The sequence below is a fragment of the Hydra vulgaris genome, chromosome 03, assembly GCF_038396675.1.
Source record: "Hydra vulgaris chromosome 03, alternate assembly HydraT2T_AEP".
Classification (NCBI taxonomy): Eukaryota; Metazoa; Cnidaria; class Hydrozoa; order Anthoathecata; family Hydridae; genus Hydra; species Hydra vulgaris.
This window is the reverse complement of record NC_088922.1, coordinates 60,594,085-60,715,980: the sequence shown is the minus strand read 5'-3', so window position 1 is coordinate 60,715,980 and position 121,896 is coordinate 60,594,085. Positions and strand designations below refer to the sequence as shown.

The window sequence follows — 121,896 nt, the reverse complement described above, 5'->3', positions numbered from 1 at the left end:
ACCACGTGGAGGAGTTCGAACTTGGAACCTCTCGCTTATGAAGCGAGCGCTCTACCACTACACCACTACCGCATGTCCTATAGTATATCCAAAAGTTTATTTGAAAACAGAATAAGACAAAGTGACTTGAGCATTTTGAAATGTGATCAATTTTTCCGATTTTGTGACAATTTTTCTTTCATAATGGATCAACCAAACGTCATTTTTTTTTAAAAAATCAGCTTCATTCTCTCCAACAACTTTTAAAAAAAGAACAAGTATGAGTAATCCAATGTAGGGAAAAGAGTTTTTGTGGGTTGTTAAATGCCGTAGTCATTTCAATCCATAAAATAAATAAAGATGTAAAATTAATGTACTATGACTGTTTTAGAGTTTGATTCTGAAATAATAAGTAAAATTGTATTAAATGCAGAATTCTACGAGCTCCCAAAAACGAGATAAATAAAGCTGTACATGATTTTTGGTTAGTAATAAACAATAGTTTTGCAATAACAAACAAAAATGAAATTGAGTAGAACATAAGAACTACGCCAACTATAATCCATGAATACATCTTTAACAAGCATATTTAACATAATAGTTTAGTATTGACGAAATATAAAAGTTAAGATCTAACTTAAAAATTTAGAAATATAAAAAAATATTGTAACCGTTATTAGTCTGCAAATCAATTTATTTGTTATTATGTAATAATTTTAAAACTGCCAAGATTTTGTTTTGCTCTTATGTTCGATTTGCATTTTTTGAAAAATACACAGATCCAAAAATATTTTGTAACTGATAAATAACTTTCATATATACATATCGTATAAATATTGGTTTATATGATATTTATATATGCGTTTTTAATTAAATGCATATATAAATACGAATGCATACATTTAAATAAAAATGCATATATTTATTTTAAAATATCAAAAAATAATTAGTGTCTGTTCAAATATATTATTTAGTGGTTTATTTTTTTTTTTTTTTTTTAAAGTGTAAGAGCCTTTCGCCTATTTTAATTACCATACCCAGTTGGCTAATCTCACAAAGTGAAGTGAAAGTAACTCAATTGTTTGCTCTAGCGAGAGTTGATTTTTTCATCATAGTATTTAAATCAATTACAATATCAGCAACTGGCATAATAGATGGGTGTTTTAAATTTGCTTGAGTATCAGAATTTTTATTTCTTGCAGGGTCAAAGACCGCAACAACATAAGTTGTTGTTTTGTCTAAAGATTCAGCTTGGGCTATACCAACTCTTTCGGAAGACTTCCATATCATTTGGATAAATTCTTGGTTATTCATGGTAATCTTAGGATTTTCATAATGAAAGTTATTTTTTTGAGAATACCAGTTTTCAAGAGTTTTAGTGCATGGTGTTTTAAAGAAACTTTTGTTATGAAATACATAACCTATATTAACTCCGGGTTTTTCTAAATAGGCTAAATTCTTTGACGGTATTTTTTGAAACGCAATCCGTCTACCAATATCTAAAGCTTTAATGTACAGGTCGTGTGACCATTTTAAACCTATAGCACCGTGTCTTTTTCGGTATCCATTTAGTATCGAGAGACATTCGTTTCCAGATTCAGTTATTTTCAGATGAACTAAATAAGAATGTTAAAAAAGTATTAGATAAAAACTTATCAATTTTTAAAAATAGTAATAACTTGTTACCTTAGTTACCTTGACAAGAAGAATTTTGACACGCTTTTGATGGTTCTAAACATATATGTTTTATTGGCCCAACACAAGGTTTAATTAATTGGTTACTACAGTCACAGCTTTTGATGTTATACGACAATCGCTTTTTAGCTTCTAAAAGTTTATTATTTTTAGACAAAAAGTCAAATTCATTTTCTGCAATCTTTTTACTCAGAAGGTTGACAATAGCTGAAGCAATATCGTCAGCAGTTTCTGTATTGTTATGAACAGAATGTTCTATAAATGATGTTGTTTCATCTTGTTCAGGATTTTTAAAGCTGTTTAGATTAGTCTTCGCGCGACTATGTTGACTCTCAGTTAAAATTTTACTGTTATTAAATTGGATATATTTTGAAGCAATGTTTTTAGGCGAATTAACATTATTCTCTTGAGCCAATTTGGATGCAAATTGGGAAATAAGCTTATCGACTACAACATCGTCGTCGCTGTTTTTTAATGAATGAGTTCCAGAAGAATTTTTAAAAGTACTTATAAAGTTTTCTTGACTTTTTGTTACATTGCTTCCGGCAGGTAAAAATTCTAAATTAATATCTGTTGGTAACGTGATATAGTTATCTTGAGATTGAGCCACGTCTGGTGCTAAACGAGAAATTAAACTATTAACAATAAAATCTTCTTCTACTTTTTTTGAAGAACGTGTTCTAGCAGAATCACTTGCCAAAATTTCAGCAGACTTGCTAGTTACGTTAACAATATTTTCCATCTTTTTGTCTACAGATTTTACATTCACATTAATGGGTTTAAACATAGTAATAGGTGCTGATGATTCATTAACGCTAGAAGTTTGAGCTGAGAGTAGTGAGCTTATGTTGTTCAAAAGTTCGTAGTCTGTTAAGTTGTAATTAATTTTATCACTGGATGAATTATTTGATGAGTTGTTCTTTAAACCTTTTATTACGCTGTTTGACGAATTGTTTAACATTGTTTCTAGCGTGTTTATTTCATTCAAATGAAAAGTGCCATTTCCTAGAAAAATACTTTTTTTTTAATGTTAAGTGTTTAAATTATTGAATCTTTTAACTAACCTATTGTAGCTCTAATGATCCTGTACTAATTTTGTACTTTAAAATAATTTTTAGTACTTTAAAATAATTTTTAAGAATTTTTGATGATAACGTTCATTAAAAGGTGGTAATAAAGCTTACGTGGACATTGCGTTTTGTAACAAGGTTTTCTTTCCTCTGTAGCTCCTGTACACTGCATAAGAAGACAGTTTCTTCTTCGCATAACTGATCCACGTAAACAAGAACATTTTGACCAGCTCGACCAGTCTGAAAACATTCGTGCACCTGAATCGTCTAAATTAAAAATAAAAACATGCAAAGCGAAAACTCGTCTTGAAATGCTTCTGGATAAACAAAAAAGTATTACAATAGAAGATTTTGAATGTTTTCATAGAATTTATTGCCATATAAGTTCTACAGCAGTTTTTATCCACTTACTCTGATTATGTCTTCTTGTTTTTCATTTCTTAAGTCCAAGTATGACAAACTTGATTCGTTAAACAATCGAAAAAAATGTTGAATATTTTTAAAATTATAGAAGCAAATAAAAATCTTGATTCTTGTATCCGTGATGTTTGATGAAATTGCTCAACACGCGCGCATTTTAATTGAATGTAACAAATATTTGATTAAATAAACATGACAGAGTGAATTAATTTGATTTGTTTAAAATATAAGTTTTATTAGAGTAATATGCAATCAAATAAATTAACTTTAAGTTGCGAGGAAACATTTTACTTTTATCAAACGAAACAATAAATTCATAGTTTATGATAAGTTTATTAACAGTATAAAAATAGAATATTGCAGTGTCTTTATTGAATCGAAAGTATCATCTGTAATAGATATTTCAAATATAAATTACTTTTATTGAAACAAAAACAAGAAGTAATACTATAAAATAACAAGACTTTTGTCAGAAAAATTATTAAAATTTCGTAAAAAACGGTCCTGAAATTTCGTAGGAAAAATTCAAAAATTTTTGTTGGAAAAAGTCCTAAAATTTTGTTGGAAAAATACTTTAGTAATAAACTAAAGGTTATTTCAAAATGTCTTCATTGTACTTGATATAAAACAGTGCGAGCTAATAGATACAAAAAACAAATTACAAACAAATAAAAATACAAAACTCACAAAACCATGCATGAAAAGCATCATCTGATTATTAAAGTGTACCAGATAATTCTGGCTTTGGAATGCGATCGCGCAATTGAAATGTAGTCCGCCATTCAAATGCATAAAAATCGTTACAAAATGAAAAACTAAGTTCACACCAGAATTCCATATTTTTATTTCATTTAAAAAAGTCAACCAACGTTTTTTAATAGTTTCAGTCAAAATTGTCATATTATAATTTTAATAAAATACGTGCAATAAATATTATGTTATTAAAACAAAATCCCGGAGTCCAGTGTTTTTTATTCAGTCACGTTCACGACACTATAAAAAAAAAGTCATTGAAAAATCATGAAATAAAAGACTTATAAAAAACATTAAAAAGTAAGTTATAAATAAACCTAACTTTTCAGAATTTTATATGTGTTATATAAGAGAGGAAAAAACTCCTAACATAAACCACGCCATACTGTGGTTGCTTCGCATTTCTAGTATCAAAATGATAGCCAACTTGTTTTGACTTTATATCCTGATTTTTCCGTAACTTTTTAATGTTTTTTATAAGTCTTTTATTTCCTGATTTTTCAATGACTTTTTTTTTATAGTGTCGTGAACGTGACTGACTATAAAACACTGGACTCCGGGATTTTGTTTCAATAGCATAATATTATATATACACATATGAATTTAATACATACACATTTGAGTTTAATGATAACTGCTATATTTTAATTATGTATAAATTTTTATTTTTCTATTTTACGAATTACAAAACATATTTACTGCAGATTTAAAACGTGCTTCATCACACTATTAACTATAAACGTGCTTCATCACACTATTAACTATAAATTTGTAAGAATTTAATGCAACATTTTTTTGGATACTTTTCATGTATTAATTAAGCAAGAAATATAATCTAATATGGTTTCACTTCGGGTTCTTTAAATTCTATAAGTTCTTTAGTTTCATGCCTGTTCACTGATTTCTCCGATTGAAACTTAGATATTTTTTCCATATTACTTATAAAAAAATTTCTCAGTGCGAAGCTATCAGTTAAAAGGATTTCCTTACCTTCAGGGAACATTCCATCATTTTTGTCCGTACTATTAACGAGGGAGTTTGTCAAGTTCTCCGTATCGGTAGTATTTAAAAAGTTTGTTTCATTTTCTTTGCTTTCCTTATTTTTTAAAACGTCCCCATTATATAGAACTTTTGAGGTATTTTTTGCAACTTCTTGTTGTAACACATTTGTGCTTTCTTTATTGTGGTTAGATTTTTCTTTTTTTAGTTCTTTCATAAATTTATTAATTTCGTTTTCAATATTCAGGACTGAGTTTAATGTAGAATCTGCAGACGTTTCGGAAAGATATATTGTGGAGTCGTTTATTTTCTTGTTTTCAAGTAATTTTGTAGGGTCCTTCAATTTTTCTATTGGAGCTGAATTCAAATGAGATAATGTAGCTTGTTGGAGCTTGTTTCCTTTTTTTATTGATCGGCAGCCAAACATTTCTAAAATTTTTGATGCACATGGACCTTCCTTTTCGATCTCTCCTTGCTTTGTGTATTTGGAAGTCATATCACAAAGTTTTAAAAAATATTCGCAGTTTTTTAATTTAATATGGCGACAACTCGAATCAGCGGGATTGCAGTCAGATGTTGTCAGTAGTGAGCCAGAAAATGTTGGCGTTGAGCCAGGAGCATTACTTTTGCTGTTGTGTTGCATTAGCTGAAGAAATGATGGAGTTTCCTTAAAATCATACTCTGGAAATGCTCTATTCTCATAACTATAGCCTGGATCAGTAGATTCTTGATTTACTGCACAATAAAAAAAACAATATAAATCAAAGAATGTATAAAGTGATTATTTTAGCAAAAACTTATATGCTTCAACGAAGTGCATAAAAGTTTAATCAAGATTTTCATACCAAAATTTTTCTTTCTCGTATTCAAATTTAATATAAAAAGATTTTAAGTTTATTTACTTTGTTTTTTGTTAATTACGTTTCTGTTGGTGAAATATCAGGTGAAAAAAATTCAGACAAACTACTTAGCATCCGTAAAACTAATTGGAAGTCGGAAAACCAATTTTACGGATAACATAAAAGTTTATTAAGTGTACCTTTTTTAACAATTTTACTTAATTATCAAATTAATTAATACAGTTACGAAGAATTCATTATGCTTTCTTAAAAAGATAATTTTAATTTTGCAAAACAATACTTGAATTGTTAAATATTGTTAAATTTAGTTTGCATTTTACAAATTTAAGATCGAGTATTAATTGGTCAAAAACCCGTGATAGCATTAAATGATAAATTACTGAACGAAAATAAATCACCAACAAAATTTATTTTAGTTCATTGTTAAATTAGGCATACTTGCGGGCATTAATACCTGCCTGACAGGTGAAGTCGTCAAACATTCAACATTCTGTTTCTAGTCGAGTTTAGGTATATACTTATTTATATAGTAAAAGTTTATATGAATAAAATTAATTTATTTTACAGAAAGATGGCTCAATGTTTTTGAAAAGTATTACTGTATTTGTAAAACGCCTCCATCTTATTTTTTTATTTGTAGATAAAGTAAAGTATTTTTAGAGCATAAACAATTTTTTGAATCTTTTAAAAAAATATATATATATAAATGTCATATACCACCAAAACCAGGAGTAAATCTGCTTGTAAATTTGACTGGAAAGAGTTCAGAGTTTCTTCCATCAGAACTCCCAACTTGCAGAAATATTCTCAAGTATGGCCTATATTTAAGGGAGATTAGTGAAAAAAATTACAGAAACTATACTGTATATCAGCTTGTAAAAGTTATTATTCCAGAAATTTTGTTACAGTGGAAAAAAACTAATTCTCAATTTATAAATCCAGTTATTAATTCTGAAAGAAGAATCAAATGTAAAGTAAAAGATTTGTGGTTATTGGCTGTTAAAGTTAGTAATGGCAATGTAGCCTCACCAATTAGAAATAGATTTATGGAAAAACTTGATAAACTTTTTGGTTTGTTTACATGCAATTGTAAAATACTTTTTTTGCTTAGAGAATTGTGAAGAAAACTGTGACAGAAAAGCTCACATTGTATTTACTTGTAAAAAAGAAAAAAAATTCCTCTTCTTGAGTTGAACTTTGTTAGATATCAAAGCTATCCTTCAAATAGCTGGCATTGATCATATTGAAACTCGAAAACAAAATAAAAAAAATAAATTGTCAATAGAAAATCAGGTTTCACAAATAAAAAAATTAAAAACAGACCAGGAGATTCTTAATCAAGAAAATATTTTTTTTTTTCCCAAGAGTGACTCAGACGAAGTCTGTGAAGATACAAATGATAAAATAAAAATTAATATTTCAAAAATGAAAAAAGTAAAAAAAAAAAGTGTATTATATAACACAATGAATATAAAAAATATAGCATTAGCAAGCTTAAGGCATCATACAGGTTTGAGAGAAACTGCAGAAATAGCAACTGCTGCCCTTATTGATGCTAAAATTATCACTAAAGGAAACACTTGCTTAATTATTGACCACAACAAAGTTAAGCGAGCTCAAGAAAAAATTGGAAAAGAGTTGACCTTAAAACTCCAAAATGAACTTAACAATAATAGTTTGAGTTGTATTTTTTTTGATGGTAGAAAAGATGACAGTAAAATCTTCTTTGATGTTGAAGGCAGAAAATTCCCAGGTTTAATAAAAGAAGAACATTATACTGTGTGCAGTGAACCTGGTAAAAATTATCTATTCCATTTTATTTCTGAAGAATCAGATTTAAAAAAAACCTGCAGAGATAATTGCTGATCATTTAATTGATTGGCCTAAAGGAAGATGTTTACATTTGACATTAGAAGCCATAGGTTGTGATAGTACTAATTTAAATACTGGATGGGCAGGAGGAGTAATACAATAGCTTGAAAAAAAACTTCATAAAAAACTTGTATGAATTGTATGTGATCTGCACACTGGGGAACTGAGTTAAGAAGTCTTACAAAGTTTCTTGATGGTCCTACTAAAGCCAGTAATCATTGGTCAGGACAGCTGGGTAAGATGTTGAATGATGCTACCAACCTTGAAATTACCTTGAATTTTTAAAAGTGTGTGAAAACTCTCCATTTATCTACCTTAGTCCTGACATTATCAAAGATCTAAGCACTGATCAGAGCTATGCATACCAAATTGTGACATCTATTAAAACTGGAGTTTTGCCTAAGAGACTTGTATTACTAGAAATCGGTCCTGTTTGTCATAGTAGATGGCTAACTACTGCTTTAAGGTTTTGCAGAATCTGGGTATCTAAACATGAGTTAACAGGTGACCTTTTAAATAGGTTGAAAATGATTGTTGAGTACATAGTAGGTGTCTATATTTCCAACTGGTTTAGCATTAAAGTAAGTTCATACTGGGTGGAAGGACCAATAAACTCACTTAAACATATGCAATTACTAAAAAATCAAACTCAGGAGGTAATTGACATTGTTTTACCCACTTTCAAATGATCAGCATGGTATGCTCACCCTGAATCAGTTTTGCAAAGTATGCTCTGTGGTCAACTATTTTATCTGTTGATAAAATAGTTGAAATAAGAGGAGCATGGAATGAGGCACTTCAATTTGGAGATAGATCTTTTAGGATTCGAAAGACTCCTGTCATCATTACGGAAGCAACCTGTTTGTCTGAACTTATAGACTGGAGTGATATTACTGAACCACCTCTAACATGTCATTTATCAACTGAAGCAGTTAAAGAATTTGTTAACACTCCAATGAAAGTAACAATGTGGCCTTCCCATACACAATCTGTTGAAAGATGTGTAAAAATGACATCTGAAAGTGCTTGCCATGTCTTTGATCAGGCCAGAAGTAATACTTACATTCAAGGTCAAATTACTAGCGGAGAATTAATGTCCAATAATTCTAGTAAGAAAGACATGGTAAACCTCATTAAAAAAAATTAGTTGTAAACTATTATTTAATCATCTTTAGTTAGATAACTATTTCTTGGACTTGTTTTTTTATGAAGTAAATATAAACATGTGAGTGTATAAAAAACTTGATGTTCTACTATTAAAAAAACTTGATGTTCTACTAAGAGTTTAGAGTTTTATATATATATATATATATATATATATATATATATATATATATATATATATATATATATATATATATTTATATAAAACTCTAAACTCTTTCTAATTACAAAAATGAACTGATATACACTTAGTTTTTGGTATTACAAATGTGTGTAAATACATATATATATATATATATATATATATATATATATATATATATATATATATATATATAATATATATATATATATATATATATATATATATATATATATATATATATATATATATATATATATATATATATATATATATATATATATATATATATATATATATATATATATATATATATATGTATATATATATATATATCAAAAAGTATTAAAATTTGATACCAAACATCATAAATTGTTGTTTTTTTAACTTGTAAAACACATAGTTAAAATAAACAACTTTAAATCATCATTCCCATATAATCCAAAAAACATAAACATTGCGAAAAGGAGAGTGTATACTTCAAAAGTATATTTGTTATTTAATTTTGTTTAATAAACTAAATTTTGAAATGCCTAATTTTGTGGACTAAGTTAAATTTTAGTTTACTACATGGTTTGGTAAATAAATGCAACCTTCGGAGATTACGACAAACTTCAGCTTCAAGAATAAAAGCAGTCTAAAAAAATAATAGTTTAAGGGTGAAAAAAGGAGCTTAAAAGATTTTTTCCAAAAAAATTTTTTTTTTCATGTTTTGCATACTGATTTACGAAAAAAAAACACTAGCCATCATCAAATTTAAAAAAAAAGTGAATATCGACACACCCTAATGTTCATTTATGATGTTTACGTCTAGTCAAGACCACCACCCCAAGAAAAAATGTTCTATAGAATTTCTATAAACTTTTGAAACATATGGCCTATAGAAATTCTATAGAATTCTATAGAACTTCTATAGAATTTCTATTAATTTCTATAGAAATTCCTATAGAACTTTTTTTTCTTCTTTTTCTTCTATAGAAAAAAAAGTTTTATAGCAATTTCTAAAGAAATTAATAAACATTCTATAGAAATTCTAAAGAATTCTATAGAATTTCTATAGGCCGTATGTTTCAAAAGTTTATAGAAATTCTATAGAACTTTTTGTCCTGGGACTGCATTTGTCTTCTGAGTAAAACAAATATTTATTGATTTCATTCATTATAAAACTTCAACGGCATTCATTATAAAACTTCAACGTAAGTATAATCTACAATATTAAATTATTGTCACAAAAGAATAAACGCGTGAAATTTTTCACTTAAATAAGAAATATTGTTAAATATTTGACAATTACAAAAAACGAATATTTTCTGATTTATGAAACCCAATATTGTATTTTCTATTATACTTGAGAACAATAAATTTTTTTACCAGTGCTTTAAATTTGTATATAGAATTTTTTATGGCACAAAATATAAATGAATTTAAAATAATAATGTATAATAAATTTTAACTTAAAATCTATAGATGTTTGGAATCAGAAAAAAATCAAAATTATCAGGCGCGCAAAATAAGAAAAATCGACTTAAGCGAGAAGAGGCTCGACAAAAGCTATCAGGTTCTTTAGATAAATTCACTATTAAAACTATCAATCCTACGACTGCAACGGAAGAAAATCATGACCTGAATCTCGAAACACAAAGTTCATCTGGTGTATCCACAAACTCTACAATAGAAAACGAATCGAAAGAAAGTAATAAAATCGATTCCGATTCTGAAAAAATTGATTTTAACTTTAAAACTGTTAATCCTATTACGACTGCAGCGGAAGAAAATCAAGACCTGAATCCCGAAACACCAAGTTCTTCTTCTGGTGTTTCCATAAACAAAGAAATTAATAAAATCGATTCCGATTCCGAAAAAATAATAAAATCGATTCCGATTCCGAAAAAATTGATTTTAACGATCCGGCTACTTGGCCAAAACAAATTAATATAAAATTAAGAGATTGTTTAATAGAAAATGATCCTAAGCAATTAATTTTGAAAGACTTCCCAAAAATTGAGTCCGGACGTAAATCTTCTAATAATTATTATTATCGAACTTTATCAAACGGGGAAAAAATTTGCAGGAGTTATTTGCTTTATTCGAAAACTCATATTTCAGAATTTTGTTACTTTTGCAAATTAATGTCTGACAATACTACACAACTTACTAGTGGTTGTAATGATTGGCAACATTTAGGCCACATATTAAAAGTTCACAAAACTAGTGTTGGGCACATAAAAAATAGTTCAAAATATAGCGAATTGAGAATGTCACTAAAAAAAATTGTACAATTGATGCAATGCAACAACGACTCTACGAAACCGAAAAAAAATATTGGCGATCGGTCGTGAAATTATTCATATAATACAGTATTTATTAAGATAATGCTTGGCATTTAGAGGTTCATCTAAAAATCTTTTTCAAAACGACAATGGAAACTTTTTGAAATTAATAGAAACCATAGCTAAATTCGATCCAATAATGTCTGAACATTTACATCGCCTTCAAACGTCTGAGAAAAAGAATATTAGTCATTATTTAGGTGATCAGATTCAAAACGAAATAATTAGCATTATAAGTGATGCTATTAAGAAAACGATTTTAGAAATGGTCCACTCTTCAAAATATTATTCAACCATTCTTGATACAACACCAGACATAAGCCATACTGAACAGTTAACCATTGTCATAAGATTTGTTTATCACAATAAATCAAGAAATGTTTTTTTTTTTTGTTTTGTTTGTTTTACATTTGTTAATCGTTGTACAGCTTAAAATAAAAAATAGTAAAAATAATAATATAAACTTACAATGATAAAAAAAATAACAAATATAAACAAGGTATCTGAAAGAAGATCACAAGGATCTTGTCGTCAGAACCTCAAATAAGCATTTAACAAAGATAAGATAAAAAAAAGTTAATAAACTTTTACAAAACTACAAGGTAAATAATCTGATCTGAAGAAAGATCAAGATGATCTTGTCATCAGAATTGTATACAAGAGTAAACCAATGTGGAAGTTAAAAAGTAAAAAGTATATGAACAATAAATAAAATTAGTAGGAATAAAATTCTATAAACGTAAACATGTATATAAACAATAAAAGAGTAGACCAAAAAATATTTTTAACTTTTACTACTTAAAGTTAAATTAAAAAAAACTTTTAAATGTTGCAGAAATACGTGAGCATTTTTTAGGATTCCAAAGTGTAACTGACACAACCGGTGTAGGTTTATTTGAGTTCATCATTAACCATTTGAAATTAATGAACATTAATATATCAGATTTACGCGGACAGTCGTACGATAACGGAGCCAATATGCGTGGGAGACATAATGGACTCCAACAAAAAATTCTTGAAATAAATTCACGAGCTTCTTTTGTTCCATGCGCTGCTCATTCATTAAATTTAGTAGTGAACGATGCTGCTAAAATTTCATTTGAGAATGTAAATTTTTTTAGTGTGATTCAAGAACTATATAATTATTTTTCAATCAGTGTGAAACGGTGGGATGTATTAAAAAAATACATTAAAAACTTAACCCTAAAACCACTTTCTGCAACTAGATAGGAAAGTCGGATAGAAACCCTGAAACCTCAAAAAGTTCCGTCTCAATTTGGTATGATATATTGAATCTTGTCAATATTGTCAGCAAAATAATGCAAAAGCCGACACATTCGATTTACAATTAGTAACAGAAAATCTTAATTCAATTTTGAACAACTTCAAAAGTCTTAGAACTGATGAGAAATTTAAAGAACTTATGACGTCTGCAATGGCTAAAGCTAGAGAACTTGATATTGAGCCTGATTTCCCTGAAACTCGAAAGCGAAAAAAAGGAAGTTATTCGATTACGAAACATCAGATGATACAGTGAACGATGCAAAACATGATTTTAAAATTAATTTCTACTTCGCGATTCTGGACACCACTATATCGTCAATTTCAGAACGATTTCAACAATTGCAACAACACAACGAAGATTTTTAAATAATACACAACATCAACCAACTAAAACAATGGGATAATGAGGATTTATTGAAACACTGCAAAGATTTGCATATAAAATTAACCGACGATGTAAACTTAAACGATGAAGATATTGATGGTATAGCTCTATGCGAAGAATTAAAAACCATTCAATTTTTTATAAAATCTAACTTGTTTCCTCACGAGGTTTTAAATTACATTTATAAAAATGCATTAAATGAGATCTTCCCGAATATAACTATTGTATTACGCATTTTTTTAACATTACCTGTGTCTGTTGCTTCTGGAGAAAGAAGTTTCTCTAAGTTAAAACTAATTAAAAACTATTTACGGTCTACCATGAAAGAAGAACGATTAACAGACTTATCCATAATATCTATAGAAAGTGATACTTTGGATTCCATAGAAATTAACGATCTCATAAAGAACTTTGTAGCTGCTAAAGCTAGAAGAGTACAGAATGAAGAGCTGTTTAAATAAAAAGTATTTTGATTTTTGAGTGATGAATAATTATAAAGTAATCTAATTCTTAATATATGTTTGAGACATATATTAAGAATTAGATGAGACATATATTAAGAATTAAATGTATATAACCTGTATATTTTCGTATTATATAACCTGTAATTATTTTATAAAATAAAAGATTTCATTGGAAATATTTTAATGATTAAATTCATAACAAGTCATAGTTTTTGACATTGGGGTTCAGTTCAGGGAAGGGCGCTGAAAATAATCTGGCACAAAGGCGCCTCTTACCCACGCGGCGGCCCTATATATATAGGGCCGCCGCGTGCATAAATGCATAAAAGTTTAATCGAGTTCAGGTTTAAAACAGAAATATATATATATATATATATATATATATATATATATATATATATATATATATATATATATATATATATATATATATACATATATGTATATATATATGTATATATATATATATATATATATATATACATATATGTATATATATATATGTATATATATATATATATATATATATATATATATATATATATATATATATATATATATATATATATATATATATATATATATATATATATATTTCTGTTTTAAACCTGAACTCGATTAAACTTTTATGCATTTATTTTTTGATTACGTAATTAATTGAATAATTTTTTTTTAATTAACTTATTTATGCTTTTATAATTTTTTAACTTAATAATATTAATTGTATAGCTAATTGATCTTTTTTTTTTTTTAATAAAAAAATTAGTATATTTACCAAATTTTTAATTAAAATAGTAATAGAAAGATTGATTGAATAATATCTCGATTAAACTTTGCTGCATAGTTGTATGTAGGTAAAAAAAAAAAAATTACCTCCGTAATCTTGTTTATGATAAAACGGCGCTGCTTTAAGTTGCTGTTTCAACTTATGAATAATAGAAGGAGGAGGCAATTCAAAATTACCCCATATATCATTTTCAGGAAATCCACCGTAAATATTAGGATTAGGCAACACAGTATTTGGCATATCATCTTCTATCAAGCTTTTACTACCATCAACTTTTTTACTTTTTTCACATTCATCTTTTGTACATTTTAAAATACTACTTTTTAACAAATGTTTCTTTGAAATTTCATTATTATTTCTAAAGAAGCGGTTTATGTTAAATACCGATTTCAACATTGGCTTAGGACTTAAGTTCTCTCCTTTAAAATTCGTAGAAGATCGAGGTATGCTTCTGATAAAAGATGGAAGTATGCTTCTGATGGTATTTTGCTCTGACTCAAAATCTTTAGGCTTATGCAAAGTTGCAAGTACATCTAAAATGTACATAAATAATGTTAATCAATGATAAATAAATAATAATAATAATAATAATAATAATAATAATAATAATAATAATACTAATAAACAACAATAATGTCTAAAAACAAATAGATGTATAAAAAATGACGATTAGTAAAAATTTACCATTATGTTTTGATTGGCTTTTTGTTTTTGAGGCTAAAACAATTTTAAAACATTATCATGAATGGCGTCTTAACAAGACTAAGTTTTTTTGTTTAAGACAATATTCAAAAAGTAACTGCTGAAAATATTTGAGCATTAATTTGGGAAAATTAGGACAAAAGATTTTTTTCAATCTATTATATTTAAATAATAAGTCTCAGGAAAATTTTATTCGTTTGTTTTTTCTTTTTAAAATTACGTATTATCTTTTTTTACTTGAAAAACTCTCTAAAGATTAATACAAACAATGCAAATGTTCATGCAAATGTTGAATGTAAACGTTTTATAGATTTAAATTCACCTTCAAAAGCCAAACACAGTAGCACCAAGAAAGAAACAACAATGTATTGATAAATATTAACCATCATTATTTTGGCCATTTTTACCTATAAACAAAAATAACAAAATGCAAATCTCTTTTTCAAAACTTAAACTGTTTAAGCTTCCAATAAAACATGACCTTAAAGATTGATTGCATGTTGAAGAATTTTTTAAATATCTTAAAAGTGCAACAAATACTGTTATTATTCAGCAGTCATAAAAAAAAGTCAGAATAACCAGTTTATTTATTGAACCAATTTATTGATAATGTATTTTTTAAAAAGTAGTATAACTTTACCAGTAGTATAGCTGCCTTATTAGTACGTTTCTAAGAATATATGTGGAATTGAACATTTGTAAATCTTGGAGTTAAATACTTCTTCCACATACAAATAACTACTTTTTATATACTAAATCTTTTAAAAATTAGTTCGCCGCATAATTTTTCCGATCATATTCCAGAATTAAAAACGCCAATGCGCAATGCGGGCTGACAGCGCACCCAACCGTGAAATGTTCGTTACTTTAACGACTTTGCATTAGCGTTTTTGGAATCCGATATTGTTAAAAAAATCAAACATAGAATTTAAATTTATTTAAAAGTAAAACAGTTTAAAATTCAAAACATTTTGGCACTTCTGTTTTATTTTTATAAACTGTTTAAAATTATTAACAAATAAAAACAAGGTGACTTAGTGAGCCTGTTAAGCGTAACAACGTTTGTACCATAGGTATACCTTAGCAACTTCACAAAAGTTGGTACTACGCAATTTTCACCACACAAAAATAATGTTGTAAAATTTTATTTCATAATAATATATCTGCCACTTTAGGTATCTTTTAAAATTTAACGGAAGCTTTAAATAGACCTTTAAAGTATTGCACACACTGACAATAGTTCAAAATTTTAGAATTGGCTTTAATACAACTACAGAATGAAGAGCTGTTTAAATAAAATAATGTTATGAGGTTGTTTTAATAAGAAACAATTAAAACGCATTTATTTAAACGCATGTTAGATGTGAATTAAAGATTAGAAAAATACATTAAAACATATTCAGTGGTTTTCAAAACAATATTAGTAAAACGAAAATTAAAACTAATTTTTTTTTTAACTTTAACTCTTTGTTTTTTGAATTTCTTAATTTACTAAATTAGAAAACGCTTTTTTAGTAAAACAAAAATAATAAACTTTCCAATGAAGTGTTACATATTCATTGGTTATTAAAAATGTATATTTTCATTAGTTTAAACGCATATATGCGTTTAATGTATGCATTTGGGTTAATAATATGTTTTTTAATATTTTATATTTTTCCCCATTAATTAAAACACAAACACAGAGTTTTCTTGGCACAGAAGTAACCAAAATATTATCAATAATTTTTAGAATACCATAGTTTTCTCAATGTGCATTTTAATTGGTTAAAAATTGTTTAGATAATTCTTTATCAATGTAACCAGAATATTTTCTATTGAGTTGAGATAATACGGCGGCCAAGTCATTGCTCCAACTTTTTTTTTGCATGCTGTACTTTGTGTTCGATTGAAGGGTAAACAGTCTATTTCTTTGATCCATCTTTTTAAAAAAACTCTTTCATCCCTGTTTCTTCTTTCATTTTATAACAGTCAAGTAGAGAAATAGCGTACTTAAATAACACTTTTCAGAGTTGGTTCTATCAGAATATAAACACCGTTGCCCAACATCTTAAAGCCTAAAACATCTCAAAATATTTAAACACTTTTCTCTTTTTAAGATTTTCATTAACAAGTCTTGAATCATGCTTTTTATAATACATTCTTTAGAGTGTGTTCCATTATTTTAAGTTTTTAATCTCAAAATTACTTTCATGATTCCAAACAATTTAAAACTGTTTTTGTTTTTATTTCCAGCTTTTACATTCTTAACACGAGTTTGACCTCCTATTTTTATAAAACAGTTTTAGAACTTTTAGCAGCGAAAATATTTTATAATAATTTATTTTATAATATTTCTATACCTTTTTACCAAATTTTCAGAGTGGTGAACAGAAAAACTTTTGTTTACTACTCTAAGAAGAATATTTAATGAAGAATCTACTAATAAGAATTTATTTAACGAATAATCTACTAAGAAGAATATTAACTTGCGTAAAATCTTTCAATAAAAAAATATTCAATTTGTGCTAAAAACGTAAATTATAAAACTAGCTGCTATAACTCTAAAACTTAAAGTAGTAGTTATCAAAAGTCTACCAGATCGTGATCTTGATAACTGACTGTGATTGTGATACCAGATTTTAATCATGATACCAGATCGTGATCATGATACCAGATCGTGATCATGATACCAGATCGTGATCATGATACCAGATCGTGATCATGATACCAGATCGTGATCATGATACCAGATCGTGATCATGATACCAGATCGTGATCATGATACCAGATCGTGATCGTGAGACCAGATTGTGATCATGAGACCAGATGAGTGACTTTTTTAGAGACTTTGCATTTAAAATAAAATGCTTCTTAGTTTTTTTAAGTCTCGAATTGATTTTGCTAAAAATCATAAAAATTCACTCAATTCTTCCGAAAAATTTTTTTAGAAAGTTTAATAATCTTACTAGAATAAACAATGAAGATATCAATTAAATAGTTATTTTTATCACACTTTATAAATAATCAGTGAAAAAGTAATAAAACAGTGTTTTAAACAAGAGAAAATCCTTTAAAAAACAATTACACACTATAAATTAAAGGTAGACATTTTTAGTTAAGGTCGGATATGTGATATACCCTTAGTAAGGAATAATTTTCTATCTTATAAGGTAGAAAATTATACCTTTAAGTTAGAAAATTGTATGAGAAATAATTGTTTTTAATATAATTTTCTACCCTAAAAGGTAGAAAATTACACCTTTTTTTTTTTTAAAAAAAGTTTTATAATACTTTATTATAATAATAATTTCCGTAATATAATACAAGATACTCTTATTCTTTCAAAAATAATCCAGTTATAAATATAAAAAAAAATCAAAGACAAAATAATAAGAGATAGTTATACAAAAATATATAAAAACGCGGGAAACTTGCAGAAGACCATTAAGTCTTATCATCAAGAACCGTTGTACTAGTTATGTTTTTACAATATTAAATTCCTATAATATTGTTAAAAGCAAAACTTAATTAACTAAGGTAAATAGTGTTAACACCAAAAACATTCAATGTAAAAAGACAAGAACAAATAAAACAAACAGTCAAAGAAACAACAAAGCAGTTTAAAAGAAATCATTAATAAGATTTTTATACTTTGAAATACTCTTTTTTATTAGTTTTTGAAAGCAATTATTGTTTACATCTTGTAAATTACTATATTTTGCTAAGATTTTATTCCAGATATGCGGAGCACGATACGTAATTTTAAATTGTTCTTGTTTAGTTTTGCACAATGGTTCAATTAAGCCTGTTGTGCGTAAAGTATACATAATGTTAGGTTTTATTTCATAAAGATCATTAAAAATTGAGGGGCATTGTTGAAATTTACTTTTGTACATGAGACATAAAATTTTATAAACGTTTATCTCGTATAACGTAAAGATGTTCATAATTTCGAACAGTGGTTTTGCATGTTCGTTTTTATTTTTAAAATTTATTTTTCTTAAGGCATGTTTTTGTTTTCGATAGAGTGCTTCAAGCTTGCTTTTAGATGTACTACACCACGCAATATTCGCGTAATTCAAGTAACTTTGTATAAAACTGAAATAGATTTGTTTTAGATGATGCTTATTAAGTAAATCCCGTGACTGATATAGAACGCCAATACTTTTTGATATTTTGCTTCCAATATAGGCAATATGTTTATTCCAGGTAATATTTTCGTCAATGAGAACACCAAGAAATTTTGTGACTCTTTCGCGACTAACTTCTGTGTTTTCAATAACAAGTTTTGGAAAAGAAATAGGAATTTTTTTTTTTTTTTTTAAAGGGTGGAATAATGAGAACTTTGATTTACTTGAATTAAAAGAAAGTTTATTTGCATTGAACCATAGTGAAAATTTATCTAACTCGTTGTTCATTTGTACAAAGAGTTGTGGTATATCTTTTCCTGAAATAAAAAAGTTACTGTCGTCAGCAAACATTATTGTTGATATATTTGTCGCTCTCCAGAGATCATTCACGTATATTAGGAAAAGTAGAGGCCCAAGAATAGATCCTTGGGGCACTCCACAAGAAATTAACAATGAATTTGTTAGTTTTTTATTTCCGTTATATATGGACTGTGTACGTTTACTCAGGTAATCTGCTATCCACCTGCAGGGTACGCCTCTTATGCCGTACATCGTAAGCTTTTTTATCATTATTTTATGATCCACTGTGTCAAAGGCCTTGGAGACGTCAATAAACACGCCTAAAGTAAATTCTCCGTTTGCAAAAGAGTTTTTTATTTCATTAATTAAGTGAAGTATTGCATGTTCAGTTGAAGTGCTTTTCTGGAATCCAAACTGTTTTGAATAGAATAAGTCATTATTTTTAAAAAATGCATATAACCTATTGAACATAATTCGCTCAAAAATCTTAGAAAAAATGGAAAGTATAGATATTGATCTATAGTTTCCAATATCCGTTTTATCGCCTGATTTATATATAGGTTTAACTTTTGCTGATTTAAGTATATCAGAAAAGATACCCTCATTCAGAGAACGTTTACAAATTTTAAATAAAGGCACTTTTAACTAATTAAAATAGTCAATGACAATGTTGCTATTTATACCATCAATTCCAGATGACTTATTATTATTAATTACCTTACTAAGGGTATATCACATATCCTACCCTAAGGTAGAAATTTCTACCTTTTTTTTTAGTGTGTATACAAACAATTAAATCCAATGATATATATATATATATATATATATATATATATATATATATATATATATATATATATATATATATATATATATATATATATATACATACATATATATATATATATATATATAAAATCAGTAATTATATAAAATAACTTTTTTTAACTAGTTTTTGTGAATATTTATTTCTTTTAAAAATAAATTTCCTCTAAAACATTTATTGATTACTGTAAGAATTAGTAAGTTTTTTGGTGGAACAGAAGTTCTTTATTTTATAAACTTTTTAAAGATCTCTAATTATAATATATCAAAGCTGTTCGGTAAATTAATCATATTAAAAATTGTTTGTTGTGAAATTTTTGTAAAAAAAAATTAGTTTTCTAGTTACATGCTTTTCCATTTTAATATAAATAATTAGGTACTCTTGGCATATTTTGGTTTTTTATTGCACCGAAAGGGAAGTTTTCTCATTTAAAGATACATTACTAATTACAACGAAACTAAGTGAAAAAACAGGAAAAAACGTAAAAACGGGAGTAAATTGAAAATAAAAAATCAAATTTTTTATTTCGGTTTTCAAACACACTAAATTTTACATTTAAAATAACTTTCATTCCTTAAAAAGTTGTAAAATAAATTATCTAGCTTTTTATTACGTTGCAATTTGAAGTACTGCTCAAAATTTTTATAGAAGCTTAAAAAATATTTTGAAAATTTTTAATTTAACGTTTGTTAGAATTGTAATAGCAAAAGTTATAAAATTTTATTACGCTGCCATCTTTGAGTTTTCAACAGCTCCAGACCCTCTCGTAAGTACAAGTCTTGCAAGTCTATTGCTACGTCACTGATGTAAAAGAAAATTTTCGAGGGAGTAACATGTTCAAGAACTGAACATTTTTGAATTGCTCTTTTAAATTGCTTCTTTGACTTAATTCTGATCCATATATCACCGCCATTTGGTTTTAAAAGCAAAAAAAAGCCCGTGTTATTTTAAATGTCGCTTATTTTTCATTTTCTATATGTACCAGTATTTATTTAGACGCGTTAAAAGCAGTTTTTTAAGCTTTTTTTTCAGCGGTTCTCGGTGACAAGATCATCCAATCTTCTTCGAGTCCCCGCGTTCTTGATATTCTAAATTTATTACCAGTTACTGTGTTTTATAACAACATTATTACTTTTTCTTTGAAAAATGGTTTTATGCAGTGATATAATTGTAAACAAGAACGAAAAAAAAACTAAGAAAAAAAACTAGAATTGAAATAAAAGCAATCAAGCAAGAGCAGACAATTATCGCTTTTGGTATGACATCCATGGCAATACGAAAGAAAAAAAATCGAATCAATAAATTTCTACATAATTCAATGCCAGATAGCAATAAAAATAAATGCCATGTTTTTTTTCTTCAGGTAATTTAGGTGCTTCAAAAAGAAACATCTAATTATTAAAAAAAAAAAAATTTAGGTTTTATCACAGAGCACCCCTCTTCCACGAACCTCCTCTTTTTCAGAAGAGGAGGTTCGTGGAATTGGCACGAACCTCCTCTTCTGAAGCCAGAACTCTAACTACTACATCACGACTGGTATATGTTTATGCTTAAATGCTACCTCTCTCGATAACAATTTGAATGCGTTCAAAGCGGTACTTTAACAATACAAACCAGATGTAGTGGCTGTGACCAAGACGTGGCAGCGATTCAGTGGTAAACATTCAAAGTTTCCATCCTTATTGAATAGAGTTATCATATAGTCAAAAAGGCGGTGGTGTATGTTTATATGAAGATAACTCACTAGACTCCAATGAACTAAATGACACAGGTCTAAATCCTTATTAAACTAGAGCAAGTGTGGGCAGTTGTTTATTTTGGTAATGACAGATATTGACTTTGACGTATCACCAGGCCAATGGATTTTTTAAATATGATAGAACTTGATGTGATTTTCGGTCTCATACGCGAATATATAGATAAAAACAAGTTCAAAGACTTTCTGATTATGGACGACTTTATTTTCCCATCAATAAGCTGATAAAACGATTGCGTTTCTGGATTTTTAAATGAGAATTCGATTGAGTGTATATGTGTATATATATATATTAAATAGTTTACTTTATCAACATACCAACTATCCAGCTGTCAGATGAACAACTTTTGCATACCTTAGATTTGGTCTTTAAAATTCAGTCAGTGTTAGTAAAATTAACTCAAAATTTGTTTTATGAATTATAAATAATGGTCATCTCATAATATATTTCAGTTTCATCTTATCTCATAAAGCAAGCAAAGATTTGTCGCTATATCTAATTTTGAAATTAAATATAAACTAACAGCTTATGGAATATCTGGAATCAAAACACGATAGGCGAAAGTATATCTTCTTGGGCAGAAATCACCAGTGATGAGCCAAAAGGTCGGCTATTGGACCTCTCTCGTTGCGCTGTTTATAAATTGCCTGAAACTCTAAAAAACGTAACCAAGCTCTATGCAGATGACACTAAAATATTGAATGAAATGCTTTCCTGTGCATTAGCACTTTGCAATCAGATTTTGATTTTCTAGGGACTCAAGACTGTATTGTGAAATTTACCATTTCCAAATGTTTGGCATTTTGGCTGGAATAATGAAAAATCGCCTCTTTGTATCAAAAGTTAAACGTAAAAGAATTTGAAAGAAATCTTCTCAAGCAACCTGAAATAGAAAGATAATTAATAAATATGCGTAGGCAAAACCAATCAGATGGGTTGGATTAGAAAAGGCTTTGTTCGCTTAGATAATAGACTCTTATTACTCTATATTTCTTTAGTACAATCACTGTTAGAGCTCAGTTTATAGATACAAGTTTAGTCACCAATTCAAAAAGATGAAATTGATTTATTGAAAAGAGTTAAACATTGTGAACATGGATGAACACCATCACTGAAGAATATCAACTATGAGAATCGCCTAAAAGCTCTAGACTACCTTCACAAAAAGAAGACAGAGGAGAGATGATTCAACTTTGAAAATTCTTCAACGGTTTGAACTAATAAGAAACAATAAAATTGATTTCCAACAAACGAGGTCACCACTTTAAATATGTCAAAGTACTACGAAAGCATTTCGTGAAAATTTTTTCTTTTACAGATCAGGCAATTTACAGAATAGCTCGCAAAGCAAGTTGGTTAACGCACTGTCAGTTAACAATTTTAAAGCATGTCTCGATGAGAAGCAATCAAACCAGATGAGTTATTAGTCCTAAGTCTTGCCTTAAGGCCTTGAAAGTTTTAGCATTGGCCTTCTAAAAAAAATACATGAAATTAAAGAATTAAAAGTTTTCATTCTTCATTTTTATGTATTTCTGTTTTCGGCTTTCATATATATCTACAAGTATATATTTTTTTATCAACTTAGTTGAATTCTAAGCATAATCTCGGTCTATTATTACATGTAGTTTTATTGTCTCAGCACTTGCTACCTACCATAACGTAAGGGCAAAAAATCAAGTCTTTGGTCTTAAAAAGGCTTGCGTAGGCCTTGACCTCGAAACTCTTATTCTTGGCCTTGACCTTAAAACTCTTGTCCTTGTGGCCTTGTTAACAACTCTGAATCAAACGAATCGGTTGTCATATTGTGTTATTACCACACACACTAGCTCACACCAATTACTAATCTTAATACTAAAAATTATTGTATGAATAATAAAAAGTGCCGCTGCTTCACCAGTTGTTGATATGTTTAAATAATAGTGCCTTGAAATAAGTTCAAAAACTGATGAAACTATGACTGGAAAGGAAAATGGTACAACTTATACTAAAAAAATCTGGTCCAAAGGCTATTCAATAGACTAATTGATGTTTTTTTATATGTGGACTTTACTTAACTGTATTATTGTTGTCTTTTTATGTTCAATATTGTGTGCATTGATTACTGAAATCCTTAGGTCAGTTACCATTTTTACAAAATTCAAGGGTGTTCACAATTTTTCCGACAGTAGTGTATATTCTAAAAAATACGTAAAAAGAAGGATCAACATTCATAGAAGAACAATAAATGGGATTGTAATAAACAATAGGTTAACTTGAGTATAAAAGCATGAATACAAAAACCAAATTTATGTACAAAAAAAACTTTATGTTTTGATCAAATACGTTTATATATTACAAATAAGGGATCATCCTTAAAGGACGTCACGCTAAGTTTAACTAATGGCAAGAAGTCGGAGATTGTTAGCTCAGAGATTTTTAAAGTATTATACCGCCTTATGTTCAATAAAATACTTCTACTTCTGGTTAGTATTTGAATTCTGAATGACGTTCTTTATGAACAATCCCTAAAAAAAACTATTTACAAACTGAGACTGAAGACAAACTTTGAAGAAAATAATCCATACGTTATGTTTTCAGATAAATTATTTATACATAATAATCTGGTTTTAAGTCAGGGTGGCCAGTTAAAAACTAATTTAAAATTCCAGGACATTTCCAGGACTTTTCAAAGATAATTTGGGGTATTTCAAGGATATATCTTTCCTCGACCAGAAAAACAAAATATGGTTGTCTTCATAATGTTTTATATAAATATAAACGTATGTATATATATATATATATATATATATATATATATATATATATATATATATATATATATATATATTTATATATATATATATATATATATATATATATATATATATATATATATATATATATATATATATATATATATATATATATATATATATATATATATATATATATATATATATATATATATATATATATATATATATATATATATATATATAGCGCAACGAAAGAGGTCCAATAGCCGACCTTTTGGCGCATCACTGGTGATTTCTGCCCAAGAAGATATACTTTCGCCTATCGTGTTTTGATTCCAGATATTCCTATATGTCCTATATAATATAGTAAAAGTTAAAAAATATTTTGTACTTTGTATATATACATATAGACACGTCAGGTTATCAAACACTTTTATTTAATCTCTTTCTTAGATAGCTCAAGTTTTTTTAGCGAAATATCAAGCTCTTTAATTGCCAGTTCTTTTTCTAAATTTGTGTTGTGTTTCTGAAGGAATTTGCTTTTGTAAGCAAAGTGAAGTGAAGTTTTGCTTTTCTTCTGCTTTCTTAACTTTTTAGCATCTTTCATCATTCTTAACTTGGCAGCATCAGTTTTAAGAACTTTGATGCACTTTGCAAAATTTTCTTTCTGCTTCTTTATAATTACAAATTCTTCATCAATCAATTTACGTTTCTTGCTTACTTCGTCTACCTTTAACTGATACTTATTTTCATTTAACACTGAATTGTACCTATTGTATGCTAACTTACAACTTTTTAAAAGATCACTGGGAAGCTCATACTGATGAATAACAATGTCACGGAAACTGATGTGGTCATATACTATTCTTCGGGAAACGAGAGATCTCTCTTGTAGATTCTCTACTAATAACTGCTTGTTAACACTGAATCCTCGTTCTATTGCAGATTGGCCGTGAGATAAAAGAAAAATGATAAGGCTCAAATTTTTCTCTAAATTGAACACATTCTGCACAAACAAATTCATCATACTGTTGTTTTGCATCGTCAGTTAAAAGCCATTTTAATGCACTTAATCTCTTAGCAAAATTTCAGAAAGGATACTTTTTTGTTTTGAATCATTTCATTTGAAGACAAATACGAAGCATTCCTCACTAAAGAATACTTCAATGGGCATCTCTCTTGTAATTTTTGCAATGACATTATGATTATCTGTCTACATTCTTTCTTAAATTCTAATTTCCCTTCTGGTTTACAATGAAGAGAGCTTAGCATCTATTTCAGTACTGCTCTTATGTCAATTTGGTCTACTTCAATCTTTGTTAAACTAAATACTGCTGCACTTTCTTTTAAAATGTTCGGTTTGAGAATTGTTTTCAGCAAATTTTTTGGCATATTTTCCAAACTGTTTGATAAAAATGCCACCATAGGTCAGTCTGTTTGAAATAGAACTAGGAATACTTTTAATTTTTTAGTAAGATATTTAAAAAACAGCATTTGCAAAGGTACAAACTTGTCAAGATAATGATCTAAAAGAGCTTTATAGCTCTTATTTTTGGGACATCTGCTTTTGCACACTGATTCCCAATATTTAATAATTTTAACCATGTTCGGCCATACAACAACTCTTCTAGAAGCCACAGATTCATCTTCTATCCAGCGAGTTGCACAGACACTGTAACATAATAATAAAAAAAGCTAAATTATTCTTAATTTATGCGTGTGTGTATGTATGTGTCTGTAAATCGATATCTATATATACACTACTGTCGGAAAAATTGTATACACCCTTGAATTTCGTAAAAATGGTAACTGATCTAAGGATTTCAGTAATCAATGCACACAATATTGAACACAAAACACAATAATAATACAGTTAAGTAAAGTCCATATATAAAAAAACATCAATTAGTAGTCTATTGAATAGCCTTTGGCCCACAGCCTAGTGTCGACAATTTTTCCGACAGTAGTGTGTGTGTGTGTATGTATGTATGTATGTATGTATGTATGTATGTATGTATGTATGTATGTATGTATGTATGTATGTATGTATGTATGTATGTATGTATATATATATATATATATATATATATATATATATATATATATATATACACACACACACATACACTTGCGCAAATAGATGAGTACTAATGTACTCATCTATTTTAGAAGGTGAACCTTCGAAAAGATTATAAATTGTACAACATATCAATCAATCAATTCATATATTCTGAAATAGTTGTTACATTCACGGAGGTTTACAAATAGTACATGTACTAATCTTAAGTAAAAACCTTGTAAATAAAAGTTACTAAATATAGTGTTAATGCTAATAGTAATATTATTCGTCCACAGCTGTAACAAAACGAACATTAAAAGTTAAAGGAATAAAATACTAATAGTGATAATGATAAGAGTGGTAGTAGTAACAATAATAACAATACAATGATAAAAATAAAATGACAACAATAAAAATAATTACAATAATCATAAAAAGAATAATAGTAATTTAGTACGAGTACACATACACCTTTTATTAATGTGGTTTATATTATTATCATATTTTATTAATGTGATTTATATTATACTGTGATTTATAAATTCAAATAGATAATCAAATATATTAATAACGTTGGTTATATAAAAACCTTACACGACAGTAATTATACAAAATATCAGAATATAAAATTATGTTCATAAACACATTATGTTGCATACACACATATTTAGAAACATATATAAACACACACACACATATATATACTTACATACACACGCACTCTTAAAAACATAGATTGAATGGAGAGCTTTTAGGTATAAGGAAGGTTATTCCAAGATTTTATATTTTGGTTTTTTATGGACTTATCCATAAGTAACAGAACGATGATTTAAGACTGCAGGATTCAGATTATCAGTTGATCGAAGATAGTATCGGTATTTGCATTTTTTGGGAATTGTTGAAGGTAAGAGGTAGGTTTTGTGTTGGTGGTTCCAGACAATCTGGCAATTCAAAAATTGAACAAAGTCACATAGTTTAAGGATCTTAGAAGTAAGATAAAGCACATTAGGATTGGATTTGTAATTCTGAAAATGTATTATTTTTAAAGCTTTGTTTTGAAGATGAGATATCCTAAAAACTTCTTGCTGTTGAGATTGTCCCCATATTTGACAAGCATATCGTATATGCGAGCCAAAAATGGCTTGATATATGTTTAATAATGTTTTCAGATTGACATGATGGCAACTTTAGCCATTTGATCCGCTCAATTTTATAGCTAAGTCTTTGAGGTGGGATACAAACGATAGGTTGGAATCAATTATAATTCCAAAATATTTGATTGAGTTTACAAGAATGATTTTCTGCCTACTTAATCTAAAGTTTAAATTTTTATTGATTTTTGCTTTTTTAGATTTGAATATGACCAGTTCAGTTTTGTTACAGTTGAGGGAAAGATTATTTGAGCGAAGCCACTGAACTAAATTGACAAGACCATGATTAATGTATTTGGTAATTTTTTTTAAAGATTTGTTGATAATGAGCAAGTTAGTATCATCAGCAAAGTGGTAAGGAGTTGCATACTTAATTGATTTCAACATATTTTTGCTAATTCCCACTTTTTATTAATATTAGGACCATCCATTGATACTTGAATTAGTTTTCCAAGATCAAAAACCTGTTGCTTCAATGAGTTTGTCAAATAAATTCTGTGAATTAGGGCGTCTGAGGAATTTTGAGTCTATGTTATTTTTGAGACTTTGATGTTATTGTGCTGTCAGAGGAAATAAATTTGAATATTTCATTTAAATTTTAAGCACAATCTTGAAGAAAAATAGGACATTACTACATTCAAGATCCATATTATTTATGCCTTGGTAACCCCAGCTGGAGATTGAAGATCCTCAATAGTAGACTGTGCTGATTAATAGCTTATATATTTTTTTGAATTAGGAGAACTTTATGTTACAGATAGCTGCTTCGCTGCCAGATTATTTTATCCTGTAAAGAACACAGTCAATCAATTTCCTACAAGCTTTCTAAAATTCAGGAAAACATATATTTAAATAAAAGTAGAAAAACTTATAAATCACCAGTAAAGAATATATCTGCTGTATTATGTGTCTTTACATTAAATTTATGCTTCTTACCAGTTGCATAAGAATCCAAGGCAGATACTCCCATGTTACAAATATGAATATCCATTCTGCACCAACTACATCTTGCTTTTTAAGAATTTGAAGTACAAAATTTTACCCAAGAAAAATATTTTTTGTTGTATCACTCTGTTTGAAAATGACAGTTCTTTGTCTTAGGCATTATATTAGTTATATATAATAGTTTATAATTAATTAATAAATGTTAATAACACTGACAGTAACAGTTAACAAAATTTTTTTTGGATTTCAGAAAATACATAAATTCAGTAGAAATCTACGCAATATTCATAATATATCTGTAGAAGACAAAAACATGACAATAAAATATTGAACTAATTCAAAAAAAAGTTCTAGGATTTATTGCTAAAAAGGGGTGTTTTTCCAGGACCTATCAAATTCCAGGACATTTCCAGGTTTTCAAGGACCGCTGGCCACCCTGTAAGTACACCATATTGAATACTAAATGTAATAAATAATTATATTATAAATAATATAATTATATTTAATTGTTATTAACTACTACATTATATACAATATAATTTATAATAATTATTATTAAAATGCATTGTAAATATTCAAGAAATATAAAATAAATTATGCGAAAAAAAAATCAAAACTAACAAAAGAACTGTTCAAATTTGATTTCAAAAAATTTTGATTAGTAAATTAGATTATTTCTATCAATAGTTCTTTACCTAGCACAATATCGTGTTCTTTGAGGATATACATATGCATACGTGTTTGAAAACTTTTTTAGCATCAATAATAACTGTAGTAAAAGCAAAACTTGCAAATTTATAAAAGATTACTGTCAATCTATGAAAACACCATTTCTTTATGTAAGTTTATAAAAATAGCCTTACGTAACCAGGCATGTGACTTAAAGTGTTTAAAATAAATCTTTAAATAGGCAATAAAGAGAGGGAGAATATTGTACCCATAAACATAGTAATCAGAATAAAAGGAGTAAAAACATTCCAAACTGGCCATAACGCTATACACATACTAAAAAACAAGATGATCATATACATAAAAGTTTTAAAAAAGGAGATATCCATTATTAATTATTATTATAAGTAATAATGGCTGTTATTATGAAAAATAAATATGCAAAACTCACATAACCATGCCGGTTATAAATAACACGGTAGCTACAGGTACTGCAAAAGGACAATGAACTTCATAATCAGAGATTCCTTTATAATAGTGATAATAGCCTATCATGAAAACAGCAATAAGTACGCTAACAAATATCATTGCCAAACCAGGGTACAAATATAAACTAAAAAAATCAATCAACACTTTAGTAGATCTGAAAATACTAAAATTTTGTTAGAAAAAATGTTTGGCCTCAACTTAAAATAAATTCATTAATGCACCGTTGCTTAAAAATGTGACTAACCGCTCTATTCGTGTATCAACTCTCAGTGCAATGTAGAAGTCCGTATAGTGGAATGTTGCAATGCCTGCTAGCATCCAAAATATAATATGCAAGTAATGGCTTATTGAAGTTTTTTGTTTGTGTTTTTCCAAAATCTGTTTATTTTTGTAATTAAAATTATCTAAAAAAATAAATCGCTTTGTATAGTATTTCAAATATATAAATATTGTTGAATTTCAATAAAGATATTTCCTAACCTTCAGTTATCTCATCAAACTTGCGACTTCTGTATCGAGGAACACCCAACAATGATGCACTTTCAGACATCTTTTTAAGAAAGTTTGTTATCAGCAACAAAATGAATTAAATTTAAACTGATGTCAAATTGTTGAAGAAGAAAAAAAAGATTTAAAATAATCCGTTGAAAAAAATATTAAAGAGCAAAAAAGCTTAGATTAACCACTTTAAATTTTATATTTAAAATGTATAAAAAGTGTGAAAGTTATTCTTTAAAACAGAACTTTATTCTATTTACTAACAAATGTACATTTTTCTTATCTTATACAGTTATTATTAAAAACTGATTTTATTCCTTTGAAACATTTTAGCATTAATTATTTTCATATTAACAATCAATTGTTTGTTATTCTCTTATGGAAATATTGCTACTTTCAAAGTGTCATCACAGCTTCTTCATTATAGCTTCATTTTTACTATTTACACGAGATTTTTTCATTATGTCTGCTTGTCCCATCTCCATACAGAGCCATCATCACAAACAGCAATTAGTACTCTAAAAACATTAAATTTACAAACAAAAAGAAAATCAGTACTTAGACGGGCAGGGGTGAATGCAGAAATTTTCAACAGGTAAATGATCATATCGCTGCTCCAACCCAAACCCTCAGCTGATGTAACAGCACTCCTTTGTATGTTCTCCCTAAATCAGTCGAAGTACTGAAGCTTCCAAGCTCCTAACCCTATTTCTGCACTCTTTTGCACTCATATTTTACTTTTCTGCACTCATATTTTACCCGTTGAAAAATTCTGCATTTCAATAATGCCCCACTTGGATATAATAAAAAATTTTGTTAGTTTTAAATGTATTTTATATAGTTTTAGAGCTTTTGCTTATCGGTAACTTATATTTATACAAACAACAACTACAACAAATTTTTAAAATTTTTTTTTAACCCTGTATACTAATGTCAGGGTTAGAGTTAAAATATTTCTGATTTACGTCATCTAAATTTATTAATAAAATATCACAACAAAGTTGCAGAGACCACTGATTTTTTCTGGTGAAAAAGTAATTAAAAATGACCAAAAAAAAAAAAAATAGTTCTCAGTAGTTAAAAAAAAATCTCACGATTAGAAAAAAGGTTTATTTTAAATAAAAATTAGTTATTCAAAATAAATCCTAAATGGTTGGAAATTAAAACCTCATAACGATGCAGATGACATATTTTAGCATTTCAAATGCAAAAGGTAGCATTTTAAATGCATCAGAATAAATCATAGTATTTTAAATGCATCAGAAGAAGGATATTACAGGGTGTTAGCCAGCCTGGTGGAACCACGCATAACGCGGTTTCCCACTTGGCTTAAAATTCCCAAAGGTTCTTAAGATTATGGTAAAAAAAAAAAAATTAAATCAGTTTCAGATTTGAAGTGTTGCGCTAGACGAGTAAAAAACGCAATTAGTACGCACGACAAGGAAATGAATCAAGTTAATGAATTAAGATCAATTTTTTAATGTGAAAAAACGTGTCGTCATTAACAAGCAAGATCATTCATTAAAAAGTTGAAAAAATAATAATTTTTAATTGACGTCAGTTATTCTCCAGTTAAAATTGTTCAATACGTTTAATAAATTATTTCATTAATTTATTTTTGTTATTCAAAAAATGTTTATTTACATTCTTGCTGTTTATCTTGAGTTAGGAAAGTTACATATAAAATTTGCATATTGATAAATATTATAATTTAAAATAAGTTAATAACGTTTTTATATTAAAAGATTTATTAATAATTTCGGCAAAATAAGTTAGCTGGTAAAGTAAACCGAAAATAACAACAAAAAAATCAAAAATAAAACATGCAATGAAACGAATTATATATTTTACATTTGCGTAAAATATAAACGAAGATAATTAAAATAATATTATAATATTATTAATTATTAACAATATTTACAATAATTACAAATTTTTTTTTTTTTAAATTTACAAATACAAAATTTACGTAGATATTTAATGTATATCTGTAAATTAAAAAAAAATAATAAAAAAAAAATTAGTTTTTGTATTTAAATATATTTTTTTACTTAAATACCTTATTTACTAGATATTTAATTATGCCGATTAAATTTAGTTGATGCCCTTATTTTAAAATACTATAGCGTCTGTATGATATTTTGTTGACTACGACATATTTCCGTTAAATGATCAGGTCTGTGAAACATGAAAAGACGAAAAAAATAAAATGATAAATTTTGCGTTATCATAAAATATAAATGTTTGAAGCGAAAAAACCCAGACCGGAGATTCTTTTTTTTTTAAATCTTTTTAAAATCTCAATCGCGTGTCCAAATTCGAATAAGATTTTAAATAAACACGATTTTTAGGTAAAATGAACATCGTAGATTAAAAATTTGACCTGTTCCGATCGTGTATTGGAGCTTGTTTTTGATTGCGAGTTCTTTTTTGGTCGGAATTCTAGTACTTTTTGTAAAAATTGATAGAAATATTGTATTTTGACAACTATATAAAGCTAATATAGGTCAGAAACGATTAGAACTAGGATCTATAGAAAATTAAGGCACTTTTTCAAAAGATTTTTAACTAAATTTAGTTAACGCCGATGAGCGAAAGTGATCTAAAGACTCCGAAATGGTATTCTTTAAATTCCTTATTATGGGTAGTAAAAAGGATTAGAAAATTACATAAAAAAGAGAAAAGTTTCTTCAAATATTAAAAAAACCTGAAGCGAAAAAAAAAATAACTTCTAAAGCTTTTGTTTGGACATAATACGCTTATAAAATCCTGCTAATTTCAAATAAATAAGTTCGAATAATTTGTAAATCGCCTTAACTACACCGAGGATTTAAATTAAAGTAGCATTATATTTGCCGGAAATTGGCGAGCCAACCAAGTTTTTCAATTAAAAGTTATTAAAATTTCGAAAACTTTAATTTAACTTTCATTTAAAAGCTACCGATTTAAATAAGTTTTATTAACTTTTGAATGTATCTATGATAAAAATTGTAATAAAAAATATGATGAACAATAATACGATTACCTATGTAAGAAAGTTAAGAAATTTTTTTTAAGTATTTTAAAATTTTTAGTTTTAAAATGCTAAAGTATTTAAAAACTGAAACATTCAAAATCTTTCCATATAATTAGGGTTGCCAACGTCTGGATTTTACGAAAATTAAAATTTTACGGATTTTAAAAACCTGTAATAATTTTTTTTTAGTGTTTTCCTTCGTAAAAGCCGTAAAATTCTAGCATTCCTACGTATTACGTATAGTGTTTTTTATCGACTGTCGTTAATTAAAAAGTTGTTTCAGCAAGTTAAAAAGTTACAAGAGGATCTTGGAAATCGTCAAAAATGTTTTGTTAAAAATTAAATACTATTTAGCATTTTTTTTACATTTCTAATTTAAAAATGAAAATAAAAATAACAGAAGACAATATATGTAACTAATCGTTTAAACCTTTTACAACTGTATTTAATAGCGATGTACGCAATTAAAATAGATCAAAGTTTCAATGAATAAATTGATTAATTTATTCATTAAAAAAATTGCAAACAATTGTCTTTTGTTCTTTCTCTCTACAATATTAAACAAAGGAGGTAAGCGATTTAAAAATGAAAACTGACGAAGATTGCTCAAAATGAAACAAGTTGAATAATTAGAATTAAACATTTATAAAATAGAAAAATATTCCTATGAATATTTAGCAAAAATAGAAAATTTTTATTGAAACTTAATTGTTTCTAAAAAATTTTTCTACTTTTTTAAATGTCAGAAATGTAATGACCTTTTTTTTTTTTTGGCGGCACCTAAATTCCCAATTTCGCTAAAACGCTGTATGAATTTTTTTCTGGCTAAAACCTTGTATAATGAATGGATTTCTGCTTTCGCGAGTAAAACAATAGTTGATTTTGCGTTTTTCGATTTTGACTTAAATTCTTGAGCTACAAAATTATTTAAAATAGTCTAGTTACATAATTAAAGTCACTTAGTTACCATAGTTGCCAAAAACGTGTAACCTTACTATTAAAGCAATATTATATATACTTTTGAAGAGAACTTTACTATAAAAAAAGAGTTATATTGTAAAGATATAACTTTACTATTAAAGAGATAAAATTTAAATTATTTAAACAATAAAATTATTAAAAATAAAAAATAAAATAAAATTATATCGTTACTTGGCTGAACTATTGAACGAAATTTGGCGAACAACCGTTGTACACTTGGAATGAAAAAGTATCGTTGGTCTAAAATTGAAAATATATAAAAAAGAATAAATATCTATATATATCTATATCCATATATCTATATCTATATCTATATATATTAGGGGTGTTCACATAACTACTGGAAAATTTTTTTTTCTCTGATCTGAATGCACACTAGTTTATTTTGTGCCAATTGGCATTAAAATTTACTGTGCAAAAGATAACTAAAATAAATAAATGTTTAGAGGTTGCTCAATGGCCTTTTAGTTTTACAATAATAGCATTACGCCTTAAATAATTTCCTAATTTTATCCCATGATCAATTTAGATAAAATATTAAACAAATTTGATGTACCATTGTCTTTTATGAGCTAACTTCTTTGGTCATGTGACAAGCAGCCATCTTGTCATATGATGTTTTTGATTGAAAAACATTTTCATTAATTGTAATTTTTTGCTGAACAACTGAAATATTTAAAGATTTTGAGGTTCTTACTTAATTTAATCCTACAAAATAATTATTATAGCTCTTATGCCAATATCTTGTTTTTTAGTGCTAAATATTATTGGGTGACTTAACTTACTTTAGTGTTTGTAGTTTTGTAATACTTATGATTTCATCACATTCATATTGAAATATTGATCACATATTTTAAATTATGTTTGCAAATTAATATTTAATTTCTCAAGTTGAGTTTAATTTGGTATCATTTAATTTTAGCTTGTTGCTGAAAATGAGTGAAAAGATAAGTTCTTCAAATTTTCCTTTGACACGTAATCGAACTGATTGGTCAACCTGAGAACAACCTACCAAACAATGTCCTTCCAACGATGGTTGATGTGTTAAGGACGTTTTTCCACTATCACAAAGCATTGAAACAAACAGTTCCAGCCAGTGCAAAAGCAACACCTAATGGTTTAGCTCACATCTGGAAAAAAGCCAGAATTCCAATGACTTACCAGCCTCATATTGTATCAAAAGTGAAAGCATGTGTCGATAAATTTAATTTAATTAAAAAGAATAAAAGAAGAGCTAGTAAGTCACAGATTGCTAGAGAGAAAGATTTTAGTATCAAATTAGATTTACTGTTTGACATTTCATACAAGGATGCAAACAAGCTAATCAAAATTGATGAAGATAAAATATTTCCGGAAGAACAAAAGAATGCTCGTATGATGAAGATGGCTGGAGATGTAAAATTATCTCAACAAGATAAGCAAACAGCAGAGCGTCAACAAGCAGAAACAAAAAGAAAGCAGAATGAGGAAGAGAGAAGACAAAAAGCAAATGCTGTCTTTTCCCCTAGCTGTAGCCACTTTAGTCTTGATTGTGATAGTGATAGCAAAGCAACAGAAGTCAGTGACATTCCTTATGACAATGATGATTATGAAATAGAAATTCTGGTTTATCACAAAAAACTAGTAACCCAATCAACTGACTGTGAACAAAGTCCTAAAAATAAAAAGCCACATATTCTCAATGAAATTTTGTCTTCTCCAGATGTATCATCCACACTTGATCGAATCAATTTATCTGACCAAAAATTCACTATATTGGCAGCTGCAATTGCTAGAGCAAGTGGAGAGGACCTCCAAAGTGCACCATTATCAAGATCAACAGTCTGCCGCAAATGCATCATGCACCGTTCATCAACTGAAAATCATATTCGGCAGAAATTTATGTCAAGTGAGAAACAATATATGGTCGTCCACTGGGATGGTAAGATGATGAGAGACAGCAGCAACTATGAAAATCTAAAGTCTAATGTTGATAGAATTTCTATTGATGTGACTGGTCGTAATCTGGAGAAAATACTGGGTATTGTAAAGATATCATCTGGCACTGGACTGGCACAAGCAACCTTCCAGTTACTGACCATATGGAATGCTGCAAATTATATTGTCGGTATGTGTTTTGACACAACAGCGTCAAACACGGGTTCCAAAATGGTGCGTGCATCTTGCTAGAGAAGTTGATGGAGAAAAATCTTCTCTACTTTGCGTGCCGTCACCATATGCATGAAGTAATTATTGGGGAAATATACTCAGTTTTGCTTGGACCCAGCAGTGGGCCCATCATTGCTCTATTTGAACGATTTCAGAAGTGTTGGCTAAACATAAATCAAGCCAATTATGCTCCATTATATCGCCCATCTTGCTGAACCACAGCTTCAGCAACTTAGATCAGAGGCTGGCTGCTTTCTGCAGCCTTTCTTATCAGATGACTCATCGTACTTATCAAGAGAAGACTACAAAGAGATGATCGAGCTGTGCCTTTTAATTTTGAGTTTTCTGTTATCAGACTGGCCACCAAGAAATATCGCTTTTGCATGCCAGGAGCTTATCACATGGCTAGATGGATGGCTTAAGTCATCTATTGTATGAAGATATACCTCTTAAGAAACGAATTCAAGCTGACTATGAAAGAACAGAACAACTTGTGCGAATTTTGTATCATTGCTGCTCATATCTATGTACCAGCATGGATTGCCTGTCCAAGTGATGCTCCAGAAAATGACCTGATGCTCTTCACAAGAATTAAACAATATTCTGAGGTCAACAAGGTCATTTCAAATGCTGCTATGAAGAAGCTTCAAAATCACACTTGGTACCTTGGGTCAGAAATGATTCCACTTTCATTATTTTCTGACAGGGTTTGTGACAGAAAAAAAGTTGAATGTTGAAGCTATGATTCAAAGTGGAGCTGATTGGAGTGTCAGGGGTATAAAGTGTTCAGCAGCAGAATTAAACAAGTTGGAAAAGAAGCAACTTCATGAGCTTGTTACATCTTCATCAACTGCTGCTTTGCAGTCACTTGGTCTTGATGTAACCATTTTATCTGCAACCGATCCAAAGACCTGGGAGGAAATTGCTGAATTTCATTATACTAAGGCAATTGTTAAATCTGTGAAAGTTATCAATGACACTGCTGAGCGTTCTGTTGCTCTTATGAGCACATTTAATCAATCCATCACAAAAACTGAATCTGAAATGCAGAAACTAATACAAGTTGTTGAGGACAACAGAAAACGCATTCCAGATTGCCGCAAAAGCATCTTGATGACATATGGCACTGTTGCTACAGACTAAACTTTTGATCTTGTAAATAGTGCAACATTTGAATGTTATTTGCATTATTTAAGGAACTTTTTGAAAATGATAAATTGTATATCATAGCTATAACTCAAGTTTTTTAAATATTGTTGTTGCGGCGAATGCTTTTGAGGACAACAGAAAACACAGTTTTAACAAAATAAATTTTTATTTTCCTTGAGCAACCTCTAAATATTATCCAAAACAATTAAGATTAAGTTTTTTTCAATCAAAGAAACAATATTTAAAACTGTGCAACATTATTATATATAATATGTTGCACAGTTTTAAATATTGTTTCTTTGATATAATATGTTTGCGATAATTCATAAAGAGGCAAAGACGAGGACTCAGTCAGAGAGTTGCCATTCATTAACATAGGAATATTAAGGAATGGAAATTTACAAGCCACTGGGAGACCCAATCTGTTACAGAAGTGATATCAGATTCAAGATTGGCTGCCTGTTCTAAGCAATCAAAAAGTCATCAGTCATCAGTAAAAAGAGTTACTTTAGATGTAAGGTTGTCGAGAAGATCATTAATGGATAAAAGGTTGTCTAGAAGATCATTAGCTGTAGAACAGTTTAACTGAAATCTGACTTTAGCAGCTGAAGTTGGAGTGATTTGAATACCTAACAATGGGTTAACCTGTTTAATTGGAATGGTCATAAGGTTCAGGTAATAAGGTTCGTAAGGTTCAGGTCGTAAGGTTCAGGTCGTAATGGTCGTAATGGAATGGTCGTAAGGTTCAGGTAATAAGGTCGTAAGGTTCAGGTCGTAAGGTTCAGGTAAGTTCAATGGTCGTAAGGTTCAGGTAATAGTTCAGCCATATCCTTAGGAGATGTAATAAGATTAGTCCCATGAATGAGAGATGGAATGTTAGATCTTCCTGTGTTAATGACACTATTGAAGATTTTTTAAAAGTTATGGGATTTAGTGAACTGAGAATAATGGAGCTTAACATCAGACAGCACCATTTTACATCGGTTTCTTGCAATAATAAATAGCTGTTTGATCTCAACAGAGTTGCTCTTTTGAAAAAGATGAAAAAAATAATGATTACAATTGGATATAGCACCTGTACAAAAAAGTGAAAACCATGGAACAGAATGAAGCTTGAATTTGAACCCACAAGAAGGAATAAAAGCTTCCATTCCTGCCTGAATCCAGGTGGTTAAGTAGGAGGTGCATTTTTCAACTGAGAGAAAAAGACACCAGCCCAACAATCATCACAAAAAAAATCCCAGTCAGCGTTAGGGTAGTAGTAAGTAGTGTGATGATAGGGTGAGTCTGAAGAAGAATTACGAGATAGAATTTTTAGAGATTATTGTATGGTCAGAACCACTGAAGAGAGAAAAAGGAGAAACTGAACTCAAGCTAGAATCAGAGACAAGACATAAATCCAGCAGTGAAGTTAAATGATTAGTGTTGTCAGGAAAACAATTCACAAAGTTAACTATCTGAGTAAGAGATTAAGAAATGTAGAAGCTATAGGCTTCTACATTTTTTATATGCCAGCAGGGTCAGTGATATTAGAGCTAAGCCAATATTGGCAGAGAGGTAAAGATTAAGGGCATGGCCAATATGATCAGAAATTACATCTAAAAGAGTGCAGTTTTCAGAAAAAGGAGAACAATAAAGAACAAAGAGAAAGATAATAGAGTGAAAAGAAGCTAAGTGAAAGCACATAAAAAAAATCGGTGAAAGATTGAAACCTGATTTCACAACAAATAGGTGAATTGTTGCATATGTATACCCCAAGCCAAGCATGTGAATATAGTAGTCTTTGCAAATCAAAACTAAACTAAGAATTAATATATATATATATATATATATATATATATATATATATATATATATATATATATATATATATATATATATACATACATACATATATAGGAAAAAAATATATAGGAAAGGAAAAAAAATTTTGTTAAGTGATTTTCTACTAATATATATATATATATATATATATATATATATATATATATATATATATATATATATATATATATATATATATATATATATATATATATATATATATATATATATATATAAAGTACTGGTCAAAATTATAGCACAAATATAAAATAAAAATTGAATGATAAAAATTTAATAGAGGGTTGAATGAAAAGTTATAATTACATTTTTTTATTAGAAAAATAACATTTTACTTTTAACAAAAATGAATGAAAATTGAAAATACATTTAAAATTAACATGTTTTAAAGTTCACTTAGGAATAATACAGAAAAATAAGCTGGTCAAAATTATAGCCCATAGTACTAATTTTAAATAGAATTAATTTAATATGAAGAAATGTTGGATCCTTTAGCTCTAAAAATTTGAGAAATACGATCTGGAACAGAATTTACCAATTTAATGCAAAAATCGAAAAAAAATTGAAGTCTTGTCCCGAATATCTTGAATTGCATCCTTTAAGTCATTTGTGTTGCTTATGTTGTAATTTTTAAGTTTTTGGTCAATAATTGAAAAAAGATTTTTGATCGATTTGCATCTGGTGAAGTGGGTGGTCATTCAATTTGCATTTGGTGAAGTGGGTGGCCATTCAATTTGCATTTGGTGAAGTGGGTGGCCATTCAATTTGCATTTGGTGAAGTGGGTGGCCATTTTAGGAGCTGAAAATTCTTTATTGCGAACCATTCCAGAGTTTTTTTGCTTTGTGCCACGGTGCGTTGTCTTGCATAAAATGACAATCTTCAGCTTCAGAATCAAAAAGAGTGTCCAATAAGTCAGGTAATTCAACAATAACAAGAAACATTCAAATGACCTTCGTAAAACTTCAATAAACCTATTTCGTTTGCAGCGAAACATCCCCATACAGAAATAGTTCCACCACCACCTTGTGCTCTGGTAAAATTTTTGTTGTAAAATTTGACAAACATTTTTTGTTTGTGTTTGCAAAATTGTTTATTTCCAAAATGAAAAATAAACAAGGTTTTTAACTTTATGCGCACATTTTAAATGACTAATGTCAACGCATTTAAAAAATACAGTACCTCTCAACAATATAATTAATGCATTCAACAAATGTTAATAAGGAGCCTAAGATATATTTAAACAACTTTATATGTTAAAATTGGTTCTCCATAATCGAAAATAAAAATGACTGTACATTTATTCCATTTGACATAAATGATTTTTAACCCTCAATAACTGCAGATATTTTAGATAAAACAATTGAATTTGCAAAAAGCCACACAGTTATTCCTGATGAAACAATCCGTATAATAGAACATTGTAGAAAAACTAGAAATGTAATATGGTTCAACCCCCCATATAGCAAAAATGTTTCCACTGACATAGGAAAAGTGTTTTTAAAATTGATTGATAAGCATCCCCCCCCCCTAATAAATTACATAAAATTTTTAGTCAAAATGCAATTAAAGTAAGCTACAATTGCACAAAAAATATGGAAATAATTATAAAAGGTCATAATAATGCTTTGTTAAACAAAAAAGAAATCCTAAATGAAAAAACTACAGAAAATTGTAATTGTAAACAAAATTGTCCATTGAGTGGAAGTTTTTTATCAAAAAATATGGTATATAAATGTGTTGTTTCCTCTAAGAATGTACCTGATAAACAATATATTGGCATAACAGAGGGTGAATAGAAAAAACGTTTTGCCAATCATAAGCAATCTTTCAAAAATAAAAAGTATTCAAAAGACACCATGCTGTCAAAATACATATGGGAATTAAAAGGTAAAAATACTGATGATTTTATAATGAATTGGTCCATCTTTAAAACAGCGCCTGCATATAACAATATTTCCAAAAAATGCATACTATGCCTACAAGAAAAATTTGAAATAATTACTGCAAAACCAAGAATGCTTATTAAACAAAAAGTCTGAATTAATTTCTAAATGTTGGCACGAAAATAAGATTCTCTTAAAAAACTATAAAAATAAATGAGCTTAAATAGTAGTTACATTAAAGGTCACATTGCCGAATGCTGACCCTAATTCTGAGGGTTGTATATATATATATATATATATATATATACACACACACACACACACACACACACACACACACACACACACACACACACACACACACACACACACACACACACACACACTATAAGAAGAGGTGTTCACTTTCAAAGCTAGAAGACATGGTTGTAGCAAAAGCACCATAAGACGAATTTTAAAATGCTTTAAAAAGCCTATTCTTTGTTATAAAAGAAAAAAAAGATAAGTCATAATTTTTGTTCTTTTTTGATAGTTAATATCAAAATTTCATAATAATATCGCATATAGTTAAAAAATGACCCCTGCCCACACACAATTAAGTTATGTTATTAAAATGTTGTGTTATGATTACTGTTGAAGTATTTGATTTCAAATAAATATAAAGCATAAAACACACCTAAGTAAAACTATTTTCTGTGCTTGTGTAATATGTTGCTCTGAACTAAAATATTAAACAAATACAGAAAATAGTTAGTACTTATGTGATTTATGTTTTAATTATTATTGTGTATTTTGTGCATTTCAATGTCTTTTTAATAAAATTTATATTTAATACAGTAAATTTTTAAAGAAAAGTATTTTTTTAAAAATAATATTAAAACAGAATATTGCTAACATAAATTATTGATGCATTTTAGATCTTTCTAATATGTTAAACTAGCTGGAGTTACCCGGCGTTGCCCGGGCCAATATTTAAAAGTAAATGAGCATCTGGAACTTTGTTATACTAATTTTGGGCTATGCACAGTAAGATTGTGCAATATTTTTTAGTGTTGCACAATAATCCCACAAAATGTGACCCTGTTGGTTGAAGCTATGAAATAACTGAAAGACATTAAGGAAGAAAAAGACATTTTGTTTATTTTCCACTTAAAAACAACAAATTAAGAATTTCCAAAAGAACATTTACTCAAATTTTTCAATTAAATTGTTCTCTCACACTGGAAAAAAAAGTTGAACATGTTACAAAAGTTAAATCATGGGTAATTTCTTCATTGGATTGTTATTGTTTTCTTTTAATAGGACTTCTTTAAAGAGGATTTCTTTCACTGAAGAGCCTTCTGATAGACAATGTTCTTGGTTTTTTCTTCTGGAGTCAAAATGAAAAGATTTCATGGAGATCCAACTCTGGAGCATGCAACATAGAGCTGGCCGTGAGAAAAGCAGGGCTGTTCCAAATTGATGCCAGCCACTTTGAGTGACTGTCCCTGCGCTTTGTTAATGGTCATGGCAAAAGCCAGCCTGACTGGAAACTGGAGGCGCTTGAAACTGAATGGGAGGTCATTGGGAATCATTGGAATCCTTGGAATGAAGACATTCTCACCTTTGCCACATCCAGTCAGTATAGTTGCTTCAATCAAGTTTGAAAGGATAGCTTTGATGATGAGTCGAGTTCCATTGCAGAGCTTGGGACTGTCGAGGTTGCGAAGGAGAATGATTGGTGCTCCAACTTTCAGGTGAAGAATGTGAGGAGGACATCCAGATTGTTCTAAAGAGTTCAGAAATTCTGTTGGATAGTTGACAGCTTCACTGGGGTCCATAACCATGTCAATGGAGTTGTAGGACTTTTTGTTGCATGGGAGCATTTTCTGGATCTGCATATTGATCTTGGTGACAGACTCATTTTTAGGAGCCAGAATAGCTCTCTCACAGATCCAGTCATGTCTGGTGAAACTCTGCTGGATGTTGGGAAACACCTTGACAATGAGTTCCTCTGCAGAATCCACCAGTGTGCAAAAGTTGGCAGGGAATTTAATGAGCCCTGTCTGCACATCAACTGGTGCCTCACCATTGCCCAAGGCAAGGAGCTTTACCCTCATGTTTGTTATCAAATGAAGTGTTCTGACACTCCTCCACAGGTAGGAAGCTTTTAGGTTTTGCCAAATTGCACGGCTGAGGCTGGGCCCATTTTTGGGCCCCCCTGACCCCGGGGGTCGGGGTACGGGGTCAAAACCCAGCTAAGAAACTTCTCCCCCTCGAGGACTACCCCCATGCCAAATTTCATCGAGATCGGTCCGGCGGTTTAGATTTCTATAGAGAACAAACAAACAAACAAACACACACACAAACACACATTGCCCTTTATATATACCTAGCTGGAGTTACCCGGGCCAATATTTAAACTGGCTTACCTGATATCTGTACACGAAAATGGGCCCAAAAAATGGCCCCCCTGACCCCGGGGGTCGGGGTACGGGGTCAAAACCCAGCTAAGAACCTTCTCCCCCTCGAGGACTACCCCCATGCCAAATTTCATCGAGATCGGTCTGGCGGTTTGGATTTCTATAGAGAACAAACAAACAAACACACACACATTGCCCTTTATATATATTAAGATAAATATAGCAAAACTGTTGCTGACAAATTTTCAAGAGTATGGACAAAAAATTTAGTTTCATTTGAAAAATGTATAACATCAAGAATTGGTCTTCCTTTTATTGAAAAACCATTCGATTCATTTAATAGAATGCTAAAAAAAACTTTTATTATTGAACGTTACAACTACCTGGCATCAATTGAAAAAAGCAGAAAAGAAAGAGTAAAGTTAGTTGCTGTTGATATATGTAAATTAAGGAACAAACTTAACTTTCCAAATATTTCTAAAAAATCAGTTAGAAGAAAAATTGAAAAGGTTATAGAAAAATATGACAAGTATCTTAAAAAGGCTGGCAAAAAAGGAAGAATGCTCTGTTTTTGGAGATCTTTTTGATATCACCAATATTAAGGGCATGTGGCTTAGTTTGAAAGATAAAAATTTTTATAACAATTATTAAGTTCAGGAGAAGTTGGTCATTGTACTAACACACAAGTGTCATTACATCCTTCAAAAGTTAGAGTTCGTAATGCAAAAAATACAAATTTGACAAGTAAATAATTTTCCAGTTAGCAGTTTAACTGCATCAGAAGAAAGTGGTTCAAATTTAAATTCACAAGACAATTACAAACCAGTGGAAATTAAAAAATCAAGAAAGAGAGTATAGAATAGAACTAAGTTAGAATTTAATCATGTTATAACTGAATCTTTAAGTACAAATAAATCAGCTAGAATCTATAAGAAGTTATATGAAAAAGGTATTGAAATAAAAACTCCAAGTCAGACAGGAATATGGAGACCAACTATAAGGTAAGGGCAAAGAAAGAAAAAAATTATTACTAAAATAGTACAAGAAGAATATTTCTGCCTACATTTTGATGGAAAGAAAACAAACAAGACTGAATACCAAGTTGCGATACTTCAAAATGAGAATAATAAAATCAATTTAGGAATTGTTAAATGTGAAAGTGGAAAATTCCATGATATTTTTGAAGCTTTAAAAAAGTTGCTAAATGATTTTGATGCATGGAAATGTATTACAATAATTGTGATACAACAGCAGTAAACACAGGAAAATTAAATGGTAGTTAAAATAAAAATAAAAAATGAAATGGAAACCAGAGGCTTTAATAAACCACAATATTCATGTCAACATCATATACTGGATCTCATTTTAAAACATGTTTTGGATTATATTGTAAATTATAAATCTACAAAATCTATATCTAAAATCTAAAATATATCTAACATCTAAAAATATATCTAACATCTAATATCTAATACCTAAAATATATCTAATATTTAAAATATATCTAATATCGAAAATATTTCTAATATCTAAAATCTAAAAAATTATAAATTATTAAACTCCTGGTTTTGATTATAAATTTGTAAAGGATTTAACTAAAAATTTTAAAAATTTTAAAAAAATTATACATACGAAGCTGAGCCTAATTATTGCATAAATATAGGATGGCGAAATGACTCTAAATTCTTTTATAAGTTATGTGAAGCTTTTTGTTACTTCAAGAATCAAAAAAGATCCAAAAATTAAATGGCATAAGCTTCCTCCATTGCATAGTGCAAGATGGAACTATAGAACATCATATGTTCTTATTGCCTATTTTCTTATACCGAGGTTTTATAATAAACTTTTATACATTGACATCATAATTTTTTCTAATTATCATAACTTTTTAACATTGTTAGAACAGGTTTGAACATTTAAAGTGCAGGTTTTTTAACAGTTTTTCTGTAGGTCTGAAATGTCAATTTGAATAAGGACTTTAAAAATCCACCACTTAGAATCGACTAAGAGTCCACTATTTGAAGTTGAAACCAGATTTAACAACACCTTTAAATTTTTATATTGGTGTAAATAATGTGACAGTCTTAGGAGAGGGAGGAGTATTGGGAAGTGTCACCAAACATCACATGGGGGAGGGGCTACATTTCTACAGTGTGACATGACAAAAAAACATTTTAAAGTAATTATTTTAAATTGCTAATTCGTAGGTATTAACTATTTAAATATAATACTGAAAAATTTAAGAATTATGATATGCAACAACTACAAATACTGGGCGTTTTGTGTTAAACTGTTATAACATTTTTTTTTTTGTTAAATGATTAAAAGAGATTTATCTGAATTCACGTCATAAGAAGTAACATATTGTATTTGCACACATAAAAAGAAATTCTGATCCTACCAACATAAATTTACCAGATAATTTGATTAATTGATTAATTAAATTAAATAATTGATTAATTAAAATTGATTTACATTACTATCAAAAATCAATTTTTTAAAATAAAATTCAAATTTCAATAAAAAACAAAGAACAACTTTGCAAGCTTCTTTTTTAAATCTTTTAGCAAAACAATTTTGCCCAAGACAGTTACAAAAAAATTTTCACAAAGAATTGCCATACGACGACTACTCATGTCAAAGCATTCAAAGATCTTTACCAAAAAGACATTGTATCAACTGTAGCCTATATTTTGTAACTATCAAATCAGTGAAACAATACAAAACAGTTAGCTCAAGTATTAAATTATTGATTGATATCCAAAAGATTTAGTTGTTCAATGTTTATCTTAACTCATGAGTATCTTTATAAATTCAGACAAAGAAATTTTGTTCTTAAAAATACCACAAAAGAGAAGGGGTTCTCTAAAAATACCTAAAAAAGCATCACGTATTTGAACAGCCCATTATGTGAAAATTGTACAACAAATTTGTTTAATCAAGTAAAGATTGTTTAGACCACGCTATCTATCGTATAATTATTTTAATTATTTTATTGTATAATCAACTTTCATCCAATCAGTCTTCTTACAATTATTAGAGAAGTTTGAATCCTTAATTAATAAACTTCTAAAATCTTATCTTGAGCCTAACATCTTGGATCTCTGATAATCAATTGGATCTCTTGATTCTCTTCTTCTAATGCTGATTTGTTATAACAGTAATGTTATATGACCATTATAACAGTTACAAATGGGGTACCATCCTTCCAATCAAGGTTCCATCCTTTAACTAAGTAGTATCTTATCACTGTAACTTTCATCTTCAAATTTTCATTTATCTAGTCTTTGGTAAGAACATTAAAATTCTCTCCTGTTTTCCTAACACATAATTTTTGACATTTCTTCATTTGACAGTTTTTGAAATCATCAATCTTTTTTTCTCAGCTTTCTTGCTCTTTAGCTCTCTTCTATGGTTTGTGTTAACTAGGGAGGGAGAGGGAGGAACACCCAACTTAACTGGTAGATGCTTGCAGCCTATTTGGGAGTGGATTTGCTTAAAAAATTTATCTGAAAAACAGTTATTTACAACTAATTTCAGTAATAAAAACTGCATTGAAGATTGAACTTTTAAACAAATGGCTACCTATAATAGCTTCCAAACCATAAATAGTGATAGCTGCCCGCAAGAATACTTTTAGTTTCCTTTTCTTTCACAGATAGCTTGTTACTATGAACAAGTCAACTTAATTGGTGAAAATATAATAAACTATTTTCATCATTCCTAATTTATTAACAATGTAGAAACTTTGATTTGGCATATATAAAAATTAATATATCTTATTATAACTTTTTTTTTCTGTCAAGTTTTATAACTTTTTTTTCTGTCAAAAAATTTACTCTAATAAGATCAGGGATGCTAAGATCCAAATAGGACTCCAGATTTATGTCACAAAAAGATTTTTCCTTCCAGGTTTTGGTATCTAAGAGCTCTAAAATCATAAAGAGGTAAAGGAACAATCAATTTTTGAATCTGGAGTTCTTAGGTATAATGGCAGCAAGGACTTCTAGACTATGGGTTTAAAAACAATAAGTACCAAGTCATTAACCCTTTAACTAACGAGAGCGGCCGAAAATAAAAATTTTTTATACCATTAAAATTTCCAGTCAAATCTTCTGTAAAATTATTATAATTTTTCAGATATTCCGTAAAATGTTATGCCTACGAAAGCTGCAATGTTGTAAACCCAAGTTCTTATTTATAACTTTAATATTTTAATAACTATTATTAATAACTGGAATATTTATACAAAAACTATTTTAAAATAGACAGTTCAGTTTACGTAGTTAAAAATATACTGTATTTAAATCTTTTTTTAGCAAAATAACATGACTGTTTTAATTTTATGTAAAAAAAGGTTGCAGTCGCAAATATAATAAGGAAAAACATTTAGTATTTTTTATTAAAATAATATTAAAGTTATATAGTTATTTGGACTTAATTAGTTCAACTAAATAATCACAACTAAATAATAACAACTAAATTAAATTATTTTATTTCTTAAATTTTTTACAGTTTAAAAATAGAAAACAATTTTTAAAGTAAAGAGTTTTACATAATATGAGAACACTGCTTCAAGATGTTTGTTATTAGTATAAAAAGCTAGTTGTTTCCTAGTTCATCTCCATACTCTATTTCAGTATGCCATAATTTAAAACATGGTGATACACAAAGACCTGGTTTCCCTGGACATAAAGGGCAAATGGTCTTGACATCCCTTCGAACACCTTTCTTAGAACATACAAGGCATCTTGCTTGTGGCTTTTTCCAAGTTACAGTAGGAACTAATGTGTCAGGAAAATGTCTCTCTTTAAGTCTTGATGGAGCACCCCCGTTTTCTCTTTTTTTTTATAAAATCAAATGAATTGTTACCATCAAATACCAAAGATGCAGCAACATCACGTTGAAACGTTAAGAGTTTAGTGTTTAGTTTTTCTTGTATAAGACGTAACTATTTAACAACGCAATATGCAGCAAACAAAATGTTAATTTTTTATACCATTTCATTTTTTTTTGGCAATTGAATAAGTTTTTAACATTTGATCGTGTTTGCCAACTGAACCTATATTATAGTTGTACTCTACGATGCATCTTGGTTTTGTGTTTACTGAGAGAGGAGGTCTTCCTCTACATCTTTTTACTGGAGATACAGTTTCATTATGTTGACAACTAAGCATATAAACATCTTTTTTATCTTTGTACTTTAAACATAGAAGTGGGCCAAAGCAAAATACATCAGTTGCATTCAGAACATTTGCAGTCAGAACATTTGCATTTTTTACAACTAGTGGAACGAGATTTGATCAAATTGTTCCACATGCTGTTGTTCCATAGTGATGCAGAAAGTGGAAAAGTCTACATGAAGAATACCAATTACCAATCCAAATAGTATAACCTTTATTCAAGTGGCAACATCATGTATACAACAATTTTTTCAGTATTATTAAAGTTTGAACATTCTTCTGGTAGTTGAATATAGATAGCATCAGTTGGACTGGATACATGTATCACCACAGAATTTATACCGGTATTCCGGTATAAATTCTGTAGTGATACATGTATCCAGAGTATTCACATAGGCAAAATAGTTTTATTCCAAATCTGACTCTTTTAAGAGGAAGATACTGTTTGAAGAGTAGTCTACCTTTCCATAGTAACAATGACTTATCTACTGCAACACATTGATTTGGAGTATTAACACTTTGAAATTTTTCAAATTCCTCTATAACTGGTTGTAACTTGTATAATCTCGATTTGGATCATTAGGGTTTGGTAAATTTTGGTTATCATTATCAAAAACTTCAGTAGTATATTAAAACGATTACAAGACATAACTGTATTAAACATTGGTGTTTAAAATATTTTATCAGTTGACCAATACAAATGCATAGCAAGTTTATAAACTAAACCCATAATTAAGATCAAACCTAGAAACTTTTTTATTTCAGAGAGAGAAGTTAGCTTCCAAAAACAAACATAGGAATGTCTTAGTATATTTGTGCAGGTTTCAATATATTGCTGAGCACAAAGGTTAGTTTTAACAACCTAATAATGTAATAGTTCATCAGTAACAAATATTTGTTAACATTTTATTGGTCTAGAGTCAGAAATCTCAACATTAAATCCAGGTTGACTTAGGAACTTATGCAGTGTTGGTAATTCACCATTTGCAGGCTTTTATGTACTGTTTATAAAGTTGGGTTAAGTCCATAGGTTACTGACTTATTTTTTATTTACTATATGATAGTCTAAAGGACTTTCAACATCTATTTCTTTGATATTCTCGTTGCCTACATCTACAATAGCACAATCTGTCAATACTCATTTCAATGTCTTCAACATTAGTACAATCTTTATTAAAACTGCTAATATTTAATTTAATCTAATCATGAGAATCATCACTTATATCTTCTTCACTGTCATCGTCATCATTGTCACAACCCAAACTACTAATGTAATTTATCACCTCTTGCAAAGAGTAAACTTTTTCATTGAACGTCATTTTTAAAAACATAATAAAATAAAGCTGATTCAGTTCCGCAATGTTAATCCATATTATTCCAGCTAAGTGGTATAAAAATAATTTCGGTAGCCGGAAATATCCAGCAGACATTTCTTTAAAAAACATCAGTAAACATTGTAATAGAAATACCAATTAGAGGAACAGGCAATAACAAATAATAAAACCAACATTATAAAAAAAGTCTATATAATGGTGCCGGGATATTCTGGCGTGGTATTATTTTTATTTTTAAGCGCCAGAAATAGTCGGCACAATTTCTTTAAGGGTAGTTAAAGGGTTAAACCTCATGAAATTTTTTCTTGTTGAAAATAATAAATAAAGTCAGATAAAGTCACCCAAGATTTTTAGAACTCCTAGACACCAGGGACCAAAAAAATAGAGATATAAAACTACAGCCCTGGATAAGATCCTTAATTTTTAAAGGAGGGAAAATAGTTACCATAAGTTCTTAACTTTTTTAAGATTTGATTTGCAGAAACCTAGTGTGTGTCTCTCTCTCTCTCTCTCTCTCTCTCTCTCTCTCTCTCTCTCTCTCTCTCTCTCTCTCTCTATCTCTCTCTCTCTCTCTCTCTCTCTCTCTCTCTCTCTCTATATATATATATATATATATATATATATATATATATTTATATTTATAGTCTTTTTCAGTTGTCTAAGTCTTTGAAAAATAGTTTTTGATTTCAATATTTGTAACATACAAGTTTGTAATATTAGTCTGAAGAAAGTATACAATACATATATCTAACATTTTTACATATATCTAACATTTTTACATTTCTCTTGTTTTTTTGTTCTGTTTTGGTTTTTAGCTGAAAAAAAGTCTTTTCACCCGTTCATAAAAATATTTAGAAGCTTTAGACATTAGTTTTACAGCTCTTTCTACCTTTTCTGGGAATTGATCAGTAAGAGAGAGTTACCAGTTAGCTTGTAGTAACTCATTTGAAGAAACAAAAACTCAAAAAATTTAACTGACTTAGCTTTGATTTTAAGTTTGAAATTTGAATAAATTTTCCTGGATTCTTTGGATTTGGATACAGGATTTGATTAAGAGCACAACCAATAACAACTTTATCATCTTGTAGTATAGCATAAAGGAAGTTTTCTTCACTGCATCAGTAAAATTTACCCTAAAGATTTAACAATACATTCTTTTGAACTCTGTTATCCTGTTTGTTGATAAACCGTATCATTTTATAAAGAAACCTTTTTTGAAGAATACTTTTTAGGTTCATTGTTTTTTCCATTTATTTCAGATATAACATGGAGAACTGGTAGCTCAGACTGGTGAAGCAAACAACTTATCTTAATTTTACAAACAAACCATCATCCACACCAGTGCCAGAACATGCATTGCCTGGAACTATTGCTTATATAACGCTTATAGAACAACAGCTGAAAAGAACAAGTTGTGACCAGAAAAATGATTATTTTCACAAAAAAAAGTGAGATGATGTTTTGGAGGTTTGACACAAGGCAGGTTTGACACAGTTTGACACCCCATTACTCTTGTATTTCATTGTCTTGTATTTTCAAAAATTCAATAGTTCATTTCATAAACTAATGATTTTTTGTCTTTTTGTCCATCTACACCAATTACCTTTAATTGTAAAACTTCTTGACGGTGCATCGTATCAATTGATTTTTAAATTTCAATTCACCTCCCGAAGCCATGAAGGCCAATACAGTTGAGGAGGCTACTTTAGTTGCAACCCTCTCTCAACTCTATAACTCAAAAACGCGAACCTTGTTGAACAAGGTTGCTGCGCAGAGGAACAAGTTGAGCGCAGTACTACCAGGGATGTGGTGGGGATTGAACTCGAAACTTTTTGCTTAACGAGACGAGTGCTCTCCACTACCTTACTACCGCATTAATTAACGCAGTTGTAGTAGCATCACTAACTTCATACCATATTGCAGCCTTAGCTATATCAGTTAAGTCTAGTACTATTTTTCATTAACTATTTGCTCTTCAAACTCGTCACTTTCACCTGTATCTAAAGTTAAGGATTTAAAACAAAAAATTTCTTCAGAACCAACTTCTGATGTTGTTTGAAGTTTTCTAATTTTCTTTAAAGTAGCCTCTTTTTTCTCTCTAATAAACAATTTTACAATCTTTGTTGCCACTGCTTGGTCCACACTGCCTAAAATCCAACTTCTGTTTGGTCCTACCTTGGATTGTTTGTCCTTTAAATATTCTCTTACCATAACAGGGACCTAAAACAAGTAAGGCGTTATAAAATTGAAAGTGTTTTAAGTTGGAGTGACAAGTCAATAGTTAAAGTTAAGTTAAAGTGACAAGTCAATAAAATATAAAGTCTCGGTCAAATGATTAGAGATAAGCAATTGATGCTTTTTTCTTTTACTTTATCTACCATTTTTGTGAAGTGTATTTGTAAATGCATAATAATACTGGCAAAAAAAAATGTATGTATTACTTTTTACTTTTCTCAGAGACAAACTATGTTTCATTGTGCACTCACTTTTCTCAACATCCAGCTTGCCTAAATGTTTATTGTTTTACTATCAAATCAAAATCATTTAAAAAAAATTTTTGTTGCAAAGGCTTCTGCAAACCTTAGAAGGTAATGGTGGCGGGGAGGGTCGGGGAGGTTTGGATAGGGTACTGGATTTCTAACTAGACATTTAAAATTCTTATCACTTAAAATTTAAAAAGTTATTTAAAATTATTTTATATTTTATTTTATATACCTTTACAATCATTAATAATTGGAATATCACACTGACAAGCAGACATATCAAACAACATCTCCAGTTTTCTAAACAACTTATACTAGGTATATGGACACTGCTTAAAATGTTCTGGAAATTTTATTTTTCAATGGGTTATCTTTTATCAAAGGTTAAAAAAACTGACTTTTGTCATGTCGATTTTCAAGTCAAAAGTTAATTTTCTGCCAGTAAAATAAATCTTTCTCAAACTTGTAACCACATCGAATGAGGTGTTTGTAAGTTGGCGAACTGCTCACATGTAAATTATAGGGTTTTCTACTAAATCTTTTCTACTAAATATTCTTTCTAAAAAAGCCTTTGTGCGTCTTCTTAACTTTTTTGAGCTCATGTTGATATCACAATATGAGTTTATTATTCAATTAAAAAATAAAGTGAGAACCTTTCATTTAGTTTATCGAAGTAAAATATATTTTGGAAATTTAAACGTGTTGTAAATAAATGTTGTAATTCCACATAGAAACATATAAATAACTCATAATGTATTATTGAGTTATTAGACTAATTATCAATTAGTTACCAGTCCAAATTAAAGCATGATATAAGCAAATTATAACTTTATTTATCCAATTAAAAACATGATACAACCATCAATGTTATTTAATACATAACAGCTGCATAATTAGGTTAAAAAAAAAATAAAGCTAGTGCGTAAATGCAATACATAAAAAACAAAATAAATTTTATTTAGGTGTTTACATATTATGTATTTACTTAATAACAATTAGTTTGTGTGACAGTTTGATGAATAATTTTTTTATCAACCATAAAAAGCTGTTGTTTACTGTAAATTTTTAAATATCATAACTTTTAAACGATCTAAAAGTGTTTTATTTCCGGACCTTAAGTAACTTCACTGTGAAAATAGCAAGTTTTTATTTTGTATTTCCCAAAAAGTTTGAAGGTTTTTGAAAATTTTCATTTGCGGCAATGCATAAACTGCACACTGAGCCAAGTGATATTCCATACATGACAGTGGCTTAACATATATATAACTACACTTAAAAAAAAGGTTAAAGTTTTTACCTTAGGATAGGATATGTGATATATGACCCTTAATAAGTTATAATTTTCTCATTTTAAGGTAGAAAACTATATTAAAAACAATGATTTGTCACAACCCTTTACCTTGTAGGTATAATTTTCTACCTTAAAAAGTAGAAAACTACACCTTACTAAGTAGAAATTTCTACCTTTTTTTTTAGTGTGTAAGTAATACAAATACAATTTTTTTAATACATATATTTCATTTAAAAATACTTAAATATATAATATATATTTAAAAAAATTGTTTCTGTAATCACTGTGGTAATTTGACATTAATAAATCAATAATTTAGCATTGATGAATCACTGCTGTGATTATCAATGTCTAAGTGCTGTAATCATCACTGCCATTGATGCATTCATCACTGTGACGATTATTTAAAATATAATAAAAATATAGTTACTAAATTACAATACATTTAAAAGTAACTTTTTAGTTCAGGTCAATTAATTTTTAGTTTTAGGAACATTTATGCTAATTTTCAATTTAACAAAAATTAAATTTAAAATTAAAAATTCAATTTAACTAACTAAAATTAGCAAACTAAACAAACCTAAAAAGATACTAAAAAAAAAAAGTTATTTAATACTAACCTACATCATAAAAATAATTAATAAATACTTAGCCAACAAATAATAGTTGAACTAAAAAATAAATAACTGTAACCCCAAATAACTTGTTGAATATTATGAACAAAAGAGTGTACTTGGCATGGGCAGGATGCTCTCCTTCTAAATCATAGAGATAAACTTTACCAATTTGGTTTCCAAGGGCTAAAATCTGAAAAATAAAAAAATCTAAAATATATTTATATTATATAAAAACTATGTATATTCACTCATAAAATTGATAATTTAAAAGTTATAAGTTGCATAAAAAATTCAAAGTTTAAATATTTATTAAACTTTTTTAGTTTGAATACTTATTGTGAAACCTATGTCATACCGTTTGATTCAGATCTACTGCAAATCTTATGAACCAGATGTCGCACAAATCAATATCAAACCTAAATTTAGCAAAAACAACAACAATAAGAAAAAATGAAACAAAGTAAAAAATTTGAGAAATACTGTTTGATGTGTAGCACTAGAAAAACGTCAGCATAAAACCTTAAAAGAAAAAGTGTTTAAAACTTAAATTGATATGTTGAAATTATATATGTATATAATATGCCAGAGCTGGGGGAAAAGTCTTGGAAGTTTTAATAAGATCTTTTGGACAAAAAAAATTGTCTATAAGGTCTGATATAATGACATCATGATGCCATCTGATGTAAAGACATCATAATGACATTTGATGTGAAGATCTTATTGAAACATCTGTTAGATGTTTCAATCAAATCTTTAAGGAAAAATTAAAAAATTCTTTTAACCCTCTGGTGAGAAGGACAATTAAAGAATTATTCAGGGGTTTATAACATTTCCAGTATTATTTGCCACATATTTGTTGGCATTTTCTATTAAAGCGTGGACACGAAATAAATGTGAAAGTAGAAAAACAACTAAAAAAAAGTACTCAATTTTTATTTCAAACCAAGTAATAATTTTAATACAATAATATAAGAAGATCAAACATCAGAAAAAAAAAATTAATTATTCCTGTGGGAATCTAATAAAATTTTGAGCTTTTGCTTTAGTGGTACCAATAAGCTCGCGCACAGAATAAGAATCAAAACTACTTGATGCTTTTTTAAATGATATTTTAATATCTTTAATGCTTCTGCAAAGCTGTTTTGTTTTTTTCATTTTCCTTTTAATAATAGCCCAGTACTTTTCAATAACTCTCAATTCTGGGCAGTTTGGAGGATTTTCTGTTTTAGGCACAAATTTCACATTATTCTTTTTATACCATTTCATAGCTAGTTTACAATAATGAGTTGAAGCTAAATCAGGCCAGAACACAGGTCTGTTATTGTGTGATTTAATGAGAGGTAAAAGGTGTTTTTGAAGACATTCTTAAACATATATTTGACCAGAAAGTGTGGACTGAGAAATATAAGGTGCTGATTTTTTGCAACAACTGCAAATAGCTTGCCAAATCAAAGCTTTTTTAACGAACTTGTCATGTTTCGTGTATTTAAATTTCTTATCTACTTTTCCTCTATATTTGGGAATATGATAAACAGCACCAGGAAGTTGTTGATGATCGTACTTGATATAAGTTTCATTGCCTTCAATAATACAGAAATTTTTAGAAATAAAATTGTCATTCAACTTTCTGCCATGGGTTCTCGCACAATTTTGTTGAGTTTCAGAACGGTTGGGCACCTTTTGTGCTTTGAAAGAATGAAAACCATGTTTGTTTCTAACTTTTGCAACAAAACTATGAGAAAATCCATATATTTTTGCGGGTTCCCTTAGTAAAAGGCTTGGGTTATTCTAAAAACTCTTAACCAGTTTTCTAACTAGTTTTATATCTTTAAAACCTTCTTTTCTTCCACCACCAGATTTGCGATTGATCGATTTTGTTTGAGAAAAACGTTGAATAACACGACTAACAGTGTATGGATGTATTTGCAACGATTTTGCAATCGAATTGTAGCTACTTTAAGGATTTCGTAAATATTTGTGCATAATTTTTTCTCTTACGTCTTCTTCTTTTGTCATTTTTAAAACTAATTTCAAGTTAAATCTAAAAACCAACACATTTTTTTGAAACCATAACACATTGTAAACAAAATACAAAACAATTGAAAAGATTTTAATACAACCACAGAAAAAAAATGATGTGCTTATTCTTTCACATTTATTTCGTGTACACACTTTATTTACTATACAATTTATTATTTTAATATAAATAATTCTTGTAGTCACCACAAAGTGATTGACACATCAATGACAACTAATCAAGTAATACCAAAAAAAATATATATACATATATAATTCTTGTAGTCACCACAAAGTGATTGACGCATCAATGACAACTAATCAAGTAATACCATATATATATATATATATATATATATATATATATATATATATATATATATATATATATATATATATATATATATATATATATATATATATATATATATATATATATAAGAAGACAGTGTTTAATATAAAAGCAGAGCAAATATGTATAAATCTCTCTCTCTATATGTATGTATGTATGTATGTATGTATATATGTATATATATATATATATATATATATATATATATATATATATATATATATATATATACATATATATATATACATATATATATTTGTATATGTATGTATGTATATATGTATGTATGTATGTATGTATGTATGTATGTATGTATGTATGTATGTATGCATGTATGTATGTATGTATGTATGTATGTATGTATGTATGTATGTATGTATGTATGTATGTATATATATATATATATATATATATATATATATATATATACATATATACATTTGATTCACGAATCAATTGCTGTTTCAATTCGAGATTTGATTTGAAAAAAAATAATTTGAGTTTTCAAATCATTTCATTATTTTTTATTGTTTGTTTTCACAAATACGGCGTTTTAAAGTTGTTAAAATATTAACACATATCGGAAAATTCAGCAGTAAAGAAATTTTGGAACATAATTTAATAAAATTAATTGCCAATTGGGGATGTAAACAGAGCTGAGCGCAAATTAGTAATGCTTAAACTGTTTAGTTAAACATCTACAATTTTACTTCTGTACTTTTTGACTACACTTTCACTTAAAGTAATTTTAATTTGAATATTTTTGAGAGCTACATACTCGACATAAAAACCGTCAATTGTTTCATTTCAAGCTAAAAAATGACTCTAAAAAATTGGTAGTTAAAGAATTCTTTAAAAAAAGGAACAATCTGGCAATGCAAACAAAAAAATTGCAATAAAAAGTATTCTGTTAAGAAAATGGAACTATTAAAAATGTGACCATAAAAAGCTACATAAAGAAATCTAAAAATCATGCACCTGCAACGACAAAAATAAATTCTGATTACATAATCGAAAAAATCATCAGGCTCTTTATAAAACTCACATTTTATTGGACCTTGAATATATACAATTTTCAGAAAAATAAGTAGACAGCCTTTGGCTAGGCTGCTGTGGGCATAAACTCCAATTTTGTGTGAAATCAGCTATCCACAACAAACCAATTTTTGTGACATTAATTAGTAAAGTTCATAAAATAGTTGGACTTTTTCAATCATTATCGGTTGGACAGGCAGCTTTCAAAAAGATTTCAATAGTCAAAGCCTCCAATGGATATGAGAAACATGGTTTAACAGCATTTTAAACTTATTGGGATAGATTAAATAAGATCATGGTTCTATAAAACTTGCTCTAGCTGAGTGCACACAGAAAAAAAACTGTATGAAAGTGCCACCTTGTCTAACTGAAACACCAGTGCAATTAAAAACTGTCACTCCTATTTTAAATTTCAGTATCTGAAGCTGCTACTATTCTAAATGCAGAAAAAAGCATGAGCATTTATCATGTTTATCAAGTTTATCTTATCCGTGCATTACAACTTTGAAAAATTGCCTTTGTTCAATGGATAAAATAGGGATAGGGGAAATAGAGGAATGTAAATTTGTAAATGATCTTATTACGCATTTGAAAATGAGGTTTGAATTAAGTGATGACATTTTTCTTCCCGCTACCCTTTTAGACCCTCAATTTAAATCAGTAATGTTTATCTTGGCAGAGATACAAATGCTGAATCTTACTTAATGGTATCTGAAAAAATGCATGATTTAAGTATTTCTATGATTTCCAATGAAATTCAGCTCAAATCATTCAGGAACAAATTTCTTATCTGAACAAATTTTATTTAGTAAAAATGTTTGAACATGTTTCTAAAAATTGTACCCTACCAGGTAAAAGAACTTTAGATCAGCAACTAAAATTTGAATTTACTATGTACACCAAAGAGAAAACATTGGAACGTTCAGGTAGTCCTATTATTTACTGGATGTACAAACATAACATTTTCCCTTTATTATCATAAGTTGCACTTGATCTAATTGCTGTACAAGCTAAAATTTGTTCATCAGAAAAAGTAAACTCTGTGGGAGGAGTAATCGACAGTAAATGCAAAAGCCTTTCCGAGCAAAACACAGAACAGTTAATTTAGGCTAAAAGTAAAAAAAAGGGCATATTCAAATAACCTTCTACATTGCAGACATAAAATATATTTTTACTAAGACAACCTTACAAAAGACATTGAAGGTTGCCGGCAGTTATATCTTGGAACAATTATGTTGAAAACATGAGATAATATTTTTTTATTGTGTGAATTAATAATATTGGTGAAGTTAGCAAGACAGCTATAACTGACTATTAAACTATTCCCATATAAAATTTTGCGTAACTTAGGTGTTTTTGGAAAATGCTTTTCAATGCAATTTAAAATCTTTTTGTGATAATGGTTTTTACATTTTGAGAAGGGTTTAACAAATAATGTTTCATGATCTTGATTTTGGTTGTTTTTTTTATTTTTTAGAACATTTTTGCTTTGAACTAGGCTATAAGCAACCACTATTTAGAGTTGGAAGTTACTGGAAGAGCAAAGATGAAGATTGTAGAGCAAGATAACGATTGACAGACAATTTAAAAGATTGCAAATTATATGAACTAGGAAAGCAAGATAAAGAAAGTGAATTCCAAAGAGATGATGTTCAAGGAAAAAACTAGACAAATAAGTGTTTTTAAAGCACTTAGGAACAGTCACAGAAAAAGGATGAGACTTAATTGAATGATGGGTAACACGAGAATGAATTTTAGTAGATGGCACAAGAGAAGCTAGCTCTTTAGAGCAGTACCCATTATAGTATTTGTAGAAAAGAGAAAGAGAAGCAACATTATGACAATGCAATAATGGTTGGAGGTTGGTTGCTAGAGCAGGTCCAACTAAGTTTACAATGCGTTTTTGCACCTTGTCTAAAGGAGAAAAGGCATCAATAGTAGATCCGCCCCATATACAGTAACAGTATTCCATACAAGGCTGGATGTTAGATTTATAGAGATAGAGAATAGAATCCAGAGTGAGAAAGTGTTGAGCTCGATAAAGAGATGCAACCTTAGCAGATGCTAATTTTGCATTAGATTTGATATATGGTTTCCAAGAAAAATTGAAAGTAAGAGTTAATCCGAGAAGATGAAGAGTAGATGACTCATAAATATAGGAAGATCTAGATTATTGCAATAAAGATTGGCTGAAAAAATTGAGTTTTATATGAATTAGATTTCACCAGCCACTGTGAGCACCATGCTGTAGCAGAAGTGAGATCCTGTTCAAGCTCAAATGCCCCCTCCAAGTAATCAGAGAGTGTTGGCTTCTTATCATGACATAAATAAATAGTAATATCATCAGTGAACATGCTACCTTGGATGTGCTAATGTCCGGAAGATTGTTAATGTAAACTAAAAAGAGTATAGGGCCAAGGATAGAACCTTGAGGAACCCCTGAAGTTACAGAATAAGACGAAGAGTGCTGTCCATAGAGGACAACTTTTGAACTAGGATTAGAAAAAGGAAGGATTCAATAATCTAAAGGGTGTTATCAGATACACCGTGAGCAGAAATCTTATGGAGAAGATCAGCATGCTAAACTTTATCAAATGCTTTAGAAATGTCAAGAGCGATAACCTCTCCACCTTTATCTGCCGATTAAACTTATCAGTTATTACTGTTAACAAATCAGTTGTAGAACAAGATCGAAAATTTATACTGCTGATCAGAAAATAAGATATTAGATTCAAGATGAGAGATTAAGTGTTTGTTAATTAAAGATTCAAAAACCTTGCTTATGATAGGAAGAAGAGTAATGGGACGGTAGTTAGACAAATCAGATCGCACTCCATAATTTTTGAAAATAGGGATAACAGATGCCGCTTTCCAGCAGGCTGGAAAGCTAGACTCTGATAAACACTTGTTGAATAGTTATATAATTAAAGACAACAACTCCAGAGAACACTTTTGCAAGACTATAACAGGTATGTTATCCAAACCACAAGCTGTAGAAGAGTATAAGCAAGAAATCACTTTAGATACAGAAGCTGGAGTGATTTGAATGACAAGCAATGGATCAATCTGTGTGACTGCTATTTAAGGTAGAACACAACTAGTGGAATTACGATATTGATGAAAAATTCTTAGCAAACAATTCAGCTTTGTCTTTAGGTGAGGTGACGAAGTCTGAACCATACAAGACAGGTGGAATTACAGATTTGCCCTTATTACTGACACTATTTAGGATTCTCCAGAAGTCACGAGAACCTAGTTTTTGAGATGTGATACGAGATTTCATGACCTGAGAATAGTGGGCTTTGGCGTTTGACAAAACTTTTTTAGAATGGTTTCTAGCAGTAATAAATAGATGTCTGTTTAATGGAGAATTGTTTTGCTGATGGATATGGAAGTAACGGTTTCAATTGGAAACTGCACCAGCACAATGTGAGGATAACCATGGAGAAGAGTGAGGCTTGACCTGGAATCATTGAGAGGGAGTAAAAGATTCCATGACAGTCTGAATCCACGAAGTTATGTAAGAAGTACATTTGTTAACAGGAAGACGAAAGATTTCCACCCAAGGGCCCTCACAAAGAAAATAACAGAAAGAGTTCCAGTCAGCTTTAAGGTAGTTTTAAGAGGTACAATGATAGGGGGATTCAGATGATGAAGAAGAATGAGATAATAGTTTTAGCAAGATCAAACTGTGATCACAAGCAGGGTGAATGTGGAGAAACTGAGCACTGACTAGGATCAGAAATAAGACACAATCGAGTAGAGAAGGTAAATGATTCGAGTTGCTTGGAAAGCGAGTTGGAAAGTTAACTATTTGAGTCAGGGATTGAGAAAGGCAAAAGTTGTGGGCTTTAATGCCTGCAGAGTCACTGACATTAAAGCCAAGCCATATAGTGTGATGAGCATTCAAGTCACTGACAACAACAATATTGGTTGACAGATAAAGAGAGAGGGTTTGGTCAATATGATCAGAAATAACATCAAACAGAGTGCAGTCTTGAGATGTAGGAAAGCGATATAGAACAAAGAGAAAGACAATAGAGTGAAGTGGTGCTAAACGAAAGCACATAAAAGAATAGTCTGTGCATTCAAACCTAGTTTCATGACAAATGATTGAATTCTTACGAATGTAAATGCCCAGGCCAAGAATGTGACTATTGGAGTCTTTACAATCTAAAGGAAGATAACCACCAACACTAAGATTACAAGATGAGACAGCTGAACTTAAATTAGTCTCACAAAGAGCAAGTAGGTCTGGTGAACTTTGCAAGAGATAAGACTCAACAGAAGAAAAGTTACCACGAATATTAGTGAATGGTTTAGAGAACTTGGTGATGACGATGGTTTTTTGTGTTTTATAGTTTTTGGTACTTTATTCATTTTTAAATTTGTTGAAGAACTTGGCTCAACGCATAGATAGTACTCAGTGCACTTTTTAATAGTCCAAGCAATTGCCTCATTACTATTAAGAAACCCTTAGCTGTAACAAAGGGCTCAAAATGTGGCCTTGGCAATGCACACCAAAAGTACAAACAGAGACACCATCCGTGGGCAACATGGCACTGTTAATACTTTGATATTTTTCAGCTGTTGATGGAATCAGCCTCTTTAAGAGCTACCAGAGTTCGGGAGAGAACCAGAAAGAACCATAAAACTGAATTTTAGAGCTGTACCCTCATTAGGAGATAATAGAATGAGTTGCCTAGTCATAAAAACAGAGACACAAGCAAAACCCATGCACCAAGTCAAGAAGATCCAGCATTCAACATCCTAAACTAGAAACAATGTATCAAAAATACATCTGCGCTAGCCTAATAGGTGAAAAAGGGGTGCAAGGCTGGTCAACAGATAGAATCTGTTTACCCCTTTTGATGAGGCAAGGTTTTTTTGGAAAGTAATTTTTTCATTATACCCACTAGCTGTAATGCATTGTTATTAAAAGGTGTTTCTCTATCGAAAACTTCTTATCTAGATTAAATATGCTAATGCAGTTGGATATCATAGTTGGTATGGATTTAATAATACTAGAGGTGTGGATAGAATTTATGTTGATTTATAATGGGTGGTCAGCTGGTTTTCTGTAAGGCTGAAAAGATGGCCTTTGTTGTTTACATGGGATTTATGGACCACAGTCCAAGAGAATCAAGAAACACATTGTTTATTTTTTAAAGAAGCTTAAAACCAAACTCACAATAAAAATCAAATTGAAAATTGTAAACTTTCTGCTATCTTTGACCTGTCAGAAAATAATTTCCAGCCATAAAGTAAACCAGGTGACCGCTCATTATAAACCAATATAAATTCTAACTCCCCCCCTCTCCCATCAAGTATTATTAAATCTATACCAACTATATCCTATATCTGATAACCAATGTTTTTCCTATTCCCTAATGTCTACCGAGTTCATATATGTGAATAAAATTTTTTCTAAGGTCAATTTCAGCTATATGTAAAATCTCGATTTCTTAATTTTTGATAAAATTTGAGCTTATTTTACATTTTAACATTTTTTTAAATGCGAATCCAATAATTTTACATTTTTAATGCTCCTTTCCTTAGACAATTTAAAAAACCAATTTAGAAAACTAATGTTTTTAGACTATATAAGAATCAGCCCATCAGGCTTATTGGTACAAAAGGTTGTAAGAAGTACACAATCAATGGGCTTCCAATAAACCAGCTGGCAACCATTGAAAATGTTCTGAGATACATCCAGTTTCTAAAATCTCCCTGGTAGAACAAATAATTGTTTTTTTATATATAAATATATTATAAAACAATGATAAAATTTTAAAATGGTCTATTTTATGCAATACATATTTAATTTAACATCTCCCCCTTCCCCCTTTAACTGTTTAAAATGAGACACAATGAGGCAAAAATTTATGTAAGAACAAAAAAAACCATAATGATAAATACTTGTCTATTTTTATTTTAGATCAATAAGTTTCAATCTACAAAGTTTATAATAGCCTGCCCTTAAAAGCATGAGAACAGGGATCTGATCTGCAAAGATAGTTTCTGCAAGAATTCTGAACAAAGATGTGTTGCCTTTGCTGTAATAGACGCTTGGAAGAAAGCAGGGTTTCAAGATTTTATCATCAGCGGATCCAGTGTCAGGGATAAAATCTCCACAATAAGTACATAAATCTGCATCATCTCAAATCATTGAATTTAGACTCTAGCAATGGTAACTTCTCTAAAATACAGAATGAGTTTTTAGAGGAGAGTAATACACTCTTTAATATTTCATTGGCAAATTTTGAACAAAAAATAAATCAGGATATTAAATTCTATCTTGATCAAAAAGGAGAGCAAAACATGTATAATACTGAAGAACTGGATGAAGTATTACAAAATTCAGTTGAAAATAAAAATAATCGACTCAAGAGGATGGAGGAAGCAAAAGGTAAAGATAGTATTACAATTAATGCAGTAAAATCCAATGTACTTGAGGCTTTTTTTTATTCATCTGGAACTGATTCTGAATAAGAGCTTAGTTTAGATTCTTTAGATGGTGAAAAATTACCTAACAGATTCAGTCAGTCTACTAAATCTAAGATAATGATAAGTTTAAATGCTGAAGATCTGGTAGACTGTACTGCTGCAGTTTCTGCCCAATACAGAATAGGTGTATGCCCACAAACTTCATTAGTAGCTGCTATTTGTAATAAAGCTGGTGTAAATCTAAAAGATATTAGTCTATCAAGAAGTACAGTCCATAGAAAAAGATTCAAGAAAATTGAGATACTAGGAAATAAGCTCAGGCAAGAAATTATAACTACTCTGAAGGGAAGAAAGCTCTGTTCATTTTGATGGAAAAAGGATAAAACAGATTGAAGATCTAAAAATAACTGTTTCTGTAGAAAGAATAGCGGTCAGCGTTATATCCCCTGATATGGATGACACAGATGACATATTGCTAGGTGTTATTCAGATACCAAGTTCTAAAGGTAATGACCAGGCTGAAGCAATTTTAAAACTGTTAGAATACTATAACATTGTGGATCAAGCATTTGCTGTTTGCTGTGACACTACTGCATCCAATACTGGAATACACTCTGGAGCAGTTGTTATCCTTAGCTCCATTCTTAATATTCCATATGCTAGAAATACACTTCATACTTATCTCACACTTTATGGAGACTTTGACTGGAGAAAAGACGAAGGGCTCAAGAAAAGGGCTGTATGTCAAACTCCAGAAAAATTGGTGTTTTTTCAGGAAAAAGGTGGACAAGATGATAGATCTAGTTAGGTTTGACTGGAGTCAGCTTCATGTTGAGTCATCCCTTCATAAAATTGCTAAGAAAGCTCTGGAGTTTGGAAAAGAGACCTTTGCCTCCTTTTGTGAGAAATGATTATAGGAAACTATGCGAGGTTTTTGTTTTCTATTTGAGAGGAGAAGTACTTGGACTGTGTTTTCATCAACCAGGAGCCTGCCATGAAGCTAGGTACAGCATATCGGGTAAGTATAATAAATAACATATAAATAAAAAAATATAATAAACAAATATTAATGGTGACAAAATCTTACTCTTTAGATTTATGGCTGATGCTTTATACATTCTTACCTGAGAATAACCAATAAGATCACCATGATTGTGAGCAAAGTGGAAAAAAAAAATAGAGACAGCAACCTTTTTTACATCTGCCTGGTATGCACCTTGGTTTCTAAAGTCATACTTGGTTGCAAGTTCACCCTAAAACGATCTTGCTGCTTTCAAGAATGCTTTTTGCATCAAAGAAAAATAACCCAATCAAAGTTCAGCATTGGTTGCTAGTATGCAAGTTAGTGCTGCTATCTCTGGCTGATGAAGATGTAGAGCAGGAAGTGAAAAAAGAGCTGTTGGATAGATTAGTTCAGTATGTTGTTCCTGACAAGTTCAAGATTGAAAAACCTGAGCTACCAATAATATCGGAGTCCACTGAGCTTTAGGAACTGGTAGGTTCAGAAAGTTGGCTCCTGTTAAAAATTGCAGAAGTTCCTAATGGTGAAGTAGGTCTGTGGAGAATGGGAAAAGCCCTTAAAACATTAAATTTATTCAAAAAATTTGTTAAAAATTTAATTTGCTTCAACGATTGTGCAAAAAGAAACATACGCCTAATTCAGGACTTTGTAGGTGGACATAAATCTGACAATATGCAACAAAACTAGTGGCCAGGAAAAGTAATGCTAGTGGCCAGGAACAGTAGAAAGAAGCTTAAAAAGATCTTTTCAAATCCCAGTTAAAAAATATATAATATATTATTCTTGCAACACATACCTTTTGACACATTTTGGTATTTTTATTAGGAAAATGTGTAAAACTTTGGTTTTTAACAAAAAATGGAATTTTACATATTGCTGAAATTGTGGTCCGACAATCTTTTTTATATATATATTTGCAATCAGGGGACACTAGCGAATGGGAAAAAAATGTCTGCACATAAAAATTATAAAAAAAGTGTAAATTTAGGACACCTTAATATATATATATATATATATATATATATATATATATATATATATATATATATATATATATATACATACATTTGATTTTGTTGTCTTATAGGTTTTAAATTTTAATAACCAAGAAATGTAATTTTTGCATTTAAAACTTCTATAGATTCTTTATTAGCAAAATACAATTTTATGATTAAAAATTTTATGACACCAAATGACACTGAAACAGAAACTGATGTTAAGAAAAGATCAAGATAAAGAATACCAGACGACTTAAAAAATTGCAAATTATAAGAATCAAGAAATCAAGACAAAGAGAAAGAATTTCAAAGAACTGATGCTCAAAGAAAAAAAATAGACAAAAAAAATTTTTGGAGCACTTAGGAACAGTCACAGTAAAAGAATGATACTTATGAACGGTCACAGTAAAAGGATGGGTAACACAAGAATGAATTTTAGTAGATGGCACAAGAGATGCTAGCATAGTATTTATAGAAAAGAGAAAGGGAAGCAACATTTTTACAATGTGACAATTGTTGAAGATTGGCTGCAAGAGTAGGTCCAACTATGTTTACAATGCGTTGTCTAAAAGAAAAAGGGCATCCTACAAAGATCCGCTCCAGATATGGCAACAGTATTTAATACAAGGACAGATTAGAGATTTATAGAGATAAAGAATAGAATCCTGAGTAAGAACATGGCAAGCACAATAAAGAGATGCAACCTTAGCAGATGCTAATTTTGCAATTGATTTGATATATGGTTTCCAAGAAAGATTGAAAGTAATAGAAGACAAAGAGTAGATGAGTCATTGAGTAAATTACCGCTCATAAATATAGGAAGATCTAGATTATTGCGATAACAATTAGTTGAAAAATTTTTTTTTTATCTGAGTTAAATTTTTTTCTTCCGGGAGATTGTTAATGCAAATTAAAAAAATATTGGGTCAAGTATAGAACCTTGAGGAACACCTGAAGTTAGAGGAAATGAAGAAGGGTAGTGCTCATTGAGGACAAATTATATACTACGATAGGTAAGAAAAGATTAAAAAGATGTTACCTGATACGCCGTAAGAAAAGAGCGTATGGAGAAGACCAGCATGCCAAATGTTATCAAAGGCTTTAAAAATGTCGAGAGACAACTTCTTCACATGAGAGATTAAGTGTTTGTTAATTAAAGACTCAAAAACCTTGCTTATGAAGGGAAGAAAATGGGAAGGTAGTTAGACGAGTCAGATTGCTCTCAGGATCTACACAAGAAATCAATAAAGTTAGAGTGATACAAATGTCAAGCAATGGATCAACCTGTTTTAAGGTAGGATGTGATGAGTGGCATCAAGAGATGAGATTGATGAAAAGTTTTTAGCAAACAATTTAGCTTTGTCTTTAGGTGAGGCAACAAAATCTAAACCATACAAGTAACAGATTTGTCCTTATTATAGACACTGTTAAAGATTCTCCAGAAATCTCAGAAGCTAATTTTTGAGATAAAATACAAGATTTTGTGAAGAATAGCAAGCTTTGGTGTTAAACAAAGCCTTTTTACAATAACTTCTAGCAATAGTAAACAGACGTCTGTTTCCTGGAAAATTATTTTGGTGATAGATATGAAAGTAATGGTTAAGATTGGAAACTACAAAAGCAATGAGCGGAAAATCATGAAGAAGAGTGAGGCTTGTCTCAAATAATAATCTTTTATTGCCCTCACCAAGGGGAATATAAGATTCTTATCGTCGATTTTTATCAACAAGATTTGATTCTAATTGTCGATTCTTATCGTTGAGAGGGATTAAAAGATTCTTATCGTAAGAGAGAATGAAAGATTTTCTATTTATCTTTTTTATTTATATACATAAAAAATTTAAATAAATTTTTTACAAAAAAGAAGTGTTAAATATAACTTTTAGTCTTTTATAATTATAATAAATAGTCAACAAGTTTAGAACTTTAACCATTACAAAAACCTTCAAAAATAATGTTAATAATTCTTAAATCTTTATCTGAAGATTTTTTTTTTATACACACTTATATTTCTTGAAATATTTCTTAATTGTTTTATTTAAACGAGACACCATATTTGTTTAAATTTTCAAAACGCCACTCTTTTGGTGTCAAACTTAGCTATTAAAACTAATTATTTTTTTTTACTTAACTTAGTAATAACAAATAAAAAAGTTAAAACAAAACAAATTCTCACTTGTGTAGCACAAACACACCAACATCAGAGTTATTTTTCTAGAAAACCAAAGTTTATTGGTAATTTAGGAAAATAATATTTTTTTTTACAAAAAGCTTTCAAAAAAACAATAACAGCAATAAAAAATAAAAACAGTCTACTTCATTCTCATTTGAAATTTAACTAAAAAATTTAAATTTTCTTATTCAAGAACAGTCAAACAAAACAAAATATTATAGCATAAAATGTTAGAAGATTGAAAAAAAAAAAAAAAATTTACCCTTTTCATAACTGTTTCTATTGGTTGCTTTGTTTTCCAACATACAACTTGATTGTCACAAGACTAAAAAAAAATTAATTAAATTATGATTTTAAAGTTACTCTTCAAATGCTTAAAAATGTAACCCACAAACTTAATATAAATTGATTCATCACTGCACAGACCAACCACAAACATTATAATTAGTACTAACTTTTGATATAACAAGATCACCTAACCAAACACAACAATCAACGTAATTACGATGAACTTCTCGAGTAGTATACTCAGGATAATGAACATTTAATGTATGAAAGATCCTACAGTTTAAAAATAAAAAAGCATGTATAACTTTTACATATTTATTTGTTTTTATTTCACATATCATGAACTTTTCCAGAAAAAAAATGTTTATAAACTCACCTTTTTTTTAACTGTCCATGGTGCAGTTTTTAATAGTACACTTAATTTATTTATTATTTTTGCATTTCATGATGCAGTTTCTAATAGTACACCTAATAAATTTATTTTTATGTTACTTATTGTACAATAAGTACTATAAAAATTAGTACTTATTGGTGTACTATTAGAAACTGCATCATGAAATGCAAAAATAATAAATTAATTAAGTGTACTATTAAAAACTGCACCATGGACAGTTAAAAAAAAGGTGAGTTTATAAACATTCTTTTTCTTGAAAATATAAGTTAAAAAGTAAACACTAAACTTTTCTTCTTTTTTTTTAATTTTTTATTATGAATACTTATTATTTAATCAGTATTTTCAATAAAATTGTTTTCATGATTAGTACTAATAAAGAAAACAAATAACCATAATAATAAACTTAATAATATTAACATGGACAAAAATGTTACTTATATACAGAAAAGATCTTACATTCAAATAATTATTTTGACTTTTAATTAGAAATAGTGCATTCATGTATTGGCATAAAATATTTTTAGAAATAGGAAAAAAAATTATAAATTCAATTTTTAATACTAAAAAATAAAAAGATGCTTAGGAAATTTAACATTAAACGACATGGGAACATGTCAACAAAGAAACAGGTTAGCATGGGAACATGCCAACATGATAATGCTAATGACCTAGTGATCATATTTTTAAAAACATAAGAAACTAAGAACAAAGATGGGGAAAATCTTTTCCTGATTATTTGCACAAAAACTATTTACGAGAAGCAGATTAAAGCTAACAACATGAGATATTTGAAATGAGTTAGAGTAATTTAAGTTTCACAATTTTCATTTTTCATAACTTTCATTAAAAAATAAAACCTTAAATAAAATTTAAACTATTTTACAACTCAATATTTAATCTGTTAGATTTAGTGAAAAAATGTGGCTTTAATACTTAGGAAAACATAAAGACTTTACGTTGAGTGGATCAAAAAGCCTCATCTTCTAAAAAATGCCTCATGATAGCTCTAAATATATTTTATATTAAAAAAATGATATTTGATTTTAAAACATATTTAATAAAAATAATTTTTAGAGGTGCCCTAAGTCCGTTTAACATTTACAGGTTTCCTAATATTAAAAAAAAAAGTTCTTCATAAGTAGTTTACATTTTGCATTTTTAAATATATGTTGCATTTCCAAAAGTTTCTTAATTTTTTTTTTTTTCTCTTGATTTTAAATAAAACCATTTTTATTAGAGGCACCTTTAAAAATTATTTTTATTAAATTATTTTAAAATCCAGTGTAATTTTGTTATATAAAATACATTTAGCATAATAATTGTATTTTATTATATAAAACATATTTATTAGAAGCCATTTTTTAAAAAATTGTTTTTTTTTTATCCACTCTAATATATATACAGTTTATGTTGAAATACCTTTCTGTACTTGAGTGAGCATGCGAATCATTGATTACCTAAAGAGTAAGAAAAAAAAAACCATTTAATAGAGCATCTTTGATTTAGATCATTTTTTTAAATTCATTCACCTCCTCAAGGCCACTAAAGTTAAGAAAGCTACTTTATTGTGGTTACAACCCTCTTTTAACTCTCTGAAACACGAACCTTGACGAACAAGGTGCTGCGTGGAGAAACAAGTGTCGTACTACCAGAAGCATGGTGGGGACTAAACAATTTCTGTTTGAAATGTAAAAATTATTTATAGTTTATTTGTATATGTATAAATATATATGTATATGTATAAAAATTTAATAAACAAATTAAACATCTTGATGTTTAGAGCTCAAATTAAACTTGTGTGAAACGAAGATTATGATTTTCTTTCTACTTTTTTTTTAATTTAAAAAGTAATTTTTTTCAAAATTTTAATAAAATTAAAACTGCTTGGAAATGATACTACTTAGAAAAATTAATGAAAAAATAATGGACAGAAAGCTAACAATAGGAAAGAGAAAAAATGATTCAAAAGAAACTTTTAACAATATAAACAAGTATTTAAATCTAGTAAGTTATCAGATATGTCATCTTTTAACAAGTTGCAATATTTAAACTTGAATATTCATAAGATTATCACTGTCAGACAATAACGATGGATTTTAATGATTACCTTTAAACCATTTTCTTTTAAAAAATAAAATAAAAGTAAACATCAAGTAACTTTAACAAAGTGAAAACCATCAAAAAATCAATTTAGTAAATGTAGTTAGACCTGCTCTAACTAGCAAGCTCTGAGCTTTTTCATGAGGTTGTATATATTTTTCTTTTCTACTAATACTTTTTACAAATAAAAAAATACCATAGTACTTAGGCAAGCTAAAATTTCTAGTTCTATCAACCAAAACTTATTCTTGCTTGACTCGCCATTAAGCGAGTTTAATCATTTTATCTGCCACTTCATGCATCTAAAACTTTTATTTATCTAGTTTTTTTCCTCGCATAATTCTTTGAAACTCTCTCCTGTCAACCAAGCTTTCCTGACTTATACAAATACCGCTTTTTAGTCTTCTATCAACCATTTTTTACCAATATTATTTGTTTTCTGGTAACTTCCAACATAAATAGAGGCTTTTTGCAGCCTTGTTGGGAAAAATTTGTCTAGTATATATATATATATATATATATATATATATATATATATATATATATATATATATATATATATATATATATATATATATATATATATATATATATAACTTATTACATTAATAGTACTTTAAAAAAACTTTTAGAGAAAAACAATAGAGTATTTAAACATTTACTTAATAAAAACATGCACATATGAGTGTATGATATAAATAAACAACATGAAGGAATAACTACTGAAATTCTTTAGTTGACATAACTTTGCTAAATTCTGATCAGAGATATTTTTTTTAGTTTGATTTATTCATGGTGAACAAGATTTACAAGTTATTGACAAAGAGCTGCACACCAGGCCACTCTGTGATAAAAACATACAACCCATACTCTACAAAAATCAATAGTTAACCAATAAGATGACTACTTAAAAACACTGATTGCAATTACACTATAATATATGTTATTTAAACAAAAACCTACTTTTTTGCATTTCTCTGTCTCAAGTGACCAAAATTTTAAAGAATGATCCATTCCACAAGAAACTATTTTTGTACCAAGTACATCAAAATCCTTTTAAAAAAAATAAAAGCGATAATAATTCTAAATAATATTTAATTTAACTTTTTTACTAATCATTAAATAGTCTTACGTTTATTGACATATTTAATTTTACTGTAAAAATTCACTTAAACTTCTTGATGCAGCAAGAAAAACTTACAATACCCAGAACTTCATCTCTGTGACCATCTACACCACCAAAAATAGCAACGCAAACTTCTGTCTTAATGTTCCACATTCTAATAGTGTGATCTTAAAATAAAATGAAAATGAAAATTTTGATAAAAAATAAATAATACAAGAAACTCAAAATTATAATTTTAAATATATTGAAAAAAATTTAATATTAATTTCTTAAACTATCCAACTACAAGTTTAAATTTAAAATATAACTACCTTTACTTGCACTGAGAATTATCAATGGTTCAATGGGGTGCGTCTTTAACTCATTGATTGCACTGCCATGTCCTTGAAGATACTACGTAGTAAAAATATTTTTATAAAGCATTTTATGAACCTTGTATTAAGGAATCATGCAATACAAAACAATAAATAGATTATCAAATAAATTAGCATATTAAAGGTTCATTACAACAATTAAAGATATAATAAACAGTTGATTTTTTAAATAAGATGTTTTTTAAAAGACTTTTTTTCAGTTTACCATCTGTTTAACATTTGGCTTGGAAAAAAGTTACCATTGATTATTGGTTAAGAAAAGGGGAACAAAATAATAACCAACCCTGGTCCAAAGGGATTTGGTAATTTTTTAAATAAAAGAAACCTTGACCGCTTACTTTATAAATCTGTTAATTTAAATTTTAAACTGATAAATTAGAGTTAATATTCTCTTTAAATTTAAATAATAAATGCTTGAACATAATAAGTTAAAAATAAGAAATGAAAAAAAAATTATTTTCTATTTGAAAGGATTGGGATTTTAAAGTCTACTAACTAAAAGCAATATACAAACCCAGTGAGTTATTTTATCAACTACACATAATGTTATAAGTACTTAATTAAAATTAACAATTTACTTAACATGAGGTACTAACTAGAAACCTCATTACAAATGTTTTTAAATTGTAAGAAATTAACTCATTTGAAAATTTTAAAAAGTATTTTAAACTTATGCCAGACTCTAGTTCAAACAATTTAGTTTTAATTTGATTGTTAAAAATGAAATTGGAATCAGCAAAAATAGTTTTATTTTTTGGCAGTAAATTATTAAACACAAACCACATGAAAAATAAAGAACAATTATTTTCGTAAAAAAAATATTTGGCATTTATTTGATTTACTTTAACATATAAATTGTTAACAGGATGGGACTGGTAACACAAACTCTAACAGTAATTCTCACTAGTAACAGTAATTGGTAAAGTTTATACATCTATAAAAATGCTTAAAAATAATAATAATAATAATAATAGCAGTAACATTAATAACACATGCAATATTTTAAAAAGTGCACTCTAGAGATTGATGAATGAAAGTATGCGAAATAACTGAGACAATAAAAATTTATAAAACACCAATCCTGGACAGTAGTGAACTAAACTATGTCATTTTATTCAACATTTTAGTAGGATATTTAAATGTTACTGAACTTGTTATGTCATAATTAAATTTATTTCACCCAGCCAGACAGATCGACCAAATTATTAATAAATAGTGTAGTATAGCACTAGAAGGCTCTTAAAGAGCTGAGTAAATTAAAGTACTTTGACATTTTGTAATTTACCTATAAGATACAGAACTATATTTTATATAAAGAATTGATTATGAAAAAGCTTTGTGCTTGTTTAATCTGCATGTGATGGCTTCAGTTTTTTTGAATTACAAAGGAATTTTATTCAATCAACTAAATAAGCAACTTTAGACCAAACTTAGCAAAAACATGATTTTCTATCAAGACAGTACACCTGCTTATTTCTAAACATAAATAAATTCCTTGGCATTTTATACTTATTGAAGATTTATTTTTAAAATGTTGGACTAAGTTTAATACTATACTATAGATTAAAATTCTTGAAACAATTTTAACTTTGTATCAATTAGTAATTTATGTATAAATCTAAATAAAAATTATTAATTCAGGATTGGTGAGAACTTAAATGCTGCATTGTTTGCTTTAACAATATTATTTACCATATTTATAGTGATGCATATATTATTTATTTTAAAACAGTATTTCTGAAAAATGTTAATATTTAGTTACCAGAATTATTTCATTTTTATAAAGTTTTTAATCAGTGAAAATGTGTTTAAAATTGATGGAAAAAGAACGAATTAATAAATAAAAATAATATAAATAATAAAAAAATAATATAGTAATACTAATAATAAAATATAACAAAAAAATGATATTTAAAAAAAAAAAGAAAAAAAAAGTTACTCTTGAAAGAATTTAATTTGAAATAGGAAAATTTTAATTAACCATAATAATACTATTAAATAATGGCTAGTTGAAAAAACATTGTAAGCAGGGATATTTTTTGAGCATTATTGTTCATAATGCTTTTGTTTCTATAATTATTCATGTTTATCTTTGAAAAAATTAAAATAACCATTTATTTCAATTCAATAAACTTAAACTGTTGCATACCGTTACTTCATTTTAAAAAACACTTTTGAACAATAAGTAATTGCTTAATAATTATAATTGGTAATAAGAAAAATTTATTTTATCCTGATTAGTCATGTGATTTGTTTCGAACCTTTTTATTATTACTAAAATATCAAAAACTAAAATATTAAAAAATAATATTAAAAGCTTTTATAATGTTTTTCAATATTATAGTTTAAAATAATATTTTTAAAAAAAACTTACAGTAGCAACTTGACGTATACATGGACTAAGAAGACAAAAAAAATAAATTACAAAAATTATTATAACTTCTAATGTATTATTAAAAACTCAAAAGAATAACTGCATAGTAATTAAAATTAAAAAAGGTATTTAAAAATCTTAAAGAATGTTGGCTAAAGTTTTCTTTTGACTACCAATACATATAAATAAGGCATGAGTGCAAATCAATAAATAAAGTAACAAGGGTGAAACAAAAGTTTAAAAACATACTTAAGTATATGAATGATTCCTTTAGCTCCAGCAAAACAAAACAAAGGATTTCTGTTATCTGGATCATATGTCCATGAACATGCATAGAAACTTTCTTCTGGCTATGTATAAAACATAAAACTTTAAATTTTAATTTGACTAAAAAATTTATTAAAAACATAGTGACACACCACTACGACAACACATAAACACATACTACTATGACAACACAGATCACTATGACAATGCATAGAAACATCAATATCACAACACTCAAAACACACCTCATTATGACAACACATAAACAAAGATCACTATGACAACACATCACTATTATAAGATCACATAAACACACATCACTATTTTTAATGCACATAAACACACATCACTATCAGCATAACTTTGAAGCAATAAAATTTGTCCAGAATCTTCAGCACATTTGTAAACTGAAACCTAAAAAACCAGCCAAGTAAAAAATTAAAGATCTGTATGAAACTAATATTTTATTAGGTAAATAAAAAAATCCTTCCTGGTTATGTACCTGTTAACAGTACCTGTACTGTTTATGTTAAACCAGTCTTATATTGGACAGACACAGCTACTTAACTAAGGTGAAGACAACTTACCAAAAACAAGGAAACTCTGATATAAAATCTTTAATTTAATTGTGGTTAATAGTAAGGAGCTGGTAAATCTTGGATGACAATCCTCCAGTGGCATGCTGGCTTCAAAAAGCCTAGGCGGGATTTTTCTAAACAGCCCTATTTATGCAGGATTTTATCATTTATGCTTGAAGACCCATAAATATATAAATGCTATGATTTAAAATGACACGTATCTTAGAGTAAACAAATTAGCTTTACATAGTGTTATAAAAATAGCTGGTTTTTACCAGCATTGACACTATTAGTTAAAAATGTAATAATGGTAGATTTCCAATGGAGGTCAAATGTTTAGGAGTACATAGAAACTCAATGGATAATCTTTATTATGCAATTGATAAAACAATACTTTGTATTGAAAAATATCCTTACATTGATAAGTAACTGAACAATAGCTAATCCAGGAATTTTAAATATTTTGTTGATATTATAATTAATATATATCAAGTTTAAGGTGTTTAACTTTGGTTCCAAAAAACATGAGTGTTACCAAATAAAATAAGAAAAGTAGAAAAAAACTAATTTAAATGGTATTTGCTTTCATACAAAACATTTAATCAAACAACGATATCTTTTGTTAGAAGAACTATATCTTTATCTATTGAAATAGCATAACTTTTTAAATATAATTTACTTTCAAGAAGATTACAAGCAACCACTATTAATTTGGGAGTTAAGCAAAGAATAGATTTAAAGAGCAAGATAACTGTCAACAGAGGATATGAAAAGCTGGAGGCTGTATGAGACAGGAAAACATAAAGTTATAAGAGAGTTCCAAAGTAGTATGAGGAAAAAAACTGGACAAATAAAAGTTTTTAAAGCATTAGAGCATTAGAGCAAGGACAGATACAGTACAAGAATGCAACTTTGCTAAAAGACGAAACAAGTGAGTTTTGGTTGATGGAACTAGAGATGATAGCCAGCAAAAACAGAAGCTCCAAGCTGTTACAGAAGTAAGATCAGATTTAAGATTGCCTTTTCTAAGCGATTAAAAAGAAAAGACTTTTTGTCTTAAATAAAGTTGCTTCATCAGTAAATAGAGCCACTTTAGATGAAAGATTGATACACCATATGAAGCAAGCTTATGGGGAAGACTAGCATGCCAAACCTCATTGAAAGCTTAAGACATGTCAAGAATAATAGATTAATATTTTAACACAAAAATAAATTGAAAATTTGTTTTCATTATTCTATTTAGTATACCATTTTATCAGTTTTATTTAAAAAAAAATCTTTTTTGTTCCCTGGTATTACCATGCTTGGTACTTAAATTTTCAAAATAGGTCTTCATACAGGAGCCAACAACATTTGAATAAAAATACTTAAACTAACATACAGTTGGAAAGAACAATTTTTCAAGTTCCAATAATATTATGTACTAATTTTGTTAAACAACTTAAAAAATACATAAACGATTTATGTGATCATTTGTGATGGTAAAATAAAAATACATCATTTAATAAAATTTTGAAGAAAGGTAAAAACCGTCATTTGTAAAATTGAATGACTTAATTGAATTTCTAATTGTTTGAAAATACTTTAGTAAAATAATTGTTCATACAAATCTTTAAAACATGTAATACTGATAAGCTTTAAAATTAATGTTAACAATAGTTGAATTACAAAAATTTTGTGATTCAACTATTGTCAACTAGCAATATCCATAACAACATTATTAGATTTAAAAAAACTATCATTAACATTATTTTAAAATAAAGTTAATTCTTCTTTTATTTTATATTTAAACTACTTTTACAACTACCATTATATATTTTGATAACAAAAAAAAAAATTCAATTAAAAATACTTAATAATAAAAGTCATTTAAAATACAGAATTACCCTATTGCTTCCAACAGTTCCAAAAATTAATGGATCATCTTCTCCAATTAAGCATTGTTGGTAAAATTGAACACCAAAAATTGGTTGTTTGTGATCCTCCTAAAAAATTTACAAAAATTATTATCATTCAATTTAAAAGATATTTGCTGTCTTTAATTCGTATAAAGTGTAAGTAACTAATTTGTATAAAGTGTAAGTCATATTAAATTCAAAATCAACATTTAAAGAAAAGACAGAGATTTTAACTGATGAAAATTGTAAAAAAGTAAAAAAAAAAAAAATCTTAAAGAATCACACTCAAACAAATGCATTTGTAAAGCTATTGGATTGAAATTAATTATTTAAATTGTGGTCACAAAAAATGTTTTATGATTTTTCTTTTAATTTTTGTTTTTAGGTGCTCCAAGAAGACCTAACGGAGCACCTAAAAAAAAAAAAGATCTGTGACAAGAGCACCTAATAATCTCATATTATTAGCTGATCATGTCACAGAGCACCTAATAAAATAAAGGGTAATTTATGAAACAGACATGTCAGACATGCCATTTAGTGTTTTTTTGTTTTGGTTTTTTTTTTTTCATACTTTGAAAAATTAGTCACTTATAGTGATCAACCGAAACAGGAAATATGACAAAACCAAAATAAACTGAAACTTTGAGTATATTAGTTCAATACCAAAACCAACATTTCAATAAGTTAAACAAATAATTTCATTGGAAAATGTAAATATGCAATTTTACATTTTTTTAGGATTTGTTGTCTTTTTACATTTATTGATTATTTTTTTGAAGACTTCATCCCAACTTATATAATCATAATAATAAATTAATAGTCATAAATAAAAAATAAGAAAAATAAAGTTACTTATAGAAAAATCTATAAAAATAACTAAAAGCTTACGTCAGGTAATATCAGCCCACACTACTCTTAAATGGTTTACAGGAGCAATTAACGGCTTTCACAAAAGTATAATTTTTTTTGTAACAGTCAATACCACTATTGATTATATTTCATGATCACTATTAACACAAATGACATTATGGTCAAGTTCGCAAAGTTGTTTATAAAAGAAAATCATTTTTTCGAAAATGAGATTTGCAAAAAATGCAAATCTCATTTTCGAAATAAACCAATAATACACCTTTTCACAGTTCCAGTAATTTCATGCATACGCATATTTTAATGCTATGTCATCATTCTTTATATGCAGAAATGCATGAAAAAAGGTAAATACACATATATAATAAAAAAGCATTCTGTAAAGAAACAGTTGCTTACATGAGCTTTCTTTTCTTTTTTCATAATAAAGACATTGAATTTGCTTTTTGTAATCTTATTTTAACCATTTTAAGCCTAAAATTTTCCTGTTTATATGTTTGTGCTATAGAACTTTTATTACATGTGAATATAAATAAAATTCATTTGTGGAGTGTAAAAGCTCTTAAAGAGTATAGAGTATGAAAATGTAAATTACGCCATGAGTATTTTACAAATACTCATAATGTAATTTGGAAAATCCATCAACTAAAATTTAATAGAATCATTTAAATTTTATAAAAGCGTTTGAAATAGTTTTATTGTTTGCAACATGGTACTTTAATTTACTTCATTAACGAATTTATGACGTAAACTTAAACACTTTTTTGCATTACTTAAATTACTTTTATTTTACTGGTGGTTAAAAACCTCTTTTTCATAAATGATTGAAGTTCTTATTGTATTTTTGTTTTAATTGAAATATTTAATGTATTATTTTTGTAATAATATACAAATATATATTTGCTGTATTTAACTGAAAACAATTTTTTATTAAGAGTACTTAGTCATTTTTTTTTTCCTTTAAATCCTTTCATTTATTTTCTCGTAAGTTTTTGCTGCAAATGTAATAAATGTATGAATGATTTGTAAGTAAATTTAAAATTTTGTATAATAGGATTCTTAAAAATATGTTTAGTAAAATCTGGTTTTATGTAACAGTAATTTTTTGAAGAAGTATTTCATATAACAACTATCTTAGTATTAAGTATCAAGTTTAAATGGTAAAAAAACTTATATCAGGGGCTATTCTAGACTGTTTCGATAGCGTCAACCCTATTTGGGTACCGCCCAAATTACAAATGAGGACTTTTTATTTTACATTTTTTACGGCAAATTTTTCTCTTGCAAAAAAACACTGATATTCGGCAATAATTCTGCTAAATTTCTTCAGGGGGATGAAGGGGGCGGAGGAGGGAGTACTATTGCTTAACTGTTTTTCTTAGAATAGCCCCTGTATATATATATTATATATAATATATATATATATATATATATATATATATATATATATATATATATATTAAATATACATATATATATTATATATACATATATATATTAAATATACATATGTATTAAATATACATATATATATATTATATATATATATATATATATTAAATATACATATATATATATATATATATATATATATATATATATATATATATATATATATATATATTAAATATACATACATATATATATATATATATATATATATATATATATATATATATATATATATATTAAATATACATATATATATATATATATATATATATATATATATATATATATATATATATATATATATTAAATATACATATATATATATATATATATATATATATATATATATATATATATATATATATATATATATATTAAATATACATATATATTAAATACACTATATACATATATATTAGGGTGTTAGCTAGCCCAATGGTATCGAATATATCGCAGAATTCCAGAACATCGAATATATCGCAGAATAACAGAAGCGCTATTAGATGCACTCAAAATATATGAAATTGCTGTTTAAGGTCGTAAAAAAAATTGTTTAAGCAGAAAAGTGCATCTAATAGCGTTAGAGTAAAGGGTTAACGTGTTTGAGGTTGGCAAAAAATTGCCAACTTTGATTCTATGTTTTATGGTAAGACCTTTATATTAAATTTTATTTGCCAACCGAATGCCGACCTCTAAAAAATTGAGGTCGGCAAATAATTGCCAACCTCAACTTTCCTAATTCCGAAGGTTGATATATAAATATATATATATATAAAGCCCTCAGAATTAGGATTGGCATTTGGCAAAGCTAAACTAACTGTCGACATAAAGTATTTGAGGTCGACAAAAAAATCGCTGTCCTTTTTTTTAAGTCTTATAGCAACCCATATTCTTGCTTTGCTTTAAATCATGTTAACATCTTTAATCGTGTGATGGATACTTTCTTTCACAGTGAAGTGCCTTTCGAGGTAAAACCTACTTCTTCTACTTTAACAGAGCTTCTTGTTGCAGCGGCATTTATGCACTGAAGTACCTTTACTTGTGGATTTATAAAGTACTAAATAGTAAATATTGTCATATATTGCTATTTATTAATTGCGGTTCAATAGTTCAATGCCCATTTTATTTTAAAAACAACAATTGTTAATATGTGACTGAAAAATCAACAGTAGCATTACACTAACCAATTTAAAAACATAAGATTATTAAGTATTCACTAATAGTAATTGTGTAATATTTGTAAAAAACAGCTGATGATGATTCTTAAATCATATTTCTAACTTTAGCAGACTATTTTTACTTTGAATATATAAGTGGATCTGAGAAATTAATACTTAACTTTCAAACAATATTTTTGATTGATTGTGTTTAATTGATTGATTCAAATATAAGAGAAAACATTCAGGTTTTGACTTTTGTCCCAAATTCACAGACTTAAAGAAAAGCAGCTGAAGTATTTATTACATAAAAGACAACTAAACCAATGCAAGGTAAATTAAAGTTAAAAGAGATATATTAGCACTTCTAGAATAACAAATTGTTAGAATTAAGTTTAAACTTCATAAAATATTGACTGCTTTAATAAATATCTGATAGAATAAGTAATAAATATGAGTTTGACAGAATAAGTAATAAATATTATTTTGATATATAATATCTGCATTATTCATTATGAAATCACTAATGAACTCATAATGAATAATAAAGATTTATACGAAGCTTAAACACCTAGATCATTTTTACGCAGGCTATGAAGATCATTTTTTAAACCATGATCAAATAAAACTTTTGCTTGGGATACTGTGCTCTATCTATTAATGTATGATTTAAGTTTGAATATCTTCAAACTTAAATCATGCCTAAAGTAAACCAAAATATAAAACAAATAACCATCCCCACCTAACTGTTTCAACATATCTTTCACAAATATTCGTGGTCTGCAAAGTAATCTTCCATCAGTTGAATCTTACCTCTTGCAAAATTCACCAGATTTGCTTGCGCTTTGTGAGACAAATTTAAATTTAGCTGTTCCTTGTTAAGATCTCAGTTTGATGGGTACTATCCTTTATTTAGCAAAGACTCTAATAGCAACATGCATGACTTGAGTGTATACTTATACATCAACTAACCTACTTATTGAGAAATTACGTTTGAATCCCTTACCCTTAACACCATTTTACTCTAGTACCTTTCTCTTTATTCTTTATCATTTTCCTTCTTCTCAAGACAGCACTCTTTTAGGTGTAATTTCTGATCAAATTGAATGTGCCCTTTCTATTTCACCTTCAGACAAATTTGTTGTTATTGGTTACTTAAATGCTCATCACACTGAATGGCTTGGTTCTAACACCACTGACCCTGCTGGCACTAAAGCTTATAACTTCTGCATTTCTTAATTTCTGACTCAGCTGATTTGGTGAACACTAATAGATAGATGCTGAACTATGATTAGGCAAGGGTTGTCATTGTCCCAGTTTTTATAAACCTAAGTTACATTGTTTCCTGCATAGGATGATGAATTCTTGACTTTTCTTATAGGTTTTTGCTTGCGCCTCCTTGATAGTGGCTAAGCAACTCTTCCTGTATCTCCTAATGAGAGTACAGCTCAAAAACTCAGTTTAATGGTTCTGAGGCCAGCCGGTAGTAAGTTTCCCAAACACTGTGATAGCTCTCAGAGAGGCTGATTCCGACAACAGCTGCATAATACAAGAGTATTAACAGTGCCATGTTGCACATAGTTGGTGTCCCTGTTAATGCTTTTGATACTTTTGGTCATAAAATAGGGCTTCTTCATTGTCTAGGTCAAAGAAGGAGCCCAGCTTTATGACAAAGGCAGGGCTCGAATTAACGTAATAAAATCTAATCGCAATTTTTTTGTTGCTCATAACCCCTCCTCCACTCCCGCCGGAGGGGAGGGGCATTATTTATTTTAACTTATTTATAATAACATATATAATAAGTCTCATTTTTGCATAAGATGTTATAACATTTACGTTCAGCGGTTGTAAAGTAGCTTTAATTATATTTACATTATTACTATTATTATATGCAGTAGTGGTGTAGTGGTAGTGCGCTCGCTTCATAAGCGAGAGGTTCCGAGTTCGATCCCTACCACGTCCCTGGTAGTACCGCGCTCAACTTGTTTCTCCGCGCAGCGGCCTTGTTCGTCAAGGTTCGTGTTTCGGAGTTATAGAGTTGAGAGAGGGTTATAACCACAATTAAGTAGCCTCCTCATCTGTAGTGGCCTTCTGGGCCTTAGGGAGGTGAAATAACAAAAAAAAAAAAAAAAAAATATTGCATTAAATCTAACAGCGGTATTTTTGTAAAATCAATGAACTTGATATAATCTTCTTTTAATTAATTATTTCATTTTCTATTTTATTTACATATTTTAAACTGTTTAAAACAACTAGAATATTTAATTTTCTATAAATTTTAAACAGTAAAAAAAATTATTTAAAACTCTAACAAAAGAATCCATAAATTTGAAACAGTTATAAAAAACTATTAAAAATGACGAAAACATTATCGCGATCAAATGTTAAAACTTAACATTTTCACGAAAACCCGCACAATCACAAACAAGAATGATAATTAAATTCTTATTAAGCAAGTTTTCTTATTTAAGTAACCTTATCAAATTCCCATGATATTTCTTTTGCTATTTATTTCTTTTGCTATCTTTTGCCTTTTTATTCAATGTATTTTTTAATAAAAGTTTTTACTAAAACTGTTATTTAGACACATTTTTTAAGAAAAAAATGTGTCTGTTTTTCCTGACTTTCTTTTTCTTTTTTCCGGATAATGATGAAAATTTGCTGATAATCATCTAACTTTATCATTATACCATTCGTCCTTAGCAGTATCAGGTTTAAATTTGTCAATCTCAGGACCTTCTTAACTTATCCGAAGTATAGATTTTAAGAGATCTCGTCTAAGACAACTTCTCCAGTCATTTTTTATGCGATTCACACATGAAAACATTTGTTCTACTTTCGCATTTGTAAAAGGACAAATTAAAAATAGCTCAAAAATATCAAGAATATTTCGGCATTCTTTGACCAAATTTGATTTGGAAAAAACAATTTCCCAAATTTTCAAATAATAATCATTTTGATTGTTACTTATGATGGGAAACATGTATGCTTTTAAAATGATCTACTCATGAAGTATATTATTCAAATCACATCCTACACCAATTAAAAATTCAGAAAAATGTTCAACAACTTCAGCGATAGCTTCATCGCCAAAAGTTCCATCATTCACATTTAACAGCCAGTTATAAATGTCAAGTAAAGCTACCAAATCTATAAACAATGTTGATTTTTGGAGAGATTGAAAACAGCCTTCCATACATATGGTAATATTTGCAATAATTAGCTTGTACTCTAGATTCGAATAGGTATTTAATTGTTTGTTTTTTATAAATTTTTCCTTCCTTAAACAATCAGTCTTTTTCCTGCATTTGAACATTTTTGCTAATTGATTTTCTAAATCTTTTATTTTTCTTTCTTTTACTTTATGCTACGCTTTAAAAAAAAATTATCGTTACAGAAGTCACTGCAGTTTTATACTGTAAAAGAACGCTAAATATTCACGAATAGAGTATCAATCTTCTAAAATAAAAAAAGAATAATCACGAAAAAAAGAAAGATCGCGAAAAAACAAATTTAAAGGAAAAGTAATTGCGAAGGTGCGAAAAGTAATCGCGATTCGCGATACGCTTAATTCGAGCCCTGAAAGGGTTAATTAACAGGACTGAGAAAATTGCATAGCTCATTGTTTAAGAGGCTGTGCTCTATCTATGAATGAGTTAAATTTTTATTAAACTTAAATTATGCAATAAGTGTATCAAAATATTAAACATAAAAAACCATCCCCACCACCTAACTGTTTTAATATATCTTTTACTAATACTGCTTCATGTCCTGTTGCCTTATAATATACCCCTTTTTAAACAAAGGCTAGGAGATGCCAACTCCAACATAGAACATCCCCAGCCCTGGGGCTCTTGGTTGAGTAATGGCTAGAGATGGTGTCTCAATAAAAATACTCATCTTGGGCAGATATTAAATGCATTCGACTGCTGTCTTAAAGAAGACCTCCTAGGCAAAGGCTTAAAGGGTAAACAGATTTTATCTGTTGACCAGCCTCGCACCCTTTCTTCATCTATTAGGCTGGAGCAGATGTATTTTTATTTCATTGTTTCCAGTTTAGCTCTTTTTCATCTCAAGACTGCACTCTTTTTGATGTTATATCTGATCATATTGACCAAGCCCTCTCTCTTTATCCATCAACTAATATTGTTGTTGTTGGTGACTTTAATGCCTATCAAACTAAATGGCTTGGCTATAGTGTCAGTGACTCTGCAGCCATTAAAACCCACAACTTTTGCCTTTTACAATCCCCAACTCAAATAGTCAACTTTTGAACTCGCTTTCCAAACAACCCGAATCATTTACCTTCTCTACTCAACTTACGTCTTGTTTCTGATCCTAGTCAGTGCTTAGTCTCTCCACATTCCCCCTTAAGTGCTTCTGATCACATGTTGATCTCTCTAAAACTATTATCTCATTCTTCTTCATCATCTGAATCCCCTTATCACCATACCTCTTACAACTACCTTAGAGCTGACTGGGATTTTTTCCGTGATTTTCTTCGTAATGGCCCTTGGGTAGAAATCATTCGTCTTCCTGTTGACAAATGTGCTTCTTACATAACTTTGTAGATTCAGACTGTCATGGAATCTTTTACTCCCTCTCAATGATTCCAGATCAAGCCTCACACTTTCCCATAGTTTTCCTGACATTGTGCTACTGCGATTTCCAATCAAAACCATTACTTTTATATCTATCTCTAAAACAAATCTCCAGAAAACAGACGTCTGTTTATTACTGCTAGAAACCATTGTAAAAAGGTTTTGTTTACCGCCAAAGCCCGCTATTCTCAGGTCATGAAATCTCATATTTCATCACAAAAATTAGGCTCTCGTGACTTCTGGAAAATCTTAAATAGTTTCAATAATAACGACAAATCTGTTGTTCCACCTCTCCAATATGGTTCAGACTTTGTCACCTTAACTAAAGACAAAGCTGAATTGTTTGCTAAGAACTTTTCATCAATATCGTCTCTTGATTCAACTAGTTGCATTCTACCTGAAATAGCCGTCAAACAGGTTGACCCTTTGCTTGACATTCGTATCACTCCAGCTTCTGCATCTAAAGTAATTTACTGCCCGGACTTTTCTACAGCTTGTGGCCTGGACAACATACTTGTTATAGTCATGCAGAAATGTTTTCTGGAGCTGCCGTCTATACTCTCAAAACTATTCAACAAGTGCTTATCAGAGTCTTGTTTTTCAGCCTGATGGAAAGCGACATCTGTTATCCCTATTTTCAAAAATTCTGGAGAGCGATCTGTTTCGTCTAACTACCGTCCCATTAGTCTTCTTCCTATCATAAGCAAGGTTTTTGAAATTAACAAATACTTAATTTCTCATCTTGAATGTAATAACTTACTCTCTGATCATCAATATGGACTTCGATCTTCTCATTATACAGCTGATTTGCTAACAGTAATAACCGATAGGTTTTATCGTGTATTAGATAAAAGTGGAGAAGTTAAGGCAATCGCTTTTGACATTTCTAAAGCATTTGATAAAGTTTGGCATGCTGGTCTTCTCCATAAGCTTTCTTCTTACAGTGTATCTGGTAACATCTTTAAGATTATTGAGTCCTTTCCAATCGTAGTATAAAAGTTGTCCTCAATGGACAGCACTCTTCTTCTTATTCTGTAACTTCAGGGGTTCCTAAAGATTCAATCCTTGGCCCTATACTTTTTTAAATTTACATTAGCAATCTTCCAGATATTCTCACATCTAAGGTGGCATTGTTTGCAGATGATACTACCATTTATTCTTGTCGTGATAAGAAACCAACACTCTCTGATTGCTTGGAGGGGGCATTTGAGCTTGAAAAGGATCTCACTTCTACTACAGCATGGGGCTCATAGTGGCTGGTGAACTTTAATTCAGATAAAACTCAATTTTTTCAGCCAATCATGATCGCAATAATTTAGATCTTCTTATGTTTATGAACGGTGATGTACTCCATGAGTCATCTACCCTTCATCTTCTAGGATTAACTCTTTCTTTCGATCTTTCTTGGAAACATGTATCAAATCGATTGCAAAATTAGCATCTGCTAAGGTTGCATCTCTTTATCCAGCTCAACACTTTCTTACTTCGGATTCTATTCTCTATCTCTATAAATCTCAAATCCGGCCTTGTATGGAACACTGTTGCCATATCATTGTAAGGAATACTGTTGCCATATGGAATACTGTTGCCATATGTCTGGAATACTGTTGCCATATGGGGCGGATCTTATAATGATGCCCTTTCTCTTTTAGACAAGGTGCAAAAATGCATTGTAAACATAGTTGGACCTGCTCCTGCAACTAACCTCCAACCATTACCACATCATTGTAATGTTGCTTTTCTTTCTCTTTTCTACAGATGCTATAATGGGAACTGCTCTAAAGAGTTAGCGTCTTTTGTGCCATCTATTAAAATTCATTTTGGTGTTACTAGTCATTCAATTAAGTCTCATCCTTTTTCTGTGACTGATCTGAAGTGCTCCAAAAACTCTTATTTATCTAGTTTTTTTCCTCGAACATCAGCTCTTTGAAATTCACTTCCTTCATCTTGCTTTCCTGATTCATATAATTTGCAATCCTTCAAGTCGTCTGTCAATCGATATCTTGCTCTACAATCTTCATCTTTTCTCTTCCAGTAACTTCCAACTCTAATTAGTGGTTGTTTGCAGTCTTGTTGAAAGTAAAGATGTAAAAAAAAAAAAAAAAAAAAATTTGGGTTGTCTGCGAAGCAACCTTCTATCTGTTGATTCTTACCTCTTGCAAAATTCACCAGACTTGCTTGCTCTTTATGAGACTTTATTTATTTGAGAATTTAAATTTATTTATTTGAGAGTTTAAATTCTGATATTCCTTTTTCTGATCTCAGTGTTGGTGGGTAATATCCTTTTATTCGTAAATACTCCAATAGTTACATGCTTGGCTTAGGGGTATACATATGCATCAATTCAACTTTTTGTTATGAAATTGGGCTTGAATCCTTTGACCATTCTTTTATGTGCTTCAGCTTAGCACCTCTTTACTCTACTATCTTTTTCTTTGTTCTTTCCTGTTCTCCTTCTTCTAATGCACCCATTTAGATATAATTTCTCTGTTAATTCTCCTTTTTCTCACTTTGGTGGTTCTGACCATCCATCGATCTCAATGATTAAATCTTTAATCTTGTATTCATTTTCGGACTCACATTGCGCTAACCTCATCATTGCGCTACTTACTACTACCCTAAAGCTGACTAGGACTCTTTGTGATTATCATTGAGGTGGTCCTTTGGCTGAAGTCTTTTCCCTTTCAGCTGATAAATGCACCTCCAACGTAACCTCAAGGATTCAGGCAGGAATGGATGCTTTTAATCTTTCTTGTTGGTTCAAATTCAAGCCTTATTCTACTCTATGGTTTCATCCTCTGGTGCAGTTGCAATATCTATTCATAATCATTTGTATCTTTTTTAAATAACTCTCTTGAGAACAAACAGCTATTTATTATTACAAGAATTTGATGTAAAAAGGTGCTGTCAGATGCTAAGCTCCATTATTCTCAGTTGATTACTTCTTCTATCTTATCTCAGAAGTTAAGCTCTAGAGACTTTTGGAAAATATTCAACAGTGTTGTTAACAAAGTAAGGTCTAACATTCCATCTTTTATTCATGGGACTGATCTTATTATCTCTCCCAAAAATAAAACTGAACTATTTGCAAAGAACTTTTCTTCTAATTTGATTCATGAATCTTATGGCGATTCTCTTCCTTCCATTACAATTAAACACGTTAACACATTGTTAGACATTCAAATCATACCAGCTTTCGTTGCTAAAGTCATATCTTGATTAAACTCTTAATTACCTGCCTGCTGGAAAATGGCATCTGTTGTTGCAATTTTCAAAAACTCCGGTAAACATTCTGACCCCTCCAATTATTGTCCAATCAGTCTTCTTTCTATTATTAGCCAGGTCTTTGAGTCTTTGATAAAAAATTTCTCACACCCCATCTTGAGTCAAATAACATGCTGTCAGGCAATCAATATGGTTTTCAATCCACTCACTCTACGGCTGACTTACTAACTGTTGTGGCTGAAAGATTTTATCATGTATTAGATGGAGGCGGAGAGGCTAAGGCTATTGCTCTTGACTTATCTAAGGCTTTCAACAAATTTTGGCATGTTGGTCTTCTCCATAAGCTTGTTTCATATGGTGTATCTGGGAAAGTTTTTGAGATTATCAAATCATTTCTTTCTAACCGCTATATTTAAGAAGGCCAACACTTTTCTTTATTTTCAGTAATTTCGGGGCACCTCAAGGTTCTATCCTTAGTCCTATTTTATTTTTTATCTACATTAATGATCTTCCTGACAACCTTACATCTAAAGTAGTTCTTTTTGCTGATGACTCAACTTTATACTCCTGTCTTGACAAAAAGTCTTCCCTTTTCAATCGCTTAGAACAGACTGCTGATCTTGAATCTGATCTCACTTTTGTAACAGATTGGGGCTCACAGTACCTTGTAAACTCCAACAAAGCTCAGTTAATTATTGCAAACAACTATCACATTACTGTCGACATTCCTATATTAATGAATGGCAACCCTCTCACTGAGTCCTCTTCTTTATGTCTTCTTGAACTATTGCTAACTAATGACCTTTCATGGAAACTATATTTACAATTGATTGCTACATTAGCATCCACTAAGGTTGCTTCACTTTATCGTCCTATTTTCTTACTCCTGATACCACTCTCTACCTTCAAATATCTCTTATTCATCCCTGTATGGAATACTGTTGTCATATTTAGGCTGGTTCTTCTAATGATGCTCTTTCTCTTCTAGACAAGGTTCAAAAATGCAATGTAAATGCACTTGGACCCGCTTAATCTGTTGAGCTTGAGCTTTTCTCCCATTGTCATAAAGTTGCATTCCTTTATCTCTTCTACAAATACTATCATGGTCACTATTTTAGCCAGCTATCATTTTTAGTTCCATTAAACAAAACTCATTCTCCCTTGACTTGTCATTCTTTTACTACATCTGTCCCTGCATGCTATAAGAACTTTTATTTGTCTAATTTTTTCCCCTACAATTCAACCCTTTGGAACTCTCTCCCATCTTTATGTTTTCCTGACTTACAGAACCTACTCTTTTTAAGTCTTCTGTCAATTGTTTCCTTGTTCTTTTTTTCTTCTTCAAGTAACTACCAACTTAATTATTGAGAGTGAATCAGAATAAAGTTAAAAAATAAAAAAACTTTGGACTGTGGGTTATATATCTAGAAAATGTCCTCATTTCTCCTAGAATAACCTCGTCTTGTAAGGAAAAAATGAAAAATAATCCTTATTTGATACTTATGATTGTCAATGTTCTGAAAAAAATATTAATTAAAAGTCTTTATTTTTCTTGATTAAAAATAAAATAAAAATATTTACCTTAATAAAATTAGTGCATTTAAAATTTAGTTTTGATTTTCCAGTTGAATTCTCATCATGTTTATTTTGCTTTTTCCATTTTTTTTTGCATACCTTTTTTCCTTTTGTTTTACTGGAAGTTGAATATGTTTGACTACTGTCAGTATCATCATCATTATCTTGAAACAGAATTAAATATGCAATTAAATAAACATTACTTATAATGAAATTCTTTAAAATAAGAGATATTATTGAAAAATACATAAACATAGCACCTATTTCACTGATTTTTTTAAATATATACTCACCTTTTTTGTCCAATGCTTTACCTCCATAAGGCCCAGGAAGCTATTATGGTCAAGGATATCAATATATATATATATATATATATATATATATATATATATATATATATATATATATATATATATATATATATATATATATATATACTACTATATTTTCCTAATTACTCTTAACCCCAGGACGTAATTAACTCCTCTTGGACATAATGAACTCCTCTTACAAAGTGATTGCTTTTGCTTTACACCACTATGCATCACATCCTTATACCAGGCCTTGTTTTAAAGCTTAAACTGGCGTGCCATTTATGTACGCGCTGAGCCATTTACCATTATCAGTAAGCCATTTTTTAACATTTAAGTAAGTCTAAAGAAATCATACAAGTGGTAAGATAAAAGGATTAATTAACGTTATAAAAACCACTTATGAAGTTTGAATGGCAATTATGTAAAAAAAGTTTGCATGACAATTGCGTTTGATATTTGCACTATTTACAAATGTAATAACTAAAGAAAAAACAAAGGAAATTTTATTTTTATTTATTTTAGTTAACTTAACTTTTCCATCAAAAATGTTCAGTAAAAGAAAAAAAAAAAAGATGTTATAGGCGCATAAAAAAAGAAATCATAAAAAAACCTAATAAAATTTTTTTTATTTATCATCTTGCAAAAGCAAGAATATTTATTTAGACAATTTCTCATAACAAACAATAACAAAAATAATTATAATTTATAAAAAAATAAAAAATAGTACAAGTTGAATTTTATTTCACTTTTGATATTTTATATTGTGTTTGTTTGTTTTGTTATAACGATTGATTTTATCAAAAAAAAATGAAAAAACATTATTACAAACTTTAAACGACATTTTATAAAGAGTTTATTTTTTAATAATTAAAAATAGGGTTTCCAATTGGTTTTAACCGATAATCAAAAACCGCGGGTTTTTTGTCAAAACCGATATAAATGAAAACCATCACTTTTTAAAAATGGTTTTGGCGGGTTTTTAGTATAATGTCTTATGAATGTTTATTTATTATAGAAACGTATAAAAAATCAAATTAGTAAGTAATTAAATTTTTATTTTTTTATATAGATTGTATTTTGATAGAAAGATTAACATGTCTTTTCATTTTCAAAATTATTCAAAATTATTCCAAAAAAAAATGTCCAAATATCAAATAAAACATGCAAATATATTGGAATATAAAGTATTCAAATACTCAAATAGGATGGCCTATTCTTTATATTAAAGATTTTTATTCCTTAAAAATGTTTGTCTATAATATGAATACAACTTGTATCGGCACTTGGGGATCCCTTAAAAGAAATTGTAGCTGATCTAGCTACAGATGGTGTTTCGATTAATAATAAAATGGTGTCAACCTATAAAACTGGTCTCATTAGGATTTATGGTTCCTATCCAGCTAAGAGTTTAATAAAAAATATTAAGGATCATTTGGTCTCTGTATGAAAAGAGATGCAGTAGGTTCTACTCAAGATGGTGCAGCAATCAACAAGAAGCTCATGCAAATAACAGACTTTGTTGATTAGTTTTGCTTTAATCATGCAATTCATCTTGGTTTATGCAACATTATATAAGAAAAATAAAGACACAAACATAGCAATTTCCACGGAAATGGACAGTGATTTAGAAAAGGATGAACATAGAATTTATGATGATAAAGAATGCACAAAAAGTAGTGAAATTTATAAAAATCTCATCAGTTCCTAATCAAAAGTTTAAGAAAAAAGTTACTGAGGAATTTGGTAAAGAAATCGATCTGCATCTGGGTGTTCGTCATCGTTGGAATTCACTTTTTTCAATGACTGTGCCTTAGTTAAAAACTAAAAAATGTGTATTCTAGACATTTACTGGATTAAATACTCTTGATGTAATCAAGAGCATTTAATTTAAACTAGATTTTGAGTCATTAGCTTTATTACATGCCGGTTTAGAACTAGCAAATCTTGCAGTGAAATTCCTTAGCAGAGAAGATGCAATGTTATCGACAGCAGATAGTGTTCATGAATTCATGCATCAATTGAATCTTTATTGCATTTAAATTCAAAATCGCGTCAATGAAAAAATTAACAGAAATGTTATGCAATTGTTAAGGTGCCTAAAAGTTCCTTTAGTTGCTCCATTAAAAAATACTTTAAATTTTGCTGGAAAACTTGTGTTTAGGCTTTTTGGACTTCTAATGATGAGGAACCACTACAAGCTGAAGCACCATGTACAACATCAGAAAGTTTACCAGCCGTATGAATTAAATGCATTTCTCAATAAAGATAGCATCACTCTTGCCTAAACTAACAAATTAAATCAAATGGCATAAACAAGAGTTTTTGTTGTACCAAGTTTTATTTCGAAATATAAACATGTTAGAACACTTTGTTTTAAATACTTTTTTAATAAACAATGCAAGATAAACCTACATAAGTTTTATTATTTAACAAGAAAAACCGAAAACCACGGTTAACTGCAGTTTTTTTTTTAATTAAAACCAAAACTGCATTTTTATATAAATGCGGTTTTTTGGAAACCCTGATTTAAAAAAAAAAACTTTTTTTATGGATATAACAATTATTAATTTTTTTGCTTGAATTTATGCTTGAAGCAATGTAGCTCTTGCAATGACATCATTTATATTTATAAGTTTAATTTTGCAAAAAATAATAGTTTAGAAAAATAATATTTTATAATAGTTACATCAGCTTTATATAAATAACAGATTGTATGATATCAAAAATATAAAAATAGAAACTTCTATTTCCTTATAATCAATAAAGAATTTTGATTAAAAAAGTTATTTAAATTTAAATGAATTAGATTTTTTTTTCTTTCAGTTTTTGTTCTTCCTTTTCTATTTTTTACAAAAAATTAAATTCCTGGTAAACATATTATAACTTTTTTTTTTTTTTTAATGTTAATTCACCTCCCCAAGGCCGAGAAGGCCACTACATACGAGGAGGCTACTTAATTGTGGTTATAACCTTCTCTCAACTCTATAACTCCAAAACACGAACCTTGACGAACAAGGCCGCTGCGCGGAGAAACAAGTTGAGCGCGGTACTACCAGGGACGTGGTGGGGATCGAACTCGGAACCTCTTATAACTTATAACACTGCATCAAAAATATTCATAAAGTGTATGTTTAGCTTTTTTTGTTTTAAGGTAAGTGAAAGCGCAATGGTATATATTTTTTAATAAATGATACTTGGAAACTTAAATCTTTGTCACAAAAAAAAACTGTAACGTAATTGAATTTTTTTTCTTTGCAACAAATAATATTTTTTGTTAATATTTCCAAACAATACTTATAGATTTGTTTTTCTTAATTAAAAAATAAACTTGTTTTGCGGTAATTTATAGTGGTAGTTTAAAAAAATTAATGTCCTTAAATATTACTAAAAATAAAGATAATTTTACAACATCATAATTACCAAGAGCTAATGGGTTAAGCAATGTATAACAAGGCCTGTTATACAGACAAAAAGAATCTTTCATTTCTTTTTATGATTAAATCTTTGTGTAAAGTGTAAATCTTATTGCATTAAAAGAAAAATTTTGATTTTATTTAACAGAATTCAATGCAACTAAAGTATTTTTGTTTTGCATAGGTTTAAATTTTTAGTATGATCATACTAAACCATCAAGTCTTCACAATAAAATCTGATGCATGTCAATTTAATTTTTCTTGACATTTGACAATCCTGAAGCAGTTTGCACAAAATGTTCTATTGATAAAATACATTATCAAAGTATATAATCAATTTTTGTTTCAATGTATATAGGTATGCATGTATCATTCGTATTTTCATTCAGAGCCATAATTTTCCTTGCCATTGTTTTCATTGCCATAATTTTCATTGTCATTTCATTCAGAGCCATAATTTTCATTGCCAAATTTCAGAGCCATAATTTTCATTCGTATTTTCATTCAGAGCCATAAAATTTCTGTTGGCTCCAGCTTCTTTATCTTAATATTCTAGTTATAAATAGCCATGGAAGAAAATAAAAGAACTAGAAGTAATACTTTGTCAGCCATGTCTAGTAACTAAAAATTTACAAGCAGAATGGTAACATGTAACCCAGTACAATCTGCTTCATGTCCTGCTGCCTTGTAGGATACGGCTTTTAAGGCCAAGGCTAGGAGATGCAAACTTCGACTTAAAACACCCCCTGCCTTGGGGCTCTTAGTTGAGTAAAGGCTAGAGATGGTGTCTTGATAAAAATACTCATCTTGGGCAGATGTTAAATGCATCCAGCTACGTCTTGCAGAAGGCCTCCTAGACAAAGACTTAAGGGGTAAACAGATTTTATCTGTTGACCAGCCTCACACCCTTTCTTCATCTAATAGGCTATCGCAAATGTAATTTTAATATATTGTTTCCAGTTTAGGATGTTGAATGCTGGATCTTCTTGACTCAATGCATAGGTTTTGTTTGTGTCTCTGTTTTTATGACTAGGCAACTCATTCTATTATCTTAATGAGGGTACAGCTCTAAAAGTCAGTTTTATGGTTCTGAGGCCGGCTGGTAGTCAGGTTTCCTGAACTCTGTGGTAGCTCTAAGAGAAGCTGATTCCATCAACAGCTGAAAAATATCAAAGAATTAACAGTGCCATGTTGCATATGGATGGTGTCTCTGTTTGTACTTTTGGTGTGCATTGCGGAGGCCACATTTGGAACCCTTTGTTACGACTTAGGGTTTGTTAATAGTAATGAGGCAATTACTTGGACTATTATTAAGTGACCGAGTACAATCTATGCGTTGAGCCAAGTTCTTCAACAAATTTGAAAATGAATAAAGTACCAAAAACTATTAAAACACAAAAAACCATTGTCATCACCAAGTTCTCTAAACCATTCACGAATATTTGTGGTAACTTTTCTTCTGTTGAGTCTTATCTCTTGCAAAGTTCACCAGCTCTTTGTAAGACTAATTTGAGCTTAGCTGTCTCATCTTGTGATCTTAGTGTTGATGGTTATCTTCCTTTAGATTGTAAAGACTCCAATAGTCACATGCTTGGCCCAGGCATTTACATTCATAAGAATTCACCTATTTGTCGGCAAACTAGGTTTGAATCCACAGACTATTCTTTTATGTGCTTTCGTTTAGCACCACTTCACTCTATTGTCTTTCTCTTTGTTCTATATCGCTTTCCTACATTTCAAGACTGCACTCTGTTCGATGTTATTTCTGATCATATTGACGAAATCAGTGCTCACTTTTTCCACATTCACCCTTAGGTGCTTCTGATCACAGTTTGATCTCTCTAAAGCTAATATCTCATTCTTCTTATTATCGTATCTCTTACAACTACAGTAAAGCTGACTGGGATTCTTTCCTTGACTTTCTTTGTGATGGCCCTTGGGTAGAAATCTTTTGTCTTCCTGTCGACAAATGTGCTTCTTACATAACTTCGTGGATTCAGGCTGGCATGAAATCTTTTGTTCCCTCTTGATGATTCCAGGTCAAGCCTCACTCTCCTCCATGGTTTTCCTCACACTGTGCTGCTGCGATTGCCAATTGAAACCGTTACTTCCATATTTATCAGCAAAACAACTCTCCAGAAAACAGATGTCTGTTTGTTACTGCTAGAAACCATTGTAAAAAGGTTTTGTCTACCGCCAAAGCCCGCTATTCTAAGGTCATGAAATCTTGTATCTTATCTCAAAAATAAGGCTCTCCTGACTTCTGGAAAATCTTTAATTCCACCTCTCTTGTATGGTTCAGACTTTATCACCTCACCTAAAGAAAAAGCTGAATTATTTGCTAAAAACTTTTCATCAGTATTATCTCTTGATTCCACTAGTTGCGTTCTACCTGATATTACCAACAAACAGGTTGATCCATTGTTTGACATTCATATCACTCCAGCTTCTGTATCTAAAGTAATTTACTGCTTAAACTCTTCTACAGCTTGTGGCCTGGACAAAATACCTGTTATTGTCTTGCAGAAGTGTTCTACGGAGCTGTCATCTGTACTCTTAAAACTATTCAACAAGTGCTTATCAGAGTCTTGTTTTCCAGTCTGCTGGAAAGTGGCACCTGTTATCACTATCTTCAAAAATTCTGGAGAGCAATCTGATTTGTCCAACTACCGTCCCATTACTCTTCTTCCTATCATAAGCAAGGTTTTTGAATCTTTAATTAACAAACACTTAATTTCTCATCTTGAATCTAATAACTTACTTTCTGATCATCAATACGGATTTCGATCTTCTCGTTCTACAGCTGATTTGCTAACAGTAATAACTGATTTTATCGTGCAATAGATAAAGGTGGAGAGGTTGAGGCCATCGCTCTTATTATTTCAAAAGCTTTTGATAAAGTTTGACATGCTGGTCTTCTCCATAAGCTTTCTTCTTATGGTATTTCTGGCAACATCTTAGATTATTGAATTCTTTCTTTCCAATCATAGTATAAAAGTTGTCCTTGATGGACAGCACTCTTCTTCTTATTCTGTAACTTCAGCTGTTCCTCAAGGTTCTATGCTTGGACCTATACTCTTTTTAATTTACATTTATGATCTTCCAGATATTCTCATATAAAGGTGGCATTTTTTGCTGATGATACTACCATTTATTCTTGTCGTGATAAGAAACCAAAACTCTCTGATTGCTTGGAGGGGGCATTTGAGCTTGAAAAGGATCTCACTTCTGCTACAGCATGGGGCTCACAGTGGCTGGTGAACTTCAATACAGATAAAACTCAATTTTTTTCAGCCAATCGTTATCGCAATAATTTAGATCTTCCTATATTTATGAACGGTGATATACTCGATGAGTCATCTACTCTTCATCTTCTAGGATTAACTCTTACTTCCAATCTTTCTTGGAAACCATATATCAAATCAGTTGCAAAATTAGCATCTGCTAAGGTTGCATCTCTTTATCAAGCTCAACACTTTCTTACTTTGAATTCTATTCTCTATAAATCTCAAATCCGGCCTTGTATGGAATACTGTTGCCATATCTGGGGCGGATCTTATAATGATGCCTTTTCTCCTTTAGATAAGGTGCAAAAATGCATTGTAAACATTGTTGGACCTGCTCTTGCAACCAACCTCCAACCATTATCACATTATTGTAATGTTGCTTTTCTTTCTTTTTTCTACAGATACTATAATGGGCACTGCTCTAAAGAGTTAGTGTTTTTTGTGCCATCTATTAAAATTCATTCTCGTGTTACTCGTCATTCAATTAAGTCTCATCCTTTTTCTGTGACTGTTCCTAAGTGCTCCAAAAACTCTTATTTATCTAGTTTTTTCCCTCGAATATCAGCTCTTTGGAATTCGCTTCCTTTATCTTGCTTTCCTGATTCATATAATTTGCAATCCTATAAGACGTCCGTCAATCGTTATCTTGCACTACAATCTTTATCTTTTCTCTTCCAGTAACTTCCAACTTTGATTAGTGGTTGCTTGCAGCCTTATTGGAAGCGAAGATGTTTATAAAAAAAAAAATTTATGATAATGATTTTGCAATCAAAACATTTTATGTGTTGTAAGACCTATTTTCTCATGCTATTTGTTATAATTTCATATAAACATGTTACTTTTTAAAATAAGATTAGTTGGACTTTTTTTTTTTTCTTGTTATCACTGCTAATATTGAACTTACTCATTTGAAAAAGTTCTTTATTGATCAGATATAAAACTAATATCGATGGTGAGTTAGGGTTTTTCTTTTAATTTACTGGACCCGCTTTGAAAAAATATTTTCTATTTTCATGCGAAATTTTATTGAAAAAGATTATATAGTAGACACCATTTTTTGTAGCAGAATATTAACTTAAGTTAAAATATTGTAATTAAAGCAAAATATTGAACAAATAAAAACAAAGTTCCATAACAAAACTACCGTGGCATTTTAAATTTGGTAGCAGTTTTATTTTGCAATCCTTTTAATAAAATTTTGTCGCCTAAATGTCCATAACTTCTTGTAGAATTTTTATTTTGTTAGAAAATTTTCACTATTGTTATACTGATATTAGCCTCATTCCAATGATTCCAATATATAATAATCATCTATAAAAATTGTTTGAAATTTTTACACACATTTATTTTTAACAGGGATGCGGAGTCCCAAAAGGACTCCGACTTTATATCTCAATTTTTTCCTGGTTTCTGGTCTCCAGAACCTCTGATCATATTGGTTGACTTATGATCTGCTATATAAAAAAAACTCATTAAATTTAATGACTTGGAACATATTGTTATTAAGCCTGGAGTCCTGGAGTCCTTACCAACATTATATCTAAGGACTCCAGGTTCAACAAGTGATTGATCCACTAACCTAAAAGTCTTAATTTTTTTTTTTACCAATAATAGTCATTAAGTGTTTTGGATACCTGGATACCAATAATTAGGAAGAAGTAATCTTTCTGTGACATTCAAATTCGGAGTCTTTTTTGGAACTTCATATCCCTGATTTTTAGTATTACCCATTTTCACATCAATGACGTTGAAAAGTAAAATAATACTTAATAGTACTTAATACATTAATAAACTATTCAAATAAGTTGACATTGCATTAGTTAAAGATATTATATAATCAAGCAGTTTTCTCCAAACAACATAGCAACTTTTTCCAAACGACAATGCAAAAAATGATATAAACAAGAAATTTTTTATAAACAACAAAGCAGTAATTTAGATGAAACAACAAGATTTTGAAATTAAAAACAGAGGAAATAAAATTTTATTAGTAACAAAAGGGTTTATAGCTCTTTTATGTTTAACCAAAGTTTATTTACTTTTAGTGTACAGATTTCATAAAAGAAATAATTTTTTTAGTGTAATGTTTTCATTCAGAAAAATCGATCAGAAAATTATGATATAAAAAAAAAAACACGATAAAACATTAGTCGACAAACCTTACCACGATAACTATCGTCGATAAAATCATTAACAGTATCCATCAGAAACTTCCTATTAGCATGTATTATCTAGCAATATTATCTCAGAGTTAATTTGACAATTTCCCGCGTTAGCTTAAATTTAGTCCGAAAAACTGTTATTTCCGTCACAATCGCCTTTTTGCATTCTACGGCAAAGAAGTGTTAAAAATAACTGTCAACTCGTGGCACAGTGATTCAGAAACACTTGAAATTTGGCCAAAATATAGTTTTTTGAGTAGCGAAATTTAAACAATGTTATTAGTTAAGTATTTACAACAGTTTCTTATATTTCTAACGGTATAAAAAAATAAGTACTGAATTAATAGATTTAATTGATAATTTTTGTTTGAAAATGACCAAAAACAGCACTTTTTTATCATTAAAATGTTATCAGTATTAAAACTTAATTTTCTCCCTAAATATAAAACCCTTCATTTTAATTTTCATTGTATGCAAAGATAATAGATAAGTTTATCTTAATTTATAAAAAAATGTAAATATGTATCTTATAAAAAATGCATTTAAAAAATGCAATTTTTATGTTTTTAAACTGATTTTTATAGTTTTATTTTATAGATTTATATATTTTTATAGCTAGGACTTTTTACCTTAGACTTCCTTCGCAAAGCCATTTCTTGTTTTAAAGAGATGTTGTATCATTCTGTTAAAAACTAAAAAAGTTAGCTGCCCCAACTTTGACCCATTTTGAAATAATGCGCCTTTAAAAAGCTCATTTTATATATATATATATATATATATATATATATATATATATATATATATATATATATATATATATATATATATATATATATATATATATATATATATATATATATATATATATATATATATATATATATATATATATATATATATATATAATATATATATATATATATATATATATATATATATATATATATATATATATATATATATGATGATGATGATGATGATATACTATGTTACAATTCTTTGGAATCTCAGACACCGCCCGTCCAAGTAGAAAAAAGGTTAAAGAAAAAACGATGAACCGGTGATAAGCAATGCACCGATGAACCGAGCGATTGAACCGATCGATGAACCGAAAGGTGCCGATTAAAAAAAAAGGTCCCGGGTTCAAAAAAGAACGACGTCACGCGCATGCGCATGCGCGCAGAAATAAAGGATCAGGTGTCAAAATTTTTTCATAGAAAAAAACTGTTACAAATTAAATTTATTCTGTTCTCTAAGAACCGCGCATGCGCAGATGTAAAATTTTAATGAAGCGTGACAAAAAGTATACGAGGAGTGAAAAAAAATGAAATGGGTTCATAACGAATGGAATCAAAAAACAAACCGTTACAACAATTTCAAACTCCAACGACAGTAGCAGTAGTTCAACCTTATAAACCTGATCCTCCAATAGATAATGGTGGTACACACGACTCGCATGGGAATCGTATTCGATATTTTGAAGTGTATTAATAAATGGAAAGTTGCGTCGATATTAGCACTATCGAGCTTGTTTATTGTTATTGTAGTAGGAGGATATTTATTTGGAGCGTTATTAGGAGTTTTCATATTACTTGGAACAATGTTGGGATTCTATATTTGTAATAAAATAATAAAAAACAAAGTGTAAAAATTTTTTACATATTATAAAATATTATTTTCCAATTCTATTAATTCCGTAAGAAATTCCACCAGAGATAGCTCCACCCAAAACAGCTTTACCAATGGTAGGTAGAAGAGCGCTAGTAAAAGAAGGTAAAACAACTTTAGATACCATTCCTAAAAGAGGTCCAAAAAACTTTCCACGCATTCGTCTTGTTTTATGTCTTTTATAATGTCTTTTATAATGTCTTTTTTTATGTCTTCTTTTATACATTTTTTTATCGCGGTATCAGTGATGATAATAAAGTGGGTGCTCAAACTGCAGCTAACAATGGAAGAAATTTACCACGCATGCGTTTTCTTAAATGTCTTCTTAAACGTTTTCTACCTGCGCCTTTTAACGGAGGTAAATAAACTCTTCCTCTTCCTCTTTTTCTATGCATTACGACATGTTTGAGGACGGTTAAAGTAAATTTATATTGTAAAGTCGTGTTTTTTTAACATGATCAAATTTAGTTTTTTGCATTTGTTTCTTTTAAGTTACATACCATTGTTTAAATAAGATTTTATGAGAGAATTGTTTTTTGTAAATTTTTTTTTTCCATATTGTCATAAAAAGAATCGGGCATATAATAAAGCATTCTTAAATAATCAGCTTTAGTTTGAGGATTATATTTTCCACGTCTTATTCTTTTTCGTCTTTTGAAACGTTTTCCTTTCCCTCTTTTTTTACATAAACTTTTTTTTATTTTACAAGCGGTGCAACACCCTATTTTACGCATTGCGTTGCTTTTGAAGATAATCCAAAGCGTAACCTCCTACGTTTGATTTCAATAGCCGTTTAGCAAAATTTTTCACTTTGGTAATAAATTTTCCTTTCCCTCTATGATGACGAGTTTTATGATGTCGACGACGGTGTCCGCTTCTTCTTGTACGCCTGCGAGCCATGAAACACAAGAAATGAAAAAAAAAAAAAAATTTATGATTTTTAAGATTTTTTTTAGAAATAAATAGTCGTTTGCTTATAAAATAATAAATACAAATAGGGTTTTATTTAATAAAATTAAAAATGTTTTTTATAACAAATTAAGACGATTTAAATTTGGTAGGAATATAGTTGACTTCAGTGTCGTATCCTGCCCCGTTTTCTACAATTTGAGCTGGATATTGCAAATACATAGTAAGTATTCCCCTAAATTGTTCTGTAAATTGAACATTGATTTGAAACGAATTATTTCCAGCAATGGTAGCAGGAGGTTTATCTTTGATAAAATTATAATCACTGGTGGTGTCAATGACTAAAGGTTCGGTAGTGTTAGTAGTAGTCAAATATCGACTAGGATGTCTTAAAAAACTGTCATCGTCTGCAGTATAAAAATCTGCAAAATTGTTAATATTAAAAGTAGAGGGAGTATTTCCTTTACACCAGGAAGCATAACTTCTCCAAATAGACCATTGATCGTCTTGCTTTGTCATGTCGTATTCAGTAGTATCACCTGCAGAATTAAAATATGTTCTTCTGAAATTATAAAGTGTGATTTTTTTAATAATGTTGCATGACATTTCAACGGGTGTACAACAATTTTTATTTAAATGATCACTTTCTTTTTTTGAATTAACGAAAAATATAATGCTGTGGGGCACAAGATCTGCTGTTTTTATATTTCCCAAATTGACAGTGACTTCTGCAACATTTTCTACGTTGGTGACAACTTGTTCGTAGTGAGCAATACGTAGTAAAGTATACATTTCGTCTTTTTTACTGTTGAGATATAAAGATTTTTCCAAGGGTAAACTGGGTTTGAGTCTATACGTATTGCAATAAATCATTGGGTTTTTAATAGCCACTCCCACATTAGCAAGCGATGTTATTTCGGCGTCGGTAATAGGTCTTATCCATTCTAATAGTTGATTCATATCATTTTCAATATAAAGTTCCAATCTAGTTTGTTTATTTTTTCCAAAATATTCTTTCATTTGAAAAGTTTCGCACAATAAACTCAAAGGTACTCTAACTTTATAACCTTTGTCCCCATTCATCATAGTATTATATCTATCTCTTAGAACTATTTGATAGGCTGGGGGTGTTGTTGAATTGAGAGGTCTGACAACTCCATTAGGGTCAGCTGCTTGTACAAGCGCTTTGGTTTCAGCAAATTGAATGGCGTTAGAAGTAGTATCAGCTTCTTCTATTAATCCCAAATTAGGATTAATCATCAATTCTCTAAAAGCTTTTGTATAACTTTTTTTTATCAACATTGTTTTAAATCGATCATAAGAGCAATTAACGATAGCATTGTTAGCGCAAGTAGTGTTGTTTTTTTGATAATTGGGATAAAACTTGATCGTTTTAATTAAAACATGAATAAAGTTGTTGCAAAGACAAATTTTATTGAGTAAAGCATCGTCTGTTGTAGGTGTAAATCTTGTTTGTGTGCTCAAATTTTTATAAATAAATAAATCAAAATCCAAATACCAATCTTGTGAATATGTCCATTCGTTAAGTATAGTGGTAAAAGTAATTAAATTAGCCATGTCAGAAGTAAGATCGTAAGAAAATTTTTGATTATTAACAGCAATGGCTTCATCTTGAGCTTGAGCTGTTTGAAAACCAGGATATTTTTCATTTAATAGCGCTTTATATTCTGCGCAAATATTACCACTTGTTGCTTCTTGCAACAAACGATTTTCGTGGTCTGCTTGTGCCAAAACATCTTCAATAGTAACATGACCGTTTGTATTGGGTGTATAGCGATTACCGTCACCGTCTCTCATATATTTAGCTAACGAACCCATTTTAAAAAAAAAAAAAGAAAAACATTTTTTTTCTATTTATTCATCTTCTGATTCTGAAGTAGTTTTTTTAAATGGTATTTTTTTATTTTTAACGTCTTTTAAAGCACGAGTGTAACCAAGTTCAATTAGACTTTTTTTATTCAATTTTTTTTTCTTTTTTTCGTTGTTATTCTGCATGAGTGGACTTGATAAAATGGCTCTTTGTTGAATAATGCAGTTTCTACATAAACCGTTTATTTTGTCGACGGCATTGACTTCTTGAAAGCATTGTGAACAAATGTGTAAAGGACTAGATTTTATTTTAGGTTTTTTTTCAACAAGTTCTTCTTCTTCTGAACTTTCGGTTTCAGATTCTGAATATTTTCGTTTTTTAGGTTTGGATTTGATTTGTTCCTTTTTTCTCCTATTCTTGGGAGGTTTTTCTTCTGGTATTTCTTCTTTTTTATTTTTGATTTTTTTAATTTCATCCAATTCGGATTTCATGTTTTGCAATTCAGATTTAGTAGAATATTGAGTCAGTTGATTTTGTAATTGTTGCATGTGATTTTTAATTTGAGTGAATTGTTCTTTAGGATTTACTTTTGATTCTTGCATCATTTTTTCTTCTAAATTGACTAAATTTTTATGATATCTTTCTTTGGCACAAAAGTGACTCTTTTTTTTTTTGTAAATAGGTGAGAGAAAAAAAATAACAACTTTTTTTTTTCTTTTTATATTTTCTTAATCATAATAAAAAATAAAAGACATTATTTTATACTAATCAAACTAGTTATTTGTAAAACGGAACCATTTGAATCTTTAACGTAGGATTAAAAAAAACAGTAGAACTAAGATTATTAAAGGTAAGCGGTTCAGATTTTGAATTGAGAAACGACCATCTTGTTTGTTTCCAATCGTCTACATCGATGATATCAAAGGTGGATAATTGTCCTTGAATAGAAGGATTACGATTTTTTGTAAAATCAATATTGGTGGTGACTTGAGTAGAATTGGTGTAGTCTAATAAATTGAAAAAAGCAACAATACCGGGAACATAAATTTTGTTCATATACATTCCACAATTTACAGCTTGGTCGCATTTGATAAAAATGTAAGCGTCTGTAGTTGAAGGAAAATTGGAAACGGTGTTATTAAAATTACTAATTTGTACAAGAGCACATCTTAAGAAAGCGAGTCTTTTTTTTTGAATTTTAAAATCGAGTGACATGGTGTTGGTCATATTTTGATCCACTTGCATAACAAAGGGATTGATTTGTTGAGTTAAACTGTATTGATCTCTTTGTAAAAGTAAAGTATAAGGTATAGGATTGTTTCCAACAGGTTAATACATTTTTAAAATGATATTTTTTAAAGGCAAGCTGTCTGTCCAAGTTTGTATAATCGTACCGTCGCTCTTTTTTTGATAAATAAATTTACCGTTGAGCGAAGTGCGATAAAATACTAATTCTGTTAGATTATTTCCTTGTAATATAGCTTTGACACTATTCAACCATGTTTTATGAGACGGCGTAGTCGCTCTTTCAAAACTGGTTGTAGTGACAAGAGGTACTTTGATGGTATTTGAAAATAGAGGTTTGATTTGTTCGCAATAGATTAAAACTTCAATAAAAGTTTCTGCGGTATATTTAGCGATTAAAGCGTTATCGCTTGTCCACATTTTATAAATGTCATCAGGTACGTTGGAAGGTAAAACTTGAAAGGGAGTAACTTTCATTTCGGGAGCACCAATGACTCCATTAACATAATTGATATCATAATCTGAATAGGAATTATGACTCATTTTAACATCCAACATGTCTCTCTTAAGGAATGTGCTCACTTTAATGGGTGACAATAATTTTCTTTGGAAGGAGGGTAAAGAAAAAAAAGTATAATAATTTGAAGTTCCGTCTATAGGTTCGGGAATACAAGAAGGTATACCTTTGGGTTTATTGGTAAGATATTTACTAAACATGTTAAAATCGGGTCCTGCATAAGTATGATCGGCAAAGGTCAAGTTGTTTAAATTGAGATTGAGTAAATTGTTTGTTACGTTTAAACTTTCGCTAAAAACATCCATCATTTTTAATTCTCTTTCAGGCCAAATGACTTGATCCACGTTAAAAAAAGGTAAAGGTAAAGAAGCTAAAGGTATATTTTTCAAAGTATAACGATAATATTTTCTTTTGGATGTAAGAGGGAACCATATTTGATAAAAACTAGTTAATAATTCTATAGGTTCTACGCCTAATTCAGTAGCTGTAACATAGAGAAACTTTGTGCCAAAACCAGTTGGAAAAGCAGTTGAAAAAGCAGCTTTAATAATATCTCCAAATTGTGGTAGTATTATCTTTTCACTAGTATAAACTCCGGGTATAGCAGGGTTTTTAGTATCAACGTAATCATTCCAAATTTTCCATAAAGATTGAATATGAACATTGACATTATAAGGTATGTTGAAATCGTTAAGATTAGTTTCTACGTTATATAGGTTACCTTCAAAGGGTAAGGTGTTGGTGTTGGTTATTATTTTTAATAAAAAAAAAGCAATTTGCCACGGTACAATGTGTTTCGTTTTTGATTTTGTGCTTTCTGCAATAGGTAAAAAGTTATTAATATAAATATCTAAATCAACACTGAGAATATTATCATCTGCAGTGAGCGCTGTTCCAGTTAATGCTGGATTTTTATAATTAGGTGTGAGCATAATATGAATAAAAGGACGAACAAAGGTTTCTTCTATTCCGTTTAGAATGACTTGTTTTTCGGGTGAAACAGCTGCTATTTGTGTTGCGTTTATAAGCGGATGTTTTGCATAAATGCAATAATTTTTACTAGTGTGAGTGTTTAATGATAAATTGTATATGTTGTCGTATAGAGATCTAGTAGTAACATAATTATATTGTAATAAATTTGTAAAATCTTCTACAACGTATGCACTAGCTGATGTTCTGTTTGAAAAAAAACCAAAATAAGATAAGCCTCTTTCTTGTGTGTTTGTGCTTAAACTAGATCGAATAGGATATAAAAAAGAAGGATTTCTGGTGTATTCGTTTCTTTTTTTATAATACCATAATAAATTATAGTTGGTTCTAGTACTAAAGGTTGGAGTATAAAGTACAGTATTAACGTTAAATAAATTTTGTTGAACATTGTTGTTTGCATCTAAACTAAACTTTATCAAGGGCATATCGGTTCCAGCTGTTTTGTATCTAAGTTTAGTGGAAGGATCAAATCATTTTTTATCGTATGTTTGTCGACGACAAACATACGATAAAAAATGTTTTAAAGGAACTTCAAAAGTATGTTTGTGTCCTTCTTCATATATAAACACAATAATAAGTTCATCATTGGAACGTATTACTTTAATAATTATTCCCCATTTGTAATGATGCATCAATGAAAAATCACCCTTTGCTTTACTATTTGTTTTAAATAGTGAAACATAAAAATCTTGTAGTTTCGGAAACGGATAATAAGTCTCTATATAATCAGTACAATGCTTCATTTTTTATGTCTACTTCTTCGAGTAACCAAACGTTAAATGTCTCTTTAATATCATCAACAAAGGCTTCATAACTCATTTCAAATTCGTGGTCGATTTTATTATAAATAAAATTAATATGAGCGTTTTCGTTAAAACGAGTGACTTGAATTTCCGCTAGTCTATCTAAACGAAATACGTTTAAACAAGTTTTAAACTCCATTTTTTTGTTTATTTCAAATGAATTTTTTTTTCTTCAAATGAAATTTTTTTATTTTAAAAAAAAAACCAAATTTATAGTACTTTTTTTTAAAAAAAACAGAAAAAACACTATTAAATATTTTTTTTATCAATATATTTTTGGTATTTTATTACCTACATAAAAAACACCGTCATTTATATGTGATATACAATATAATTTATTTATAATGTCAAAATCCATAATCCATTAATCCGCCAAAAAACGTAGATGTTTTTGTGTGACCAGTATCTTTATTACCGCTGATGATTTCGGCAATTCCATTTTCGTACTCATAAGTTAAAATATACTCTCCTCGCGAGCTTGTATCTGTTGTTAAATTTTTTAACTTGTTGTTCTGTTTTTCCATATCTTTTATTAACCATAAAATTTCTTTAGAATTTTTTCAACATAGAGTCGAAATTTTTGTACAAAACATTTGTCGCAATACTTTTTAATATGTGTTTTTCTTCTCGCATGTTTGCATACTTTTGAATTCATTTTTGTAAATAAACGTTTTACAGAGTTGAGCTTTTTTATACATGTTTTTTAATCCGATTAAAATATAGTTTTAAATACACCACCAAGTACGGGTATATTTCCTAATAGGTTACCAAGGATACCTTTACCGCGTTTTCTAAGTATACGTTTTCGTCCTTTACCGATTAAAGAATGATAAGGTCTAGGATGAGCTCTCGATTTTTTATGAACAAAAATATATCTTTTAGCATTTCTATGACCTCTATGTCTTCTATGTCTCATTTTTTAATAAATATTTCTGTGTTTATCGCGATCCACTTTTGTTAAAACAAAACGATATATCGGTTTTCCTACTCGATTCATTTCGCGATTTTGTTTATTATTTATATACTTGCTTTTCGTTTTTCGATAACACATCAGTGCTTTTCTACAATATTGACGCTTTATTTTTTTTAAATTTTTCTTAGCTCTTCTTCGTCTTAGAGCTCTTAGTTCTGTATTATTGGGATCGGTTAACTCGTTTTCATCAAAGGAGGTCCTATCAAAAAGTTCAAAAAAAGCATCCCTATGAAAAGGCCATTTTCCATCTACTGTATATTTGGGTAATTTAGATGTATATTTAGGTCTTAAATTGCTTTTATATGAAGGTGTTGAAAATAAATTTCGTCTTACAATCATACGCGAAAAATCAACATCATCTGCAGCCATTTTTGACTTTAACTTTATTTTGACTTTGTTTTGACTTTAACTATTTTATTGACTTGTATTTTTTTATATCTTTTTTTCACAAGATAAAAAAACATAGTGTCACCCTGACACAACCTTATTATGTCTTTACTTTGTCCTACCTACTTGTGTATTTCTTATAGTGTTTAATTTTTATACGGCCGTATCTAAGTCTTACTTACATACTTACTTAGTCCTTACTTAACTTACTTAGTCCTGCCTTAGGACTTAGCGTGCTTACTCACACACTCGTTCTCACACATTACTCGACGTTCTCACACATTACTCGACGAGTATTCGAGTGTTCTCACACAGTATTCGAGTGTTCTCACACAGTACTCGACGAGTACCCACCGTGTTTACATATAACTTCCTAGACATTACTCGACGAGTATTTCTACCCACCGTGTTTACATATAACTTCCTAGACATTACTCGACGAATATTTCTACACACCGTGTTTACATATAACTTTCTAAACTTTCTACTACCTTCAACGAGAATCGAACCATCAACGGTCTAATGTCATGGCGTTTGAAGCATAGTGCGGCGAGCGAATGCACTATTCTACGTCGACGTGTTGGTTCATAAAGTTTTGAATTTATTTAACATGTTGTTTTAACACTTATCATAGAGTTTTTTTTCTTCGCAGAGTTTTTAAAAAGTTGTTTACTCCATATTTTAATCTTTTTAATCTTGTTCATAAAAGCGGTATTAAAAGTTTCTAAATTTAACTAGCATGACACAGCATTTTCTTTTCATTACATAAAGTTGCATCACTTTAGCTTTTATTTCACGTTAATCTGTAGAGATTAAATTTTATACATAAAAAGCGTGTTTTTTTTGTTAACAAAATCAAAAATGACAAAAACATTTACTAAACGTTCTGTTAAAAAAACGCAGTATTTTATGGACGAAGAACTTGTGGGAAAAGAGTTAGATTTTTCAGAGGACGAGGTCGAAATAAGTGATGACGAACAACCTGAAGTTATAGTAATAGAAGATGATCCTGAATTAGGTTTTCCAGATTTGTCTATTTTCGCCGACGAATCCGATGAAATTGATTTTATGATCAAAAATCGTACTATTAAAGAAACAAACACACAAACTAACAAAGAAAACGAGACAAACGAACCAGCGTTAGAATTCCCAGAAGAAACACTAAAAACTAACGAGTCTATAAAAAAAAAGTAAGCTATTTTATATACACTTTTTTATATTAAACATGTTAGTTTTTTTTAAAGAAACATTTTTTTATTTTTTTTAGAAAAAAAAAAAAAAAGCCGCTCAAAAAAAAGGTCAGACTTATAAAAACAATTAAAAGACTATTTTTTTCTCCAACAATATATTCATACCAATAATTTTTTTTGTAATCATTTTTATTATAAATAATATATTATTTTTGTCTATTTTTTCGTCTTATGTTTGCTTCTTTTAATTGATGTTTAATATCGACATAAGATTCGGCAGTATGAACCCAGCGTTTTATTCTTTTACCAACTCTTCCAAGTTTATGATTTGTTTTATTATCTTTATATCTGTTATTTGTTCTTCGTAAACACGATAATATTCTTTTACAATTGCTCGGTAAATACTGATTTTCAGTCTGTGACGATGTTGAAATTTGTTTTGTACTTGTTTGTGTTTGAACTGCTTTTTTTGTTCTAGGAACTGTTGTTTTTGTACGCGCCATATTGACAGTGTTTAATGATCTAGGAGTATACCTTATTTTAGGCATTTTTATAAAAAATTTTATTTTTATATTTATAACTATTTTATTTATTACAAAAAAACAACATGGTATTTTTATATAAAAAACTACTAAAATTTTTAGTAAAAATGAAATACATAATAATGAATAAAACTTGTTATGAAGTTTTTCATGATGGTTATTTTAAAAACCATTACATTATACAAAATGGAAAAAAAAATCCTTTTTCACACGTGCAACCCTACTCAGCTGTATTAGGTAATTTTTTTATATTATTTTTTATAAAAATAATCAATTCTTTTTTTATAAAAAACTTTTTTTTTCTTATAGATAAAAACATGGAAAGACTCCATCAATTTCTTGAGCGTGTTCAAGAAAGACACGAAATTACACGCAATAGAGAAGTGGGTCCATCACATTGGGACTACTCTCCTCGTAAATTGAACTTGATCCTTTTTTATTTATAAAAAAAGTATAATTTTTTTTAATATTCTCTCTGTCTTTTTTTTTTTAGTATTTATTTCTAAAAAAAATCTTAAAAATCATAAATTTTTTTTTTTTTTTCATTTCTTGTGTTTCATGGCTCGCAGGCGTACAAGAAGAAGCGGACACCGTCGTCGACATCATAAAACTCGTCATCATAGAGGGAAAGGAAAATTTATTACCAAAGTGAAAAATTTTGCTAAACGGCTATTGAAATCAAACGTAGGAGGTTACGCTTTGGATTATCTTCAAAAGCAACGCAATGCGTAAAATAGGGTGTTGCACCGCTTGTAAAATAAAAAAAAGTTTATGTAAAAAAAGAGGGAAAGGAAAACGTTTCAAAAGACGAAAAAGAATAAGACGTGGAAAATATAATCCTCAAACTAAAGCTGATTATTTAAGAATGCTTTATTATATGCCTGATTCTTTTTATGACAATATGGAAAAAAAAAATTTACAAAAAACAATTCTCTCATAAAATCTTATTTAAACAATGGTATGTAACTTAAAAGAAACAAATGCAAAAAACTAACATAGTATATCATCATTACCATATATATATATATATATATATATATATATATATATATATATATATATATATATATATATATATATATATATATATATATATATATATATATATATATATATATATATATATATATATATATATTGTTCAGAAACATCGGGGAAAACTCTCAAAACAGAGTTTTAGAGTTTTTCCTGACGTGAAAATGAGCTTTTTAAAGGCGCATTATTTCAAAATGGGGCAAAGTTGGGGCAGCTAACTTTTTTAGTTTTTAACAGAATGATACAACATCTCTTTAAAAAAAGAAATGGCTTTGCGAAGGAAGTCTAAGGTAAAAAGTCCTAGCTATAAAAATCAGTTTAAACTCATAAAAATTGCATTTTTTAAATGCATTTTTTATAAGATTTTATAAGATACATATTTACATTTTTTTATAAATTAAGATAAATTTATCTATTATCTTTGTATACAATGAAAATTAAAATTTAAATGACTACCATTTTGTGTGGCAGGGACTGAACTCTCATTGCGATGGTAAAAATCTAAATATTTGATAAAAAGGCTTTCAAATAATTGTAATAACTATTATGATTTGTATTTATACCTGTTATTAAATGCAACACGATGGGAAGAGATAACTGTGCAGTCATAGGTTGTTCGAATAGCCATTATAAACTTTTTAAATGGAAAAAACAAGAATGTAATGTTCATGAAGGTTTAAAAAAAGAACAATCTGGTTTTAATCATCCTTTCAAACTTTACTGTTTTCCAAGTCCTTAAGAATTTCTAGAGAAAGAGAAAAGTGGAAAGTTTTATTAAAAAGGAAAAGAAAAAATGGAATCCATGTGCAAGTGATCGTGCATGTTCTATTCATTTTGTAGATGGAACTCCTACCATTGCTAATCCAAATCCTACTTTACATATGGGATATAACTGTACTGATATAAAACAAAGAAAAATTTTATATAAACATTTTTCAAAATCAAACTTTTCAGTTTCGATAGATATTGGCACAAACAATAATGAAATGAATAGTTATACAACTAAAGATAATACCAATGAGTTATGTGATAGTAGTGTAAAACCACAGTTTTATAATATCAGCGAGTTATATAATACTAATAATGATAATACAATTTATTGACCACCACCAAGCTCTCTCGTTAAAAAAATAAGCTCCTTGAACATATCCTTGAAGCAAATATATCAAAAACAAGTTAATCAAACTAAGAAATTATTTAATAAAAATTCTAAGTCGCGGATACGGCTACAGACACTTGTGCCAAACACCCATATATATACAAAATGTTTTTCTCACTAAAGCCTTAGTAAATATTTTATTTATTCAGGTTCTAGTGTAATAAAAATGAATATTTAAAGTTATCATTTTTATTATACCCTTTTCAGTCATTACATTTATTGAATTTGCTTTATGTTCTCTCTGTTTTGAACTAAATGTCGACGCAAGCGGGTCCTCTAAATCATTTACTGAAATTTTTTGTTTTTAACTTATAATATTATAAATTATTAAAGTTATTTTTTTTTAACTTATTAACTATCATACTTATTAGGTTCTTATTTATTTTTATTTATTTATTCTAGTGTATCTATTTTATTTCATAGTATCAGATAATAATTTTTTATATAAAGAGAAATTTGTTTAAAAACACTTTACGCTTATTATACGGGCATGATGAAAATTTCTGACTTCAACATGCTCCAATCATTCTTCTACTTCTTCTTGATAATAACTTCTGCCTTCTACTCACCCAGCTAACAATGAACGTTTAAAAAAAATGGCCACAACGTTCATTTAGGTTTGCGTAACGTTCGTTGCAAACGTTATTTGAACCAGCTTTTGTGAACTCCGATTTACAGTTCTTGGACGTTCAATACGAACGTTTAGATAACAAACTGCCAACGTTTACTTAACGTTCACTGCAAACGTTATTTTGATAGCGCTTAAACGCTCACCTCAAACACGCAATAAGGAACACGGAAGTTTACCCAACGTTTTTCTTTTGTAAAATTTTTAAACATATTCTGTTTACACCTACATTTGCTAGCTGTTGCGTAATGTGATTTTTTAAACTTTTTTGAAGTGTTAAATAAGTAATTAAGTTAAAATTTATTTGTAATTAAGTACAAATTCACCATGTTTTACAATTGAATTACACCATATCAATATTTATTTGAGAGCCCACGATTCAATTATTACACTTCAACCATAAGGCACACAATTGCTGAGCTGATGACAATTAACAAAAATTCATACTAAAAAATAATACTTCTTGCAATGAAAAAGTTTGTTTATTATTTCTAGCGCTTTAACGGGCACTAACAACAATTTACATCAATTCAATTTAAATTTGCTTACGAAACAACATCAACAACATAAAAAACATAAAGTGCCAAAAAACAGAAAATATACACTTGTCTTTTTTAAAATTGTACAATTTAGAATATTTGATCAAAACTAAAATTCTTTTTTCTTAAAAAAAAATTTTTTATGTAAAATTTAAACTTTTTTTATCAAAAATAAAAAAACTCCATGCGGTTTTAATAAACAAGCTAGTTTTATTTATGAGTGAATTAAATGTGCCATGTATAAAAGACTAAACTGTTATAAACTGTCAATTTTATATAATAACAGTTTTATATATGAACAATTAAAAAAGACACCTCAAAAGCTTATACAAGCTACAATAAATTAACATATTATTAAATAATACAATAGTATAACTAATAAAACTTTGCTTTACATAGCTAAAACTGTTTCCACTAAATAAATAGCCCATCTATATTCAGAGCAAATTCCAAGTAAAAATAAAATGTCTAATTTGTCATCTTCAAGACGACCTAGTATTTGTAATAAATTTTTATTTATTCCGGATAAACATATTGCACGACAGATTTATGATCAATCTCTGAATGACAAACTGTTTTTATCAGAAGCATCAGAATCTTAAATTAAATTAAACAGAAACTCTTTTTCTGAGTTGCAACAACGTAAAAACAACGGTTGCTTGACATATACACCATACAACATGAAGTTGTTTTTTAAAACAAATTTTTATTAAATTAAATTTATATTATATATTGAATTAAATTTATACAATTGAGTTAAATTAATTTAATAAGTAATTTAACTCAATTGTAAAAGTAATTTTTCATTACAAGAATATTTTACAATTTAAAACATCATTTATTATCAATTATGATCGTATCAATTATATCAATTAAATATAACAATATCAAATATATATCAACTTACAATAATGTTGCTAATCGTTAACATTTTTAAATACAGTGATTGACTAATCTGCAAGCGAATAACTAAAAGTCCTGTCGACATTCTATATTTAATAAAACATGCAGATTGCGATGAATCAATCACATTATTGATAATAACGATTTACGTTAACTCTACAAGATGTAATATGCAAATGTTTTAACCTGTGACTTCATATATTATGCGTGATTTTCAATTTATTTTTTGCTTTAATATGATTACCAGTGTTCCAGTTATATGTGTAAGTTATCAGTGTTACTAGCTGTGTGTGTAAGTTACAATAGATGTAATTATTACTTTGAAAAATACTTTTGTAAAAATTTTAGAATATTTAGGAAATTTTAATCGAAGATTTATTTTTAAAAAATACAATAAAAATTAGAGTTCCTTTTTATAGTCTTTGTTTTTTGTTTAGTGTAGGTCAAGTCTTTAAATTAGAGATGAATAAAATAACGTTAAGTGAACAAGGTATATCATATTTCAATATATCTCAATTTCATATCTATTATATATAGATACAGCGGTGGCCAAAAATTAAAGACCACTCATTTTTTTAGTTGGTTTCTTAATCTTTAAATTAAAATTAAGAAGATTCTAATTGATATATTAAAATTTTTTTTTTAATATCTTGTTAATTAAAACATACGGATTAAAGTGGTATAATTTTTTAAATCTAATTCTAATTAAATAGCGTTTAACTTATTAAAAAACTGATGAGTACTTATAAATCTTCTTTAAATAAATTGGACAAAATTCAACGACCACTTTCAAATCTTTAATTTGCACTTATTAAAAATAATAATCCATTATTTTTTTTAACTGTCTTAATTGCTTATTACGTTGGCTATAAAATAAAATGTCGAAACCTGAGTTTCGATATCAAATAAACATTTATTTTTTGAATTGCAATAAGGATATAAAAGTATTGCAAAAATGCGTGCAAAGATCGAAGAAAAAAACAGATACGCGGCTCTTGTATTAAAAGAAGAAGGCTATAGCATCAGACAAATAGCAGAAAAGCTCGGAAGGTCTCACTCTTGTATTATTAACATAATTCAACGATACAAAGAGACCCGGTCAATTAATGATCGTCATAGTACTGGACGCAATAAAATTTCAAATGACCATGATGTTCGCTCGTTAGTGAGATTAATGAAAGAAAACAGACAAGAATAATCTACAAACTTGTCTACGAAATGGACACTGTCAAATGGTCTGAAAGCAAGCCCTAGAACTGTGCGAAGGGTCCTCCACAATTTAAATTATTTATGGCGTGCTGCTGCAAAAATACCACGCTTAAATAAAAAACAAAAATTTGCCAGGAAAGAGTGGTGCAAACTAGATAAAAGTTGGTCAACAGATCAGTGGAGCCGTGTGGTCTTTAGTGATATAATGAACGTTGAGGTAGACAACAGAAAAGGTCGCGTAATGTTGCGTAGACTTCTAAGCGAACGGTTCGATGAATCATGCATTTTGAAACAAACAAAACAAGGCAGTGGTTCAATAGGCATTTGGGGCTGTATGAGTGCCTGTGGAGTTGGCGTTTTTCATTTATTCGAAGGTAGACTCAACAAAGAAAGGTACATCGAAATTTTGGAAAACTTGCTTATTCCTAGCATTGATTTATGGCAGTTGCAAGATGGATTTATTTTCCAGCAAGATAATGCGTCGTGTCATAAAGCGCACTTTGTTAGCGATTGGTTCAATTCTAATAAAATTCAAGTGCTTCCATGGCCTGCCAAAATCCAGACTTGAATCCAATAGAGAATTTATGGTCGTGGCTTGATCACAAGCTTGGTAAAGAATAACTTTACAATTTGGAAGATTTGAAATCTTCTCTCATCATTTGAAAAATGTGCCTGATGAAGTAATCAAAACTTTAATAAATTCAATGCCAGAACGAGTATAAGAGTGCTCGAAAACAAATGGAGGAACAACACGTTTCTAAATTATTGTTTTATTGCATTTTGAAATATTTTTGAAACTGGTCTAAAAATTTTGTATAACTTTTTTTCTCATTTATATTTTTTGCTAGTCAGTTTTTTAATTTTTTAACATTATTTTGTAAAAAAATTATATATCCTTTTATAATAAATATAAAATACAATAAAAATTTTTTCTAAAAATGTTTTTCTTTTCTTGATACCTTTTTCCAAAATAATATTATACTAAGGTTAAAAATAAATTTTGAAAAAAAAAAGAGTGGTCTTTAATTTTTGGCCACCGCTGTATATTTCTAAACACACACACACACACACACACACACACACACACACACACACACACACACACACACACACACACACACACACACACACACACACACATATATATATAGAGACACACACACATATATATATATATATATATATATATATATGCACACACACACCACACATATATATATACATATATATATATATATATATATATATATATTATATATATATATATATATATATATATATATATATATATATATATATATATATATATATATATATATATATATATATGTATATATATATATATATAATATATATATATATATATATATATATATATATATATATATATATATATATATATATATATATATACACACACAAACACAGGGCCGGCGCCAGAGTATTTGGCACCCAAGGCGAATCTGACACACTGCGCCCCTCTCCCCTCCCCAACTTACTTTCACAGAGGAATGCTTAAGTTATGTTATTACATTTTGTTTATACATTCGGAAGAATACATACATCCATAATCATAAAGAAGCGTATATTCATGTAACTTTATAATATATTAATAATTTCAAAACTTCACTTTTCGCGCTTTTGTTTTAGCAAATGTAGAAACAAGTTCCATCAGGTTAATGTTTCTAGCAATATCATGTTCACTTGACAGAGTAGCTAATCCAGCAAGTCTTTTTTGCTGCATAGACGTTCTCAACAATGTTTTTATCAATTTGAGTTTTGAGAAGCTTCACTCACCTCTAGCCACGGAAACTGGTAGTGTCAAGAGGATTCTTAAAGCTATAATAGTGTTGGGGACACAATCTGTTAGATTATTTTTTAATATAAAATTAAGTAAATCTAGTGGCAATGTACACCTTGCAACTCGTCTTTGAAATTGAAATTAATTTCAGTTCACTACATAGATCAACTGCATCGATATCTGTGGAGTCTCCATGTTGCAAAGCTTTTTCAAGATTCAAGCAATGTTTCATAACTTCTTTGCTAGTTACACTCTGTAAACTGTGAACATCATGGAGTAAACCAAACAACGAACTTATTGTTTGTATAAGAGTAAATCTTTCTTCAACCGATTATATTGCTGTGTCAAGAATAGCAAAGTAAAAGTTTATTTTGAATTTTTTTTTTGGATCTTGAATAAGTTCGTCATCTCCTTCATACGTAAATTGTTTATTCTTTCTTCTGATACAAGTTGATTCGGGTTCAAAAAGTGCAGGTATCTATAAACTGACTTCAATTTCAACTGCATCTACTAGTATTTTCTTAAACTTCATTTCATTTCTGCGATTTACAAGAAACTTCTTATTTTTTTAAGATTTTTTATGACGCCATGCATATCTAATTCTTTTGCCTGAATTTGCTTACTAGTCATATTGATCTCAAACAACACGTCGTACCACACAACCAGAGAAATGACAAACTTAAAACTAGAAATAGCGTTTGCAATAAACCGTGCATCTACCCGTGTTGAATTACCAGATGCTCCTGTCAAATTGACGAGTTGATGCAGAAAAGAATACAAACACACGTTGTACCAGATCAAAGAAGGCTGTTGCTTCTAAGCAACATTTAACAGCATTATTAACAACCAAATTCAATGTATGTGCACAGCAAGGAATATACAATGCTCGGGGATTCTTTGTTGGAAACCCTTATTTTTCCCCCTCATATTTCTGTCATTGTCATATCCTTGACCGCGTAAGCTTTCAATAGATAAAGACATCTTGCCTAACTGCTTCATGATAGTTTCAGCCACAACAGCACCAGTTGTCTCCTTTAGAGGCACAAAATCTAAGAAATGTTCCTTTATAGATGCTGTTGCAATGCCCTTTTTTGGATTTGAAATCACATCCAAAAAGCGAATGATCATAGTCATTTGTTCAACATGACCCGCATCAGGTGTGCAATCTATAATTATTGAAAAGTACTTAGCATCACAAGCAGATGTTCAAATTTTTGTTTTATTGCATTGGATAAAAGATGAATCATCATAACGAATAATCATAGCCATTTGTTCAACATGACCCGCATCAGGTGTGCAATCTATAATTATTGAAAAGTACTTACCATCACAAGCAGATGTTAGAATTTTTTGTTTGATTGCATTGGATAAAAGATGAATCAATTTATTTTGTATGTCTTTGCCTAGGTAAAGTACATGTGTTTCGTTGTCTTTAATCTTTCGAAGATGCTCAATCATAAGTGGGTCAAACAAAGCTAAAAATTCTACAAATTTCAGAAAGTTTCCGTTATCAGCAGTGTTCAGTTTCTCATGTGTTCCACAAAAAGCAATATTTTGCATACCAAGAACTCTAACTAAAGCTATCAGCCGTTTCAAGATTTGCTGCCAACACTGTTCTTCTTTTTTAACAAGACGCAAATGTTCGGCATCAATTGTTTTATTGTTTCGCACTCGCAGCTCAAACTCTTTCCATGACTGAAAATTCGCTAAATGTTCACTGCTTTTCTCATGCCCTGACAGAAATGCGGACATGTTTTTCCAATCATGTGAACCATTGGAAGAGAGAGATGACGCAGCTGTTGTGCTACTGGTAAACAGTTTGCAGCAGAACCAATACACAGAGTCATTACTTACAGAGTACTGCAGCCAATGTCTGCGAACTTTATCTCCATTGACAAGCCGGCGGTTGTAATGGTTTTTTGAAAATTTATTTTGCATACTGTCCTTAGGAAAGTCAAACTGATCGACTTGCTTTGTCCATGTTCTATCAAAAGTTGTCGCATTTCATCATCAAATACGACCCAGGTAGCCAGATTGCTATTGTTAGCATAAAGACCAGAGAATTTATCAATTTTATGCACTTCAAATTCTTGTGTGCTACGTGTATTACATTATGTAATTCAAACTCTTCTGATATTGTCATCTCATCGGCTTTCCTGTCTGCTTCAACTTGTTTTTTTAACTCATCTGTGCCATTTTCACTTCTCTTCGGTGAACATAGATACGTTAACAAAGAATCGGCCTGTTTTGTTATAAATCCTTTATTGGCAGCCCGTCATTTACGATATTGCGCACCAGACAATTTTTTTCTTTCTGCCATCGTGGATTGAAATAACATAGGAAACTTCTAAAAATAATAAAAACGATCACCTCGTGCATTTTCAATATCTTTAAATTAAAATATTATTTTAACTTCTTTATAAAAGTTTTAAAAATACATTTTAAAACTTTTAAAGCTCCATAAATATAAATAATAACACTCTATTGGAATAAAAACACAACATAAATCAGTTAATTTGTTACTATACTACTTCGTAATTGCTATCATAGAATATTTAATTAAAATTAGTTTCTTACTATTTCTGAATAAACACGCCAGCAAAAACAATTTTCTCTATAAAGTTAAACATGCTAAAGTTTTCTATAAATGAGTTATGAAAACTTTGCATTGTATTAATTGCTTCAAAATTTCATTCTGCATAAAAAGTGTAAAAAGAAAAAGGAAATCGCGTCAAATGAAACAAAAGTATCAAAGTTGATTCTTTTTTTTTTTTTTTTTTATTTAAAAGAGTGCTTTTTCAAATCTCCTTAATTTAATTCAAAAAGATTTGAAAAAGATTTTAGCAATGTTTTTAATATATTTATTTTTTATGTAGCTAGTTTTAGTGCCGCCCTAGAAAGCTTGCCATCCCTAGACGGCCGCCTAGTTCGCCTAGTGGTTAAACCGGCACTGTATATACACCTCTATGTGTTTTGTTCTTATAACAGGTGTTGAAGACATGAATTGTTAAGAAAGAAAGTTTTTTATTCAGCGCAAAATACTTACAATGGCTTTTCCTTGTGTCAAGTGTTCATTTATAAAGAAATCCGTTGGTAATTTGTTATCTCTCTACCAGCGAATCTATTATGATCAAAATTACTTGAATTTTTATCATTTAAATTAACTATATACACACAGACATCCGAAATATATATATATATATATATATATATATATATATATATATATATATATATATATATATATATATATATATATATATATATATATATATATATATATACATATATATATA

At 29.0% G+C, this 121,896-nt stretch overlaps 3 protein-coding genes and 1 long non-coding RNA gene across 10 annotated transcripts; 1 reads left to right on the top strand and 3 right to left on the bottom strand.

Moving 5' to 3' along the window:
* Positions 1–759: 759 nt before the first annotated feature.
* Positions 760–15,756, bottom strand: LOC101240675 (putative leucine-rich repeat-containing protein DDB_G0290503). 4 transcript variants are annotated; one of them, XM_065793887.1, is made up of 8 exons: positions 15,547–15,756; positions 15,229–15,313; positions 14,889–14,921; positions 14,291–14,737; positions 4,908–5,651; positions 2,859–3,011; positions 1,675–2,679; positions 760–1,595 (listed from the first exon to the last, which is right to left on the bottom strand). In XM_065793887.1, the coding sequence occupies exons 2-8, from the start codon at positions 15,305–15,307 to the stop codon at positions 1,054–1,056; spliced, it is 3,003 nt and encodes a 1,000-aa protein (XP_065649959.1). In that variant the 5' UTR covers positions 15,308–15,313; positions 15,547–15,756; the 3' UTR covers positions 760–1,053. The 4 variants fall into 4 exon arrangements, with proteins under 4 accessions (XP_065649959.1, XP_065649961.1, XP_065649962.1 ...); XM_065793889.1 differs by having other exon boundaries at positions 1,666–2,679; positions 15,547–15,708; XM_065793890.1 differs by lacking the exon at positions 14,889–14,921 and having other exon boundaries at positions 1,666–2,679; positions 15,547–15,714.
* Positions 15,757–29,547: 13,791 nt separating this feature from the next.
* LOC101240435 (transmembrane protein 128) lies at positions 29,548–30,591 on the bottom strand. Its single transcript, XM_065793886.1, has 4 exons — positions 30,430–30,591; positions 30,194–30,353; positions 29,912–30,073; positions 29,548–29,796 (listed from the first exon to the last, which is right to left on the bottom strand). The coding sequence occupies exons 1-4, from the start codon at positions 30,497–30,499 to the stop codon at positions 29,694–29,696; spliced, it is 495 nt and encodes a 164-aa protein (XP_065649958.1). The 5' UTR covers positions 30,500–30,591; the 3' UTR covers positions 29,548–29,693.
* Positions 30,592–30,756: 165 nt separating this feature from the next.
* Positions 30,757–100,425, bottom strand: LOC100208672 (polycomb protein eed-A). 3 transcript variants are annotated; one of them, XM_065793884.1, is made up of 18 exons: positions 100,274–100,425; positions 91,102–91,259; positions 78,207–78,305; positions 76,088–76,156; positions 75,725–75,825; positions 75,476–75,500; positions 73,039–73,120; positions 72,803–72,894; positions 72,565–72,654; positions 71,107–71,178; positions 70,921–70,958; positions 69,275–69,380; positions 69,082–69,144; positions 68,823–68,860; positions 55,133–55,193; positions 54,854–54,967; positions 34,616–34,684; positions 30,757–30,965 (listed from the first exon to the last, which is right to left on the bottom strand). In XM_065793884.1, the coding sequence occupies exons 1-17, from the start codon at positions 100,311–100,313 to the stop codon at positions 34,625–34,627; spliced, it is 1,308 nt and encodes a 435-aa protein (XP_065649956.1). In that variant the 5' UTR covers positions 100,314–100,425; the 3' UTR covers positions 30,757–30,965; positions 34,616–34,624. The 3 variants fall into 3 exon arrangements, with proteins under 3 accessions (XP_065649956.1, XP_065649955.1, XP_065649957.1); XM_065793883.1 differs by having other exon boundaries at positions 54,894–54,967; XM_065793885.1 differs by lacking the exon at positions 71,107–71,178 and having other exon boundaries at positions 54,894–54,967.
* A 9,980-nt stretch (positions 100,426–110,405) lies between these two features.
* Positions 110,406–112,320, top strand: LOC136078315 (uncharacterized). 2 transcript variants are annotated; one of them, XR_010637716.1, is made up of 3 exons: positions 110,436–110,784; positions 110,862–111,563; positions 111,636–112,320. It is a non-coding gene; the product is annotated as an uncharacterized LOC136078315 (long non-coding RNA). The 2 variants fall into 2 exon arrangements; XR_010637715.1 differs by having other exon boundaries at positions 110,406–111,563.
* Positions 112,321–121,896: the final 9,576 nt, after the last annotated feature.

Bases quoted from the DNA above. Each gene is read 5' to 3' on its own strand.
- LOC101240435 (XM_065793886.1), bottom strand. From the start codon at position 30,499: ATGTCTGAAAGTGCATCATTGTTGGGTGTTCCTCGATACAGAAGTCGC. The intron at 30,354-30,429 runs GTTAGGAAATAT...TTATTTTTTTAG, and splicing joins GTTTGATGAGATAACTGAAG to ATAATTTTAATTACAAAAAT. The intron at 29,797-29,911 runs GTGAGTTTTGCA...CTTGTTTTTTAG, and splicing joins TTTATAACCGGCATGGTTAT to TATGTGTATAGCGTTATGGC.
- LOC101240675 (XM_065793887.1), bottom strand. From the start codon at position 15,307: ATGGCCAAAATAATGATGGTTAATATTTATCAATACATTGTTGTTTCT. The intron at 14,738-14,888 runs GTAAATTTTTAC...TGTACATTTTAG, and splicing joins AAGCCAATCAAAACATAATG to ATGTACTTGCAACTTTGCAT. The intron at 5,652-14,290 runs GTAATTTTTTTT...TTTATTGTGCAG, and splicing joins TCATAAACAAGATTACGGAG to TAAATCAAGAATCTACTGAT.
- LOC100208672 (XM_065793883.1), bottom strand. From the start codon at position 100,313: ATGGATACTGTTAATGATTTTATCGACGATAGTTATCGTG. The intron at 91,260-100,273 runs GTAAGGTTTGTC...TTCTGTTTCAAG, and splicing joins TATCGACGATAGTTATCGTG to ATAATGATGATGATACTGAC. The intron at 69,145-69,274 runs GTTAGTACTAAT...ATTTTTTTTTAG, and splicing joins GTGATCTTGTTATATCAAAA to TCTTGTGACAATCAAGTTGT.